Below are 144,179 nucleotides of genomic sequence, written 5' to 3' on the forward strand. Positions count from 1 at the left end.
GGCACCAACAGTGACTCCTGTGTATGAGCATTGGCCCGCTGGAAAGCTGTAGAAACACTTCTCCGTGGATAATGCCTTTGCCGAAACCGATTCGTCAAATTGAGAGCTTCTTGCCGGAAATCTTCATCTGTGGTACAGTTTCTTCTGATTCTCAGGAACTGCCCAATCGGAACCCCATTCCTAGTGTGCGTTGGGTGAAAGCTCCGATAGTCCAGGAGGCTATTAGTTGCAGTTGGCTTCCGAAATAATTTAGTATGGAGGGAACCATCTCTAGCCATAACCTGCAGATCCAAGAAGGTCACTGTCGTAGGAGAGAAAGAATAGGTCAGCACAATATTATGAGCATTCCTGTTTAGAGAGTTGATGAAATGCAGGCACTCGTCAGTACTGCCAGTCCAGATAAAAAATATATCGTCGATATATCGACTCCAGTGGCAGACATGACGCCTAAACTCTTCCAAGGGGTAGACCATGGTGGCCTCCCACCAACCAAGAAATAGATTGGCGACGGCCGGGGCACAACGCGCCCCCATGGCCACCCCTGAGGTCTGAAGATAGTAAGACCTGTCAAACAGGAAAAAATTGTGCTTCATGATAAACTCCAACAAATCAACCACTAGGGAATCGTGCATCCTATCCGAATGCCCTAGTTGGTCAAGGAAGTACAAGGTAGCAGAAATTCCATCATCATGGCTAATGTTCGAATAGAGCGACTCCACGTCACACGTAACCAAAATAAAGTCAGTAGGTAGAGACACCTCCTGACATATACGGATAAAGTGTGATGAGTCTTGGACAAAAGAAGGTAGATTTCTAGTTAGAGGCTGCAGAAAGTGGTCCACATACATGCAGGCTTTCTCACAGAGACTGCCAATGCCGGCCACAATGGGTCGGCCAGGCGGTCTCTGCGAGCACTTATGAATTTTCGGCAGCATGTAGAAAGTTGCTGTAATAGGGACCTCTACCCACATAAAATCAAATTCATGATGACTAATGATTCCAAGATCTCTCGCCTTCTCCAAGAGCTGTCTAAGCTTGCCCGCAAAAACAGCTGTGGGGTCTGACGGAAGTTTCCTGTAAAACTGACAGTTCCCAAGTTGGCGATGTGCTTCCTCTAGGTAAAGCGAGTGTGGCCAAAGGACCACATTGCCCCCTTTATCCGCTTCTTTGATAATGAAGGTGTTGTTAGACCTAAGGTCTCTAAGGGCACGCCTTTCCTCCCTACTAAGATTACCCAGGGTATATGTACCTGGACGTAATGCCACAATATCCCTTTTAGTGAGTTCGAAGAACACCCTAATAACGGGGACTAGAGAGAACGGTGGAGCTACCTTGGACTTATTCCTAAACAGACGAGAGTTCTTACCGTCATCAGGATTATTTTCTTGCAAGAGTTGTAGTAAGTCACGAAAGACTTGCTGGTCAGTATGTTCAAGTCCCTCTGTCATGTATGGTCTATTATGCAGTACCTGTAGTAAGAGACGCCTACAAAATAAGTAAAGGTCCTTAACTACAGTGAACTTGTCTAGTTCATGGACTGGAGAGAAAGTAAGGCCACGCTGCAACACAGAAAGCTCAATAGGCGACAGGACATAGTCCGACAAATTAACAACCTGTAACGTATCAGAGGGTACCTGAACAGGGGTGGAGATATCCGTCAAGGAATCCAAAGCCTTTGACTCACCGTGGTTCACCATTGTCTGGGACATTCTTTGTGCCTATCATCCATTATTATTTTTGTTTGCTTGGCACTGTGTGTGCGTTTTGGCAAACTAATCTTGGCAATGTCTCGCTATATATATTCATATTTGTATTTATATATACATACTTTGTCGCTATACCCCATGAGCCATTGGGTTAATTTTGGGTCACTTTATTACACTGAGCTATGGTCCGTTTTTCCTGAGTGTCTTTGATGGTGCATATATGTTTTTAATTATGTTTTTATTGTTTGTGGTGTGTTTTCTTTTGAACTGTCAATAAAATCAGCTTGTATTTTACGTTTATTGCTGTTTATTATTGTAGGTGTGCGACTTTTTGCAGTAATGCTTTTCTTCTTTGGATTTTCAGTATAGTTTTTATTACTGTTATCGCACCCTCATGAATGTCTATACATTGTATATGGTTGTGCGCTCAAAAATCTAGTTTTGCTATATGTATCTATTCACTCATCGCATGGTGAGTGTTTCTCTTGGGCGGCACGCACTCTATTTTGAAATATATTTACTAAATGGTCGTGCGAGTTTATACTAACTGCACGTGTGTTTTTCTATTATTAATTTTAGTTACTGGTTGTGTTCGGCCAGCACGGTTAGAAATATGGACTGGGATGCCCGTGAAGCTGCATGGCGAGCTCAATCCATGGATGTATTTTCATCAGGAGAGCAGACGGTTCTGGACTCTGATTTTCATAAACTCACCTCGGAGCTGACCGCCGCCCATCGGGCAGGTATTAGACTTTGGTGGAATATTCGTAGCCTTGAGGAGTATATTAAACTTAGTATTGCTCCTCGGGGCCTTAGGGTATCCATATATCCAGCATGGGAGCCCTCTCCTGGATTTCGGGATACATGGGAACAAGGCCTTTTAAAATGTTCCAGCATTATTATGAATATGCTTCTGGAGCATGATCGAGAGCTACTGGCCAAAGTAAAAGGTGACATCAAGGACTTGGAAGCTAAGTTGGTGAACTTTGATGATGCTAAACAGGTGCAGCCCTTTAGGATCAAACTAAAGGAGGGCTTGGACAAATATGACCGTGAAGTAATGTCAAAGAAGAAATCTAAATTTGCTAGGGATCGGAATGACTTTGACTCTAAGAGAGCATTCAAATGGAGGCATCAGGGGAATAGGATACAGGGTTCTCAGCCCCAAAAAGTTGTTGATACTACACGTACTGCTGTGGCAAGGACGGTCGGTACCTCAGAGAGCGATTTTTTATCGTCAGTAGAGAGTGACCCCGACACCGGACACGATGGGGGCGGAGGTGCCGCATCCCTGCCACCACGAACGACGAGATACGGGAGTCGTCAACCGGCGTTTCAGAGGCCTTACAAGGCCCAACGCAAATAATGGCTTTGGATTCCTTGACGGATATCTCCACCCCTGTTCAGGTACCCTCTGATACGTTACAGGTTGTTAATTTGTCGGACTATGTCCTGTCGCCTATTGAGCTTTCTGTGTTGCAGCGTGGCCTTACTTTCTCTCCAGTCCATGAACTAGACAAGTTCACTGTAGTTAAGGACCTTTACTTATTTTGTAGGCGTCTCTTACTACAGGTACTGCATAATAGACCATACATGACAGAGGGACTTGAACATACTGACCAGCAAGTCTTTCGTGACTTACTACAACTCTTGCAAGAAAATAATCCTGATGACGGTAAGAACTCTCGTCTGTTTAGGAATACGTCCAAGGTAGCTCCACCGTTCTCTCTAGTCCCCGTTATTAGGGTGTTCTTCGAACTCACTAAAAGGGATATTGTGGCATTACGTCCAGGTACATCTACCCTGGGTAATCTTAGTAGGGAGGAAAGGCGTGCCCTTAGAGACCTTAGGTCTAACAACACCTTCGTTATCAAAGAAGCGGATAAAGGGGGCAATGTGGTCCTTTGGCCACACTCGCTTTACCTAGAGGAAGCACATCACCAACTTGGGAACTGTCAGTTTTACAGGAAACTTCCGTCAGACCCCACAGCTGTTTTTGCGGGCAAGCTTAGACAGCTCTTGGAGAAGGCGAGAGATCTTGGAATCATTAGTCATCATGAATGTGATTTTATGTGGGTAGAGGTCCCTATTACGGCAACTTTCTACATGCTGCCGAAAATTCATAAGTGCTCGCAGAGACCGCCTGGCCGACCCATTGTGGCCGGCATTGGCAGTCTCTGTGAGAAAGCCTGCATGTATGTGGACCACTTTCTGCAGCCTCTAACTAGAAATCTACCTTCTTTTGTCCAAGACTCATCACACTTTATCCGTATATGTCGGGAGGTGTCTCTACCTACTGACTTTATTTTGGTTACGTGTGACGTGGAGTCGCTCTATTCGAACATTAGCCATGATGATGGAATTTCTGCTACCTTGTACTTCCTTGACCAACTAGGGCATTCGGATAGGATGCACGATTCCCTAGTGGTTGATTTGTTGGAGTTTATCATGAAGCACAATTTTTTCCTGTTTGACAGGTCTTACTATCTTCAGACCTCAGGGGTGGCCATGGGGGCGCGTTGTGCCCCGGCCGTCGCCAATCTATTTCTTGGTTGGTGGGAGGCCACCATGGTCTACCCCTTGGAAGAGTTTAGGCGTCATGTCTGCCACTGGAGTCGATATATCGATGATATATTTTTTATCTGGACTGGCAGTACTGACGAGTGCCTGCATTTCATCAACTCTCTAAACAGGAATGCTCATAATATTGTGCTGACCTATTCTTTCTCTCCTACGACAGTGACCTTCTTGGATCTGCAGGTTATGGCTAGAGATGGTTCCCTCCATACTAAATTATTTCGGAAGCCAACTGCAACTAATAGCCTCCTGGACTATCGGAGCTTTCACCCAACGCACACTAGGAATGGGGTTCCGATTGGGCAGTTCCTGAGAATCAGAAGAAACTGTACCACAGATGAAGATTTCCGGCAAGAAGCTCTCAATTTGACGAATCGGTTTCGGCAAAGGCATTATCCACGGAGAAGTGTTTCTACAGCTTTCCAGCGGGCCAATGCTCATACACAGGAGTCACTGTTGGTGCCTCATAACAAGGTACGTGACCAAAAGCCGAGGTTCATTACTAGTTTTAACAACAACTGGTCACAAATTAGAACTATTCTCCAAAGGCACTGGGGTATTCTAACCACTGACCTTTCTACCTCGAGGATAGTGGGCGACCTACCACAACTTACAGCCAGGAGAGCGCCTAATTTTAGGGATCTTTTGACAAACAGCCACTACAAACGACAGACTATTAGGCTTAATCGGGGCATTGATCTTCATGGGTCTTTTGCCTGCGGTAGTTGTAGTGTCTGTTCATACATGTGTCATACCAGAGACTATTTTGTGAACCCTATCAATCAGAGTAGACATAGGCTGGCTTCATACATTAATTGTAGGTCGACTCTGGTTGTATATGCTCTTATCTGCCCGTGCCAACGTGTTTACGTTGGCCAGACCTCGCAAGAATTACGGCGTAGAATACAAAAGCACCTCTCTACCATTAATTTGGCACATAAGGATCTCTTGAAGGGCAGAATACTCACTCCAGTGGCATCCCACTTTTTAGAACAACATGGGGGTCAGATCTCATGCACTAAGGTCATTGGGCTGGACAGAGTACGGACTTCTAATAGGGGTGGTAATTATAAACAATTGTTGCTGCGTATGGAGGCTAGATGGATCTTTAATCTTGGTTCCATTGCTCCCGCAGGCCTCAATGAAGAATTGTTATTCACCGGATATCTTGGATAATTAACCTTCCCTTTCGTGGCTCACTATGGATCCGCCTTGTGGACATGAGCCTTCTTCATCTCTTGGGTGATCATGAGAACTTGCCATTTTCTGCCCTCCATTTGGAATTGTATATGCATGTCATCGTCCCGCTGCAGTTTCCATGGACTTCATTGATGCTTTGCTTTCAGTATTGGTGGCTGGCTCACTACTTTTAACTGGCGTTGGAACTCTCCGAAATAAGACTTTGTTCATAGTATTCTCTGATTTTGTCTTGGCTCAAGCACAGAGTTATCTTCGTTATTGTCTATTTCCGTATTATTACCGCTACTATCGGTCTGGACAATAGAGAGTGGGGGGATCGTGTAACTTTTTGCTCTATACACATCACATATTGGCTCAAAGGGGTTGTTGCAATTTTACACAAAGAGAGTTTTCTGGCTCATGGGGGGTGCTGTTTTTCAGCATAGCGCATTATTGGCCGTAATGGTCTTTTTTCTTTGTGCTCCCCACCCACTTTGAATTTCCATTTTATTATGGGTCACGTGGCCATTAGTGTGTTTTGACTGGTTTATAACCATATTAAGTATTTATATTATGTCATGTATTTATGATGTTTATATTTCTATCGTCGACTCATGCTTTGGTATGAGAGCTCTTTTTGTGTGTGTATGTTTGTGCCCCAGGGGGATGCTTGGTTTTGAGTGATTGGCTGCATGGGTGTGTTTATCTGTATGGGATCCTTGACCTATACCTTTTTTTTTTTTTTTTAAGGTCGTACAGATACCTGTAGAATGCTTATTAAGCTTTTGTGGGATATAAGTTGTCATCTTGTCCCATGCGGCTATATTATTTATTTTCTACCTTATGTGTTTGCAGTGGAGAGTGTTTTTACTCTTCAGTGCTCATATATATATATATTGTTATATTTTTATTATCACTCCTACCTTGCATTTACTCTTACTATATCTGCGATGTTTATTTTCTTGCAGATCATTTATACCTCGTAGTATTGCCATTTGTTCTCTATGTGATAAGCTGATATGCTTATGTTACGGCTCTTACTCTTGCCGCAATGATCCTCCCTCCTCCTGTCTATGTCTCTGTGTCCGGCTATGTTTTGAGTTCAGCGGCTGGGCTCTTTGACCTGTGCGCAGGCGCCTTTATTCCCTCATTGGGTCCCTGGGGAGCGTGCGCCAGGTATTGCTGCTCTCTGCGCAGGCGTGCGCTATTTGACGTCAACACCCCGGACCGGTTTGTGGTGCACACCTTCTGTTTCCGGCTGGCTGCTGCCTCTTGTGCCCCTGCGATTTCGCCATATCCCTATGGCGCATGTGTGCGCTTTATGGCTGTGACACTTCGCGCATATTAGCTCTGGGCACCTGTCTCTTCCGGATTGGCTGCTGCGCATCTGACTTGTGGGCATGCTCGCATCTCATAGCCGAGGTTTGTGGTAATTATTACTCCCCAGTGCCGGTCAACTGACTGCTCACACCGGTTTCTAATTAGCTATTGGGCTCTTAGTATTTAAGGCTGTATGACAGCTCAATACACACATCATCCCTGACGAAGCCTGGTTCGCCGGGCGATACGCGTGGGGCTTCACTCCACCAGGTTGTATTTGTTTGGGAGGTTTTCTCCCCTGTCTATTTTTTTGTGACCCAGCGATATTATCATGTATAGGTGACCCATTAGCCCTTTTTTTTTTTTTTTTTTTTTTCCTTTGACTCACCGTGGTTCACCATTGTCTGGGACATTCTTTGTGCCTATCATCCATTATTATTATTTTTGTTTGCTTGGCACTGTGTGTGCGTTTTGGCAAACTAATCTTGGCACTGTCCCGCTATTTATATTCATATTTGTATTTATATATACATACTTTGTCGCTATACCCCATGAGCCATTGGGTTAATTTTGGGTCACTTTATTACACTGAGCTATGGTCCGTTTTTCCTGAGTGTCTTTGATGGTGCATATATGTTTTTAATTATGTTTTTATTGTTTGTGGTGTGTTTTCTTTTGAACTGTCAATAAAATCAGCTTGTATTTTACGTTTATTGCTGTTTATTATTGTAGGTGTGCGACTTTTTGCAGTAATGCTTTTCTTCTTTGGATTTTTGGTAAAATTGATAAAGCAGTTTTATTCTTCGGGTCAGTACGATTACAGCGATACCTCATTTATTATTTTATTATGTTTTGGCGCTTTTATACAATAAAAACTATTTTATAGAAAAAATAATTATTTTTGCATCGCTTTATTCTGAGGACTATAACTTTTTTATTTTTTTATTTTTATATCTGTCTTTTTGATCGCTTGTTATTCCACTTTTTGTTCGGCGGTATGATAATAAAGCGATGTTTTTTGCCTCGTTTTTTTTCTTACGTTGTTTACTGAAGGGGTTAACTGGTGGGACAGTTTTATAGGTTGGGTCGTTACATACGCGGCGATACTAAATATGTGTACTTTTATTGTTTGTTTTTTTATTTAGATAAAGAAATGTATTTATGGGAATAATATTTTTTTTTCTCTATTTAGGATTTTTTTTTACATTTTTTTTTACACATGTGGACATTTTTAAAAAAAACTTTTTCACTTTGTCCCAGGGGAGGACATCACAGATCGCTGATCTGACAGTTTGCACAGCACTCTGTCAGATCAGCGATCTGACTTACAGCACTGCAGGCTTACCAAGCGCCTGCTCTGAGCAGGCACTTGGTAAGCCACCTCCCTCCTTGCAGGACCCGGATGCCGCGGCCATCTTGGATCTGGGGCTTGCAGCGAGGAAGGAGGTAAGAGACCCTCGGAACAACGCGATCACATCGCGTTGTTTCGGGGGTCTCAGGGAGCCCGCAGGGAGCCCCCTCCCTGTGCGATGCTTCCCTATACCGCCAGCACAACGCGATCATGTTTGATCGCGGTGTGCCGGGGGTTAATGTGTCGGGGGCAGTCCGTGACCGCTCCTGGCACATAGTGCCGGATGTCAGCTGCGATAGGCAGCTGACACCCAGCCGCGATCGGCCGCGCTCCCCCCGTGAGCGCGGCCGATCGCGCTGGATGTACTATTCCATCCTTGGGAAGTAAGGACCACCCCACATGGACGGAATAGTACGTCCAATGGCTGAAAGGGGTTAAAAAATTTTTTGTTATGCCAAGTTTAATTGGCTACAAAAACCATATGATGGTAATATGATGTTAAACAAAAAAACATTTGACTTTTGCTATAATTAAAATATATAGTAAAAAGCCAATTTAAGTTTGTTGGAACAATCATTATTACATCATACACAATTACTATGTTCTTAACTATCTGTTAATTAAGTCAATTCAACACGCAGAGTTAAGTAAGTAAAGTAATTTTTGTCATTTTAAATTAAAAAATATATATAAAGGAACAAATCACAACATAGAAACAGCATTTTCTTGCCAGAGAGTAGCAGCCTGAGGAGAAACAATATAATTGGTCAAAATATCCCGAACTTTTATTCTAGAAAGGGGGCACTGAGGAAGGCCATGTGGTGTAGGCCTACCCGCATTGGCCAACATGCCTTCACCACCATCAGCTGAGGAGCACTCATGTAGTCGTGTGAAGTTATGTAAAACTACACAAGCTTTAATCACTTCGCTTACATTTGCATCACTCAACTGAATGGCAGACTGGAGGACCCGCCATTTGGCGCACAGAATGCCAAAGGCGCACTCCACCAGTCGCCGAGCCCGTGATAGTCGCAAATAAAACACCCGCCGCCAGTGGTCCAGGTTGCGACGGGGATAAGACCTCATGACATGCCTTGTCAACTGGAAGGCCTCATCTGCCACAAGAACATACGGGACTGCTTCAACATTGGAGCCTGGAAGTTGTTGTGGTGGTGGGAGGTCCAACCGCTCACCCATAATGGACAAATTGAAGACTTTAGAGTCTCCAGTTCGTCCATAGGCCCCAATATCTACAATTATTAACCTGTAGTTACTGTCAACTATAGCTAACAGAACTACAGAGAAAAACTGCTTATAGTTGTAGAATTGGGTGCCTGGGTTCGGCGGCTTACGCACCCTGATATGTTTCCCATCAAGGGCTCCAATACAGTGCGGGAAATAACAATTGTCCTGAAATCCACGTGCTATCTTCACCCAATCCTCCATTTTTGGCTCAGGCATCACCAGTTCATGTAGTCTTGCCCACAGTTCAATACACGTATACACATAGCCCGCACTACGCCGGAAATAGTGGACCTCCCAATTAGAAATTCAAGATGGAGTCCAGCATATGATAATCCAGTTGACAGGAAGCTGAAAGCACAAAACAAAACAATTATTACCAATGTAAGAATGCTTGTGGAAAAGCATAGTAAAGACAACTAATGTGTGGATCTAAAAAGGCAGGATAACAGTGCACCTTCAAAAAAATACACTGGCTACATAAATTTTACATTAACTACATATTTTGTTTTTGATTTTTGTTTAATTTAGCCATATCATTTTAGACAATTTTAATCAGAAAAAAAAAAAAAGGTTCGATTAGATAAACATCATCAACATACGGTATGTGAGGATGGTGAATACATACCGTAAAGTGACGAGAAGACGCTTTTACATTTCCGCATCCTGGTGTCCTGATACATAATGTCTGGTCGTACTGTCTCCAACAAAATGTCAGAGGTGGCTATGGTCATGCGACAGTACTGTAATTTGTCCGGATGTGTCCGCAGAGCTGAATACAGCCTGTGAAAATGGCCTTTAGTGAGGCGTCGCCTCAAAAGTGGATGCACCCACATTCTTCTCCTTCGCGGATCAACTATCACAGGATATGGCTGGCCAAAGCGACGTGACAACACCCAGTTATATAACACCCGCTGAGTTGGGGTGAAATGTAGTAGGTCACACAAGTTGCCAAAGTACCACCAACACACCAACAGAAGCCCAGCAACAAAATGGCCAGATGGGAGGGTGCCACCTGTTGTAGAGGCCTTAAATAGGGTTGATGATGATAATTTAAATTAATTTCAGGCCTGAAAACCGTTAAATGTCCATTTTGGAAGGTTGCGAAAAAAAACGCAGTACGGATGACATACGGAGGATGACTTGCGCAAAATACGCTGCCACACCTTACCTACAGATTACATACGGAACACTGTTTAGGGAACATTTCTGCGTATTACGCCTGTAAAAAACGGACCGTATTTCCCTACGCTAAGTGTGACGCCGGCCTTAAAGTGATGGCTGAAACAGCGCCGGCGTCCGTGCACAGCACAACTGCTGGGGACCAGGCCCTGATGGTGAGTGGGTCACCACTTTGTCCAGGGCCCCGGCGCGCCAGGTGCTGACCCTGGCCTTGACTGCTGATCTGTCAGCCTGTTGTAAGGAGGTGAAGCACAAGAAGAGTCTGGGGGCGGTTACCTTCTCAGCTCCATGCCTGGAACCATTGAGCTGCGCGACAAGCTCCCCAGGGGGCAGACTTAGAGACTGGTATAGGAAGGAAGCCGGGCAGAGAGCGGGAAAGGCACACGCGCAAGGGTCAGAGCAGCGGTCAGATCAGGGCACAGCTGCATTCCGGGAAAGAGAGAGAGCTCCTGGTCAGAGGACAAATACAGGGAGATCGCCCCAAAAGACTGCATCTTGTGAGTACATGAAAACAGACTCTGCTGTGACTGAAGAGGGGCGCCTCGACACCCGTGCAGAGACAGTTAGTTATATTCCACTGCTTCCTCCCTGCGAGGAGAACCTGATTCCTGTTAAACCCCTGAACTGTTGGTCTGTCTGTTCCGTGGTGACATACTCAGTACCTGCATACTATTACACTGTCACTCCACAGCCTATCCCTTGGCTTGTCGCTCCACGGCCCATTTTTCTTCAAGTCCCTCCTTATTGTGCCGACTCACACCCCCGATCGCCCGCCCCGCATTCAACTGTACCGGCGTCTATGACGCTGGTACAGTTGATTGCAATGATGGAGGAGTGTGCGTGCGCTGTCGCTCCCTCTCCCATCATTCCCCGCTCTGCCTGGCGCTGACACTGCGGGTGCACGATGACATCATATCATTGTGCACCTGCTGCGTGGCCGGGCAGACTGCAGCTGCTGAGAGCGGAGCCTGGAGCAGCAAGGGGCACGAGAAGAGGTGAGGAGAGTGTTTTTTTTAATATATCAGTGAGTGATAACTGGATTGTGGGGCAATTGTTGGAGCTGTATTACATTCTATGGGGGCTGTGCTGTATTATATTCTATGGGGGCTGTGCTGTATTACATTCTATGGGGGGGCTTTATTACATTCTATGGGGGCTTGCATCTTTACATTCTATGGGGGATGACTGTATTACATTCTATGGGGGCTGGCTGCATTACATTATATGGGTATATATACAAAAAAGGTTGCACTCTATTGTGCAAAAGCATGTCTAATCTGAAATATATGAAATATGAATAGCAAAATGGCTTTTGAACATTAGGAAAATATTTAAGAGACGCTTTGCACAGAATTTGATATAATCAAATAGTGTGAGCCCATCAACCGTCGTCAAGGTGGTCTCATAAAACTGATGGGTCCCTGACCCCCCTGTCCAAATGTGAACACTTACCGAAGGCCAATGTCTGTATGCCTGGGTGAATGTGGACACCTCTCTCAGCAAAGCCTACATATGAGTTAGCCGGGACCAAGTGTGATGAGATGCAATTAAAAACCACATGGTGATGGGAGGAGTGCGCAGTCAGTCAGCTACCATAGAAATGTAAGTGTTCACATTTGGACAGGGGGGTTAGGGACCCATCAGTTTTATGAGACCACCTTGACGACGGTTGATGGGCTCACACTATTTGATTATATCAAATTCTGTGCAAAGCGTCTCTTAAATATTTTCCTAATGTTCAAAAGCCATTTTGCTATTCATATTTCATATATTTCAGATTAGACATGCTTTTGCACAATAGAGTGCAACCTTTTTTGTATATTTATGTATGGAGGTAGCTGCTCCTCGTATGCACCTATTCACACTAGTTTGGATGTGCGAGTCTTTTTTTTGTCATTACATTCTATGGGGGCTGGCTGCATTACATTCTATAGGGGCTGACTGCATTACATTCTATGGGGGCTGGCTGCATTACATTCTATGGGGCTGTGCTGTATTACATTCTATGGGGGCTGTGCTGCATTACATTCTATAGGGGCTGACTGCATTACATTCTATGGGGGCTGGCTGCATTACATTCTATGGGGGCTGGCTGCATTACATTCTATGGGGGCTGGCTGCATTATATTCTATGGGGGCTGGCTGCATTACATTCTATGGGGCTGGCTGCATTACATTCTATGGGGGCTGGCTGCATTACATTCTATAGGGGCTGGCTGCATTACATTCTATAGGGGCTGGCTGCATTACATTCTATGGGGGCTGGCTGCATTACATTGCTGTATTACATTCTATTGGGGGGGCTTCATTACATTCTATGGGGGCTGGCTGCATTACATTCTATGGGGGCTGGCTGCATTACATTCTATGGGGCTGGCTGTATTACATTCTATGGGGGCTGTGCTGCATTACATTCTATAGGGGCTGACTGCATTACATTCTATGGGGGCTGGCTGCATTACATTCTATGGGGGCTGTGCTGCATTACATTCTATGGGGCTGTGCTGTATTACATTCTATGGGGGCTGTGCTGCATTACATTCTATAGGGGCTGACTGCATTACATTCTATGGGGGCTGGCTGCATTACATTCTATGGGGGCTGGCTGCATTACATTCTATAGGGGCTGGCTGCATTACATTCTATGGGGGCTGGCTGCATTATATTCTATGGGGGCTGGCTGCATTACATTCTATGGGGCTGGCTGCATTACATTCTATGGGGGCTGGCTGCATTACATTCTATAGGGGCTGGCTGCATTACATTCTATAGGGGCTGGCTGCATTACATTCTATGGGGGCTGGCTGCATTACATTGCTGTATTACATTCTATTGGGGGGGCTTCATTACATTCTATGGGGGCTGGCTGCATTACATTCTATGGGGGCTGGCTGCATTACATTCTATGGGGCTGGCTGTATTACATTCTATGGGGACTTTGCTGTATTACATTCTATGGGGGCTGTGCTGCATTACATTCTATGGGGACTGGCTGCATTACATTCTATAGGGGCTGGCTGCATTACATTCTATGGGGGCTGGCTGCATTACATTCTATGGGGGCTGGCTGAATTACATTCTATGGGGCTGGCTGCATTACATTCTATGGGGGCTGGCTGCATTACATTCTATGGGGGCTGGCTGCATTAGATTCTATGGGGGCTGGCTGCATTACATTCTATGGGGGCTGGCTGCATAACATTCTATGGGGCTGGCTGTATTACATTCTATGGGGACTGTGCTGTATTACAGTCTATGGAGGCTGTGCTGCATTACATTCTATAGGGGCTGGCTGCATTAAATTCTATAGGGGCTGGCTGCATTACATTTTATAGGGGCTGTGCTGTATTACATTCTATTGGGGGGTCTTTATTTCATTCTATGGGGACTGGTTGCATTACATTCTATTGGGGGGCTTTATTACATTCTATGGGGGCTGGCTGCATTACATTCTTAGGTGGCTGTGCTGCATTACATTCTATGGGGCTGTGCTGTATTACATTCTATGGGGGCTGTGCTGTATTACATTCTATGGGGGGCTGTATTACATTCTATGGGGGTTGTATTACATTCTACGGGGGCTGCATTATATTCCATGGGGGTTGTATTATATTCTGTGGGGAGGTGGGCTGTATTACATTCTATGGGGTGCTGTATTATATTCTATGGGGGGCTGTATTACATTCTATGGGGGGGAGTGTATTACGTTCTATGGGGGGCTGTATTACATTCTCTGGGGGCTACATTATATTCTATTGGGGGCTGTATTATATTCTATGAGGGGTGATTGTGTCATACTCTATGAGGGGGCTAAATTATTGTCTATGGGGAGCTGCATTATACTATATAAGGAGGGCTACATTGTATTCTATGGAGGGGCTACATTATATTCTATGGGGGACTGCATTATGCTCTGTGAGGGGGCTACCATATATATGCAGGGGCTGCTTTATACTATATGAGGGGGTTGCATTATATTCTCTGGGGGGTTTGTTGTGAATTCTGCTTTTGGGCTCCCTCCGGTGGCTGTAGGTGGTAATGCAGTTGTCCCTGGCCTGCAGTTCTGGACAGGTGTATCTGCTGATTGCAAATCTGACTGGGGTATTTAGGTTTGCAGGACTCATTAGTCCTTGCCAGTTGTCAATGTTTCTTGGGAAGTGTTGGATCACTTTCTGGCTTCTACTGCTTAGCTGCCAATTCAGCAAAGATAAGTGTCTGTTTCTTTTTCCGTGGCACACATGCAGTGTGCTTGTATTCTGTGCTATTCATTTGTTTTTCGCTTGTCCAGCTTAGACTGTGTCAGTGTTTTCTCAGTCTTGTTGGATTCTCTGGAGTTGCAGATATACACTCCACATCTTTAGTTAGATGGTGGAGTTTTTGTATTTTCTGCTGTGGATTTTTTTGGAAGGATTTTTAATACTGACCGCTTAGTATCCTGTCCTATTCTTTCCTATTTAGCTATTGTGGCCTCATTTGCTAAATCCTGTTTCCTGCCTGTGTGTGTCTTTTCCTCTACTACTCACAGTCAATATTTGTGGGGGGCTGCCTATTCTTTGGGGTTCTGCTCTGAGGCAAGATAGTATTCCTATTTCCATCTATAGGGGTATTTAGTCCTCCGGCTGTGTCGAGGTGTCTAGGTTTTGTTAGGCACACCCCACGGCTACTTCTAGTTGCGGTGTTAAGATCAGGGTTTGCGGTCAGTATAGTTACCACCTACTCCAGGGAAAGTTTTTCATGCTGCTCCAAGGTCACCTGATCATAACAGGGGTTACATTATACTCAGGGGGCTACAATATATTCTGTGGGGTGGCTGCATTATACTCTGGAGTGGCATCATTATACTATACAGTATGTGGGCTGCATTATACTGTATCGAGGACTATGGGGAATACATTATACTATATGAAGAACTATGGGGTGCATTATATTATGGGAAGTGAATTGTACTACGTGGATGACAATGGCGGTGCATTATACTATATGGAGCACTATGAGGAGTGTATTATACTAATTGGAGGACTGTGGCAGTACATTATACTATATGGAGGACTGAGGAGTATATTATACTATATGGAGGACTGAGCAGTGTATTTTAATATATGGAGGACTGAGGAGTGTATTATACTATATGGAGGACTGAGGAGTGTATTATACTATATGGAGGACTGAGCAGTGTATTTTAATATATGGAGGACTGAGGAGTGTATTATACTATATGGAGGACTGAGGAGTGTATTATACTATATGGAGGACTGAGGAGTGTATTATACTATATGGAGGACTTAGGAGTGTATTAAACTATATGGAGGACTGAGGAGTGAATAATACTATATGGAAGACTGAGGAGTGTATTATAGTACATGAAGGACTATGAGGAGTGTATTAAACTATATGGAGGACTGAGGAGTGTATTATACTATATGGAGGACTGAGGAGTGTATTATAGTACTTGCTGCCTATTCATCGAGTGATTGGATTGTTTATGTGGGAACAGAAATCATTGTTCTCAGCAGCACATCGCCGGTGTAAACTGTAGTTGTGCTGCTGATAACATGATACTGTATGGGGACAGATTGATCTAATAGTGATTGTTCTGTTCCCTTCATTCTTTCTCAGTTTTTGTAAAGAGGCCGGGAAACAAGCGAACAACTTCACTATTGTCGATCACACTCGTTTAGTGGCCTGAGATCAGCGCATGTAAATACAGCAGAAATGCTTCTCAGGGAGACCGGGCAAGGATGATGACAGTTGTAGTTAGCACCCGGTGCCTGGGAATAGCGCTAACTACTGCTTTTCCCAGGCGCCAAAGCATTTAATTCTGGTATGTGTAATGATTTTTAGGGTTGATGTCAGCTGCTATCAATCCCTGGTGTAAGTAATGGAGAGGTGTCTATCAGACCTCCCCACTACTAACCCAGACCTGGCGAGACCCAGTGACTCTGAAGAGCGGTGACGGTAGTAACAGTACCGCTCTTCACAGTCGCCGAGCTCAGTGCAAGACCCGGAATATCTGAAGAGCGGTGACGTTACTGAGTTACTGTGATGTTACTGATGTCACCACTCTTCAGAGTCACCGGGTCTCGTGCTGTGCAGCGGAACCAAAAGTGGCTGTAGGCAAAGTGTATGGAGCATCAGAATGAGGTTCCACAATCCCTTCATTATCTACGAGATCCAGTTATGTAGGTAAAGTAGTGGCTTTTCTTGGTTCTGCAAGTAAAAGCAATAAATAGGACTGAGCTGTAATGCTGGATACAGCTGTGAATGTATGTTATATAGTGGTGCTACACTCCAGTGTAACAAAGATATTATACAGTCACCATGTGACAAGTGGCCTGTGTGACTTCAAATGCCAGGGCTGAATTTTAGTCCCAGTCCGGCCCTGCTAAAGTCCCAGCATCTAGAACCGGAGGGCAGGAGATTGCAGGTCTCCTGGCCCATCTGACACGTGGAGGCACCACAGCAGGTCAGGAGCCTGGGGCGGCCAGTGAGAAGACAGTGCCCATGAAAGGTTCAAGCTGTCAACTGTACGGGTTTGGAGTAACAGACACAGAGAGGAACTTGTGCAGAGCTTCAGGCAGCGAGGGTCAGATATACAGTGCAGAAGGAAGGCCTCCGAACCCACCAGGCTAGGTGGATCCCAAGTTACTCCCAGGCTGCTCGGACCCCACAAACACCTGTAGCCTGTGCCCCGGACTGCACCTGCAATTCACCAGGAAAAGGTAAAGGAACCTGCAATCCCTGTGTCCTCCAATTATTTCCTGCCCCCTCAGTCCTGCACCCCACCATCTATCATCCCTTTCAACTGCATCGGTAGCCCTGGGGACTAAGCTCCACCTGTGAGGAGCTCTACCAACTTTGCTCCAACACCATCCGCCCCAGTGGTCCCCTTTAACCAGCGACGGCCATCCTGGCCGAGCACCACAGGTGGCGTCACGAACATTTTCTTATAGACATTTCCCACTACACTTCATCCCCTTTAATTGGATGCAAGGGACCATGGACCAGGTCACTGCCTCCGTAACCACCCCTTTAAGTACCACCAGACCTGGCCGAGTACCCCACAGTCCTAGCGGGCGCTCCATAGCCTGCAGTGTCAGGTCGGCGCCGTTATACTGATTACACCGATACCTGGTGATGAAATCCGTCTTGCGGTTGTTTAATCTGCTTTTGCAAAATCCGCAGGTAAACCGCACTGCGTATTTCCTGCGGATTTACCGTAGATTTTGTGCGGATTCCACCTGCGGTTTTATACCTGCGGATTCCTATTATGGAGCAGGTGTAAACTGCTCCGGAATCCGCACAAAGAATTGACATGCTGCGGAATAAACAACACTGCGCTTCCGTGCGTTTTTTCCACAGCATCTGCACTGCGGATTTTGGTTTCCATAGGTTTACATGGTTCTGTAAACTCAGAGAAAACTGCTGCGGATCCGCAACGTGTGCACATGGCCTTACAGTTCTGAGTTAATGATATGCTCGTGCCCCGGGCAGGGATGTGGGCGGGGCTGTGGGCGGGGCTTTATGTGGTCCTCTGATTAGGTATTCATAATACAGACTGCTGACAGGTCACTGCTCCCTCACTGACCCGCCCCCTAGTTTACATAGTGAATATTATATATATATATATATATATATACATATACTAAAATTTAAAAAAAACCTTCCGTAGTCCGGTGCCGGCCGTGGCCCCTGCTATGCTGCATAATCGCATGTGTAATGTGTATACAATTAATACGTTTGAGGTTCTCCTGATATTCCTAAAAAATCTGTTTGAAAATGGCGCCTGCACAGTAGCAGCGATCTGTGTATATATCTGTGTATACAGAGGTGGTCGGAGAGCTGCTTGTTATGAGTGCAATCCAGAGACACAGTGTGCCAGCGATCAGAACACATACAGTGATCCGACAATAACCCAAAAACAATAGTACGAGCTCTGAGACGTGGAATCTCTGTAGACTGCAATCCCTGAACCTATCCTAAACACAACTAAAGGTGGCTGTGGATTGCGCCTGAAGCTACCTAAGCAACTCGGCACAGCCTGAGAAGCTGACTAGCCTGAAGATAGAAAAACAAGCCTGGCTTGCCTCAGAGAAATACCCCAAAGGAAAAGGCAGCCCCCCACATACAATGACTGTGAGTAAGATGAAAAGACAAACGTAGGGATGAAATAGATTCAGCAAAGTGAGGCCCGATATTCTAGATAGAGCGAGGATAGCAAAGAGAACTCTGCAGTCTACAAAAAACCCTAAAGCAAAAAACCACGCAAAGGGGGCAAAAAGACCCACCGTGCCGAACTAACGGCACGGCGGTACACCCTTTGCGTCTCAGAGCTACCAGCAAAACCAATAGACAAGCTGGACAAAAAATATAGCAACAAAAACAAAAGCACTTATCTAAGCAGAGCCGCAGGCCACAGGAAGATCCAGAAGCTCAGATCCAACACTGGAACATTGACCAGGAGCAAGGAAAACAGAATCAGGTGGAGTTAAATAACGAAGCAACTAACGAGCTCACCAGAACACCTGAGGGAGGAAGCTCAGAAGCTGCAGTACCACTTGTGACCACAGGAGTGAATTCAGCCACAGAATTCACAACAGTACCCCCCCCTTGAGGAGGGGTCACCGAACCCTCACCAGAGCCCCCAGGCCGACCAGGATGAGCCGCATGAAAGGCACGAACAAGATCGGGAGCATGAACATCAGAGGCAAAAACCCAGGAATTATCTTCCTGAGCATAACCCTTCCATTTAACCAGATACTGGAGTTTCCGTCTAGAAACACGAGAATCCAAAATCTTCTCCACAATATACTCCAATTCCCCCTCCACCAAAACCGGGGCAGGAGGCTCAACAGAAGGAACCATAGGTGCCACGTATTTCCGCAACAATGACCTATGAAATACATTATGTATAGTAAAGGAGTCTGGGAGGGTCAGACGAAAAGACACAGGATTGAGAACCTCAGAAATCCTATACGGACCAATAAAACGAGGTTTAAATTTAGGAGAGGAAACCTTCATAGGAATATGACGAGAAGATAACCAAACCAGATCCCCAACACGAAGTCGGGGACCCACACGGCGTCTGCGATTAGCGAAAAGTTGAGCCTTCTCCTGGGACAAGGTCAAATTGTCCACTACCTGAGTCCAGATCTGCTGCAACCTGTCCACCACAGAATCCACACCAGGACAGTCCGAAGACTCAACCTGTTCTGAAGAGAAACGAGGATGGAACCCAGAATTGCAAAAAAATGGAGAAACCAAGGTAGCCGAGCTGGCCCGATTATTAAGGGCGAACTCAGCCAACGGCAAAAAGGACACCCAATCATCCTGGTCTGCAGAAACAAAACATCTCAGATATGTTTCCAAGGTCTGATTGGTTCGTTCGGTCTGGCCATTAGTCTGAGGATGGAAAGCCGAGGAAAAGGATAGGTCAATGCCCATCCTACCACAAAAGGCTCGCCAAAACCTTGAAACAAACTGGGAACCTCTGTCAGAAACAATATTCTCAGGAATGCCATGCAAACGAACCACATGCTGGAAGAACAAAGGCACCAAATCAGAGGAGGAAGGCAATTTAGCCAAGGGCACCAGATGGACCATTTTAGAAAAGCGATCACAGACCACCCAAATGACTGACATCTTTTGAGAAACGGGAAGGTCAGAAATGAAATCCATCGAAATATGTGTCCAAGGCCTCTTTGGGACCGGCAAGGGCAAAAGCAACCCACTGGCACGAGAACAGCAGGGCTTAGCCCTAGCACAAATCCCACAGGACTGCACAAAAGTACGTACATCCCGTGACAGAGATGGCCACCAGAAGGATCTAGCCACTAACTCTCTGGTACCAAAGATTCCAGGATGACCAGCCAACACCGAACAATGAAGTTCAGAGATAACTTTATTAGTCCACCTATCAGGGACGAACAGTTTCTCCGCTGGACAACGATCAGGTTTATTCGCCTGAAATTTTTGCAGCACCCGCCGCAAATCAGGGGAGATGGCAGACACAATGACTCCTTCCTTGAGGATACCCGCTGGCTCAGATAAACCCGGGGAGTCGGGCACAAAACTCCTAGACAGAGCATCCGCCTTCACATTTTTAGAGCCCGGAAAGTACGAAATCACAAAGTCGAAGCGGGCAAAAAATAACGACCAACGGGCCTGTCTAGGATTCAAGCGCTTGGCAGACTCGAGATAAGTCAAGTTCTTATGATCAGTCAATACCACCACGCGATGCTTAGCTCCTTCAAGCCAATGACGCCACTCCTCGAATGCCCACTTCATGGCCAGCAACTCTCGGTTGCCCACATCATAATTACGCTCAGCGGGCGAAAACTTCCTGGAAAAGAAAGCACATGGTTTCATCACTGAGCACCCAGAACCTCTCTGTGACAAAACTGCCCCTGCTCCAATCTCAGAAGCATCAACCTCGACCTGGAACGGAAGAGAAACATCTGGCTGACACAACACAGGGGCAGAACAAAAACGACGCTTCAACTCCTGAAAAGCTTCCACAGCAGCAGAAGACCAATTAACCAAATCAGCACCCTTCTTGGTCAAATCGGTCAATGGCTTGGCAATGCTAGAAAAATTACAGATGAAGCGACGATAAAAATTAGCAAAGCCCAGGAACTTCTGCAGACTCTTCAGAGATGTCGGCTGAGTCCAATCATGGATGGCTTGGACCTTAACCGGATCCATCTCGATAGTAGAAGGGGAAAAGATGAACCCCAAAAATGAAACTTTCTGCACACCAAAGAGACACTTTGATCCCTTCACAAACAAAGAATTAGCACGCAGGACCTGAAAAACCATTCTGACCTGCTTCACATGAGACTCCCAATCATCCGAGAAGACCAAAATGTCATCCAAGTAAACAATCAGGAATTTATCCAGGTACTCTCGGAAGATGTCATGCATAAAAGACTGAAACACAGATGGAGCATTGGCAAGTCCGAACGGCATCACTAGATACTCAAAATGACCCTCGGGCGTATTAAATGCAGTTTTCCATTCATCTCCTTGCCTGATTCTCACCAGATTATACGCACCACGAAGATCTATCTTAGTGAACCAACTAGCCCCCTTAATCCGAGCAAACAAGTCAGATAACAATGGCAAGGGATACTGAAATTTAACAGTGATCTTATTAAGAAGGCGGTAATCAATACACGGTCTCAGCGAACCATCCTTCTTGGCTACAAAAAAGAACCCTGCTCCCAGTGGTGATGACGATGGGCGAATATGTCCCTTCTCCAGGGATTCCTTCACATAACTGCGCATAGCGGCGTGTTCAGGCACGGATAGATTAAATAATCGACTTTTAGGGAATTTACTACCAGGAATCAAATTGATAGCACAATCACAATCCCTATGCGGAGGTAGGGCATCGGACTTGGGCTCTTCAAATACATCCTGATAATCAGACAAGAACTCTGGGACCTCAGAAGGAGTGGATGACGAAATTGACAAAAAAGGAATATCACCATGTATCCCCTGACAACCCCAGCTGGATACCGACATAGAGTTCCAATCCAATACTGGATTATGGGTTTGCAGCCATGGTAACCCCAACACGACCACATCATGCAGATTATGTAGCACCAGAAAGCGAATAACTTCCTGATGAGCAGGAGCCATGCACATGGTCAGCTGGGCCCAGTACTGAGGTTTATTCTTGGCCAAAGGTGTAGCATCAATTCCTCTCAACGGAATAGGACACCGCAAAGGCTCCAAGAAAAACCCACAACGTTTAGCATAATCCAAATCCATCAGATTCAGGGCAGCGCCTGAATCCACAAACGCCATGACAGAATATGATGACAAAGAGCAGATCAAAGTAACGGACAGAAGGAATTTGGGCTGTACAGTACCAATGACGGCAGACCTAGCGAACCGCTTAGTGCGCTTAGGACAATCAGAAATAGCATGAGTGGAATCACCACAGTAGAAACACAGCCCATTCAGACGTCTGTGTTCCTGCCGTTCAACTCTGGTCATAGTCCTATCGCACTGCATAGGCTCAGGTTTAATCTCAGGCAATACCGCCAAATGGTGCACAGATTTACGCTCACGCAAGCGTCGACCGATCTGAATGGCCAAAGACATAGACTCATTCAAACCAGCAGGCATAGGAAAACCCACCATGACATCCTTAAGAGCCTCAGAGAGACCCTTTCTGAACAAAGCTGCCAGCGCAGATTCATTCCACTGAGTGAGTACTGACCACTTCATAAATTTCTGACAATATAATTCTATATCATCCTGACCCTGGCACAAAGCCAGCAAATTTTTCTCAGCCTGATCCACTGAATTAGGCTCATCGTACAGCAATCCGAGCGCCAGGAAAAACGCATCGACACTACTCAATGCAGGGTCTCCTGGCGCAAGAGAAAATGCCCAGTCCTGAGGGTCGCCGCGCAAAAAAGAAATAATAATCAAAACCTGTTGAACTGGATTACCAGAAGAATGAGGTTTCAGGGCCAAAAATAGCTTACAATTATTTTTGAAGCTCAGAAACTTAGTTATATCACCAAAAAACAAATCAGGAATAGGAATTCTTGGTTCTAGTATAGATTTCTGATCAATAGTATCTTGAATCTTTTGTACATTTATAACGAGATTATCCATTGAAGAGCACAGACCCTGAATATCCATGTCCAGAGCTGTGTCCTGAAGCATCCAAATGTCTAGGGGAAAAAAAAAATTGAACACAGAGCTGAGAAAAAAAAATGATGTCAGAACTTCTCTTTTCCCTCTATTGAGAATCATTAGTGGGCTCCTGGTACTGTTATGAGTGCAATCCAGAGACACAGTGTGCCAGCGATCAGAACACATACAGTGATCCGACAATAACCCAAAAACAATAGTACGAGCTCTGAGACGTGGAATCTCTGTAGACTGCAATACCTGAACCTATCCTAAACACAACTAAAGGTGGCTGTGGATTGCGCCTGAAGCTACCTATGCAACTCGGCACAGCCTGAGAAGCTGACTAGCCTGAAGATAGAAAAACAAGCCTGGCTTGCCTCAGAGAAATACCCCAAAGGAAAAGGCAGCCCCCCACATATAATGACTGTGAGTAAGATGAAAAGACAAAACGTAGGGATGAAATAGATTCAGCAAAGTGGGGCCCGATATTCTAGATAGAGCGAGGATAGCAAAGAGAACTCTGCAGTCTACAAAAAACCCTAAAGCAAAAAACCACGCAAAGGGGGCAAAAAGACCCACCGTGCCGAACTAACGGCACGGCGGTACACCCTTTGCGTCTCAGAGCTACCAGCAAAACCAATAGACAAGCTGGACAAAAAATATAGCAACAAAAACAAAAGCACTTATCTAAGCAGAGCAGCAGTCCACAGGAAGATCCAGAAGCTCAGATCCAACACTGGAACATTGACAAGGAGCAAGGAACACAGAATCAGGTGGAGTTAAATAACGAAGCAACTAACGAGCTCACCAGAACACCTGAGGGAGGAAGCTCAGAAGCTGCAGTACCACTTGTGACCACAGGAGTGAATTCAGCCACAGAATTCACAACAGCTGCTACTGCGCAGGCGGTGACATCTTGGAGGAGGAAATTCTCTAGCACATGCGATTATGCTGCAGAGCAGGGGCCACGGCCGGCATCTGCAGAACGGGATTTTTTCTTCAATATGTATAATATTCATTATGTAAACTAGGGGGCGGGTCAGTGAGGGATCAGTGACCTATCAGCAGGCTGCATTATGAATAGCTAATCAGAGCACCACATGAAGACCCCCCACAGGCCGCCCCAGAGCTCGAGCATATCATTAACTCAACACTGAAAATAAAGATTAAACAATAACCACAAGACGGATGTCAGACTCCCTCCCCTTGATGTCGGCTTCGGCGCTGAGCGAACATCTTTCTGGCACATGTCAGCCGTTTTGAACAGCTGACATGTGCCTCTAACAGCGGCGAGTGGAACTGCAATCGTCGTTCAAAAGTACAACTCATTCCACAAAAAACAAGCCCTCACATGGCCATATTGACTAAAAAATAAAAAAGTTATAGCGCTGGGAAGGAGGGGAGCGAAAAACGAGAACGCAAAAACGGAAAGACAATATAGAAATCAATGATCAGGAGCTCCCTCTTGTGGTGGATTGTATTAATGTTTTCATAATATAATATTAATAATAATAATAATTTTTATTTATATAGCGCCAACATATTCCGCAGCGCTTTATAGAAATCAATGAGCAGGAGCTCCCTCTTGTGGTGGATTGTATTAATGTTTTCATAATATAATATTAATAATAATAATAATTTTTATTTATATAGCGCCAACATATTCCGCAGCGCTTTATAGAAATCAATGAGCAGGAGCTCCCTCTTGTGGTGGATTGTATTAATGTTTTTCTGATATAGAAATCAAAGAGCAGGAGCTCCCTCTTGTGGTGGATTATATTAATGTTTTCATAATATAGAAATCAATCAGCAGGAGCTCCCTCTTGTGGTGGATTGTATTAATGTTTTTACAATATAGAAATCAATCAGCAGGAGCTCCCTCTTGTGGTGGATTTTAGTAATGTTTTTACAATATAGAAATCAATGAGCAGGAGCTCCCTCTTGTGGTGAATTGTATTAATGTTTTTCTGATATAGAAATCAATGAGCAGGAGCTCCCTCTTGTGGTGGATTGTATTATTGTTTTTATAATATAGAAATCAATGATCAGGAGCTCCCTCTTGTGGTGAATTGTATTAATGTTTTTACAGTATAGAAATCAATGAGCAGGAGCTCCCTCTTGTGGTGGATTATAGTAATGTTTTTACAATGTAGAAATCAATGATCAGGAGCTCCCTCTTGTGGTGGATTATAGTAATGTTTTTACAGTATAGAAATCAATGAGCAGGAGCTCCCTCTTGTGGTGGATTGTATTAATGTTTTTACAGTATAGAAATCAATGATCAGGAGCTCCCTCTTGTGGTGGATTGTATTAATGTTTTTACAGTATAGAAATCAATGAGCAGGAGCTCCCTCTTGTGGTGGATTGTATTAATGTTTTTACAATATAAAAATCAATGATCAGGAGCTCCCTCTTGTGGTGGATTATAGTAATGTTTTTACAATATAGAAATCAATGATCAGGAGCTCCCTCTTGTGGTGAATTGTATTAATGTTTTTATAATATAGAAATCAATGAGCAGGAGCTCCCTCTTGTGGTGGATTATAGTAATGTTTTTACAATATAGAAATCAATGATCAGGAGCTCCCTCTTGTGGTGGATTGTATTAATGTTTTTCTGATATAGAAATCAATGAGCAGGAGCTCCCTCTTGTGGTGGATTATAGTAATGTTTTTACAATATAGAAATCAATGATCAGGAGCTCCCTCTTGTGGTGGATTGTATTAATGTTTTTATAATATAGAAATTAATGATCAGGAGCTCCCTCTTGTGGTGGATTATAGTAATGTTTTTACAATATAGAAATCAATGAGCAGGAGCTCCCTCTTGTGGTGGATTGTATTAATGTTTTTCTGATATAGAAATCAATGAGCAGGAGCTCCCTCTTGTGGTGAATTGTATTAATGTTTTTCTGATATAGAAATTAATGAGCAGGAGCTCCCTCTTGTGGTGAATTGTATTAATGTTTTTACAATTTAGAAATCAATGAGGAGCTCCCTCTTGTGGTGGATTGTATTAATGTTTTTACAATATAGAAATCAATGAGCAGGAGCTCCCTCTTGTGGTGGATTGTATTAATGTTTTTATAATATAGGAATCAATGAGCAGGAGCTCCCTCTTGTGGTGGATTGTATTAATGTTTTTACAATATAGAAATCAATGATCAGGAGCTCCCTCTTGTGGTGGATTATAGTAATGTTTCCTAATATAGAAATCAATGATCAGGAGCTCCCTCTTGTGGTGGATTGTATTAATGTTTTTATAATATAGAAATCAATGATCAGGAGCTCCCTCTTGTGGTGGATTGTATTAATGTTTTTATAATATAGGAATCAATGAGCAGGAGCTCCCTCTTGTGGTGGATTATAGTAATGTTTTTACAATATAGAAATCAATGATCAGGAGCTCCCTCTTGTGGTGGATTGTATTAATGTTTTTATAATATAGAAATCAATGATCAGGAGCTCCCTCTTGTGGTGGATTATAGTAATGTTTTTACAATATAGAAATCAATGATCAGGAGCTCCCTCTTGTGGTTGATTGTATTAATGTTTTTCTGATATAGAAATCAATGATCAGGAGCTCCCTCTTGTGGTGGATTGTATTAATGATTTCCTAATATAACAATTAATGATCAGGATCTCCCTCTTGTGGTGGATTGTACTAATGTTTTTACAGTATAGAAATCAATGAGCAGGAGCTCCCTCTTGTGGTGAATTGTATTAATGTTTTTACAATATAGAAATCAATGATCAGGAGCTCCCTCTTGTGGTGGATTGTATTAATGTTTTTACAGTATAGAAATCAATGAGGAGCGCCCTCTTGTGGTGGATTGTATTATTGTTTTTACAATATAGAAATCAATGAAGAGCTCCCTCTTGTGGTGGATTGTATTAATGTTTTTACAATATAGAAATCAATGATCAGGAGCTCCCTCTTGTGGTGGATTGTATTAATGTTTTTACAATATAGAAATCAATGAGCAGGAGCTCCCTCTTGTGGTGGATTGTATTAATGTTTTTATAATATAGAAATCAATGAGCAGGAGCTCCCTCTTGTGGTGGATTATATTAATGTTTTTACAATATAGAAATTAATGAGCAGGAGCTCCCTCTTGTGGTGGATTGTATTAATGTTTTTACAATATGGAAATCAATGAGCAGGAGCTCCCTCTTGTGGTGAATTGTATTAATGTTTTTACAATATGGAAATCAATGAGCAGGAGCTCCCTCTTGTGGTGGATTATAGTAATGTTTTTACAATATAGAAATCAATGATCAGGAGCTCCCTCTTGTGGTGGATTGTATTAATGTTTTTACAATGTAGAAATCAATGAGCAGGAGCTCCCTCTTGTGGTGGATTGTATTAATGTTTTTACAATATAGAAATCAATGATCAGGAGCTCCCTCTTGTGGTGGATTATAGTAATGTTTTTACAATATAGGAATCAATGAACAGGAGCTCCCTCTTGTGGTGGATTGTATTAATGTTTTTACAATATGGAAATCAATGAGCAGGAGCTCCCTCTTGTGGTGGATTGTATTAATGTTTTTACAATATAGAAATCAATGATCAGGAGCTCCCTCTTGTGGTGGATTGTATTATTGTTTTTACAATATAGAAATCAATGAGCAGGAGCTCCCTCTTGTGGTGGATTGTATTATTGTTTTTACAATATAGAAATCAATGAGCAGGAGCTCCCTCTTGTGGTGGATTGTATTAATGTTTTTATAATATAGAAATCAATGAGCAGGAGCTCCCTCTTGTGGTGGATTATAGTAATGTTTTTACAATATAGAAATCAATGATCAGGAGCTCCCTCTTGTGGTTGATTGTATTAATGTTTTTCTGATATAGAAATCAGTGATCAGGAGCTCCCTCTTGTGGTGAATTGTACTAATGTTTTTACAGTATAGAAATCAATGAGCAGGAGCTCCCTCTTGTGGTGAATTGTATTAATGTTTTTACAATATAGAAATCAATGATCAGGAGCTCCCTCTTGTGGTGGATTGTATTAATGTTTTTACAGTATAGAAATCAATGAGGAGCGCCCTCTTGTGGTGGATTGTATTATTGTTTTTACAATATAGAAATCAATGAGCAGGAGCTCCCTCTTGTGGTGAATTGTATTAATGTTTTTATAATATAGGAATCAATGAGCAGGAGCTCCCTCTTGTGGTGGATTGTATTAATGTTTTTACAATATAGAAATCAATGATCAGGAGCTCCCTCTTGTGGTGGATTATAGTAATGTTTCCTAATATAGAAATCAATGAGCAGGAGCTCCCTCTTGTGGTGGATTGTATTAATGTTTTTCTGATATAGAAATCAATGATCAGGAGCTCCCTCTTGTGGTGGATTGTATTAATGTTTTTACAATATAGAAATCAATGATCAGGAGCTCCCTCTTGTGGTGGATTGTATTAATGTTTTTACAATATAGAAATCAATGAGCAGGAGCTCCCTCTTGTGGTTGATTGTATTAATGTTTTTCTGATATAGAAATCAATGATCAGGAGCTCCCTCTTGTGGTGAATTGTACTAATGTTTTTACAGTATAGAAATCAATGAGCAGGAGCTCCCTCTTGTGGTGGATTGTATTAATGTTTTTACAATATAGAAATCAATGAGCAGGAGCTCCCTCTTGTGGTGGATTGTATTAATGTTTTTACAGTTTAGAAATCAATGATCAGGAGCTCCCTCTTGTGGTGGATTGTATTAATGTTTTTACAATATAGAAATCAATGATCAGGAGCTCCCTCTTGTGGTGGATTGTATTAATGTTTTTACAGTATAGAAATCAATGATCAGGAGCTCCCTCTTGTGGTGGATTGTATTAATGTTTTTATAATATAGAAATCAATGAGCAGGAGCTCCCTCTTGTGGTGGATTGTATTAATGTTTTTACAATATAGAAATCAATGAGCAGGAGCTCCCTCTTGTGGTGGATTATAGTAATGTTTTTACAATATAGAAATCAATGAGCAGGAGCTCCCTCTTGTGGTGGATTTTATTAATGTTTTTACAATATAGAAATCAATGAGCAGGAGCTCCCTCTTGTGGTGGATTGTATTATTGTTTTTACAATATAGAAATCAATGAGCAGGAGCTCCCTCTTGTGGTGGATTGTATTAATGTTTTTCTGATATAGAAATCAATGAGCAGGAGCTCCCTCTTGTGGTGAATTGTATTAATGTTTTTCTGATATAGAAATTAATGAGCAGGAGCTCCCTCTTGTGGTGAATTGTATTAATGTTTTTACAATTTAGAAATCAATGAGGAGCTCCCTCTTGTGGTGGATTGTATTAATGTTTTTACAATATAGAAATCAATGAGCAGGAGCTCCCTCTTGTGGTGGATTGTATTAATGTTTTTACAATATAGAAATCAATGATCAGGAGCTCCCTCTTGTGGTGGATTATAGTAATGTTTCCTAATATAGAAATCAATGATCAGGAGCTCCCTCTTGTGGTGGATTGTATTAATGTTTTTCTGATATAGAAATCAATGATCAGGAGCTCCCTCTTGTGGTGGATTGTATTAATGTTTTTACAATATAGAAATCAATGATCAGGAGCTCCCTCTTGTGGTGGATTGTATTAATGTTTTTATAATATAGGAATCAATGAGCAGGAGCTCCCTCTTGTGGTGAATTGTACTAATGTTTTTATAATATAGGAATCAATGAGCAGGAGCTCCCTCTTGTGGTGGATTATAGTAATGTTTTTACAATATAGAAATCAATGATCAGGAGCTCCCTCTTGTGGTGGATTGTATTAATGTTTTTATAATATAGAAATCAATGAGCAGGAGCTCCCTCTTGTGGTGGATTGTATTAATGTTTTTATAATATAGAAATCAATGATCAGGAGCTCCCTCTTGTGGTGGATTGCATTAATGTTTTTATAATATAGGAATCAATGAGCAGGAGCTCCCTCTTGTGGTGGATTGTATTAATGTTTTTATAATATAGAAATCAATGATCAGGAGCTCCCTCTTGTGGTGGATTATAGTAATGTTTTTACAATATAGAAATCAATGATCAGGAGCTCCCTCTTGTGGTTGATTGTATTAATGTTTTTCTGATATAGAAATCAATGATCAGGAGCTCCCTCTTGTGGTGGATTGTATTAATGATTTCCTAATATAACAATTAATGATCAGGATCTCCCTCTTGTGGTGGATTGTACTAATGTTTTTACAGTATAGAAATCAATGAGCAGGAGCTCCCTCTTGTGGTGAATTGTATTAATGTTTTTACAATATAGAAATCAATGATCAGGAGCTCCCTCTTGTGGTGGATTGTATTAATGTTTTTACAGTATAGAAATCAATGAGGAGCGCCCTCTTGTGGTGGATTGTATTATTGTTTTTACAATATAGAAATCAATGAGGAGCTCCCTCTTGTGGTGGATTGTATTAATGTTTTTACAATATAGAAATCAATGAGCAGGAGCTCCCTCTTGTGGTGGATTGTATTAATGTTTTTATAATATAGGAATCAATGAGCAGGAGCTCCCTCTTGTGGTGGATTGTATTAATGTTTTTACAATATAGAAATCAATGATCAGGAGCTCCCTCTTGTGGTGGATTATAGTAATGTTTCCTAATATAGAAATCAATGATCAGGAGCTCCCTCTTGTGGTGGATTGTATTAATGTTTTTCTGATATAGAAATCAATGATCAGGAGCTCCCTCTTGTGGTGGATTGTATTAATGTTTTTACAATATAGAAATCAATGATCAGGAGCTCCCTCTTGTGGTGGATTGTATTAATGTTTTTACAATATAGAAATCAATGAGCAGGAGCTCCCTCTTGTGGTTGATTGTATTAATGTTTTTCTGATATAGAAATCAATGATCAGGAGCTCCCTCTTGTGGTGAATTGTACTAATGTTTTTACAGTATAGAAATCAATGAGCAGGAGCTCCCTCTTGTGGTGGATTGTATTAATGTTTTTACAATATAGAAATTAATGATCAGGAGCTCCCTCTTGTGGTGGATTGTATTAATGTTTTTACAGTATAGAAATCAATGATCAGGAGCTCCCTCTTGTGGTGGATTGTACTAATGTTTTTACAGTATAGAAATCAATGAGCAGGAGCTCCCTCTTGTGGTGGATTGTATTAATGTTTTTACAATATAGAAATCAATGAGCAGGAGCTCCCTCTTGTGGTGGATTTTATTAATGTTTTTACAATATAGAAATCAATGAGCAGGAGCTCCCTCTTGTGGTGGATTGTATTATTGTTTTTACAATATAGAAATCAATGAGCAGGAGCTCCCTCTTGTGGTGGATTGTATTAATGTTTTTACAATATAGAAATCAATGAGCAGGAGCTCCCTCTTGTGGTGGATTGTATTAATGTTTTTACAATATAGAAATCAATGAGCAGGAGCTCCCTCTTGTGGTGGATTGTATTATTGTTTTTCTGATATAGAAATCAATGATCAGGAGCTCCCTCTTGTGGTGGATTGTATTAATGTTTTTACAATATTGAAATCAATGATCAGGAGCTCCCTATTGTGGTGGATTATAGTAATGTTTCCTAATATAGAAATCAATGATCAGGAGCTCCCTCTTGTGGTGGATTGTATTAATGTTTTTCTGATATAGAAATCAATGATCAGGAGCTCCCTCTTGTGGTGGATTGTATTAATGTTTTTACAATATAGAAATCAATGATCAGGAGCTCCCTCTTGTGGTGGATTGTATTAATGTTTTTACAATATAGAAATCAATGAGCAGGAGCTCCCTCTTGTGGTTGATTGTATTAATGTTTTTCTGATATAGAAATCAATGATCAGGAGCTCCCTCTTGTGGTGAATTGTACTAATGTTTTTACAGTATAGAAATCAATGAGCAGGAGCTCCCTCTTGTGGTGGATTGTATTAATGTTTTTACAATATAGAAATCAATGAGCAGGAGCTCCCTCTTGTGGTGGATTGTATTAATGTTTTTACAGTATAGAAATCAATGATCAGGAGCTCCCTCTTGTGGTGGATTGTATTAATGTTTTTACAATATAGAAATCAATGATCAGGAGCTCCCTCTTGTGGTGGATTGTATTAATGTTTTTACAGTATAGAAATCAATGATCAGGAGCTCCCTCTTGTGGTGGATTGTATTAATGTTTTTATAATATAGAAATCAATGAGCAGGAGCTCCCTCTTGTGGTGGATTGTACTAATGTTTTTACAGTATAGAAATCAATGAGCAGGAGCTCCCTCTTGTGGTGGATTGTATTAATGTTTTTACAATATAGAAATCAATGAGCAGGAGCTCCCTCTTGTGGTGGATTTTATTAATGTTTTTACAATATAGAAATCAATGAGCAGGAGCTCCCTCTTGTGGTGGATTGTATTATTGTTTTTACAATATAGAAATCAATGAGCAGGAGCTCCCTCTTGTGGTGGATTGTATTAATGTTTTTACAATATAGAAATCAATGAGCAGGAGCTCCCTCTTGTGGTGGATTGTATTAATGTTTTTACAATATAGAAATCAATGAGCAGGAGCTCCCTCTTGTGGTGGATTGTATTATTGTTTTTCTGATATAGAAATCAATGATCAGGAGCTCCCTCTTGTGGTGGATTGTATTAATGTTTTTATAATATAGAAATCAATGATCAGGAGCTCCCTCTTGTGGTGGATTATATTAATGTTTTTACAATATAGAAATTAATGAGCAGGAGCTCCCTCTTGTGGTGGATTGTATTAATGTTTTTACAATATGGAAATCAATGAGCAGGAGCTCCCTCTTGTGGTGGATTATAGTAATGTTTTTACAATATAGAAATCAATGATCAGGAGCTCCCTCTTGTGGTGGATTGTATTAATGTTTTTACAATGTAGAAATCAATGAGCAGGAGCTCCCTCTTGTGGTGGATTGTATTATTGTTTTTCTGATATAGAAATCAATGATCAGGAGCTCCCTCTTGTGGTGGATTGTATTAATGTTTTTATAATATAGAAATCAATGATCAGGAGCTCCCTCTTGTGGTGGATTATATTAATGTTTTTACAATATAGAAATTAATGAGCAGGAGCTCCCTCTTGTGGTGGATTGTATTAATGTTTTTACAATATGGAAATCAATGAGCAGGAGCTCCCTCTTGTGGTGGATTATAGTAATGTTTTTACAATATAGAAATCAATGATCAGGAGCTCCCTCTTGTGGTGGATTGTATTAATGTTTTTACAATGTAGAAATCAATGAGCAGGAGCTCCCTCTTGTGGTGGATTGTATTAATGTTTTTACAATATAGAAATCAATGATCAGGAGCTCCCTCTTGTGGTGGATTATAGTAATGTTTTTACAATATAGAAATCAATGAGCAGGAGCTCCCTCTTGTGGTGGATTATAGTAATGTTTTTACAATATAGGAATCAATGAGCAGGAGCTCCCTCTTGTGGTGGATTGTATTAATGTTTTGAGGTTATAACTCTGGATCGCTTCAACGGATCCCGCTGATTCTGAGATTGTTTTTTCGTTACATATTGTACTTCATGTTAGTGGTAACATTTCTTCGATATTACTTGCGATTATTTATGAAAAAAACGGAAATATGGCGAAAATTTTTAAAATTTTGCAATTTTCAAACTTTGTATTTTTATGCCCTTAAATCAGAGAGATATGTCACGAAAAATAGTTAATAAATAACATTTCCCACTTGTCTACTTTACATCAGCACAATTCTGGAAACAAAATTTTTTTTTGTTAGGGAGTTATAAGGGTTAAAAGTTGACCAGCAATTTCTCATTTTTACAACACCATTTTTTTTTAGGGACCACATCACATTTGAAGTCATTTTGAGGGGTCTATATGATAGAAAATAATGAAGTGTGACACCATTCTAAAAACTACACCCCTCAAGGTTCTCAAAACCACATTCAAGAAGTTTATTAACCCTTTACATGCTTCACAGGAACTGAAACAATGTGGAAGGAAAAAATGAACATTTAACTTTTTTTTGCAAACATCTTAATTCAGAACCATTTTTTTTATTTTCACAAGTGTAAAAACAGAAATGTAACCATAAATTTTGTTATGCAATTTGTCCTGAATACGCCAATACCCCATATGTGGGGGTAAACCACTTTTTGGGCGCACCGCAGAACTTAGAAGTGAAGGAGCGCCGTTTGACTTTTTCAATGCAGAATTGGCTGGAATTGAGATTGGACGCCATGTCGCGTTTGGAGAGCCCCTGATGTGCCTAAACAGTGGAAACTCCCCACAAGTGACACCATTTTGGAAACTAGACCCCTTAAGGAACTTATCTAGATGTGTGCTGAGCACTTTGAACCCCCAAGTGCTTCACAGGAGTTTGTAACGTAGAGCCGTGAAAATAAAAAATCGCTTTTGTTTACACAAAAATGATCTTTTTGCCCACAAATTCTTATTTTCACAAGGGTAACAGGAGAAATTAGACCACAAAAGTTGTTGTGCAATTTCTCCTGAGTACGTCGATACCCAATATGTGGGGGTAAACCACTGTTTGGGCGCACCGCAGAGCTTGGAAGAGAAAGAGTGCCGTTTGACTTTTTCAATGTAGAATTGGCTGGAATTGAGATCGGACGCCATGTCGTGTTTGGAGAGCCCCTGATGTGCCTAAACAGTGGAAACCCCCCACAAGTGACCCCATTTTGGAAACTAGACCCCCCATGGAACTTATCTAGATGTGTGGTGAGAACCTTGAATGCCCAATTTATCCCGAGTACGCTGATGCCCCATATGTGGGGGTAACCCACTGTTTGGGCGCACGGCAGAGCTCAGAAGGGAGGGAGCACCATATGACTTTTTGAGCGCAAAATTGGCTGTCGTGTTTGGAGACCCCCTGATGTACCTAAACAGTGGAAACCCCCCAATTCTAGCTCCAACCCTAACCCCAACACACCCCTAACCCTAATCCCAACCTGATCCATAATCCTAATCACTATCCCTAACCATAATCACAACCCTTACCCCAAAACAACCCTAATGTCAACCCTAACCATAACCTAATCAAAACCCTAAATCCAACACACCCCTAATCCTAATCTCAACCCTAACCTCAAACCTAACCCTAATCCCAATACACCCCTAATCACAACCCTAACCTTAACCCTAATCCCAAACCTAACCCTAATCCCAAGCGTAACCCTAATGCCAACCCTAACCCTAATACCAACCCTAATCCAAACCCTAACCCTAATCCCAGCTCTAACCCTAACTTTAGCCCCAACCCTAGCCCTAACTTTAGCCCCAACCCTAACCCTAGCCCTAAGGCTACTTTCACACTTGCGTCGTTTGGCATTCCGTCGCAATCCGTCGTTTTGGACAAGAAACGGATCCAGCAAATGTGCCCGCAGGATGCGTTTTTTGCCCATAGACTTGTATTGCCGACGGATCGTGACGGATGGCCACACGTCGCGTCCGTCGTGCACTGGATCAGTTGTGTTTTGGCGGAGCGTCGGCACAAAAAAACGTTCAATGAAACGTTTTTTTGTACGTCGCATCCGCCATTTCTGACCGCGCATGCGTGGCCGTAACTCCGCCCCCTCCTCCCCAGGACATAGATTGGGCAGCGGATGCGTTGAAAAACTACAGCTGCTGCCCACGTTGTGCACAATTTTCACAACGTGCGTCGGTATGTCGGGTCGACGCATTGCGATGGCCCCGTACCGACGTAAGTGTGAAAGAAGTCTAACCCTAAATTTAGCCCCAACCCTAACCCTAAATTTAGCCCCAACCCTAACCCTAAATTTAGCCCCAACCCTAGCCCTAACCCTACCCCTAACCTAACCCTACCCCTACCCCTAACCTAACCCTACCCCTAACCCTACCCCTAACCTAACCCTAGCCCTAACCCTACCCCTAACCCTACCCCAACCCTAACCCTACCCCTAACCCTACCCCTAACCCTACCCCTAACCCTACCCCTAACCCTAACCCTACCCCTAACCCTAATTTTAGCCCCAACTGCTGTTCTCCTGCCGGCCGGCAGATGGAGACAGATGGCGGGCGCACTAGGCATGCGTCCGCCATGTTCTTCTGCCGGCGGCCAGGAGGAGCAGCAAGAGGATCCAGGGACCTAGGTGAGTATGCTAGGGTCCCTGAATCCCCCTATTTCTCTGTCCTCTGATGTGCGATCACATCAGAGGACAGAGAATTACACTTTACTTTTTTTTTTTGTTTTTTTTTTGCGGTCGCCGGTAAACAGTTAATTACCGGCGATCGCAAAACAGGGGTCGGTAATACCGACCCCGATCATGCTCTTTGGGGTCTCGGCTACCCCCGGCAGCCGAGACCCCAAAGATTCCCTCGGTGCCGGCCGGCGGGCGCACTGCGCATGCGCCCGCCATTTTGAAGATGGCGGCGCCCACCGGGAGACACGAGGAGCATCGGGGGAGCTAGGTGAGTATTGGGGGGCCACCTGGGACCCCTTTTCTCTGTCCTCCGATGTGCGATCACATCGGAGGACAGAGAAATTAAAAAGATCGCTTTTTTTTTTTTATTTTTTTTTTTTTTGCGATCGCCGGTAAACGGTTAATTACCGGCGATCGCAAATGTGGGGTGGGTTAAAAAACCCCCGAATCATGTTCTCTGGGGTCTCGGCTACCCTCGGCAGCCGAGACCCCGGAGAAAATCGGCCTCTGGGGGGCTAATTAACGGCGCTGTGGTTTAAGTACCCTTAGCGGCCGCCGTTAAAAGGCGTATCGGCGGTCGCTAAGGGGTTAAACGGAATGGTAAATGCTTCCTGCAAATCAGCCGGAGCTGAAGATCAGCTCATCCATGTGAAGCGTCTATAGCAAATACTGAGCCGGGGAAACGGCTCCTCCAGTAGCTCCTATAGGAGACAGAGGCCTCAGCAACCACAAGAATAAATACAAAATAATGGACAAATCGCCCGTAATGTCTTCCGTCCATATGGCGCCTTCTTCAGGACAACGTCCCCAGGTGGTTTACAGATCCTGAACGGAAATAACTGAGGAATCGCGGGTGAAAGAGAAGGCGACAGCGTCGTCCATGGACGCTCCGATCTTCTGTTTTCTGCTCCTAGAGATTGAATGATAATAAGAGTTAATTACACCGTTCTCACAGCCGCCCAATAATCGTTTATTACAGAGTCATTATAATCCGGATCCGATAATTACTTACAGTTACGGAGGTTTATAAGTCAGAGGAGACGTCTGAAGCTGCGAGAAAAAGAGAAATGTTTGTCGCGTAAAATAACCCCAGAAAACTGTCAGCGTTCCCCTGATAACTGGACACGGGGTCTCTCACATCATCTCTTAGCTCCGTCTGCAGATACACTGTATACACTCAGTGGGAATATTACATGGATGACGCTGTTATATTCTGAGGATCCAGTTGGAATATGAGGGGTTAATGTCGCACGTGGAGCCAAGCTGGGGTTTTTGGTTTGTGCTTGTTACACACTAAATAAATGAGAAATTTATCTGCAAAATAATATTTTCATTTTAATAACTCAGTTCTGAGAAGATGCCGGGATTAACGAGAGAAGTAATATTTGGACTTCAATCACTTGTTATTGTGTCGTATTCACAGTCAGATCTGACTCCACTGAACACGGTTTATACTATATATGTGTAGGACCAGTAGTGATATTACTACACTATTCCGGTAGTCCGCCATCACAGTGGTGGGGCGTCAGAGGGAAGGACATTGCCAGCGGTGCGGCAGAGGGGAGGACATTGCCGGCGGTGCAGTAGAGGGAAGGACATTGCCGGCGGTGCAGCAGAGGGGAGGACATTGCCGGCGGTGCAGTAGAGGGAAGGACATTGCCGGCGGTGCAGCAGAGGGAAGGACATTGCCGGCGGTGCAGTAGAGGGAAGGACATTGCCGGCGGTGCAGCAGAGGGAAGGACATTGCCGGCGGTGCAGTAGAGGGAAGGACATTGCCGGCGGTGCAGTAGAGGGAAGGACATTGCCGGCGGTGCAGCAGAGGGAAGGACATTGCCGGCGGTGCAGTAGAGGGAAGGACATTGCCGGCGGTGCAGTAGAGGGAAGGACATTGCCGGCGGTGCAGTAGAGGGAAGGACATTGCTGGCAGGGCGACAGAGAGAAGGACTTTGCCGGCGGTGCAGTAGATGGAAGAACATTGCCGGTGGTGCGGCAGATGGAAGAACATTGCCGGTGGTGCGGCAGATGGAAGAACATAGCCGGCGGTGCTGCAGAGGGAAGGACATTGCCAGCGGTGCGGCAGAGGGAAGAACATAGCCGGCGGGGCGGCAGAGAGAAGGACACTGCTGGCGGTGCGGCAGAGGGAAGAACATTGCCGGTGGTGTGGTAGAGGGAAGGACATTGCCGGCGGTGCAGTAGAGCAGGCATGTCAAACATGCGGCCCTTTACAGGCATATCTGCGGCCCGCACAAGAGTCTCAAACTTTGTTTCTAAACTAGTTTAGAGACAAAGTTTGAGACTTGTGCGGGCCGCAGATGCTCAAAACTTCACGATCAGCACTTCTGGCTCTTCATTCATTGGCCGATATCCCTGCATATGACCTGCTGGCGTGATCAGCAGCCGACCAACTAGCTCCGTGTCAATCCATGATGTGTGTACTTTGGTCGGCTGCTGATCACGTAAGCAGGTCATATGCAGGGATATCGGCCAATGAATGACGACCCGGAAGTGCTGATTGTGAGTTTTGTACATCTGCGGCTCGCGTGGCTGCTGATCACCTACGTCAGTTTTGTTGTGAGCGGAGGAAGAGTCGTGGCTGAGAGTGACTGGGACACTGTGACCGTGCTGAGGAAGGAGGGACCCACTGACGCACAGGCAAAGTCCAAGCAAGTGAGTGGCCCTCCTGCATGTAACCATTAAAAACTAAAGAGCGGGGTGAGCACTCAGATTATAAATAATTGTGATGCAAAAAAACAGTGGTGCTGATTGGATGAAAAATGCAATCAAACACAAAGGAGAAACAGCATCCAATATAAAGCACACACAAAATGTCTTTATTAAATAACACAGCAAACAAGGAAAAATTAAAAGCAATTAAAATACATGTGCACCCTTGGAGGCAAATACCAGGGGTGAACACCAAAAAGAACAAATCCTACAGACGCCCATTAAATATAAAGTAAATAAATTTGCCTCGAAGGGTGCACATGTATTTTAATTGCTTTTAATTTTTCCTTGTTTGCTGTGTTCTTTAATAAAGACATTTTGTGTGTGCTTTATATTGGATGCCGTTTCTCCTTTGTGTTCGATGGCCCTCCTGTATGTGTTAGCAGAACAGTTACTGCAAGCTATGAGCTCAGCAAAATGATCGCCGTGAACGGGAAGTCCCATAGTGAAGGGGATTTTATAAAGCAATGCCTTGTAAAAACAGCTGAAATTGTATGTCCAGAGAAAGCACAGTTATTCAAAGACATTTCATTAACACTGTTGCTGAACGGATTGATGACATGTCAGTTGATGTGAAACAACAGTTGAAGGCTGCATCATCAAGATTTGAACATTTTTCTATTGCTATTAATAAGTCCGTTGACGTCAGTGGAATAGCACAACTTGCACTCTTCATCAGGGCCTGTGATAGCGAATTTAAAATTTATGAAGAACTGCTTGAATTGGTACCCATGCATGACACTACGACAAGCGAGAACATTTTTGAGAAAGTCGATCAGGTTCTGTTTGAATATGGCTTTGATTTGTGTAAGCTTGTATGTCTAGCTACTGACGGTGCTGCGAATATGGTTGGCAGACATAACGGTGTTGCTGCCAAGTTACGAAAAAAAATTGAAAACTTATACACATCCATCATTTGTACATTTTCACTGCATAATTCATCAGCAGAATTTGTGTTCAAAAATTTTAAAATTGGATCATGTGCTTAGCTTGGTGACAAAGACGGTAAAGTTTATCAGAGGTCGTGCTCTCAACCACCGTCAGTTCAGTCAGCTGTTGGAAGATACGGCTAATCAGTTCACAGACGTTCCATATCTTGTTTTCATGACTGCTGTTAAAATAAGTGTGTGACATTAGCTGCTGTGTGCGGCCCTCGCAACAACCTCTTGTTACTCATGTGGCCCTCGGGGTACCCCGAGCTTGACATGCCTGCAGTAGAGGGAAGGACATTGCCGGCAGTGCTACAGATGGAAGAACATTGCCGGCGGGGCGACAGAGGGAAGGACATTGCCGGCGGTGCAGTAGATGGAAGAACATTGCCGGTGTTGTGGCAGATGGAAGAACATTGCCGGTGGTGCGGCAGATGGAAGAACATTGCCGGCGGGGCGACAGAGGGAAGGACATTGCCGGTGGTGCGGCAGATGGAAGAACATAGCCGGTGGTGCTGCAGACGGAAGGACATTGCCGGCAGTGCGGCAGAGGGAAGAACATAGCCGGTGGGGCGGCAGAGGGAAGGACACTGCCGGCGGTGTGGCAGAGGAAAGGACACTGCCAGCGGTGCGGCAGAGGGAAGAACATTGCCGGTGGTGTGGCAGAGGGAAGAACATAGCCGGCGGTGTGGTAGAGGGAAGGACATTGCCGGCGGTGTGGTAGAGGGAAGGACATTGCCGGCGGTGTGGTAGAGGGAAGGACATTGCCTGCGGTGTGGTAGAGGGAAGGACATTGCCGGCGGTGTGGTAGAGGGAAGGACATTGCCGGCGGTGCAGCAGAGGGAAGAACATTGCCGGAGGTGCGGCAGAGGGAAGGACATTGCCGGCGGTGTGGTAGAGGGAAGGACATTGCCGGCGGTGTGGTAGAGGGAAGGACATTGCCGGCGGTGCGGCAGAGGGAAGAACATTGCCGGCGGTGCGGCAGAGGGAAGAACATTGCCGGCGGTGCGGAAGAGGGAAGGACATTGCCGGCGGGGCGGCAGAGGGAAGGACATGTGCGGCAGAGGGAAGGACATGTGTTGCAGAGGGAAGGACATTGCCAGCGGTGCGGCAGAGGGAAGGACATTGCCGGCGGTGTGGCAGAGGGAAGGACATTGCCAGCGGTGTAGCAGAGGGAAGGACATTGCCGGCGGTGCGGCAGAGGGAAGGACATGTGCGGCAGAGAGAAGGACATTGCCAGCGATGCAGCAGAGGGAAGGAAATTGCCGGCGGTGCAGCACAGGGAAGGACACTGTCTGCGCTGCGGCAGAGGGAAGGACATTGCCGGCGGTGCAGCACAGGGAAGGACATTGCCAGCGGTGCAGCAGAGGGAAGGACATTGCCGGCGGTGCGGCAGAGGGAAGGACATGTGCAGCACAGGGAAGGACACTGTCTGCGCTGCGGCAGAGGGAAGGACATTGCCGGCGGTGCGGCAGAGAAGGTCTCTAGATATTGTTTCCACTTTCTAACAATCTATGGCAGATCCTTACAACTTCCCACAGTCCTAAAACCTATCCAGCCCCCATCACAACAGTAATAAGTGCTCGGACTAATAAAGTACCGTATATACAGTAACCATCACATACGCTACCGCACTGGATATAAGTATAATAGCGGTCACACTCCTAAGACATACTGAGGGGGGATTTAGATTGTGAGCCCCGATGGGGACAGTGATGACGATGATGTCTGGAATTAATGGCGCTAATAAGTGAGTAAAATAAACAAATCTATGTATATTAGACCCATAATGGCGAATGTCGGGATCAGAGCCCGGAGCAGAATACTCACTGTCAGCTGCCAGGTAATTCTGCTTTCCTGAAATAAGAAGAGGAGATGGGATGAAATACAGAAAGCTGCGGAAAACATGAAAGTTACAAAGATCCTATTTCCTTCTGAATATGAACATGGAGACGTCTTATTTCTCTCATTTCTCATGGACTGATGTGTGATTCTCTCGACTTTCCTCGGCTCGTGGTCGTTGCCTCTGATCAGTGGCTGTAGGTCCCAAGATTGTAGAATAAGTAATGGAGACATAAGTCTGATTCCATCTGCTCTTTCTTCGGCTTCATTCACACATCCTGGTGATGTAAAACCCTGGATGGAATGACGACTCAGTGTCGGCCACATGTGAACACCGCCTTAGTGTACTCTGTAAGACTGCGGTAGTGTGAATGGTCCTTGCTGTGTGTAGAGCGATGGTCTCCTAGTTTGTGGTGGTCCGGATACACTCAGCCCTTTATTTCTGTACTTACTTGTATATAGAATGACTCCAGCAATGACGGGTGTAAGAATAAGAACGATGGAGACCACAGTGATGACCACAGTCAGATGCGAGGCCTGTGGAGGTTCTAAAGGATAAAACAAAGAGAATATGATATAATGATCTGAAATGACCTATGTACACATATTGGCCAATTTCTTGAAAGCTAATGTCGCCTTCCTGACTGAAACTGTGTGTGCACATCGTAAGGAGAGAACCCAGCGAGCAACCGATGTCATTCTGGGGGGTAGGAAGCAGCACTGGTCTCACTTCTCTGTTGTGAATTCTGTGGCTGAATTCACTCCTGTGGTCACAAGTGGTACTGCAGCTTCTGAGTTTCCTCCCTCAGGTGTTCCGGGGAGCTCGTTAGCTGCTTCGTTATTTAACTCCACATGATTCTGTTTTCCTTGCTCCTGATCAATGTTCCAGTTTGGATCTGAGCTTCTGGATCTTTCCTGTGGACTTCTGCTCTGCTGGGATAAGTGCATTTTTGCTTTTTGTTGCTATATTTTCTGTCCACCTTGTCTTTTGGTTTTGCTGGTAGCTCTGAGACGCAAAGGGTGTACCACCGTGCCGTTAGTTCGGCACGGTGAGACTTTTACCCCCTTTGCGTGGTTTTTGCTTTAGGGTTTTTTGTAGACTGCAAAGTTCTCTTTACTATCTTCGCTCTGTCTAGAATATCGGGCCTCACTTTGCTGAATCTATTTCATCCCTACGTTTGTCTTTTCATCTCACTCACAGTCATTACATGTGGGGGGCTGCCTTTTCCTTTGGGGTATTTCTCTGAGGCAAGTCAGGCTGGTTTTTCTATCTTCAGGCTAGTCAGCTCCTTAGGCTGTGCCGAGTTGCATAGGTAGTGTTTGAGGCGCAATCCACAGCCACCTTTAGTTGTGTTAGGATAGGTTCAGGGATTGCAGTCTACAGAGATTCCACGTCTCAGAGCACGTTCTATATTTTTGGGTTACTGTCAGATCACTATATGTGCTCTGATCGCTGGTACACTGTTGGTCCTCTGTGTCACTGGATTGCGATTATAACACTTCTCCCTTTGCGCCAGGTCCTCTCCTTACAGTGCGCTCTCTTACCTGCTTATCACTTCTCATCAGAGCTGGTGAGGAGAGCGCACTGTCACTGCACATTGAAAACAATATTGCACAGTTACAAGATCCTACTGAGTATAAGTCAGAACTACCCTTATAGTATTACGATTGTAAATGTATTAACATTTTTTCCAAGATTATCAAACAATTGAGTGACTTGACTAAAAACGGGGCTGATGCAGTTAACTGGATACTTCGGGCAGTCCAAGCTTGTACTGGCTTAGAGGAACACTTCTTACCTGACCCTGTGTTGGGCTGACAGGACTTAGAGTGCCCTTTGGTAGTGAAGTAAAATCACAATCATCCCGGATCAAAAAAATCTGACCACTGTAGAATCAGCCAAGAGACTAAACTGAAGGGCAACTGTTTGTTCTTTTGTAGATTTGATCTTGACTTTCCCGAAGTTTCTGTGTCTCAGGCGTAGGACTCTGACCAGGCTTCTCTTCTTGAGGCTATACCGTAGTTGTGTTCTCTGTTTCTCTAGTTATCATTGAAGAGATTCATAGATCTCGTAATCTAGTACCAGAAAATACTTGGATCCAAAAATAGTTTGTTCCTCTCAGCTCAATCTGTGAGTCCTAAATAATCCCATGCCTCGGTACTTGCAGGTCTCCCTGGGATTAATGATATTCCTCAGCCTGTAGCCAGATATATTAAGTGGCTGACTATTGAGGTCTGGAGAATATGTGTTTGCATGTGGAATCTGTTCCCTAGCCAAAATGCCCTAAACCCATCCAACCGGACTACTCCAGGCCTTAACTATTCTTAGAAGCTCCTGGATCCATCTCTCAATGGACTTCATTACTGACATTTTTCATGTGGTGAGAGGGTCATTAATGTACCTGGTGTTTTGGAGAGCATATGGTCTAGAGATGAAAGATAATTAGTTTTGTCTAGTAGTAACATCAATACCTAATCAAGAAATGTAATTATCAATTTTTGATAAGCCTGGATCAAATGGTCTGGAGGTCCTTCCTAATAGGGGCTACCTACATGAGCCTGCTGCATCTGTACCTGAACCATATGTCACCCAGGCCGCACTGGTGAGGAAGGAGGCATCATGGCCAATAGTTCCAGGTGCTGCAGACGCTGTCCAGCTAGAGATACTGGAATCGCGGAATCTGTGGCACCACCCAACTATGCAGAAGGCGTGCATGTACGGGAAATAAGCTATTTCTGTAGCCAATGGGGCAGCACCACACCCTACTATATACTGTTGGGTGTTGACATTTATACAAAAATGTGTCCTGACCCTGGTCTCTGTCTCCTGCTTCACCCAGTTATATGACCCAGCTTGTTTGATACCTGTTGCTGACCCTGAACTAACTTAACTTAACTCTCTGACTCTGTTCTCCTTCTTCTGACCTCGGTTATCTCCTGACTTTGTCTCAGTCTCCTCATGCTATCCTGTAACTGGCCTCCCTGCTTTTGACCTGGCTATTCGACTCTTGTCAGCCAGCTCACTCCACCGGCCAGCATCTATTCCATGGACATTAGTTAGATGAGCCTGTTGTAAGTCCAAGAGCCTGCTAAGCAGAATGGTTTGTACAAAGCCTGTGCTTGGAAACCCCATTAAGAGCTGCCAAGTTTCCATGATTAATCCTTACAGCTATTTTATTGTTGACAACTAATATGGCTGCATTTCCATCTGGTCATTTAAAAAAACAAAAAAAAACAAAACGGCTGCTACAACAAAACTAAGACAAATCAAGAAATGCTGCCATCTCAGTAAGTGAATGAAACATTTCTACCACAGGGATGGTCCATGGTTCTATTTGGGTGGAAATCTGTTTTAACAAAGGAGAAGCAGCTATGAAGAGTAAGAGTATTGGCACGGGTTGCAGATCTCACACATGTTTTCATAGGTGTTTACATTCCAAGATAGACTTCACACGTGGGAATTTTTATTTAGAAATTTCTACATGTGAAAATCCGTTCTAATTCTCTGAATGACACTTGCAGAAATCCATTTGTTTTCTGCCTCTAATGATCTAAGTCCCCTTCCCTTTATCCTTATCCCACCCTTCAGTTGATCTTGGTTGACGTCTCTTTTTTCCAATTGTAATAAATATGTAATAATGCCCCCCATTCAGGTGAATGGCACCGATCTTCACTTGCAGAAATTTCCACTCAATATCTGCTATGGGTGAATCCAGATTACAGGGTAAAATGCGCAATAAAAATCCTCTTAAAAATGTGACATGCTGCGAATTTCAGAATCCGCACCACAGGCCGTTTTATCCACACAAAAGAAAATCAGCAATGTATAAATGAGACCTTTAAAGTGTGATCTGCTTAGCCGGGGCCATATTACAGCCCATACGGGTTGGGTGGCTACAAACCCTAAAGAAGCTCTACACCCATGAAGAAAGAGGGTTTCCCAGTTTTCTCTCTGACATACCGGCCGCATAGCTCGCACTCACCCCATTGTACAAGGAGCGGCTCCTCCAGGCTGCTGTGATCCACATAACAGGAGTATCTGTCGCCATCTTTGGGGGTCACTTCCGTGCTGACCCTGATCTGATAGGTGCCGTCAGGATTGGGGAGGACGTGTGTGGTCTCATACGAGTGAACCTCATCCTCCCCGATCATCCACTTCACATCCACAGGTCGGGGATGAAATCCGTACACCTGGCAGTGAAGCTTTGTGACGTCTCCTGATACCCGACCAGTGACCTTCACCCTCGGCCGAACTAAGAAGGAAAATGGAAACCATAAAATCAAATCTATATTGATACTAAAGCCCAACACAACTTACATATGTCATCACATTATCTCAAATGCCTGTAAGACCCCAAATAAAACAACTTTAATTACTATCTATTATTTCTCTACATCATTTTATAACTTAGTGTCATGTTTAGGGGGGCTTCTTATTGAAAAGTCTGCAGTCTAAAATGTCGCGCCTTCCATCCTGAGCTCGGTACTGCGCCCGAACAATCGGTTCCCCCACATACCGGCCGACTGGTGCACTCAGGAGAAATCACGCTCAATCTGTGAGGTTCTTTTCCTCCCGATGTGACGTATAAAAATAAAAAACTTGGGGACTAAAGCAACGTTTTTAGTGGAAAAAGGGACATTTTTCATTTTCACTCCTCATTTCCATCATTCAGCCGACAGCTATCTAAAGTGTATGGGGGGATTAAGGTTTACAAAAAATCCCTCTTTTTGGCCCATTTTATTACATTTGCCCTTATATGTTTGCCAGACCCCAGGGACAGAGACTTTTAACTGATAGACATCAGCAATATGAATAACAGCAAATCAGAGCCAGTAAAATGTTCCTATGACACCGTGGCATACTGCTATATATGGCAGACCATGCGATCGGTATGAGGCCTGTGACTTGAACCTGTGACACTGAGTGGCTTCAATAGGGGCAAAATTCCAAGCTATGTAAGTAAGACATTTGGAACGCGCCAAAAAAGTTAAGACCAAAATGTGTCGGTGCCAAATATTGCAGAGATGCATCAGGGAGAAGTCTTGTGGTGGTCTTGAAGTGATTGCCGGGGGACCACCACGGTGCAGGAAGATTACTGTACACAAGATGAGGTGCAAACAACAAAGGGTAGATTTATTGGAGGGCAAGGAATGAAGGGAATGAGGAAGATGCAAACAGGGGTATACAATGGCAACAGACAATTTACAAGAGTTATGAACTTTAACTTTTCCGTAAAACAGCACGGTGCTACAACTATTGCAGACTCAAAATATGTCTAACAAGCAAATGTAAACAATAAACAAGTGATGATGCTACTGTACGTATAACCTCCCTGGCCTTTACTAAGCAGGCCTCACGGCTCCCGTGTACTGACTATTGAAGCCTACACTAGGCCCTAACAGGTGCACCAAACAGGAACAAACTCACGGTGATGTTGGAGAATCAGGTCCAGTCCCAGGGGGGGCCCCAGCAGTCTAATACGGTGGTGCGCACGGCTTTCTGTCAGCTCTGTGAAACGTGGTCTTCTCCTTGCTTCTGGATCCTAGGGATGCTCCTGGAAACTGTAAATCCCTTTCGCTGTATCTTCGTGGCTCTCTTGCAGCTATATCAGGACACAGTTCTTCTCTCTTTCAGCTATCAGCACAAAAGTCCTCTCTGCAGCAGCCTCAGCTCACACACGCTGCTCCAGCTCCACACCTGCACTCTGCACAGACTAGTTCATTATAACGATTATTGCAGGGGAGAAGCAGAACATTCCATCATGCCAGACAAGGGGGTGCAGTCTCTTAAAGTGACAGTGTGTTCCTTACTGTCCATAACAGTACCACCCTCTTACATGCCTCCCTTCTTAATGATGGTCGTCCTCGGCCATCACAGCATCAGGGTTAAAGTGTAATGGAGGAACGTGCAATGTGGAAACAGCACCTATAGAGGAGGCAACAAAGGTGTAAAAACAGACAGAGCACACTGTTCTACATATCGGACTGGTGGAACCCCTGCATTAGACCTCTGGGATCTCCGAAGCTCTTGGCTGTCAGGCAAGGCTTGACTATCTTACAGAGGAACACTTGTTGCAGGAGACATTGTGAGCTCTTGTCTGGTCTCGTCCTCGCATGGCGGTACTGGTACATCCATGGGATTACCGTCTCTGTGCGGCTGAGGACCCCCTACTGTGTCAGGGACGGTCCACCACTCATAATCGATTTCACCATCAGGCATGACAGATTCAGGAAGTGGAGTAGCGCCTTCAGGCGACAATGGCGTAGAACAGACCTCAGACCGGCAAGGCCGCAGCATATTTCTGTGAAGTACTCTAGGGGCGGATGCCCCAGTCTCAATCTATACCTTGTTGTTATGACCTGGTGGTTAGGACAATAATGGACCTGGTGGTTAAGAGCACACGGAATGACCTGATAGTTACAAATAATACAGGACGAGCTCTGAGACGTGGGAACTCTGCTGACCGCAATCCCTAATCCTAACACACACACTAGAAATAGCCGTGGATTGCTCCTAACGCTCCCTATGCAACTCGACACAGCCTAAGGAACTAGCTAGCCCTGAAGATAGAAAAATAAAGCCTACCTTGCCTCAGAGAAATTCCCCAAAGGAAAAGGCAGCCCCCCACATATAATGACTGTGAGTAAAGATGAAAATACAAACACAGAGATTAAGTAGATTTAGCAAAGTGAGGCCCGACTTACTGAACAGACTGAGGATAGGAAAGGTAACTTTGCGGTCAGCACAAAAAACTACAAAAAGACCACGCAGAGGGCGCAAAAGACCCTCCGCACCGACTCACGGTGCGGAGGCGCTCCCTCTGCATCCCAGAGCTTCCAGCAAGCAAGACAAAAATCAAAATAGCAAGCTGGACAGAAAAATAGCAAACTAAAGAAAAACAAGCAGGAACTTAGCTTCTGCTGGGAAGACAGGTCACAAGAACGATCCAGGAGTGAACTAGACCAATACTGGAACATTGACAGGTGGCATGGAGCAAGATCTAAGTGGAGTTAAATAGAGCAGCCAGCTAACAAATTAACCTCGTCACCTGTGGAAGGAAACTCAGAAGCCGCAGCCCCACTCACAACCAACAGAGGAAGCCCAAGGACAGAACCAGCCGAAGTACCATTCATGACCACAGGAGGGAGCTTGACAACAGAATTCACAACAGTACCCCCCCCCCTTCAGGAGGGGTCACCGAACCCTCACAAGAGCCCCCAGGCCGACCAGGACAAGCCAAATGAAAGGCACAAACCAGATCGGCAGCATGAACATCGGAGGCAAAGACCCAGGAATTATCTTCCTGACCATAACCCTTCCACTTGACCAGGTACTGGAGTTTCCGTCTCGAAATACAAGAATCCAAAATCTTCTCCACCACATACTCCAACTCCCCGTCAACCAATACCGGGGCAGGAGGATCAACGGATGGAACCACAGGCGCCACGTATCTCCGCAACAACGATGTATGGAATACATTATGGATGGCAAAAGAAGCTGGAAGGGTCAAACGAAACGACACAGGATTGAGAACCTCAGAAATCTTATACGGACCAATGAAACGAGGCTTAAACTTAGGAGAGGAAACCTTCATAGGAACATAACGAGACGACAACCAAACCAAATCCCCAACACGAAGTCGAGGACCCACACAGCGCCGGCGGTTAGCGAAACGTTGAGCCTTCTCCTGGGACAATGTTAAATTGTCCACCACATGAGTCCAAATCTGCTGCAACCTATCCACCACAGTATCTACACCAGGACAGTCCGAAGACTCAACCTGCCCTGAAGAGAAACGAGGATGGAAACCAGAATTGCAGAAAAACGGCGAAACCAAAGTAGCCGAGCTGGCCCGATTATTAAGGGCGAACTCAGCCAAAGGCAAAAAGGACACCCAATCATCCTGATCAGCAGAAACAAAGCATCTCAGATATATTTCCAAAGTCTGATCAGTTCGTTCGGTTTGGCCATTTGTCTGAGGATGGAAAGCCGAGGAAAAAGACAAATCAATGCCCATCCTAGCACAAAAGGCTCGCCAAAACCTCGAAACAAACTGGGAACCTCTGTCCGAAACGATGTTCTCCGGAATGCCATGTAAACGAACCACATGCTGGAAAAACAATGGCACCAAATCAGAGGAGGAAGGCAATTTAGACAAGGGTACCAAATGGACCATCTTAGAGAAGCGATCACAAACCACCCAAATGACCGACATCCTTTGAGAGACAGGGAGATCCGAAATAAAATCCATAGAGATATGCGTCCAGGGCCTCTTCGGGACCGGCAAGGGCAAAAGCAACCCACTGGCACGAGAACAGCAGGGCTTAGCCCGAGCACAAGTCCCACAGGACTGCACAAAAGAACGCACATCCCGCGACAAAGACGGCCACCAAAAGGATCTAGCCACCAAATCTCTGGTACCAAAGATTCCAGGATGACCAGCCAACACCGAACAATGAACCTCAGAGATATCTCTACTAGTCCATTTATCAGGGACAAACAGTTTCTCCGCTGGGCAACGGTCAGGTCTATCAGCCTGAAATTTTTGCAGCACCCGCCGCAAATCAGGGGAGATGGCAGACAAAATTACCCCCTCTTTGAGAATACCCACCGGCTCAGGAACACCCGGAGAGTCGGGTACAAAACTCCTTGACAGGGCATCAGCCTTCACATTATTAGAGCCTGGAAGGTACGAAACCACAAAATCAAAGCGGGAGAAAAATAGCGACCAACGAGCCTGTCTAGGATTCAACCGTTTGGCAGACTCGAGATAAGTCAAATTCTTGTGATCCGTCAAGACCACTACGCGATGCTTGGCTCCTTCAAGCCAATGACGCCACTCCTCGAATGCCCACTTCATGGCCAACAACTCTCGATTGCCAACATCATAATTGCGCTCAGCAGGCGAAAACTTTCTAGAAAAGAAGGCACATGGTTTCATCACCGAGCCATCAGAACTTCTTTGCGACAAAACAGCCCCTGCTCCAATCTCAGAAGCATCAACCTCGACCTGAAACGGGAGCGAAACATCTGGCTGGCACAACACAGGGGCAGGAGAAAAACGACGCTTCAACTCCTGTAAAGCTTCCACAGCCGCAGAAGACCAATTGACCACATCAGCACCCTTCTTGGTCAAATCAGTCAACGGTTTAGCAACACTAGAAAAATTACTGATGAAGTGACGATAAAAATTAGCAAAGCCCAGGAACTTTTGCAGACTCTTCACAGATGTCGGCTGAGTCCAATCATAAATGGCCTGGACTTTAACAGGGTCCATCTCGATAGTAGAAGGGGAAAAAATGAAACCCAAAAATGAAACCTTCTGAACTCCAAAGAGACACTTTGACCCCTTCACAAACAAATAATTTGCACGAAGGACCTGGAACACCATTCTGACCTGCTTCACGTGAGACTCCCAATCATCCGAAAAGACCAAAATATCATCCAAATATACAATCAGGAATTTATCCAGGTACTCTCGGAAGATGTCATGCATAAAGGACTGAAATACTGATGGAGCATTGGAAAGCCCGAATGGCATAACCAGGTACTCAAAATGGCCCTCGGGCGTATTAAATGCTGTTTTCCATTCATCGCCCTGTTTAATACGCACAAGATTATATGCACCACGAAGATCTATCTTGGTGAACCAACGAGCCCCCTTAATCCGAGCAAATAAATCAGACAGCAGCGGCAAAGGATACTGAAATTTGACTGTGATCTTATTAAGAAGGCGGTAATCAATACAAGGTCTCAAAGAACCATCCTTCTTGGCCACAAAAAAGAACCCTGCTCCCAATGGTCACGACGACGGGCGAATATGACCCTTCTCCAAGGATTCCTTTACATAACTCCGCATAGCGGCGTGCTCTGGCACAGATAAATTGAACAGTCGGCCCTTAGGAAACTTACTACCAGGAATCAAATTGATAGCACAATTGCAATCCCTATGAGGAGGTAGGGCACTGGATTTGGGCTCATCAAATACATCCCGGTAATCCGACAAAAACTCCGGGACTTCAGAAGGGATGGATGACGAAATAGATAAAAATGGAACATCACCATGAACCCCCTGACAACCCCAGCTGGACACAGACATTGATTTCCAATCCAATACTGGATTATGGACCTGTAGCCATGGCAACCCCAAAACGACCACATCATGCAGATTATGCAACACCAAAAAGCGAATATCCTCCTGATGTGCAGGAGCCATGCACATGGTCAATTGGGTCCAGTACTGAGGCTTATTCTTGGCCAAAGGCGTAGCATCAATTCCTCTCAATGGAATAGGATACTGCAAGGGCTCCAAGAAAAAACCACAGCGCCTAGCATACTCCAAGTCCATCAAATTCAGGGCAGCGCCTGAATCCACAAATGCCATAACAGAATAGGATGACAAAGAGCAAATCAGAGTAATGGACAAAAGAAATTTCGACTGTACCGTACCAATGGTGGCAGACCTAGCGAAACGCTTAGTGCGCTTAGGACAATCGGAGATAGCATGAGTGGAATCACCACAGTAAAAACACAGCCCATTCCGACGTCTGTGTTCTTGCCGTTCAGCTCTGGTCAAAGTCCTATCACATTGCATAGGCTCAGGTCTATGCTCAGATAATACCGCCAAATGGTGCACAGCTTTACGCTCACGCAAGCGTCGATCGATCTGAATGGCCAAAGACATAGACTCATTCAGACCAGCAGGCATGGGAAATCCCACCATGACATCCTTAAGGCTACGTTCACACTAGCGTTGTGCTAGTGTGCGTCGCTGCTGCGTCGGCGACGCAGCAGCGACGCAGCGGCGACGCACGCGTCATGCGCCCCTATGTTTAACATGGGGGACGCATGCGTTTTTGTGTGTTGCGTTTTGCGACACTTGCGTCGTTTTTGCCGCAAGCGTTGGACCAAGAAAACGCAACTGTGTTGCATTTTTCTTGCGTCCGATTTTCGGCAAAAAACGACGCAGCGGCGCGCAACGCTAGTCTGAACGTAGCCTTAGGGCTTCAGTGAGACCCTTTCTGAAAATTGCTGCCAGGGCACATTCATTCCACTGAGTGAGTACAGACCACTTCCTAAACTTCTGACAATATATCTCTACCTCATCCTGACCCTGACACAGAGCCAGCAATATTTTCTCTGCCTGATCCACTGAATTTGGTTCATCATAAAGCAATCCGAGCGCCAGAAAAAATGCATCAACATCACGCAATGTCGGATCTCCTGGCGCAAGGGAAAATGCCCAGTCTTGAGGGTCGCCACGTAACAAAGAAATAATGATTTTCACTTGTTGAACAGGGTCACCTGAGGAGCGAGGTTTCAAAGCAAGAAACAATTTACAATTATTTTTGAAATTCAGAAACTTAGATCTATCTTCAAAAAACAAATCAGGAATAGGAATCCTAGGCTCTAACATCGGATTCTGAACCACAAAATCTTGAATGTTTTGTACCCTTGCAGTGAGATTATTCATACAAGAGGACAGACCTTGAATGTCCATATCTACACCTGTATCCTGAACCACCCAGAGGTAAAGGGGAAAAGAGAGACAAAACACACTGCAAAGAAAAAAAAATGGTCTCAGAACTTCTCTTATCTCTCTATTGAGATGCATTAATACTTTGGGCCACCTGTACTGTTATGACATGGTGGTTAGGACAATAATGGACCTGGTGGTTAAGAGCACACGGAATGACCTGATAGTTACAAATAATACAGGACGAGAAACGATGAAAATACAAACACAGAGATGAAGTAGATTTAGCAAAGTGAGGCCCGACTTACTGAACAGACTGAGGATAGGAAAGGTAACTTTGCGGTCAGCACAAAAAACTACAAAAAGACCACGCAGAGGGCGCAAAAGACCCTCCGCACCGACTCACGGTGCGGAGGCGCTCCCTCTGCGTCCCAGAGCTTCCAGCAAGCAAGACAAAAATCAAAATAGCAAGCTGGACAGAAAAATAGCAAACTAAAGAAAAACAAGCAGGAACTTAGCTTCTGCTGGGAAGACAAGTCACAAGAACGATCCAGGAGTGAACTAGACCAATACTGGGACATTGACAGGTGGCATGGAGCAAGATCTAAGTGGAGTTAAATAGAGCAGCCAGCTAACGAATTAACCTCGTCACCTGTGAAAGGAAACTCAGAAGCCGCAGCCCCACTCACAACCAACAGAGGAAGCCCATGGACAGAACCAGCCGAAGTACCATTCATGACCACAGGAGGGAGCTTGACAACAGAATTCACAACACCTTGTAGACAGGGTCATTAGCATACACTCACTCGATGACTTTGTATGGCTGTACTTCCCATCTCTCACTTAGTTTTCCCTTGGGGCGTTTCTCTCTGACTACTCAGTCTCCAGGTTGGAGCGGTAACTCTTGAGTCGGTTTGCGGCCCATATGTTCTTTTTCTTGCAGCTACTGACCTGCCAACTGCCGTATTGTTTGCAATCGTTGCTCTTTCACCCATGAGGTGACAGTTCGCTCCATCAGCTCCTCTGGCTGTTCCAAATTCAGCTCAATGATCTCTCGTCCAGCTCTTCCAAACAACAGTAGATAGGGGGTATAACCGGTGGTGGAGTGGACCCGATTGTTGTAGGTCCAGACCAATTCTGGCAGATAGTATGGCCAACACTCCTTCTTATCCTCCTCCAACGTTCTCAGCATTTGAAGTAAGGTTCGGTTGAAGCGTTCACAAGCTCCGTTGCCTTGAGGGTGGTAACAGGTGGTCCGGGACTGCTCGATGCTATACATACAATACAATTCTTCACCTTGCCTTGGAAACGTGCGCCTTGGTCGGAGTGGATGCGCTTTGGGCACCCATACACCCGGATGAAGTCTTGACAGATGGCTTGCGCCACCGATTCCACAGTCTGATCTCTAGTCGGAGTGACTACTGCGAACTTAGAAAAATGATCGGTCATCACCAAACAGTATTGCAGCCCCCGGGCCGAGTGTCCCACGAGGAGATAGTCGATCATCAAGACTTCTAGCGGTTCCTTACTTTGTATGGTCTGGATGGGTGCCCTCTGTTCGGTACTCTTAATGAGGTCACATACTCGACATTGCCAGCAAACCTCTTCCACCACAAACTCAAACCGGGGTCAACACACATACCGCTGTAACCATTGGTACTGTAGGTCTTTGTGGGGCCGAAGTGCGCTCCAAATTCGTGGGCTTCTTTAGCTACTTCTTGAGCCATTCTTCCTGGGATGACAACTTGCCAGCTTACTTCCATATCTTTTGGCTGTTGCCTCTTACGATATAGCACTGACTCTCGAACCTCCAGTCTATCCCACTGATGTAACACACTCCTCATTTCAGAGTTCAGATCATCTCTCTCTTGTTTGCCAGGCTTCCGCTTTTGAGTTACCCACCATTTCATCTGTCTCAGCCCTTCGTCTTCATCCTGAACGTGTCCCCATTCCTCATTGGTTCTCCCCAGGGACCGGGGTAATGCGCAGGCCTCCCTTCTTGACTGGGCTGCAACCATTGGGGGCTAAAACTTGCGAAAGTCTGGGGTTTCCTCCTCTCCGAGTTGCTCATCAAGATCCCCCACTGGAGTCTCCACAGTCACTCTTGACAGCCCATCAGCATTTGCGTTTTCGGTAGCAGAGCGATAACGGATGGTAAAGTCGAACTTGGCTAGGCGAGCCACCCACCGTTGTTCTAAGGCCCCCAATTTAGCATTCTCAAGGTGGGCCAGGGGATTATTGTCTGTTCGAACTTGAATCTTGGTCCCTGTCAGGAAGCCTGCAAACTTTTCTGTCATGGCCCACACCAGGCCCAGAAGCTCTAACCGGAAGGAGCTGTAATTGTGAGGGTTTCTTTCGCTGTCTCACAGGGACAGGATGGCATACCCGATGACTCTCTCATGTCCATCCTGTATCTGAGAAAGTACTGCACCGAGTCCATGAAGGCTACCATCTGTGTTCAACAGGAACAGTTGATCGAAGTCTGCGTAGGCCAAAATCGGGATTGAAGTAAAGGCATCCTTTATAGCCTGGAAGGCCTCACCTTGTCCCTGTGCCCAGGGGATGCGCTGGGTCTTCTGCACTCCAGCGGTCCCCCTCAGCAACTCATTGAGAGGACCTGCCACCTTCGCGAAGTCTTTAACAAACCGGCGGTAGTGCCCAGCGAGACCCAGGAAGGACTGGAGTTCTCTCACTGTTCGAGGGACTGGCCACTTCTGGATAGCAGCCACTTTTTCTGGCGAGGGTAGAACTCCATCTTGTGACACTATGTGGCCCAGGTACTCGATCTCTCTCTTAAAGAGGTGGCACTTCTTTGGCTTCACCTTCAGGTTATGAGCCCGCAGTCTTCCGAGTACCTGTCCAAGCCGGGCAAGGTGTTCTTCGAATGAGGCCAAAAACACAATGATGTCATCCAGATAGATCAGGGTAGCCTCAAAATTTAAGTCTCCCAAACACTTTTCCATCAGCCGTTGAAATGTGCCTGGAGCATTGGAGAGCCCGAAGGGCATCCAGTTAAACTCGAACAGCCCCATAGGGAGGATGAAGGCGGTTTTATCTTTGTCTTTCTCTGCCACGGCTACTTGCCAGTATCCGCTTGCTAGGTCCAGGGTGGAGAAGTACTTGGCTTTCCCAAATGCTGTCAAGGATTCCTCGATGCGGGGCAACTGATACGAGTCTCGAACAGTGCAGGCACTGAGTTTCCTGTAATCTACACAGAACCGGATGGTCCCATCCTTTTTCTTGATGAGCACCACCGGGGCTGCCCAAGGGCTCTGACTACTCTGCACCACTCCCGAATCCAGCATCTGCCTCAGTAGTGTTTTCACCTCTTGATACATCTTAGGCGGGATCTGCCGGTATCGTTCTCGAATTGGACGAGCTTCCCCAGTTGGTATCTCATGTGTGATGGCTTCAGTACAGCCGAAATCTTCGGCATGACGGGCAAATGCAGCCTGATTTTCCCACAGCATAGATTCTATTGCTTGCACACGCTCAGGGCCCAGAGCCTTCATATCCACTTCCATTTGATCAAGGATGACCCGTCCACTCCACTCCAGGGATGGCGTCTCTTCGTCCCCTGCAGCAACTGCTAGGGTCCATCCCACGCCTTCTATCGGTGATAAAGACATCTCCTTCTGACTCACCACTTCACCCTTATGTAGGTACACCAGGGCCAGATCTGTTCCTCGTGGCAAGGTGATCTCCCCGGGGCCCACATTCAAAGCTCTTATGGGGACATGTCCTCACTGGACCACAGCTATTGTACGAGCTATCATGACTTCTTGGTCCACTCCTCCGCCTACTACAGGCTGAACAACCACTTTCAACCCATCAAGGTTGCGGTGAGTCCCCACTGGAAGGTATACTATAGTTTCTCGCTCGGGAGGTAGGATTACATGTTCTTTACCAGGAGCCCTGATGAACCCTACCGTCTGATAAGATGGCACGCTCTTCTGCGTCCCACAGACGCAGATCAGTCGTTGAAGGGCTTCTTGAGTAGACTTATGTGTAGTGGCCTTCTTCCAATATCCAGGTCCCCATTTGGTAAACATAATCTGATCGAGTTCACGTAGGATGTTCATTACCAGTACTACAGGCACATCTTCCTTGATAGGCTCAGGGACTAGCAGGATCCCTTTTCTCCCAACTTCTTGCCCACAGATTCGAATATTCATCCACATGACCCCTGTGACTGGGATCGGTTGTTGGTTGGCAGCAAACAACCGGATCAATGTCTCTTTTTATGGCTTGGCCAGGTCCTGGAAATGCTGCTTGAAATACGCTACTGGCATCGTTGTCACTTGTGACCCGGTATCTATCAGGTAATCCACTAGTACTCCTTCGAATTCAGCACGTAGGATGGGGCTCCCAGCAATCAAGTGTTCGTTATGATATAGAGTGGCCTCTCTCCACGCCTCCCCCGCAGAGTGCCGCACTACTACGGGGGTTGGTAGTTTAACGGTGGCTTCCGCTGGTCTTGAGTATAGTTCCGACAGTCTCTGGCAAGGTGCCCCCGTACTCCACATTACCAGCATTGGATGACTCCTCCTCGCCGGGGGATACCTCGAGCATGTCCTTGTGCCTCCGATGCCTGACGGGAGGGGGCTTGCTCCTACTGATCCCTTATTGGTCGGGCTGAAGTATGGTTGCATGAGTACGGTGGGTCAGACTGTTGTAGTTCCCCCACTCTTTGCTCCATCTGGGTCAGTTTCTCTTGCACGTTGACAAGGGACCGCTGCAAGTCTTGCACCACCTGGACCAGCACCTCCTGATGGTTTGGGTCCCCTCTGGTATTGGCGCCCTGCACACGCATCACCCCAGATGCATAGCTCTCTTCTTTACTTCGGGCCACTGTTTCCGCCAGGATTTGACGAAACGTAAGAGCCGGATCTGCCCGGACCCGTTCTGACAGTGCTCGCCTCAAGGATGTGCTGTGCAGTCCCAGAATGAATTGCTCCCGGAGTATCCGGTCTTTAGAGCCCATGCTGCCAAATTTATCCACCTCCTTTCTCGGCACCTCTGCTAACACTTCTTGCAGTGCTGTTGCATACTTAGAAATTCCTTCTTCTTCCCGCTGCAGCCTAGAGAAAAATTTGGCGCGAAGGTGTCCGGCGCTAGCAGTCTCGCCGTAGATCTCTTCCAGGAACTTCACTAGCTCCTTCAGGGTACTGCGGGTGAGTTCTGGTTGTAGGCAGACATTTCTATGGGCTTCTCCCTTTAGGGCAGTCAAAGCAATGTCCACTTCAAGGTCTGGGCTGATGTTAAAAATCTTCAGGGTGCTTTGCAGCCGGGACACCCAGTCGGACAGTGGTATATTCTTGCCGTCAAACTTTGGTAGCACACTAAATATGGTGCCCTTAGGGAGTGTCCTTGCAGGGGTTCCACCAATGCCCACAGCATCTCCCGCCATTGCTGTCTGCTGCCTCCATCTTGGTGACAGTACCCTGCTCGCAGCGCCACTTGAAGCGATGGTCGGGGGACCACCACGGTGCAGGAAGACTACTGTACACAAGATGAGGTGCAAACAACAAAGAGTAGATTTATTGGAGGGCAAGGAATGAAGGGAATGAGGAAGATGCAAACAGGGGTATACAATGGCAACAGACAATTTACAAGAGTTATGAACTTTAACTTTTCCGTAAAACAGCACGGTGCTACAACTATTGCAGACTCAAAATATGTCTAACAAGCAAATGTAAACAATAAACAAGTGATGATGCTTCTCTACGTATAAGCTCCCTGGTCTTTACTAAGCTGGCCTCACGGCTCCCTGACTATTGAAGCCTACACTAGGCCCTAACAGGTGCACCAAACAGGAACAAACTCACGGTGATGTTGGAGAATCAGGTCCAGTCCCAGGGGGGCCCCCAGCAGTCTAATACGGTGGTGTGCACGGCTTTCTGTCAGCTCTGTGAAACGTGGTTTTCTCCTTGCTTCTGGATCCTAGGAATGCTACTGGAAATTGTCAATCCCTTTCTCTTTATCTTCGTGGTTCTCTTGCAGCTATATCAGGACACAGTTCGTCTCTCTTTCAGCTATCAGCACAAAAGTCCTGTCTGCAGCAGCCTCAGCTCACACACGCTGCTCCAGCTCCACACCTGCACTCTGCACAGACTAGTTCATTATAACAATTATTGCAGGGGAGAAGTAGAACATTCCATCATGCCAGACAAGGGGGTCCAGCCTCTTAAAGTGACAGCGTGTTGCTTACTGTCCATAACAGCCAGGGCCGTATTTGCCACTAGGCACTTGAGGGGACGTGCCTAGGGCGGGGACGATGCGGGGGGGCGCACCTGAGCAAGGTTTTTTTTTTTTAAGTCCTGGGTCACCTCCCAAACGACCGCCCCCCGCCCGCCTGCCTGCCTGCCAACCCACCCTCCTTGAAGACTATACTCACCCTGCTCCAGCGATGCCTGGTCTCTGTGTCTGTAGCACGTCCTGAGTGAGCGGTCACGTGGTACCGCTCATTAAGGTCATGAATATGCACATATTCATGACCTTAATGAGCCGTACCACATGACCGCTCACTCAGGGAGAAGGTGCTGCGCCGGGAGTCGGGACAGAGCCAGAGGGATGTCGGCGCGGCCGCGTGGTGTGGGACAGGTGAGTATGAGGGACGGGGGGAAGAAAGAGGACGGGGAACAGAGCCATGGGAGGAGCGGGGGGGGGGGTTGGAAAGATGAGCGAGCCATGCATACAGGGGGATTATGAGCCATACATACAAGTGGTGGGGGGAGATATGAGCCATGCATACAGGAGGGGGGGAATATGAGCCATGCATACAGGGGGGAAATTATGAGCCATGCATACAGGAGGGGGGATATGAGCCATGCATACAGGGGGAATTATGAACCATGCATACAGGAGGGGGGATATGAGCCATGCATACAGGGGGGGAATTATGAGCCATGCATACAGGAGGGGGGATATGAGCCATGCATACAGGATGGGGATATGAGCCATCATACAGGAGGGGGGAATATGAGCCATGCATACAGGAGTGGGGGGAATATGAGCCATGCATACAGGAGGAGGGGGAATATGAGCCATGCATATGGGATGGGAGGGAGATGAGCCACGCATACAAGATGGGAGGGGGGCATTATATAGTATTGAGCATCATGTGGGGTCATTATACAGTATGGAGCATCATGTGGGGTCATTATACAGTATGGAGCATCATGTGGGGCCATTATACAGTATTAAGCATCATGTGTGGCCATTATACAGTATAGAGCATCATGTGTGGCTATTATACAGTATTGAGCATCATGTGTGGCCATTATACAGTATGGAGCATCATGTGTGGCCATTATACAGTATGGAGCATCATGTGTGGCCATTATACAGTATTGAGCATCATGTGTGGCCATTATACAGTATTGAGCATCATGTGGGGCCATTATACAGTATTGAACATCATGTGGGTCATTATACAGTATGGAGCATCATGTGTCGCCAATGGCCATTATACAGTATCATACTGTATAATGGCCATTGGCGACACATGATGCTCCATACTGTATAATGGCCACACATGATGCTCCATACTGTCAGTATGGAGCATCATGTGTGGCCATTATACAGTATGGAGCATCATGTGTGGCCATTATACAGTATAGAGCATCATGTGTGGCTATTATACAGTATAGAGCATCATGTGTGGCTATTATACAGTATTGAGCATCATGTGTGGCCATTATACAGTATGGAGCATCATGTGTGGCCATTATACAGTATTGAGCATCATGTGTGGCCATTATACAGTATTGAGCATCATGTGGGGCCATTATACAGTATTGAGCATCATGTGTGGCCATTATACAGTATAGAGCATCGTGTGTGGCTATTATACAGTATTGAGCATTATGTGTGGCCATTAAACAGTATGGAGCATCATGTGTGGCCATTATACAGTATGGAGCATCATGTGTGGCCATTATACAGTATTGAGCATTATGTGTGGCCATTATACAGTATTGAGCATCATGTGGGGCCATTATACAGTATTGAACATCATGTGGGGTCATTATACAGTATGGAGCTTCATGTGTGGCCATTATACAGTATGGAGCATTATGTGTGGCCAATGGCCATTATATAGTATCATACTGTATAATGGCCATTGGCCACACATGATGCTCCATACTGTATAATGGCCACACATGATGCTCCATACCGTCAGTATGGAGCATCATGTGTGGCCATTATGCAGTATAGAGCATCATGTGTGGCCATTATACAGTATGGAGCATCATGTGTGGCCATTATACAGTATGGAGCACTGTGTGGCCATATTTATTTTTGTTTATAATTATTGTATATGAAACAGTGTTAAATGGGTGTGGTTGGGATGTGGATATGGGTGTGACTAGTTGTGAAATGGGTGTGGTCAGAGGCGTGGCCTAAAATTTGCTGCGGCGCAGTACGTACGCACTTTATACCTCTTTCCCTTCTTCAAAAGTTGGGAGGTATGGTACCGCATTTACCAGATCACAGCAAGTGCCACAAATCCCATGGGGAATGAATGAGGCCAAACACAGTGTTGTGGGGGCGTGGTTTGCCAGGGGAAGGGAGCAGACGTGTCTCGCATCAGCTTCTGCTAATTCCCCTTTATAAGCCTACTTTCAGCGTACAAAAGTGGATTTTTGGACTCCTGTAGCATTTATATCATGCCAGGAGCCAGCCAGACAAAGAAGGGATCTACTCCCAGCAAGACTAGCACAATTTGGAGCCAGAGAGGGGCTGAGAGGGATGGAGATCCGGCTCACAGAAGGACTCAGGCCGGGTATGTAGGGACAAAGAAGTCCCCTCCCCTCATCCAGCGCAAGCTAAAGAATCAGGGCTCACAGACGCACATAAAGCCCCTGAACAGCGGGACACCCACCGCCGACACAGCCCTGCACCAGCCCCGCAGCGCCAGTGAAAGATGCCGACAAGGAACTGAGACTCGGCAGGACGGGAGTGCACAAAAAAGCAAGATGGCGCCCACGCCACTGGCGCCGAAGATCAGCACTCCGGGACCTGGACTGAAGCAACGGCTGGCTGAAGAGCCGCGGCTACAGGCCGCAGCGGCGCAGGAGAAAGTCGCCACACAGCTGCGGAGGTCAGAGCCCGGACCTTCCTGCACCCGGCACATGCCAAGGCGGGAGGATACACAGCAGGACAAAGAACGGGACAAGGTGGCTGCAGGCGGAAGCAAGATGGCGCCCGTTCCGCAGCAGCTGAGGATCAGCGCTCCGGACTTCGTGCCGAGGAGGGGGGTGGCTGCGGGAGCACCGCAGCAGAATACAGCGGCGGGGGAGCAGGACACTAAGGCTACGTTCACATTAGCGTTACGCTAATGTGCGTCGCTGTTGCGTCGGCGACGCAGCGGCGACGCGCCCCTATGTTTAACATAGGGGACGCGTGCGTTTTTTTGGTAGCGTTTTTCGACACGTGCGTCGTTTCCAACGCTAGCGTCGGACGCAAGAAAATGCAACAAGTTGCATTTTTTGTGCGTCCGATTTTCGTCAAAAAACGACGCACGCGTCGCAAAACGCCGCGTTTTTGCGCGCGTTTTCTGTGCGTCGTGCGTTGCGTCGCCGACGCACCGGCGCGCAACGCTAATGTGAACGTAGCCTTAGCCGGCAATGAGAGACCGGCCCAAGGAACGACAGGCAGACAACAAAGCGGGAGCCAGCTGTGGAACAAGTGCGGAGGTAATAGGATGCAGGGGAAGCGGGGAAATGCCGTCGGCTGGCCGGGACATGGAGCAGAGAAATGGGGACATTCCAGCAAGCAGGGGATGGGAGGGGGACAGGTGCAGGGTACTCCCAATAACGAACAGACTGGATTAACCCTATAAACGCTCCCACACCCTTGAGTATTATTGAAACAGGAGACACCAACCAGCCTCAACACTGCGACTGCATACAGCAGCCCCATAAACTTCAAAAGAGGTGTGCCACCCCTAAATCACCTAATAGGAGCCTGAAACCCGCAGGGAACTTACAGGGGGACAAGATTTACAGGGACACACCAGACAAAAGACAATATACAGCAAATTCTGGAGATGACAATTACAACTATAACCATAAAGAAATGCAGCTAATGGCGGATGCAGGGTCTCCTACTGAGCCCTATGTAAAACCTCATACTTACTCTACAACAGGGGAGGACGTCACCCCTTCACCTCCTGACTATTCCCACGGCCCTGAAGAGTTTAATTTTGACGAATGGAAGGCATCATTCTCAAAACTGTATAGGGATATGAAATTGAATTGAGCTCAGGTCTTTGGAGAGGAGTCGGTCCCTACTATGGGAGATGGAAACGATTTGGAGGAACATTTAGAGTTAGTGACTTCATGCCAGGTCTCACACCCTGATCTCGACGTCCTTTCTGACTCTGTGGGGGAGATGGGGAGCATCCACTCGGAGGACTTATCAGATGCGGCAGAGTCCTCTTCTCTGGAGGGTAGCGAGTTTTCGTATTGGGAGGAGTCTTCCTATTCCTCTTCTTTACACTCTGACTCAGAGAGTCCTAATGATCCCCAAAATCCCGACATCCAGGGTACTCTCTCACAACACTCTACTACAGAGAACCCTAATTTGAGGCATACTTTGAAGGAGTTTGAGATAAACTTCCATAATTCACTCATAATGGACAGCATTCCCGCTTCAAAAAATTCTCCATCTGTTGGATTTATGGTTAAAGTGTGTGAGGCCTTTTTATCATCAGTGAATAACACTGGAGGAGACTTCGGCATCAAATACAATTTGACATCTGACCTTGAAGCAACAGCCTCAGAGGCTTTTATCAAAAAAATACTAACAGACACACTGTCAGCCATTGTAAAAGCCCCCAAACCTATTCCTACTAAGGCCCACAATCTTTCTTCATTCACTTCAAAAACAGCAGACAAGATACTCCAAAACGGTAAAACCCCACCTCCAAAGGATACTAATAACTCGTCCCTATATTTAGACTCCCTGGAAAGGATAAAAAACGACATCCTCTCATTTAGGGAAGACCTAATCAAATATGAGGACTTTAAAAGAAAGAACAATTTAAAAATCAGAGGGATCCCTGAGGCGATCCAACCCTTCCAATTAAAAAACTACATCTCCAACATGATATCCAAACTGTTACCCACCCCCAGAGTGACGAATTTGGTTGAGAGGGCATACAGAATCCCAAGGCCACCATCTCTCCCTCCAGACGTTGCAAGAGACGTTATAGTATCCTTTTTGTTATGAACGCAATCCAGTGACACAGAGGACCAACAGTGTACCAGCGATCAGAGCACAAATAGTGATCTGACAGTAACCCAAAAATATTAGAACGAGCTCTGAGACGTGGAATCTCTGTAGACTGCAATCCCTGAACCTATCCTAAACACAACTAAAGGTGGCTGTGGATTGCGCCTCAAACACTACCTATGCAACTCGGCACGGCCTGAGAAACTGACTAGCCTGAAGATAGAAAATCAAGCCTGACTTGCCTCAGAGAAATACCCCAAAGGAAAAGGCAGCCCCCCACATGTAATGACTGTGAGTGAGATGAAAAGACAAACGTAGGGATGAAGTAGATTCAGCAAAGTGAGGCCCGAAGATAGTAAAGAGAACTTTGCAGTCTACAAAAAACCCTAAAGCAAAAACCACGCAAAGGGGGCAAAAGTCTCACCGTGCCGAACTAACGGCACGGTGGTACACCCTTTGCGTCTCAGAGCTACCAGCAAAACCAAAAGACAAGCTGGACAGAAAATATAGCAACAAAAAGCAAAAATGCACTTATCCCAGCAGAGCAGAAGTCCACAGGAAAGATCCAGAAGCTCAGATCCAAACTGGAACATTGATCAGGAGCAAGGAAAACAGAATCATGTGGAGTTAAATAACGAAGCAGCTAACGAGCTCCCCGGAACACCTGAGGGAGGAAGCTCAGAAGCTGCAGTACCACTTGTGACCACAGGAGTGAATTCAGCCACAGAATTCACAACAGTACCCCCCCCTTGAGGAGGGGTCACCGAACCCTCACCAGAGCCCCCAGGCCGACCAGAATGAGCCACATGAAAGGCACGAACAAGATCGGGAGCATGGACATCGGAGGCAAAAACCCAGGAATTATCTTCCTGAGCATAACCCTTCCATTTAACCAGATACTGGAGTTTCCGTCTAGAAACACGAGAATCCAAAATCTTCTCCACAATATACTCCAATTCCCCCTCCACCAAAACCGGGGCAGGAGGCTCAACAGATGGAACCATAGGTGCCACGTATCTCCGCAACAACGACCTATGGAATACATTATGTATAGAAAAGGAGTCTGGGAGGGTCAGACGAAAAGACACAGGATTGAGAACCTCAGAAATCCTATACGGACCAATAAAACGAGGCTTAAACTTAGGAGAGGAAACCTTCATAGGAATATGACGAGAAGATAACCAAACCAGATCCCCAACACGAAGTCGGGGACCCACACGACGTCTGCGATTAGCGAAAAGTTGAGCCTTCTCCTGGGACAAGGTCAAATTGTCCACTACCTGAGTCCAGATCTGCTGTAACCTGTCCACCACAGAATCCACACCAGGACAGTCCGAAGACTCAACCTGTCCTGAAGAGAAACGAGGATGGAACCCAGAATTGCAAAAAAATGGAGAAACCAAGGTAGCCGAGCTGGCCCGATTATTAAGGGCGAACTCAGCCAATGGCAAAAAGGACACCCAATCATCCTGGTCTGCAGAAACAAAACATCTCAGATATGTTTCCAAGGTCTGATTGGTTCGTTCGTTCGTGGCCATTAGTCTGAGGATGGAAAGCCGAGGAAAAAGTTAGGTCAATACCCATCCTACCACAAAAGGCTCGCCAAAACCTCAAAACAAACTGGGAACCTCTGTCAGAAACAATATTCTCAGGAATGCCATGTAAACGAACCACATGCTGGAAGAACAAAGGCACCAAATCAGAGAAGGAAGGCAATTTAACCAAGGGCACCAGATGGACCATTTTAGAAAAGCGATCACAGACCACCCAAATGACTGACATCTTTTGAGAAACGGGAAGGTCAGAAATGAAATCCATCGAAATATGTGTCCAAGGCCTCTTTGGGACCGGCAACGGCAAAAGCAACCCACTGGCACGAGAACAGCAGGGCTTAGCCCTAGCACAAATCCCACAGGACTGCACAAAAGCACGTACATCCCGTGACAGAGATGGCCACCAGAAGGATCTAGCCACTAACTCTCTGGTACCAAAGATTCCAGGATGACCAGCCAACACCGAACAATGAAGTTCAGAGATAACTTTATTAGTCCACCTATCAGGGACGAACAGTTTCTCCGCTGGACAACGATCAGGTTTATTAGCCTGAAACTTCTGCAGCACCCTCCGCAAATCAGGGGAGATAGCAAACACAATTACTCCTTCCTTGAGGATACCTGCCGGCTCAGATAACCCCGGGGAGTCGGGCACAAAACTCCTAGACAGAGCATCCGCCTTCACATTCATAGAGCCCGGAAGGTACGAAATCACAAAGTCGAAGCGGGCAAAAAATAACGACCAACAGGCCTGTCTAGGATTCAAGCGCTTGGCAGACTCGAGATAAGTCAAGTTCTTATGATCAGTCAATACCACCACGCGATGCTTAGCTCCTTCAAGCCAATGACGCCACTCCTCGAATGCCCACTTCATGGCCAGCAACTCTCGGTTGCCCACATCATAATTACGCTCAGCGGGCGAAAATTTCCTGGAAAAGAAAGCACACGGCCTCATCACAGAGCAACCAGCACCTCTCTGTGACAAGACCGCCCCTGCTCCAATCTCAGAAGCATCAACCTCGACCTGGAACGGAAGAGATACATCTGGCTGACACAACACAGGGGCAGAACAAAAACGACGCTTCAACTCCTGAAAAGCTTCCACAGCAGCAGAAGACCAATTAACCAAATCAGCACCCTTCTTGGTCAAATCGGTCAATGGTTTGGCAATGCTAGAAAAATTACCGATGAAGTGACGATAAAAATTAGCAAAGCCCAGGAACTTTTGCAGACTTTTCAGAGATGTCGGCTGAGTCCAATCATGGATGGCTTGGACCTTAACCGGATCCATCTCGATAGTAGAAGGGGAAAAGATGAACCCCAAAAATGAAACTTTCTGCACACCAAAGAGACACTTTGATCCCTTCACAAACAAGGAATTATCACGCAGGACCTGAAAAACTGTTCTGACCTGCTTCACATGAGACTCCCAATCATCCGAGAAGATCAAAATGTCATCCAAGTAAACAATCAGGAATTTATCCAGATACTCACGGAAGATGTCTTGCATAAAAGACTGAAACACAGATGGAGCATTGGCAAGTCCGAACGGCATCACTAGATACTCAAAATGACCCTCGGGCGTATTAAATGCAGTTTTCCATTCATCTCCTTGCCTGATTCTCACCAGATTATACGCACCACGAAGATCTATCTTAGTGAACCAACTAGCCCCCTTAATCCGAGCAAACAAGTCAGATAACAATGGCAAGGGATACTGAAATTTAACAGTGATCTTATTAAGAAGGCGGTAATCAATACACGGTCTCAGCGAACCATCCTTCTTGGCTACAAAGAAGAACCCTGCTCCCATTGGTGATGACGATGGGCGAATATGCCCCTTCTCCAGGGATTCCTTCACATAACTGCGCATAGCGGCGTGTTCAGGCACGGATAAATTAAATAATCGACCTTTAGGGAATTTACTTCCAGGAATCAAATTGATAGCACAATCACAATCCCTATGCGGAGGTAGGGCATCGGACTTGGGCTCTTCAAATACATCCTGATAATCAGACAAGAACTCTGGGACCTCAGAAGGGATGGATGATGAAATTGACACAAATGGAACATCACCATGTACCCCCTGACAACACCAGCTGGATACCGACATGGAATTCCAATCCAATACTGGATTATGGGTTTGCAGCCATGGCAACCCCAACACGACTACATCATGCAGGTTATGTAGCACCAGAAAGCGAATAACCTCCTGATGTGCAGGAGCCATACACATGGTCAGCTGGGCCCAGTACTGAGGTTTATTCTTGGCCAAAGGTGTAGCATCAATTCCTCTCAATGGAATAGGACACCGCAAAGGCTCCAAGAAAAACCCACAACGTTTAGCATAATCCAAATCCATCAGATTCAGGGCAGCGCCTGAATCCACAAATGCCATGACAGAATATGATGACAAAGCGCAAATCAAGGTAACGGACAGAAGGAATTTGGACTGTATAGTACCAATGACGGCAGACCTAGCGAACCGCTTAGTGCGCTTAGGACAATCAGAAATAGTATGAGTGGAATCACCACAGTAGAAACACAGCCCATTCAGACGTCTGTGTTCCTGTCGTTCAACTCTGGTCATAGTCCTATCGCACTGCATAGGCTCAGGTTTAATCTCAGGTCAGGCAATACCGCCAAATGGTGCACAGATTTACGCTCGCGCAAGCGTCGACCGATCTGAATGGCCAAAGACATAGACTCATTCAAACCAGCAGGCATAGGAAAACCCACCATGACATCCTTAAGAGCCTCAGAGAGACCCTTTCTGAACAAAGCTGCCAGCGCAGATTCATTCCACTGAGTGAGTACTGACCACTTCCTAAATTTCTGACAATATAGTTCTATCTCATCCTGACCCTGGCACAAAGCCAGCAAATTTTTCTCAGCCTGATCCACTGAATTAGGCTCATCGTACAGTAATCCGAGCGCCAGAAAAAACGCATCGACGCTACTCAGAGCAGAATCTCCTGGTGCAAGAGAAAATGCCCAGTCCTGCGGGTCGCCGCGCAAAAAAGAAATAATTATCAAAACTTGTTGAACTGGATTACCAGAAGAATGAGGTTTCAAGGCCAGAAATAGCTTACAATTATTTTTGAAGTTCAGAAACTTAGCTCTATCACCAAAAAACAAATCAGGAATCGGAATTCTTGGCTCTAGCATAGATTTCTGATCAATAGTATCTTGAATCTTTTGTACATTTATAACGAGATTATCCATTGAAGAGCACAGACCCTGAATATCCATGTCCACACCTGTGTCCTGAATTACCCAAATGTCTAGGGGAAAAAAAAAAAGACTGAACACAGAGCTGAGAGAAAAAAAAAAAAAAATGATGTCAGAACTTCTTTTTTCCCTCTATTGAGAATCATTAGTGATGGCTCCTGATACTGTTATGAACGCAATCCAGTGACACAGAGGACCAACAGTGTACCAGCGATCAGAGCACAAATAGTGATCTGACAGTAACCCAAAAATATTAGAACGAGCTCTGAGACGTGGAATCTCTGTAGACTGCAATCCCTGAACCTATCCTAAACACAACTAAAGGTGGCTGTGGATTGCGCCTCAAACACTACCTATGCAACTCGGCACGGCCTGAGAAACTGACTAGCCTGAAGATAGAAAATCAAGCCTGACTTGCCTCAGAGAAATACCCCAAAGGAAAAGGCAGCCCCCCACATGTAATGACTGTGAGTGAGATGAAAAGACAAACGTAGGGATGAAGTAGATTCAGCAAAGTGAGGCCCGATATTCTAGACAGAGCGAAGATAGTAAAGAGAACTTTGCAGTCTACAAAAAACCCTAAAGCAAAAACCACGCAAAGGGGGCAAAAGTCTCACCGTGCCGAACTAACGGCACGGTGGTACACCCTTTGCGTCTCAGAGCTACCAGCAAAACCAAAAGACAAGCTGGACAGAAAATATAGCAACAAAAAGCAAAAATGCACTTATCCAAGCAGAGCAGAAGTCCACAGGAAAGATCCAGAAGCTCAGATCCAAACTGGAACATTGATCAGGAGCAAGGAAAACAGAATCATGTGGAGTTAAATAACGAAGCAGCTAACGAGCTCCCCGGAACACCTGAGGGAGGAAGCTCAGAAGCTGCAGTACCACTTGTGACCACAGGAGTGAATTCAGCCACAGAATTCACAACACCTTTTACCCTGGGTGGGTAAGGAATGACCTATTAGACTTGACAAAGAATTCAAAAACCCTCCCAAGCCCATATGACAAAATAACTCTGTTCAAAGACATGTCTAAAGCCACGATCCAAAAAAGGAAATAATTTGACTGCGTTACTAGAGAACTACTACGCACAGGAATTCCCTATTATTGGTCACAGACTTCCACCATACGAGTCAAATATGCATCAAAACTAACTCTCATCGCAACTCCGGAAGAAGGAATCGTCTTTTTGAAAAAAATCGGCATACTTCACTCATCAGGCTCTCACAACCGCTCATTCTCACCCTCAACAGTCTCTTCTTATCCCATGAAATCTCTCTTCTTGGCCTCCAAATAGTCCAGTCAACTAACAGTCCTCATGCTACTTGCTAATTCTCCACTTACTATTCTTACTGATTTGAACCGGACATTGCCCCACCAACGGTCCGAGGGTCATCTGGAGATGACCTCGCGTCGACAGACATTTACATAATATCCATTTTTACTGAGCAGCTTCAGAAGTTGATACATACCATATATTAAGCTATAGTTTATAACAGGCTTTCGTATACTACTACTTACTAGTTAATCATTATGGTAATAGATGCTTACTCAACGATTCTACATAAAACTTTACCTATGTTAGTTTAATAGCTTATTGCGTTATTCCATCCTAAACTACTAAGTTTTAGCGAAACTGCACAAAGTACTTATTATCTTACTATGTTTACCTAGGTCAGTTTAATAACCTATTGCATTATTCCAACCTAAACTACTATGTTTTAGCGAAACTGCACAAAGTACTTGTTATCTTATTATGTTTTTACAATTCTACTGTATGATCGCCTGTCTCCCCTTATTGCTGGGGGGTTTGTTTTTTTTTCCTTACCTCCGTACCCCTCTGTTATGACCTGGTGGTCAGGACAATAATGGACCTGGTGGTTAAGAGCACACGGAATGACCTGATAGTTACTGATAATATAGGACGAGCTCTGGGACGTTGGAACTCTGCTGACCGCAATCCCTAATCCTATCACACACACTAGAAATAGCCGTGGATTGCTCCTAACGCTCCCTATGCAACTCGGCACAGCCTAAGGAACTAGCTAGCCCTGAAGATAGAAAAATAAAGCCTACCTTGCCTCAGAGAAATTCCCCAAAGGAAAAGGCAGCCCCCCACATATAATGACTGTGAGTAAAGATGAAAATACAAACACAGAGATGAAATAGATTTAGCAAAGTGAGGCCCGACTTACTGAACAGACCAAGGATAGGAAAGGTAACTTTGCGGTCAGCACAAAAACCTACAAAAAGACCACGCAGAGGGCGCAAAAAGACCCTCCGCACCGACTCACGGTGCGGAGGCGCTCCCTCTGCGTCCCAGAGTTTCCAGCAAGCAAGACAACAAACAAAATAGCAAGCTGGACAGAAAAATAGCAAACCAGAGAAAAACAAGCAGGCACTTAGCTTCTGCTGGGAAGACAGGTCACAAGAACGATCCAGGAGTGAACAAGACCAATACTGGAACATTGACAGGTGGCATGGAGCAAAGATCTAAGTGGAGTTAAATAGAGCAGCCAGCTAACGAATTAACCTCGTCACCTGTGGAAGAAAACTCAGAAACACCCACAGCCACCAGAGGAATTCCATGGATAGAGCCAGCCGAAGTACCATTCATGACCACAGGAGGGAGCCCGACAACAGAATTCACAACAGTACCCCCCCCCCCTCCCCTGAGGAGGGGTCACCGAACCCTCACCAGAGCCCCCAGGCTGACCAGGATGAGCCAAATGAAAGGCACGAACCAGATCGGCAGCATGAACATCAGAGGCAAAAACCCAGGAATTATCTTCCTGACCATAACCTTCCACTTGACCAGGTACTGGAGTTTCCGTCTCGAAATACGAGAATCCAAAATCTTCTCCACCACATACTCCAACTCCCCCTCAAACAACACCGGAGCAGGAGGATCAACGGATGGAACCACAGGTGCCACGTATCTCCGCAATAACGACCTATGGAACACATTATGGATGGCAAAAGAAGCTGGAAGGGCCAAACGAAATGACACAGGATTGATAACCTCAGAAATCTTATACGGACCAATGAAACGAGGCTTAAACTTAGGAGAGGAAACCTTCATAGGAACATAACGAGACGACAACCAAACCAAATCCCCAACACGAAGTCGGGAACCCACACAGCGCCGGCGGTTAGCGAAACGTTGAGCCTTCTCCTGGGACAATGTCAAATTGTCCACCACATGAGTCCAAATCTGCTGCAACCTATCCACCACAGTATCTACACCAGGACAGTCCGAAGACTCAACCTGCCCTGAAGAGAAACGTGGATGGAAACCAGAATTGCAGAAAAACGGCGAAACCAAAGTAGCCGAGCTGGCCCGATTATTAAGAGCGAACTCAGCCAACGGCAAAAAGGACACCCAATCATCCTGATCAGCAGAAACAAAGCATCTCAGATATGTTTCCAAAGTCTGATCGGTTCGTTCGGTTTGGCCATTTGTCTGAGGATGGAAAGCCGAGGAAAAAGACAAATCAATGCCCATCCTAGCACAAAAAGATCGCCAAAACCTCGAAACAAACTGGGAACCTCTGTCAGAAACGATGTTCTCCGGGATACCATGTAAACGAACCACATGCTGGAAAAATAATGGCACCAAATCAGAGGAGGAAGGCAATTTAGACAAAGGCACCAAATGGACCATCTTAGAAAAGCGATCACAAACCACCCAAATGACCGACATCTTTTGAGAGACGGGGAGATCCGAAATAAAATCCATAGAAATATGCGTCTAGGGCCTCTTCGTGACCGGCAAGGGCAAAAGCAACCCACTGGCACGATGACCAGCCAACACCGAACAATGAACCTCAGAGATATCTCTACTAGTCCATCTATCAGGGACAAACAGTTTCTCCGCTGGGCAATGGTCAGGTCTATCAGCCTGAAATTTTTGCAGCACCCGCCGCAAATCAGGGGAGATGGCAGACAAAATTACCCCCTCTTTGAGAATACCCGCCGACTCAGGAACACCCGGAGAGTGAGGCACAAAACTCCTTGACAGGGCATCAGCCTTCACATTCTTAGAGCCCGGAAGGTACGAAACCACAAAATCAAAACGGGAGAAAAAATAACGACCATCGAGCCTGTCTCAGATTCAACCGTTTGGCAGACTCAAGATAAGTCAAATTCTTGTGATCTGTCAAGACCACCACGCGATGCTTGGCTCCTTCAAGCCAATGACGCAACTCCTCGAATGCCCACTTCATGGCCAACAACTCTCGATTACCAACATCATAATTGCGCTCAGCAGGCGAAAACTTTCTAGAAAAGAAAGCACATGGCTTCATCACCGAGCCATCAGAACTTCTTTGCGACAAAACAGCCCCAGCTCCAATCTCAGAAGCATCAACCTCAACCTGAAACGGGAGCGAAACATGTGGCTGGCACAACACAGGGGCAGAAGAAAAACGACGCTTCAACTCCTGAAAAGCCTCTACAGCTGCAGAAGACCAATTGACCACATCAGCACCCTTCTTGGTCAAATCAGTCAACGGTTTAGCAACACTAGAAAAATTAGCGATGAAGCGCCGATAAAAATTAGCAAAGCCCAGGAACTTTTGCAGGCTCTTCACAGATGTCGGCTGAGTCCAGTCGTAAATGGCCTGGACTTTAACAGGGTCCATCTCGATAGTAGAAGGGGAAAAAATGAACCCCAAAAATGAAACCTTCTGAACTCCAAAGAGACACTTTGACCCCTTCACAAACAAGGAATTCGCACGAAGGACCTGGAACACCATTCTGACCTGCTTCACATGAGACTCCCAATCATCCGAGAAGATCAAAATGTCATCCAGGTACACAATCAGGAATTTATCCAGGTACTCTCGGAAGATGTCATGCATAAAGGACTGAAATACTGATGGAGCATTGGAAAGCCCGAATGGCATAACCAGGTACTCAAAATGGCCCTCGGGCGTATTAAATGCTGTTTTCCATTCATCGCCTTGTTTAATACGCACAAGATTATACGCCCCTCGAAGATCTATCTTGGTGAACCAACTAGCCCCTTTAATATGAGCAAACAAATCAGACAGCAACGGCAAAGGATACTGAAATTTGACTGTAATTTTATTGAGAAGGTGGTAATCAATACAAGGTCTCAAAGAACCATCCTTCTTGGCCACAAAAAAGAATCCTACTCCTAACGGTGATGACGACGGGCGAATATGGCCTTTCTCCAAGGATTCCTTTATATAACTCCGCATAGCGGCGTGTTCTGGCACAGATAAATTGAACAATCGGCCCTTAGGAAACTTACTACCAGGAATCAAATTAATTGCACAATCGCAATCCCTATGAGGAGGTAGGGCACTGGCTTTGGGCTCATCAAATACATCCCGATAATCCGACAAAAACTCTGGAACTTCAGAAGGAGTGGAAGACGAAATAGACAAAAATGGAACATCACCATGTACCCCCTGGCAACCCCAGCTGGACACAGACATATATTTCCAGTCCAATACTGGATTATGGACCTGTAGCCATGGCAACCCCAAAACGACCACATCATGCAGATTATGCAACACCAGAAAGCGGATATCCTCCTGATGTGCAGGAGCCATGCACATGGTCAATTGGTCCAGTACTGAGGCTTATTCTTGGCCAAAGGCGTAGCATCAATTCCTCTCAATGGAATAGGATACTGCAAGGGCTCCAAGAAAAAACCACAGCGCCTAGCAAACTCCAAGTCCATCAAATTCAGGGCAGCGCCTGAATCCACAAATGCCATAACAGAATAGGATGACAAAGAGCAAATCAGAGTAACGGACAATAGAAATTTAGACTGTACCGTACCAATGATGGCAGACCTAGCGAACCGCTTAGTGCGCTTAGGACAATTGGAGATAGCATGAGTGGAATCACCACAGTAAAAACATAGCCCATTCCGACATCTGTGTTCTTGCCGTTCAGCTCTGGTCAAAGTCCTATCACATTGCATAGGCTCAGGCCCATGCTCAGATAGTACCGCCAAATGGTGCACAGCTTTACGCTCACGCAAGCGTCGATCGATCTGAATGGCCAAAGACATAGACTCATTCAGACCAGCAGGCATAGGAAATCCCACCATGACATCCTTAAGGGCTTCAGAGAGACCCTTTCTGAAGATTGCTGCCAGGGCACATTCATTCCACTGAGTGAGCACAGACCACTTTCTAAACTTCTGACAATATATCTCCGCTTCATCCTGACCCTGACACAGAGCCAGCAAGATTTTCTCTGCCTGATCCACTGAATTAGGTTCGTCATAAAGCAATCCAAGCGCAAGGAAAAACGCATCAACATCACGCAATGCCGGATCTCCTGGCGCAAGGGAAAATGCCCAGTCTTGAGGGTCACCACGTAACAAAGAAATAATGATCTTTACTTGTTGAACAGGGTCACCTGAGGAGCGAGGTTTCAGGGCAAGAAACAATTTAAAAGAAGATATGAAAAATCCTTTTTTTTTTTGTCCTCGTGTTTAAAATAAAGATCCCTGTCCCCAACCACCTCCCACCTCCTGTGTGCCCGCCCGCTGTTAATAAAATACTCACCCGGCTCCCTCGCAGTGTCCTGTCCTGGCCGCAGCTTCTCCAGTATGCGGTTACGTGGGGCCTCCCATAGGGGTGGAGTCGCATATTCATTACTGTAATGGGCGGCCCCACGTGACTGCATACAGGAGAAGGTGCGGCGAGGATAGCAGGGCCGGCTCCAGGTTTTTGAGGGCCCCGGGCGAAAGAGTCTCAATGGGCCCCTTAACACATACCACGATTCATGATCGCACAGATACAGCAGCGAAATATAGCTATAGTACAATGCCAGATTTCACTTCTTACACGAGTGATAGCTATTGTAAATTCTACAATACCATACAGCAGAGGGGCTTTATATAAGTCAACCCCTTATATGCCAATTATGCAAGAGCGATGCGCAAGCCTTGCATTGCCTCACCCGAAACGTCCATTTTTCGATGCAGCTGCACACTCCTGTCCAAAGAACGGGCGGCTATGCAGGGTGAAGTGATGTGAGGATCTCGCAAGTATATATACTACTATATATAGTAGTATAATGCACCCCATAGTGTATAATATGCCCCATACTGCGGCTTTAGAAAAAAAATAAAGTTACTCTTTACCTGGCTGAGATCCAACAGTGTCCTCCACTAGATGCATCTGAGGCCCGGACCTTCGTTCCGGTGTATGACAGTGATGTCATATGCCGGCTAAGTGCCCGCTGATGTCAGCTGCCAGCCTGTGATTGGCTGGCGGATGTTAACTGTTGCCGTGGGGTAGCAATCTCCCACACAGCAACAAATTTTAACTGCCTGTGTCTGAGGACACACGATCAGTTGCTGAGCTGGCAGAAGCCTTTAGCTGGGGCACGCTGAGCAGAGGAGTGCGGGCCCCCTCTACTCATCGGTCCCTATCCTGTAAAGGGCAGTAATGCCCTGATGGCGGCCCTGCTTAGGTCAGTGGGTTTGGGAAGAAGGATAATTATAAAGTTTTTGGGAATATTAGGAATAATTAAGATATACAAAAGAATTGTCCAGCTGAAAAAAGTGTAAGACCAGGGTCCCACGAGTAATGATTCTCTCATGTGAGAGAATCGGCTCAATTATGCCACTGACACTCGGCTCAAACTCTCATCTGAGTGTCATCTGATTCTCTTGCATGAGATAATCGGAGCATATTGAGAAGACAAGGACACTTAATTTCTCCATCTTCCCCACTGTCTGAGGCCATGTATGTCGGACTGCACTCAGATGACAGCTGAGTGCAGCCTGAAGTTTCACACACATCCATAGATTTCAATGGGTCCATGTAATCCAAATTCCAGAGCCACTCGCAGCATGCTGCAGATAATTTTTCCACAGATGAATTCGGTCTGTAGAAAAAAATCACAGATCTGCTCTGCCCTATAGTATAACATTATGCCAAGTGTTATCCTATAAACATCACATAGCACTAGGATGGGTTATACATTCGTGTGAGCGAGGACTAAGACCCTTTATTCCCCTGCAGATCTTCTCTCATTAGCCTCTCATGCTAAGTCCGGCCTCAATTACTTTTCTGTAGTACTGTGGAATTTTTGCATACTTTTACCATATACTGTGTTATATATATATATATATATACATATATATATATATATATATACAGTTAGGGCCAGAAATATTTGGACAGTGACACAAGTTTTGTTATTTTAGCTGTTTACAAAAACATGTTCAGAAATACAATTATATATATAATATGGGCTGAAAGTGCACACTCCCAGCTGCAATATGATAGTTTCCACATCCAAATCGGAGAAAGGGTTTAGGAATCATAGCTCTGTAATGCATAGCGTCCTCTTTTTCAAGGGACCAAAAGTAATTGGACAATGGACTCTAAGGGCTGCAATTAACTCTGAAGGCGTCTCCCTCGTTAACCTGTAATCAATGAAGTAGTTAAAAGGTCAGGGGTGGATTCCAGGTGTGTGGTTTTGCATTTGGAAGCTGTTGCTGTGAGCAGACAACATGCGGTCAAAGGAACTCTCAATTGAGGTGAAGCAGAACATCCTGAGGCTGAAAAAAAAGAAAAAATCCATCAGAGAGATAGCAGACATGCTTGGAGTAGCAAAATCAACAGTTGGGTACATTCTGAGAAAAAAGGAATTGACTGGTGAGCTTGGGAACTCAAAAAGGCCTGGGCGTCCACGGATGACAACAGTGGTGGATGATCGCCGCATACTTAATTTGGAGAAGAAGAACCCGTTCACAACATCAACTGAAGTCCAGAACACTCTCAGTGAAGTAGGTGTATCTGTCTCTAAGTCAACAGTAAAGAGAAGACTCCATGACAGTAAATACAAAGGGTTCACATCTAGATGCAAACCATTCATCAATACCAAAAATAGACAGGCCAGAGTTAAATTTGCAGAAAAACACCTCAAGAAGCCAGCTCAGTTCTGGAAAAGTATTCTATGGACAGATGAGACAAAGATCAACCTGTACCAGAATGATGGGAAGAAAAAAGTTTGGAGAAGAAAGGGAACGGCACATGATTCAAGGCACACCACATCCTCTGTAAAACATGGTGGAGGCAACGTGATGGCATGGGCATGCATGGCTTTCAATGGCACTGGGTCACTTGTGTTTATTGATGACATAAGAGCAGACAAGAGTAGCCGGATGAATTCTGAAGTGTACCGGGATATACTTTCAGCCCAGATTCAGCCAAATGCTGCAAAGTTGATTGGACGGCGCTTCATAGTACAGATGGACAATGACCCCAAGCATACAGCCAAAGCTACCCAGGAGTTCATGAGTGCCAAAAAGTGGAACATTCTGCAATGGCCAAGTCAATCTCCAGATCTAAACCCAATTGAGCATGCATTTCACTTGCTCAAATCCAGACTTAAGACGGAAAGACCCACAAACAAGCAAGACCTGAAGGCTGCGGCTGTAAAGGCCTGGCAAAGCATTAAGAAGGAGGAAACCCAGCGTTTGGTGATGTCCATGGGTTCCAGACTTAAGGCAGTGATTGCCTCCAAAGGATTTGCAACAAAATATTGAAAATAAAAATATTTTGTATGGGTTATGTTTATTTGTCCAATTACTTTTGACCTCCTAAAATGTGGAGTGTTTGTAAAGAAATGTGTACAATTCCTACATTTTCTATCACATATTTTTGTTCAACCCTTCAAATTAAACGTTACAATCTGCACTTGAATTCTGTTGTAGAGGTTTCATTTCAAATCCAATGTGGTGGCATGCAGAGCCCAACTCACTGTCCAAATATTTCTGGCCCTAACTGTATGTGTGTGGTCATGTTACATAACATCTCTAGAAGGTGAGCCTGTTCAGCAGCTATAACTCCTGATGAGCCCCCTCCAGAGAACAGAGAAGGATAAGGCTATGTGCACACATAGTCTGGGTCCACTGTGGATTTTTCCGCAGCGGATTCCAGCAGATTTGATTAATCCGCAGTGGTAAACCGCTGCGGATTTACAACTGCGGTTTTCCATAGGGCAGTTGTAAATCCGCTGCGGAAAACGCACAAAAGAAGTGACATGCTGCGCATTGTAAACCGCTGCGTTTCCGCGCAGTTTCTCCGCAGCATGTGCACAGCGGTTTTTTTTTTCCCATACGTTTACATTGAACTGTAAACACAGGGGAAACTGCTGCGGATCCGCAGAAAAATGTGCATCGTGTGCACATAGCCTAAGGCTAGGTTCCCATTGCATTAGGGCAATCCGTCAAGCGCATAGCGCTAGCGGACTGCGCTAACGCAATGTTTATTTTGGGGCCGCGTTCGCCGTCCCCGCTAGCGCAGATCCCTGATCTGCGCTAGCGAGGGACGGACCTCGGACGCGCCTCAGACACTGCAAGCATCGTCCGAGGTCTGTCACAAAAGAACAGCACATCAATAGCGCGTGCCGAAAATGGCACGCGCTAGCGATGCGCCACAGGCAAAAATAACATTGCTGTCAATAGGTGCGCTAACGGACCTGTTGCACGGCGTTAATTGCGACATTTTCGCCGTGCAACGCTGTCCGTTAGCGCTGTCCCATTAACGCAATGGGAACCTAGCCTTAGGCTTCTGTGCCCCATCTGCCCCCTGACAGGACACCACAGCTCCATTCTGAAGACTGAAGTTCTCAGATGTAAATGCAGGGAATCTTGAGAGGGGGTCTGCTGTGTCCTGTCAGGGGGAGAGGTGAAGGGGCACTCAGCTCTGCTATTTTCATGATACAGACGGTCAGCCTCAGGACATAGCAGCTGCTGTGCTGACTGAAGCTGTCAATGAGCACAGTAGACAAACTCAGGGAGGATGTTCGGCTGCAGGGACTGGACTAGAGCCTGTCAGGACACCGTCCATAAACTTAAATCACACAGGCTCAGAGATAACACTCACCGGGGGAAGGAGGCTGCGCTGCTCGGTGACTCACTCCTGAGACTGTACTGTGTGATGGCCAGGAGAATACTGTCTGGAACTGCACTAAGCCCGCGCTCAGCCGGGATTGGATGCTGGAAAGTCCCGCCCTCCTGTTGCTCAGCACTGGCTGCCTCTCCCAGCTGTCTGTCACAATGACTCACTCCTGCTCCCTCCGCACACACAACCTCTGGTTTGTGAAAATTCTCACCGCCCCTTACACCAGTGTGTGCGCTGTATCCCAGACAGCGGGTGGGCCCATCTCGGTGGGCCCCCCCATCTCGCCAGGGCCCCGGCATTTGCCCAGGTGCGCCTGGTGCTGACGCCGACCCTGGAGGATAGGACACTGCGAGGGAGCCGGGTGAGTATTTTAATAACAGCGGGCAGGCGCACAGGGGGTGGGAGGGGGGTGGGGACAGGGATCTTTATTTTAAACACGAGGACAAAAAAAAAAAGGATTTTTCATATCTTCTTTCCAGCAAACGCTGCTTCAGCACCAGATGCAGGGGACAGCGCTTATCTCTAGCGCTGTCTCCTGCACGCTCCGTGTGGTACCCAGTCGGCAAACGGGCGGCACACGTGTGCCGCACGTGTGCCACACTGATGTGCCACATAAACGCACGGGCACACGGACACAGATAATTCCGGTACCGGAATTATCTGGACATGTGGGACTGCCCTTACAGTCTGGGCAGGATTGAGAAGAAAAGTCCCAATTCACTTTGATTCCACTTCTACTTTTGCTTTCATAAACTCCATCAATATGTCACGTGTGAAGCATAATTTTTACCTCTTCGCTCCAGATCTTTTTTTCCGTACTTAATGAATTTCTTCAGGCGATTGATACAGGTATTCTCCAGGAAATTCTTGGCTCTCTCGTTGATTCTTACATCCAGACTGTTCCACCTCTGTGTGGTGATCTCGGCCCCACGCATTGTAGGGATATACGTCTCTGTCTGGGTGTCGAAGAACATGTACTCTCTGCCGTCATATCGGTACTGCTGATGCCCTGAGCCGCCGCCGCCGTCATCTCTCAGCTCACAGCTCATCATCACCTGCACAATGTGTAAACCTGCACAAACGGCAGGAACAATTACATGCGGGATATGGATATCATATTGGCCCTAATTTTAAAAAGTGACATCAAATAATGATAATAATCTTTATTTTTATATAGCACTAACATATTCCGCAGCACTTTACAGGTTGCACACATTATCATCGCTGTCCCCAATGGGGCTCACAATCTATAATTCCTATCAGTATGTCTTTGGAATGTGGGAGGAAGCCCACAATATACTCGGGGTTAAAGTAGCCTAGGCCAGATTATACCCCTCCAAGTCAGAATATACCCCAGCTGCTGTAGATCAGATTTTTCAGGCTTTTGAGAACTATTGAGTGATATACTCAATAACAGGGTCCCAGGCAGTGCACAGGGGGGCAGAGACAGCGCGCAAGGGGGGGAAAAGACAGCGCGTAAAAGGGGGCAGAGACAGCATGCAAGGGGGGCAGAGACAGCGCGCAAGGGGGGGCAGAGACAGCGTGCAAGGGGGGGTAGAGACAGCACGCAAGGGGGGGCAGAGACAGCACGCAAGGGGGGGCAGAGACAGCGCGCAAGGGGGAAGGAGACAGCACGCAAGGGGGGGCAGAGACAGCACGCAAGGGGGGGCAGAGACAGCGCGCAAGGGGGAAGGAGACAGCACGCAAGGGGGGGCAGAGACAGCATGCAAGGGGGAAGAGACAGCGCGCAAGGGGTGGCAGAGACAGTGCGCAAGGGTGGAAGAGACAGCGCGCAAGGGGGGGCAGAGACAGTGCGCAATGGGGGAAGAGACAGCACGCAAGGGGGGAAGAGACAGCACGCAAGGGGGCAGAGACAGAGCGAGAGGGGGGCAGAGACAGCGCGCAAGGGGGGCAGAGACAGCGTGCAGGGCCCCTGTGCACCATGTGTGGCCATTATACAGTATAGAGCATCATGTGTGGCTATTATACAGTACTGAGCATCATGTGTCTCTGCCCCCCTGTGCGCTGTCTGGGACCCCCTGTGCGCTGTCTGGGACCCCCTGTGCACTGTCTGGGACCCCCTGTGCGCTGTCTGGGACCCCCTGTGCACTGTCTGGGACCCCCTGTGCACTGTCTGGGACCCCCTGTGCGCTGTCTGGCGCCCCGTTCTTGAGTATATCACTCAATCCTGTGCCATGTCTGGGGCCCCTGTGCCATGCTTGGGGCCCCCGTGTGCTGCCTGGAGCCCAGTTATTAAGTATATTACTGGATATCAATGGATCTCAAAAGCGTGAAAAATCTGATCTACAGCAGCTGGGATATATTCTGGCTCGGAGGGGTATAATCTAGCCTAGGCCACTTTAACCTAGGGTATATTCTGGGTGGGGGGGGAGGGTTAATCTGGCCTGTTACACTGGACCCCGTCTTGAGCATACTATTCAGGTAAGCAGGATAGTTCTGTAGGAAAGTGCAGAGTGGTCTCCACATCTTCATGCACATTGTGCTGTTCTGCAATTTCTCCAGACGTCTTTTGATGGACTATATAAGCGGTGTCACAGTCAGGGCCATCACCACTTCAAACTCTGCTCTTAAAGGGAATCTGTCACCAGGTTTTTGCCACCTAAATTGAGAGCAGCATAATGTAGGAGCAGAGACCCTGATTCCAGCAATGTGCCACTTACTAGGCTGCTCGCTGCGGCTTTTTCAAAATCACTGTTCTATCAGCAGGACATTATCACTAGAGGACCATTAAACCTGATTGGCAGATCTCTGCCTATTCACAGTATACACAAAAATCTGCTAATCAGTGCTGTGAGCAAGGTTGTATAGAGTTCACTAAAAACAAAAACCACCAAAAGAGGAAAAATCCTCCACTATTGTCACGATATGGTATGAAATATCATAAGTAGTTCTCTTGCTAGCCTGCGTGGGCTAAGCCCCCCTTCTTGGAGTGATACTGCAAATTCCTGGCTTTCCTTCTCAGAGAGTGTGGGGGTTAGGAGAGCCAAAAGTATTTACGACCGGCATTTCCTGTGTAAGCTCTTGTTCAGCTATAAGTGAAGTAGAAACTTCGAGGATCCATGAAAGATTCTTTGTTTAGTTTTTGTTAGATATTAGGCAAACGATTTAAGCTAGACATACGAAAATATATATTCTTATTCTCACTCGGTGTACCTACCCATTCCCCGAAACACGGGCTCCTAACTCCGTCTGGTAAAGAAGTAGGGTTTTCTCTGTAAATATGTATCCCAGATAGGACATATTTGATCTCATTAGAATGCTCACGTTAATCCGAGATGAATGATGGGTTGGTTAGGACTATGAGATGTTTTGTAGCAGAATTATAGAAATTAGATATAGGTTAGGGTAAAATCAGTAAACTGAAGAGGTAGGAGGGACGAGGTGATCCAACCCCTTTCTGGGATGTTACAGGCTTAAGCTATAACTGTCTGCACACATCCCCAGCTTCTTCTTGTCCTATTTTCCTGGAAGAGCTGAGTACATCCCATGAGTTGGGACGTATGGAAAACTGCCCTAGCCTGGTTGCCTGTCATGCTTTGAACATGTGAGTGTTGCTTTTTCTCATTTATTCCCTTTATGTTCTAATTACCCTTGTACATATTTGCAATTGTCTCATTTATAACATCTTTATAAAATATTTTTGATAAAGCACTGCCTAATTTTTTATGGGATATAATATTATATGTTAGTTCATTCTCCATGCTCTAAACGCACCCTGTCTCTGGAAGAGAATTACGCTACTGTGTTGGGTTAGCTTCGGACCCGTTTAATCGAAGCTGGTGGCAGTGATACCGTGCAGACTTTTGGGTTATGCTGAAGCGACTGCGGCGTTGCTAATTATTGTTCCTGCCTGAGTGGGAGTAGTTTATCGAGTCGCTGCAGCGTGCCCAATAGCCAGTACATAGCAGGCAGCCTTTCTGGCGACTAATTACCCTAGGTGCAGTACCTAATCTGACCTGAGAGTAAGGGGGGCGCCAGAGAGCTGCAAGTGTTAAGTGGAACTGTAAGCGGGATATACATAAATCCCTGCAGTTTGTGGTATATTGAAAGCAGTGGGATACCTGTCATGATCCCAATGGCAGGGGACCACAAAAGAACAAGCGCAAGAAACAAAACGAGCTCTAGGGTGATGGAAACTGAGCTGACCACGATCCTGAACCTAAACACACAACTAGCAGTAGCCGGGGAGCGTGCCTACGATGATTCCTAGACGTCTCGCGCCAGCCGAAGGATTAACTTCCCCTATTAGAAGAAACACAGACCTCTCTTGCCTCCAGAGAAACACCCCACAGAAATAGCAGCCCCCCACATGTAATGACGGTGAAATGAGTTGAAAGCACATACGTAGTTATGAAAACAGATTCAGCAAAATGAGGCCCGCTAAAGCTAGATAGCAGAGGATACAAAAGTGAACTGCGCGGTCAGCGAAAAACCCTACAAAAAAACATCCTGAAATTACCTGAACTCATGTGCCAACTCATGGAACATGAGGAGTAATATCAGCCCACTAGAGCAACCAGCAAAAAGGAATCACATATCTGCAAGCTGGACTAAGACTAAAATTAAGCAAAACGTGGAACAGAAAAATCAACACTTAGCTTGTCCTGAAGATAACAGAAGCGGGAAGCAGAGGTAACAAGACACACTGATTACATTGATAGCCGGCGAGGAAATGACAAGAAGGCCAGGTTAAATAGGAAACTCCCATATCCTGATAGAACAGGTGGACACCAGAGACAGCAGAGAACACAAGTCACCCAGTACCATCTGTAACCACCAGAGGGAGCCCAAAAACAGAATCCACAACAGTACCCCCCCCCCCTTGAGGAGGGGTCACCGAACCCTCATGAGAACCACCAGGGCGACCAGGATGAGCCCTATGAAATGCACGGACCAAATCAGCAGCATGAACATCAGAGGCAATCACCCAAGAATTATCCTCCTGACCATAACCCTTCCACTTGACCAAATATTGGAGTTTCCGTCTGGAAACACGAGAATCCAAGATCTTCTCCACAACATACTCCAATTCTCCCTCCACCAGCACCGGAGCAGGAGGCCCAAGCGAAGGAACAACAGGTACCTCATACCTCCGCAACAACGACCGATGGAACACATTATGAATAGCAAACGATGCTGGGAGATCCAAACGAAACGACACAGGGTTAAGAATTTCCAAGATCCTATAGGGACCGATGAACCGAGGCTTGAACTTAGGAGAAGAGACCTTCATAGGAACAAAACGAGAAGACAACCACACCAAGTCCCCAACACGAAGTCGAGGACCCACGCGGCGACGGCGATTAGCAAACTGCTGAGCCCTCTCCTGGGACAACTTCAAATTGTCCACCACATGACTCCAAATCTGATGCAACCTATCCACCACCATGTCCACTCCAGGACAATCAGAAGGCTCCACCTGACCAGAGGAAAAACGAGGATGAAACCCCGAATTACAAAAGAAAGGAGAAACCAAGGTAGCAGAACTAGCCCGCTTATTAAGGGCAAACTCGGCAAGCGGCAAAAAGGTAACCCAGTCATCTTGATCAGCAGAAACAAAACACCTTAAATAAGTTTCTAAGGTCTGATTAGTTCGTTCCGTCTGGCCATTCGTCTGAGGATGGAATGCAGACGAAAAGGACAAATCAATGCCCATCTTAGCACAGAACGTCCGCCAAAATCTAGACACAAACTGGGATCCCCTGTCAGAAACGATGTTCTCCGGAATCCCATGCAAACGAACCACGTTCTCAAAAAACAGAGGGACCAACTCAGAGGAGGAAGGTAACTTAGGCAAGGGTACCAGATGAACCATCTTAGAAAAGCGGTCACACACAACCCAGATGACGGACATCTTTTGAGAGACAGGGAGATCCGAAATAAAGTCCATGGAAATGTGCGTCCAAGGCCTCTTCGGGATAGGCAAAGGTGACAACAATCCACTGGCCCGAGAACAGCAAGGCTTAGCCCGAGCGCAAACTTCACAAGACTGCACAAAAGAACGCACATCACTCGACAAGGAAGGCCACCAAAAAGACCTGGCCACCAAGTCTCTAGTACCAAATATTCCAGGATGACCTGCCAACACAGAAGAATGGACCTCAGAGATGACTCTACTGGTCCAATTATCCGGAACAAACAGTCTTTCAGGCGGACAACGATCAGGTTTATCCACCTGAAACTCCTGCAAAGCACGTCGCAAGTCTGGGGAGACAGCCGACAAAATCACCCCATCCCTAAGGATACCAGTGGGCTCAGAATTTCCAGGGGAGTCAGGCACAAAACTCCTAGAAAGAGCATCCGCCTTCACATTCTTTGAACCTGGCAGGTATGAAACCACAAAATCGAAACGGGAGAAAAACAGTGACCAACGAGCCTGTCTAGGATTCAGACGCTTGGCAGACTCAAGGTAAATCACGTTTTTGTGATCAGTCAAGACCACCACATGATGTCTAGCACCCTCAAGCCAATGACGCCACTCCTCAAATGCCCACTTCATGGCCAAAAGCTCCCGATTACCAACATCATAATTCCGCTCAGTGGGCGAAAACTTTCTAGAAAAGAACGCACATGGCTTCATCACTGAGCCATCGGAGCTTCTCTGTGACAAAACCGCCCCCGCTCCAATCTCGGAAGCATCAACCTCAACCTGAAAAGGAAGCGAAACATCTGGCTGACGCAACACAGGAGCAGAAGAAAACCGGCGCTCAAGTTCCCGAAAGGCCTCCACAGCCGCAGGAGACCAATCAGCAACATCAGCACCCTTCTTAGTCAAATCCGTCAAAGGCTTAACAACACTATAAAAATTAGTCATGAAACGACGATAAAAATTAGCAAAGCCCAAGAACTTCTGTAGACTCTTAAGAGATGTAGGCTGCGTCCAGTCACAAATAGCCTGAACCTTGACGGGATCCATCTCAATAGTAGAAGGGGAAAAAATATACCCCAAAAAAGAAATCTTCTGGACTCCAAAGAGACACTTTGAACCTTTTACAAACAAAGAATTGGCCCGCAGGACCTGAAACACCTTCCTGACCTGCTGAACATGGGACTCCCAGTCATCAGAAAAAAACAAAACATCATCCAAATACACAATCATAAATTTATCCAGATATTTACGGAAAATATCGTGCATAAAGGACTGGAAGACAGAAGGAGCATTAGGAAGTCCAAAAGGCATCACCAAATACTCAAAATGGCCCTCAGGCGTATTAAATGCGGTTTTCCACTCATCACCCTGCTTTATCCGCACAAGATTATACGCACCCCGAAGATCAATCTTAGTGAACCATTTAGCCCCCTTAATGCGAGCGAACAAATCAGTCAACAATGGCAAAGGATACTGATATTTGACTGTAATCTTATTCAAAAGACGGTAATCTATACAAGGCCTCAAGGAACCATCTTTTTTGGCCACAAAAAAAAAACCTGCTCCCAAAGGGGACGAAGATGGACGGATATGTCCCTTTTCCAAGGACTCCTTAACATAATCCCGCATAGCAGTATGCTCTGGCACTGACAGATTGAACAAACGACCTTTAGGAAATTTACTGCCAGGAATCAAATCTATAGCACAATCGCAATCCCTGTGAGGAGGAAGCGAATTGAGCTTAGGCTCCTCAAAAACATCCCGATAATTAGACAAAAATACAGGAACCTCAGAAGGAGTAGATGAAGCGATAGAAATCGGAGGTGCATCATCATGAACCCCCTGACATCCCCAGCTTAACACAGACATCGTTTTCCAGTCCAAGACTGGGTTATGAGTTTGTAACCATGGCAGACCAAGCACTAAGACATCATGTAAATTATACAGTACCAGGAAGCGAATCACCTCCTGATGAACGGGAGTCATACGCATGGTCACTTGTGTCCAGTACTGAGGTTTATTCATAGCCAAAGGTGTAGAGTCAATTCCTTTCAGAGGAATAGGGACTTTCAGAGGCTCAAGACTAAACCCACAGCGGTTGGCAAATGACCAATCCATAAGACTCAGGGCAGCGCCTGAATCCACATAGGCATCGACGGAAATGGCTGATAATGAACAAATCAGAGTCACAGACAGAATGAACTTAGACTGTAAAGTACTAATGGCTACAGACTTATCAACCTTTTCTGTGCGTTTAGAGCATGCTGACATAACATGAGCTGAATCACCACAATAAAAACACAACCCATTTTTCCGCCTATAGTTTTGCCGTTCACTTCTGGACTGAATTCTATCACATTGCATTGTCTCAGGTGCCTGTTCAGAAGACACCGCCAAATGGTGCACAGGTTTGCGCTCCCGTAAACGCCGATCAATCTGAATAGCCATAGTCATAGACTCATTCAGACCTGTAGGCGCAGGGAACCCCACCATAACATCTTTAATGGCCTCAGAAAGGCCATCTCTGAATTTTGCAGCCAGGGCGCACTCATTCCACTGAGTAAGCACCGACCACTTCCGAAATTTCTGACAATATATTTCTGCTTCATCTTGCCCCTGAGAGAGAGCCAATAAAGCTTTTTCAGCCTGAATCTCTAGGTTAGGTTCCTCATAGAGCAAACCCAATGCCAGAAAAAACGCATCCACATTGAGCAACGCAGGATCCCCTGGTGCCAATGCAAATGCCCAATTCTGAGGGTCACCCCGCAGGAAAGATATAACGATCTTGACCTGCTGAGCAGGGTCTCCAGAGGAACGAGATTTCAAAGAAAGAAACAACTTGCAATTGTTCCTAAAATTCAGAAAACTAGATCTATCTCCAGAAAAAAACTCTGAGATAGGAATTCTAGGTTCAGACATAGGAGCATGTACAACAAAATCTTGTATATTTTGAACCTTAGCAGCAAGATTATTCAGGCTGGAAGGCAAACTCTGGACGTCCATGATAAACAGCTGAGGTCAGAGCCATTCAAGGATTAAGAGGAGGTAAGAAGCAGCCAGGCTGAAATTAAGGCTAGGCAGCAAACACTGAGGGAAGAAAAAAAAAAAAAAAAGAAAAAACTTCCTCAGACTACTTTTCCTCCTACTTCAGCCAATACGATTACCACATTTTGGGCCGGCTATACTGTCATGATCCCAATGGCAGGGGACCACAAAAGAACAAGCGCAAGAAACAAAACGAGCTCTAGGGTGATGGAAACTGAGCTGACCGCGATCCTGAACCTAAACACACAACTAGCAGTAGCCGGGGAACGTGCCTACGATGATTTTTAGACGTCTCGCGCCAGCCGAAGAATTAACTTCCCCTATTAGAAGAAACACAGACCTCTCTTGCCTCCAGAGAAACACCCCACAGAAATAGCAGCCCCCCACATGTAATGACGGTGAAATGAGAGGAAAGCACATACGTAGTTATGAAAACAGATTCAGCAAAATGAGGCCCGCTAAAGCTAGATAGCAGAGGATACAAAAGTGAACTGCGCGGTCAGCGAAAAACCCTACAAAAAAACATCCTGAAATTACCTGAACTCATGTGCCAACTCATGGAACATGAGGAGTAATATCAGCCCACTAGAGCAACCAGCAAAAAGGAATCACATATCTGCAAGCTGGACTAAGACTAAAATTAAGCAAAACGTGGAACAGAAAAATCAATACTTAGCTTGTCCTGAAGATAACAGAAGCGGGAAGCAGAGGTAACAAGACACACTGATTACATTGATAGCCGGCGAGGAAATGACAAGAAGGCCAGGTTAAATAGGAAACTCCCATATCCTGATAGAACAGGTGGACACCAGAGACAGCAGAGAACACAAGTCACCCAGTACCATCTGTAACCACCAGAGGGAGCCCAAAAACAGAATCCACAACAGATACCTAAAATAAGCCCCTGCTGTAAACTAAGAGGTCAATAGCCTTGTGTGTGTTTTCTCATCACATCGTGGAGTGGAGGGTGTTGTGAGTTCTGTGGCTGAATTCACTCCTGTGGTCACGAGTGGTACTGCAGCTTCTGAGCTCCCTCCCTCAGGTGTTCCGGGGAGCTCGTTGGCTGCTTCGTTATTTAACTCCACATGATTCTGCTTTCCTTGCTCCTGATCAATGTTCCTGTTTGGATCTGAGCTTCTGGATCTTTCCTGTGGACTGCTGCTCTGCTTGGATAAGTGCATTTTTGCTTTTGTTGCTATATTTTCTGTCCAGCTTGTCTTTTGGTTTTGCTGGTAGCTCTGAGAGGCAAAGGGTGTACCACCGTGCCGTTAGTTCGGCACGGTGTGACTTTTTGCTCCCTTTGCGTGGGTTTTGCTTTAGGGTTTTTTTGTAGACTGCATAGTTCTCTTTACTATCTTCGCTCTGTCTAGAATATCGGGCCTCACTTTGCTGAATCTATTTCATCCCTACGTTTGTCTTTTCATCTCACTCACAGTCATTACATGTGGGGGGCTGCCCTTTCCTTTGGGGTATTTCTCTGAGGCAAGTCAGGCTTGTGTTTCTATCTTCAGGCAAGTCAGTTTCTCAGGCGGTGCCGAGTTGCATAGGTAGTATTTGAGGCGCAATCCACTGCCATCTTTAGTTGTGTGTAGGATAGGTTCAGGGATTGCAGTCTACAGAGATTCCACGTCTCAGAGCTCGTTCTTATATTTTTGGGTTACTGTCAGATCACTATATGTGCTCTGATCGCTGGTACACTGTTGATCCTCAGTGTCACTGGATTGCGTTCATAACAGTATCAGGAGCCAGCTAATGATTCTCAATAGAGGGAAAAAAAAAAGTAGTTCTGACCTTTTTTTTTTTTTTTGTTGTGTCCAGCCTTTTTTTTTTTTTTTTTTTTTTTCTTTCCCCTAGACATTTGGGTAATTCAGGACACTGGTGTGGACATGGATGTTCAGGGTCTGTGCTCTTCGGTGGATAATCTCGTTATAAATGTACAAAAGATTCAAGATACTATTGATCAGAAATCTATGCTAGAGCCAAGAATTCCGATTCCCGATTTGTTTTTTGGTGATAGAGCTAAGTTTCTGAACTTCAAAAATAATTGTAAGCTATTTTTGGCCTTGAAACCTCATTCTTCTGGTAATCCTGTTCAACAAGTTTTGATAATTATTTCTTTTTTGCGCGGCGACCCGCAGGACTGGGCATTCTCTCTTGCACCAGGAGATTCTGCACTGAGTAGCGTCGATGCATTTTTTCTGGCGCTCGGATTGCTGTACGATGAGCCTAATTCAGTGGATCTGGCTGAGAAAAATTTGCTGGCTTTGTGCCAGGGTCAGGATGAGATAGAACTATATTGTCAGAAATTTAGAAAGTGGTCAGTACTCACTCAGTGGAATGAATCTGCGCTGGCAGCTTTGTTCAGAAAGGGTCTCTCTGAGGCTCTTAAGGATGTCATGGTGGGTTTTCCTATGCCTGCTGGTTTGAATGAGTCTATGTCTTTGGCCATTCAGATCGGTCGACGCTTGCGCGAGCGTAAATCTGTGCACCATTTGGCGGTATTGCCTGAGACTAAACCTGAGCCTATGCAGTGCGATAGGACTATGACCAGAGTTGAACGACAGGAACACAGACGTCTGAATAGGCTGTGTTTCTACTGTGGTGATTCCACTCATGTTATTTCTGATTGTCCTAAGCGCACTAAGCGGTTCGCTGGGTCTGCTGTCATTGGTACTATACAGTCCAAATTTCTTCTGTCCGTTACCTTGATTTGCGCTTTGTCATCATATTCGGTCATGGCCTTTGTGGATTCAGGCGCTGCCCTGAATCTGATGGATTTGGATTATGCTAAACGTTGTGGGTTTTTCTTGGAGCCTTTGCGGTGTCCTATTCCATTGAGAGGAATTGATGCTACACCTTTGGCCAAGAATAAACCTCAGTACTGGGCCCAGTTGACCATGTGTATGGCTCCTGCTCATCAGGAGGTTATTCGCTTTCTGGTGCTACATAACCTGCATGATGTGGTCGTGTTGGGGTTGCCATGGCTGCAAACTCATAATCCAGTATTGGATTGGAATTCCATGTCGGTATCCAGCTGGGGTTGTCAGGGGGTACATGGTGATGTTCCATTTGTGTCAATTTCATCATCCATCCCTTCTGAGGTCCCAGAGTTCTTGTCTGATTATCAGGATGTATTTGAAGAGCCCAAGTCCGATGCCCTACCTCCGCATAGGGATTGTGATTGTGCTATCAATTTGATTCCTGGAAGTAAATTCCCTAAAGGTCGATTATTTAATTTATCCGTGCCTGAACACGCTGCTATGCGCAGTTATGTGAAGGAATCCCTGGAGAAGGGGCATATTCGCCCATCGTCATCACCAATGGGAGCAGGGTTCTTCTTTGTAGCCAAGAAGGATGGTTCGCTGAGACCGTGTATTGATTACCGCCTTCTTAATAAGATCACTGTTAAATTTCAGTATCCCTTGCCATTGTTATCTGACTTGTTTGCTCGGATTAAGGGGGCTAGTTGGTTCACTAAGATAGATCTTCGTGGTGCGTATAATCTGGTGAGAATCAGACAAGGAGATGAATGGAAAACTGCATTCAATACGCCCGAGGGTCATTTTGAGTATCTAGTGATGCCATTCGGACTTGCCAATGCTCCATCTGTGTTTCAGTCTTTTATGCATGACATCTTCCGTGAGTATCTGGATAAATTCCTGATTGTTTACTTGGATGACATTTTGATCTTATCGGATAATTGGGAGTCTCATGTAAAGCAGGTCAGAACAGTTTTTCAGGTCCTGCGTGATAATTCCTTGTTTGTGAAGGGATCAAAGTGTCTCTTTGGTGTGCAGAAAGTTTCATTCTTGGGGTTCATCTTTTCCCCTTCTACCATCGAGATGGACCCGGTTAAGGTCCAAGCCATCCATGATTGGACTCAGCCGACATCTCTGAAAAGTCTGCAAAAGTTCCTGGGCTTTGCTAATTTTTATCGTCGCTTCATCGGTAATTTTTCTAGCATTGCCAAACCATTGACCGATTTGACCAAGAAGGGTGCTGATTTGGTTAATTGGTCTTCTGCTGCTGTGGAAGCTTTTCATGAGTTAAAGCATCGTTTTTGTTCTGCCCCTGTGTTGTCTCAGCCAGATGTTTCTCTTCCGTTCCAGGTCGAGGTTGATGCTTCTGAGATCGGAGCAGGGGCGGTCTTGTCACAGAGAGGTACTGGATGCTCTGTGATGAGGCCGTGTGCTTTCTTTTCCAGGAAGTTTTCGCCCGCTGAGCGTAATTATGATGTGGGCAACCGAGAGTTGCTGGCCATGAAGTGGGCATTCGAGGAGTGGCGTCATTGGCTTGAGGGAGCTAAGCATCGCGTGGTGGTATTGACTGATCATAAGAACTTAACTTATCTCGAGTCTGCCAAGCGCTTGAATCCTAGACAGGCCCGTTGGTCGTTATTTTTTGCCCGCTTCGACTTTGTGATTTCGTACCTTCCGGGCTCTAAGAATGTGAAGGCGGATGCTCTGTCTAGGAGTTTTGTGCCCGACTCCCCAGGGTTATCTGAGCCGGCAGGTATCCTCAAGGAAGGAGTAATTGTGTCTGCTATCTCCCCTGATTTGCGGAGGGTACTGCAAAAATTTCAGGCGAATAAACCTGATCGTTGTCCAGCGGAGAAACTGTTCGTCCCTGATAGGTGGACTAATAAGGTTATCTCTGAGCTTCATTGTTCGGTGTTGGCTGGTCATCCTGGAATCTTTGGTACCAGAGAGTTAGTGGCTAGATCCTTCTGGTGGCCATCTCTGTCACGGGATGTACGTACTTTTGTGCAGTCCTGTGGGATTTGTGCTAGGGCTAAGCCCTGCTGTTCTCGTGCCAGTGGGTTGCTTTTGCCCTTGCCGGTCCCAAAGAGGCCTTGGACACATATTTCGATGGATTTCATTTCTGACCTTCCCGTTTCTCAAAAGATGTCAGTCATTTGGGTGGTCTGTGATCGCTTTTCTAAAATGGTCCATCTGGTGCCCTTGGTTAAATTGCCTTCCTCCTCTGATTTGGTGCCTTTGTTCTTCCAGCATGTGGTTCGTTTACATGGCATTCCTGAGAATATTGTTTCGGACAGAGGTTCCCAGTTTGTTTCGAGGTTTTGGCGAGCCTTTTGTGGTAGGATGGGTATTGACCTATCTTTTTCCTCGGCTTTCCATCCTCAGACTAATGGCCAGACCGAACGAACCAATCAGACCTTGGAAACATATCTGAGATGTTTTGTTTCTGCAGACCAGGATGATTGGGTGTCCTTTTTGCCATTGGGTGAGTTCGCCCTTAATAATCGGGCCAGCTCGGCTACCTTGGTTTCTCCATTTTTTTGTAATTCTGGGTTCCATCCTCGTTTCTCGTCAGGACAAGTTGAGTCTTCGGACTGTCCTGGTGTGGATTCTGTGGTGGACAGGTTACAGCAGATCTGGACTCAGGTAGTGGACAATTTGACCTTGTCCCAGGAGAAGGCTCAACTTTTCGCTAATCGCAGACGCCGTGTGGGTCCCCGACTTCGTGTTGGGGATCTGGTTTGGTTATCTTCTCGTCATATTCCTATGAAGGTTTCCTCTCCTAAGTTTAAGCCTCGTTTTATTGGTCCGTATAGGATTTCTGAGGTTCTCAATCCTGTGTCTTTTCGTCTGACCCTCCCAGACTCCTTTACTATACATAATGTATTCCATAGGTCATTGTTGCGGAAATACGTGGCACCTATGGTTCCTTCTGTTGAGCCTCCTGCCCCGGTTTTGGTGGAGGGGGAATTGGAGTATATTGTGGAGAAGATTTTGGATTCTCGTGTTTCTAGACGGAAACTCCAGTATCTGGTTAAATGGAAGGGTTATGCTCAGGAAGATAATTCCTGGGTTTTTGCCTCCGATGTCCATGCTCCCGATCTTGTTCGTGCCTTTCATGTGGCTCATCCTGGTCGGCCTGGGGGTTCTGGTGAGGGTTCGGTGACCCCTCCTCAAGGGGGGGGTACTGTTGTGAGTTCTGTGGCTGAATTCACTCCTGTGGTCACGAGTGGTACTGCAGCTTCTGAGCTCCCTCCCTCAGGTGTTCCGGGGAGCTCGTTGGCTGCTTCGTTATTTAACTCCACATGATTCTGCTTTCCTTGCTCCTGATCAATGTTCCAGTTTGGATCTGAGCTTCTGGATCTTTCCTGTGGACTTCTGCTCTGCTTGGATAAGTGCATTTTTGCTTTTTGTTGCTATATTTTCTGTCCAGCTTGTCTTTTGGTTTTGCTGGTAGCTCTGAGAGGCAAAGGGTGTACCACCGTGCCGTTAGTTCGGCACGGTGTGACTTTTTGCTCCCTTTGCGTGGGTTTTGCTTTAGGGTTTTTTTGTAGACTGCATAGTTCTCTTTACTATCTTCGCTCTGTCTAGAATATCGGGCCTCACTTTGCTGAATCTATTTCATCCCTACGTTTGTCTTTTCATCTCACTCACAGTCATTACATGTGGGGGGCTGCCCTTTCCTTTGGGGTATTTCTCTGAGGCAAGTCAGGCTTGTGTTTCTATCTTCAGGCAAGTCAGTTTCTCAGGCGGTGCCGAGTTGCATAGGTAGTATTTGAGGCGCAATCCACTGCCATCTTTAGTTGTGTGTAGGATAGGTTCAGGGATTGCAGTCTACAGAGATTCCACGTCTCAGAGCTCGTTCTTATATTTTTGGGTTACTGTCAGATCACTATATGTGCTCTGATCGCTGGTACACTGTTGATCCTCAGTGTCACTGGATTGCGTTCATAACAGGAGGGATAACTAAGATAAGCCCCCCTGCACATGTGATAGCCGTCTGTTGGCCTAAAGTCACCTCAATCCGTGACGTAGGGGTGACGGTCACGGTGTGAATCCTGACCCATTGGTGACAGCGGTCAGGGGAATCGTGACAACTATTATAGAAAAAAAAACACCAGAACACAGGAAAAGGTGCTTACCTGTCCAGGCCTCTAAGCAAATGCATTATCAGGGTGCAGCGGACCCAAGTAAAGATGGCAACTAGACAGGTGCAGTAATACCGATGAGGCAGTGTAGGATTTTTCCTCTTTTGGTGTCTTTTGTTGTTAGAGTAGGACTGGCAAGTGTGAGGACCCGTGATGGGGGTTGCCAGCTTACGTATTGTGGCCATAATATCAACTAATACTATACATATATTGCTGTGTTTTTGTGCACTTTATTTTTTTTTCGGGTGCAGCTGATCCCAGATGGATCTGTAAACTGTGACCTCTGTTCACACGGTATGCATTAGTTAACACTGGTCAGCCCGCCATAGGGCCTCATTAATAGGCTGTGAGCCAGGTGCTCTGCATTTTCTGTGTGAACATGGCTGCATACAGATTATTTGTTTGCACTGGTGTGCCAAGCGGCCAATCCCTGAGGGATAGGGTGACTGCCTGGTATTACTACACCTGTGTAGTCGCCATCTTTACTTGGGTCTGCTGCACACTGAGACCTGGACAGGTAAGCACCTTTGCCTGTGTTCTGGTGTTTTTTTATATAGAGTTCAGCATTCAGAGAACTGCAGCAGATACAACTGTATCAAGCAGCCCAGAAAGTAACACATTGCTGGACTCAGGGTCTCTGCCCTACATCATGCTGCTCTTAGATGGGGAAGCAATAATCTGGTGAGATTCCCTTGTCTTTGTGGTAGTTGTGCTATATTCCTGGCAACCTAAAAAAAAGAAAACAGAATGGACTATGAAACAGGCCCGCACAACCATAGAAAGTAGAAAAATAACACAATGTTTATTGAACATCACAGCAAAACATATAAAAACATTTAAAATGTACCAATAGTGTACAAAAACACCGTTATTCAAATGCCTTACAAATAAATATGAAGTCGACATGAAACATAATACTATGGGTCAGCATAATATATGTCACCTTATATAGATGAAATAATACCCCCTAGTTGAAAGGGAAACGCATCCATATATGCTTAGGGCATAAAAGATCATAGGTGCAAAGAACCATAAGCCCCCTATTGGAAAAGCTAGAGCAAAGAAAACCTTGTAAAAAGGATGTCCGTATCAAATCTACTAATTGGTTTGGAAGTAAAGTGCCCAGCAGATAACAAGGAAAAACAGCCTATAGTTACAGAGGGAACTATAGGCTGTTTTTCCTTGTTATCTGCTGAAACATAGTATTATGTTTCATGTCGACTTCATATTTATTTGTAGGGAATTTGAATAGGGGTGTTTTTGTACACTATTGGTACATTTTAAATGTTTTTATACAGTATGTTTTGCTGTGATGTTCAATAAACATTGTGTTATTTTTCTACTTTCTATGGTTGTGCGGGCCTGTTTCATAGTCCATTCTGTTTTCTTTTTTTGGTTATTCATTTAATATTGGACTAGGCACTGCACCCTATAACATTTATTTTGTGTATACAGCTTGAGTGCACCCTTTACAAGTGTTTGTGGTATTCCTGGCAACCTGTGTCAATGACAAATATGAACCTGCAGACAACGTATACTTATCCTTCTCTGTTTTCCTTGGGTTTGTGACCACAATCTCTATTTTATGCTGGTTAACTCCTTCATTGCTTGCAGAAATACTCACCATTGGTGGCTTCTAAGAGAAGTTCAATGGTAGTGATATAATCCAGGCGGTTCACTCATCAGGTGCCAGAGTGTCAGTTCAGTGTCTACCTCCAGCTAGTCATGTCCCTGTTTGATCACCTGTACATGAGATCGCTCTATTCCTATTGTTCAGTCCTGTGGAGTTGTTACCTTTAGTTCTATACCTGGATTCTGACCTTGACTATGACTGACCTCTGTCCTTCTTTACACTTTGAACACCACTAATGGAACTTATAGTTCCACTGTACTGGAACTGAAGCCTAACTACATCTAACGACGCTCCAGTACAGCGAACGGTTGCCATATAGCATCCTCCTGCAACTGGTGGGGTCTTTTGGGACTAGGATCTGGGGAAACAGCAAACTCCACCTCTTTATATAGAGGTTTAAGGGTGAAAGCAAGGGCTTCATGTGATCTCAACTTAGTTACTACAGGGGTCGAAACAAGATGTAATAGTATGGCAGAGGAAGAACCACTCCCCTGAAGATATGATGATTGGAATGTGTAATCTAATAGCGAAAATATAATGATGACTATAATATTGCTGAGGTAGCATGCCCTGAAATTATTTGCACTGGATAGAAAGTAGGGGTTCATATATCATCATAGAGTATGTGGCCTAAGAGAGGGATACAAACGTCAAACCGAAACACACACACACTCAAAGAAACCAGTTTCATTGGTGTGTGATGTTGCAGCGGTATCCTTTGACCTGTGAGATCCTTATAAAGGGACAGGGGATTTATATTTTGTGACACACCTGTCATCAGGCCACAGGCCTCAGAATAACAATACAATGTTTAATGGAACACTCCCTAGCCCCACACATCCTAAGGCACTGCTTACAGTGGAGCTGTCACCAGCATCGGCATGCCAACCTGCCCACATCATGGAATATTGTCTGCAAAGCTAAAACAAAATCTTTTAAATTTAATTTCTTATCTTTGATATCAGCTTGTAAAGTTTAGATGCTAATTTATGGTAAGTTTAGGTGGTTGTTAGCCGGAATTTGTTCTCATAAGCAGGAGGTGTCATGAATGTAAAAATAAACATGTTCTCAGATGGTCAAAAGAATATGCCTTCTGCTGTGAGATATGAAATTACAGACAGACCTGCTCTCAGTCCTGATCTCTGCAGAGCTGAGTGTGATTATAAAGAGCTTCAGCTTTCATCTCATGGCAGTCCAGCCACATTGACTGCTGTGGTATAAAAGCTGAAAGTGTTTTTAATGACAATCTACTCTTATAATTTACACAGAGATCAGGGCTGAGAGCAGGACTGTCTATCACAACATCTCACAGGACCTGACTTTCTGGAGAAGTGTTGTTTTTCCCCCTTCATGACATCTCCTGATTCTGACTGGTCAACATCATACAGGGGAAAAAGTGCATGCACCCTGAGAACAACCTCTTCAACTTTTCCAAAATTATAACCTAATATTTACAAGGCAATAGCTCCACAACATATTGGAAAAAATTTAAAAATTATGGCTTTATTCAGCTTTGAGGCCACTATTCAATGGGGTGGCCAGTTTAACATGCTGAAACAGGTGACAGGTCCTCTTTAACTCCTTCATGCTCAAAACTCCATTGGTCCCATATACCAGAAAATGTTAACTCCATTGTTCTCAGGCTCCATCACTGCAGACATCATCCCCACCTACCCCCAATCTGAAAGACTTCAATGAACATATTTGTTTACTAAAGGAAATGAAAATTATTACGGTACTCATTTTATTCTTTTCATGTTGGAGCCATGGGGCACGTTGAGATATCAGGAGGTGGATTTGTGATCCTCGTGCACCAATCTCATGGCAGAGACAGCTCTTGGTGGCACCGTGCCTCTGATCTAACCATGGTTTCCCGAGAACAAACTGCTAGACAATTGATATGCACTGAATTTCTGGCACTAACAAAGTCACTAAACAAAAGTTGAGGAAAAATTGGTGCTATAAGTGAATAGGGTGTATTACAGTACAATGATTATTTAGGGTATTGGATGTCTCACCTTCAGTGTGGTTGAATCTTTTCATCACTGTCTTCACTTCGTGTCTGAACAACGCCTCGTTTCTTTTACAAACCTGTGTTGTTCTCTCCCAGTACTCTGGATCCTCGCACTCCTTCATCCATGCAGCCACAGGGATAAGTCTCTTAAGATCACTACTGTACATGTCAATCAACTGGTCATCCAGATATCCAATGATGGAGAACTCGGGTATTCCAGGTAAAGGGACTGAGACCCCCGTGTAATAATAGCGCAGAGAGTGACTGTCTGAGAGACATACAGAGTGTTACATATAGCACCGATCAGATCATCTACTAGAGGGTAATACTCGTATATGTGTCTACCGTATGGCTAACAGCTGACTCAACTGGACATTCTCTTCTCAAAGAGACGAGGGTTCGGTAATCAGGTAAAATTACTGGGAAAATCTACCGATCTATGGGACAATCCAGGGGAAGACTGATGTGCGAGGCTCATCGACATGCTTTTTAGGTCATATTGACAGGGATGGTCCAAGTACGACTATTTTTTTAAACTGATTTTTTCATTTAAAACACAAACCATCAAATTGGATATGTGTCTTAGTTATTTCCAAAAGATACATGGTATACAGCATTTTTGGAAAAATACTACGATGGATTTCTGCTGTCTAGTTTTAGTATAATTTACTAGTCATCCTTTGATTAATACTCATACACATTAAGCCACGGTCAATATACATAAACCCAGACTCATATTTAAAGGATAGCAAAGAACTAAAACTTGGCCCCTAAAGAGACAACTCCAACAAGATCATATTTCAAAATGGAGGACAGAAGGAGTATTTAAAAAAGCATGCAGTAGTGCAGCGAAACGCGCGTCGGGGTTGTGCAATTTCAATTCAGTGAACTCCAGTACTGGGTAAGTGGATCCTGATTTACCATCCTTGTGTCTGTTTTTACACAATCAGGTATAATTTGGCATTATTCATACAGGAACCTTGAGGAAATGGTTCAATTTAAAAATTAACCTTAGCCTTGTCTTTGACAATAGCCACAGTAGGTTATAATCATTGTTATTGCGTCATATTACAGGCAACATGGTTTGAAGGTTCGGATCTGTATGATTAAGGGTCGTTCCTCTTTTCCATATTATTTATAAGTGATTACTATGATTGATATGGTACCGAATGCCACCTGGTGGTTTCCTTATTTTGCATTTTATATGTATGTGGTTTTTTAACCTATTTTCTAGTGTGTAATAAAGATTGTATATTCATTTTTAAACACACGTTTTTGAAATATTAAGCCATGGTGCAGGGAGGGATCAATACTATTAATCACTGACACAATCAGTGTAATCGTGATTCCAGGACCCTCAACCAGATAAATATATAGTCAGCATTAATTTAGATGAAACCATTAAAATTCTCCAAATGTATCACAGTGACTATTGCTTTGGTTTGGCTTCTTGTTTACTTTCAATTTTGCTTCTCGCCTTCCAAGAGCTAAAGCATTTTTTTTATTTTTCAGTCAATGAGAGTTGTATCAACACTTGTTATTTTTAGTTTTTATATTGATACCATTTTGGGGGCGATATGATTTTTTAGTCTCTAGTTCTTCCATTTTTTGGAGGAGGTAACAAAACAAACAAAAGCAATTCTGCCATCTTAGTTTGAGGGGGGGTGGAATTGAAACCATGGGATAAATATTATAATGTTTCATTAATTCAAACCAATGTCGGACTGTCCCACACAATATATAGGGAAATGTGGGGCATCATACTGTATATATGGACCTGTGGTGCCATCATACTGTACATAGGGAGCAGTGGGGACATGACACAGTTTATAGGAGGCTGTGGGAACATCGTACTGTATCTAAAGAGCAATGTGGGAATCACTGTGTATGGGGAAATGTGGGGCCATCATATTATTTATAGGAAGCTATAGGAGCATCATACTGTATATAGGGAACATCATACTGTATATAGGGACCTGGGGGGCCATAATACTGTGTATTGGGGGTCTGTGGTGCCATCATACTGTACATAGGGAGCTGTGTGGACATGTGTTATGACCTGGTGGTTAGGAGCACCCGGAAAGACCTGATAGTTAAACCTCATACAGGACGAGCTCTGGGATGTGGGAGCTCTGCTGACCGCAAGCCCTAATCCTATCACAGACACTAGAAATAGCCGTGGAGCGCTCCTGACCAGACCTAGGCGCCTCGTCACAGCCTAAGAGCTATCTAGCCATAGAGATAGAAAATAAAGCCTACCTTGCCTCAGAGAAATTCCCCAAAGGTAAAGGAAGCCCCCCACATATATTGACTGTGAGTAAAGATGAAAGTCACAAACGTAGAAATGAAACAGGTTTCAGCAAAGGGAGACTAGACTAACTAAATAGACAGAGGATAGGAAAGGTAACTTTGCGATCAGCACAAAAACCTACAAAAGACCACACAGAGTGTGCAAAAAAGACCTCCGCACCGACTCACGGTGCGGAGGGGCCACTCTGCATCCCAGAGCTTCCAGCTAGCAAGACAAAATCATGAAAACCAGCCGGACAAGAAAACAGTGAACAAATAATGACTATAAGGAACTTAGCTTCTGCAGGAGAAGGCAGGTCACCAGAGAGATCCAGGAGCGAACTGAACTAATGCAAAAACATTGACAGCTGGCATGGAGTAACGATCTGAGAGGAGTTAAATAGAGCAGCCAACCCAAGGACAAACCACGTCACCTGTGCAAGGAACCTCAGAAGCAGCAGCTTCACTCACAGCCATCAGAGGGAGCCCATAGACAGAACTCGCCGAAGTACCATTCACGACCACAGGAGGGAGTTCGACAACAGAATTCACAACAGACATGATATGGTTTATTATACAAGGCTGTGGGAACATCGTACTGTATCTAAAGAGCAATGTGGGAATCACTGTGTATGGGGAAATGTAAGGCCGGCCATCATACTGTTTAAAGGGAGATGTGGGGCCTTCATATTATTTATAGGAAGCTATTGGGGCATCATACTGTATATAGGGAACATCGTACTTTATATAGGGAGCTGTGGGACCATATACTGTATATAAGAAGCTTTATGGCCAACATTCTGTAAATAGGGGAGCTGTGCAAATATATTAGTTTATGAGTCGCCCGCCTGGGCCGAGGGGTACTCAGTACCGGGTCTGGTACTTAAAGGGGATGCCATGGTGGCTGCGACTCGGTCCGTGGCCCTGGGTGCCCAATTAAAGGGGAAGGTCTTGAAAGGGGTTTTAGGATAGAGTTTATGTTCGCGACGCCACCTGTGGTATTCGGTCAGTAGGGACCGACGCTGCTTAAAGGGGTCCTCTGGGGTGATGGTATGGCAGCTAGATGGTATCATTTCCCACAGGTGAAGTAGGTCCCCAGGGCTACCAGTGTAGAGCACCGATGGTGTGGTGTATTGTATGGCAAAGAACGAGGACACAGGTTTGCAGTCTTTACCTGGTGTACTGATGGTAGCAGTCCTCAGTCCAGGGTACCAAGTGCAAAGATAGCTGTGGTCCGGCCGGCTTGGAGGTAATAGAGGGTCCCTCTCCCAGGTGAGGTCCGTAAGCCTTTCCTAATTGTGCTACACTAGATGGCGAGGTCTCAGCTGCTTGAAGCTTGCTGGCAAAGTCCCCTCTCTCCTGTCCTAAGACAGATGTCTGTACGATAGGCAGTGTGAGCCGTTTTATAGAGTCTCTATCATGACCCGGGCTCTCAGGTTACTGGTTCACCCAGGGCCGCCATCAGGGCATGACAGGCATTACACCTGTATGGGGCCCGGTGATGAGGAGCAAAAAGGGGGGCCCGAGCATGCTGGCAGCCCAGTCCATGATCCGCTCGGGCCCCCCTGACATTTTATTCAGGCTGCGCCGCCGCCGGCGTCACTGTTACCCTGTTTGCAGCAGCGCAGCGCAGCAGCCTAAATGAGCGCCGCAGCTTTAAGACCCGATGCATCATGGGCCAGTGACGTCACACGCTGCCTTGCTCCACTTCCTCTTTCTGGAGCAGAGCAGCATGCGGTGTGCCACATGGGTGGCTGCGGACGGCGGAGGAGCAGACGGCGGAGGACCAAGAGGAGCAGAGGAAGTCGGCAGCGGGGGACCACCGGACGACGAGGGACCGGACGAGGCGATGGGGGACACTGGCAGGACGTGCAGGCTGCTGCAGCAGCTCTGCAGACCGGAGGAGCAGGTGGAGGCGGCGGGCCAGCAGGGTAAGTACCGGTCTGTCCGGATTCAAACAGGGCCCGGGGGTGGGGGGGCTTTGTTTGCTGCCTGCACGGATTCCAACAGGGCCCAGGGATGGGGGGCTTTGTTTGCTGGCTGCACGCACCTGCACGGATTCAAACAGGGCCCGTGGGGGGGGGGGGGGTGTTTGCTGCCTGAACGGATTTCAACAGGGCCCAGGGCTGGGGGGCTTTGTTTGCTGGCTGCACGCACCTGCACAGATTCAAACAGGGCCCGGGGCCCGGTTTGTTTGCTGCCTGCATGGATTTCAACAGGGCCCGGTGGGGGGGTTTGTTTGCTGCCTGCACGGATTTCAACAGGGCCCAATGGTGGGGGGCTTTGTTTGCTGCCTGCACGGATTTCAACAGGGCCCAGGGCTGGGGGGGCTTTGTTTGCTGCCTGCACGGATTTCAACCGGGGCCAGGGCTGGGGGGCTTTTTTTTGCTGGCTGCACGCACCTGCACAGATTGAAACAGGGCCCTGGGCCCGGTGGGGGGGTTTGTTTGCTGCCTGCACGGATTTCAACAGGGCCCAGGGCTGGGGGGCTTTTTTTTTGCTGGCTGCACGCACCTGCACAGATTGAAACAGGGCCCTGGGCCCGGTGGGGGGGCCCGGTGTGGGGGTTTGTTTGCTGCCTGCACGGATTTCAACAGGGCCCGGTGGGGGGGCTTGTTTGCTGCCTGCACGGATTTCAACAGGGCCCAGGGGTGGGGGGGCTTTGTTTGCTGCCTGCACTGATTTCAACAGGGCCCAGGGCTGGGGGGCTTTGTTTTCTGGCTGCACGCACCTGCATGGATTCAAACAGGGCCCGGGGCCCGGTGGGGGGGTTTGTTTGCTGCTTGCACGGATTCAAACAGGGCCCGGGGGGGGGGAGGGGGAAAGGGTTGCTGCCCGACCGGGGGCAGAGATGCTGGACACGCTGGGGCAGAAATGCTGGACACGCTGGGGCAAAAATGCTGGACACCCAGGGGGCAGAGATGCTGTACACCGAGGGGGCAGAGATGCTGGGGACATTGGGGGCAGAAATGGTGGAGACACTGGGGGCAGAACGGAGATACGGGCATGATTGGAGACACGGGGCAGAATGAAACACATGGGGCATGATTGGAAACACTGGGGGCAGGATTGGAGACAGATCATGCAGGATCATGGGGCAGGAAGAATACGATGGAGACAGAAGGGGCAGGATGGGTAGATCATATGGGGTAGAATGGATACTCATGAGGGCAGGATGTGAGAACATATGGCTGGAGCCAGGAATGAGACACACGGGGCCAGGATGGGGGATATTATTACCATAGGGGCTAATTAAGGGATATTATTACTGCAGTGATGTATTTATTTTATTTTTTGAGGACACTGTTTTAAATGGGGGGGAGGTCGCGGTCCTGTTACTGTGTAGAGTGACACTATGTCGCCTTTTTTTCTTCATGTGATGTAATGTAGAAATTGGGAAAAATTAAGTAATGTGTTCTGCAAGCGGAGCTCGAGATAACTGTGTTATTTCCTGCAGAGATGAGTCCTGGCTGGAAGAAATGATGGCGGTCTGTGCTGGATGATAGATGAAGGACTTCACCTAGAGACGTCACTGGTGAGTCAGTGTGTTACCTATACACTGACACTATACACTATATACTATATACAGAGCTGTGTATAATGTCACCAGTGATCACTGTATTACCTGTACGCAGACACTGCATGCTAAGTGCAGATCTCCTGAGTATAATGGCATTTATGGTGATGGTATTGTGTTTTTTTTTATTACTGATCAGTATTGTAGTATTCGGTCACTTTATGGTGGCAATATGTGGTCTGGTCATGGTGCGGTGGTATTTGTCCCTTGTATGTGCTATTTGGTCACTATGTGGTAATAATACGGTGTCTGGTCATGGTGTTGTGGTATTTGTTCCTTGTATGTGATGTTATTCGATCACTGTGGTGGTAATATGTGGTGTTGACATGGTGTAGCGGTATTTGTTCCTTGTATGTGATATTATTGGTCATTTTAAAAATTAAAAAATAAATAAAAATATACCTAAATTGTATTGCATACCGCTGCAGCCAGGGGTAACTCTCTACTCACAAAGGTCCCTGTTATCATCCGGTGACCTTGGAGCAGCATGAAAACTTTCACTGGAGTAAGTGGTAACTATACTGACCGCAAATCCTGATCTTAACACCGCAACTAGAAGTAGCCGTGGGATGTACCTAACAACCTAGACACCTCGTCACAGCCGGAGGACTAAATACCCCTATAGATGGAAATAGGAAGACTATCTTGCCTCAGAGCAGAACCCCAAAGGATAGGCAGCCCCCCACAAATAATGACTGTGAGTAGGAGAGGAAAGACACACACACAGGCAGAAAAACAGGATTTAGCACAAGAGGCCACTCTAGCTAAAATAGGAAAGGATAGGACAGAGTTCTGTGCGGTCAGTGTAAAAACCCTTTCAAAAATATCCACAGCAGATTATACAAAAAATTCCTCCATCTAACTAAAGACATGGAACATATATCTGCAACTCCAGAGACTAATACACTGAGAGCAGGAATACAATCAAAAAACAAGCACACAAGTGTGCCATGGAAAAAGAAACAGACACTTATCTTTGCTGAATTGGCAGCTAAGCAGGAGAAGCCAGAGAGAGATCCAACACTTCCCAAGAAACATTGACAACTGGCAAGGACTAATGAGTCCTGCAAACCTAAATACCCCAGTCAGAACTGCAATCAGCAGATACACCTGTCCAGGACTGCCGCCCAGGGACAACTGCATTACCACTTACAACCACCGGAGGGAGCCCAAAAGCAGAATTCACAACAGGTCCCATAGGCATACACTACGAAAGCAGCAATACTATAAGTAAGTACTGCACAATATCACCAAATGTTGATATTTTAATTTTTAATCTTTAATCTATGATCGTTCTAGCCTCAGTTTAACGCGGTGGTTTCACAATATTATCTATCGGTTAACTCTTTAACAGGGTCCTGCACAGACCCTGCTGTCACCACCTGCGGCTTCTGTGGCCCCCGTCTTATCCTATCAGGTGATTAAGCGCCAGTGTATAACATTTTTTAAATACTCCATTATTTATTAACTATTTTATGGGACAGAACTCTTTGGTTTAAGGGCATAAAAATGAAAAGTTTGAAAATTGCTAAATTTTTGCAAAATTTCGGATACTTTTACAAATCAACACAAGAAATATCATCTTAAATTTACCACTAAGGCCGGGTTCACACATACGTGAGATACGGTCGAGTCTCGCAGGTGAAATCCCTCCTCTGGCGCCGGCACTCCGGAGCGGAGCGTGCAGCCGCACAGCAACACATGGAGCTGCATGCTCCGCTACCAAGTGGCGGCGCCAGAGGAGGGATTTCACCTACGAGACTCGGCCGTATCTCGCATTTGTGTGATCCCGGCCTTACATGAAGTACAATATCTCACGAAAAAACAGTTTCACAATCAGTGGGATCTGTTGAAGAGATCCAAAGTTTTTACCATTTAAAGTGACAGTGGTCAGGAAGGTAAAAACTAGCAAAGGGTGAGGGTTAAAAAGCAGGTATAAATATCCAAAAGAACAGACACAAGGACAAATTGGTGGGTTGGGCTGAACCAGTGAGGGAGCCCCAATAGTAAGAAGGCACTAACTGCTTATATAAGCAAACCCCAGCGGAGTTCCTGAGGAAGTACAGTCGTTGTCACACAGTGTATACAGATGGAGCGGAAAGTGAAATTATTCTCACATGTTGAATCTCAAGAAGTGCAAAGTGCATGCAGTAAACAGAGGCTCACACACCAATCACCGGACGTGCGTTTCACAAATGCTTCATCAGAGGTCGTTGGTGGGACTATGGGACAAGTTTTTAAGGCATCAGCAGGCGCGGATTATCAGAGGGTCAATATGGGCGGTAGCCCAGGGCCCAGTGGTCTGGGGGGGCCCTGGGCTACCGCACAGATTGACCCTCCGCTAATTGTCTGAATGCCCGCCGGCATTTGTGTGCCCCGCCGGACCCGGTGGGCAGAGAGAGGGGGCCCGCATTGGGCCCCTTCTCATCTGCTCACCGGGCCCTTTCCGGCGCTGCGGCGTTTTCCTATTGACGTGCGGGCGCGCGCCCGCACATCAATAGTTAACAACAACAGCCGCCAGCCAATTGGAGGCTGGCAGCTGAAGTCGGCCGCAGCGCACACGTCGCCGGCGTCTGACGTCATTGCCAGTCGCCGGCGAGTGTGCGCTGCTGAAGGGAGCTCACCGCCTGGAGCGCGGACAGGTGAGGAGACTGTTTTTTTTGTTTTTTTTTATCAGTTAACGGTGGACACACTGGGGGGCAATGCTGGAGACACTGGGGCAGATTGTTGGAGACAGTGGGGCAATGCTGGAGACAGTGGGGCAATGCTGGACACAGTGGGGCAATGCTGGAGACAGTGGGGCAGATTGTTGGAGACAGTGGGGCAGATTGCTGGAGACAGTGGGGCAGATTGCTGGAGGACACACTGGGGGTAATGCTGGAGACACTGGGGCAGATTGTTGGAGACAGTGGGGCAATGCTAGAGACAGTGGGGCAATGCTGGAGACAGTGGGGCAGATTGCTGGAGACAGTGGGGCAGATTGCTGGAGGACACACTGGGGACAATGCTGGAGACACTGGGGCAGATTGCTGGAGGACAAACTGGGGGCAATGCTGGAGACACTGGGGCAGATTGCTGGAGGACACACTGGGGGCAATGCTGGAAACAGTGGGGCAATGCTGGAGACAGTGGGGCAGATTGCTGGAGGACACACTGGGGGCAATGCTGGAGACACTGGGGCAGATTACTGGAGACACTGGGGCAGATTGCTGGAGACAGTGGGGCAATGCTGGAGACAGTGGGGCAGATTGCTGGAGACAGTGGGGCAGATTGCTGGAGACAGTGGGGCAGATTGCTGGAGACAGTGGGGCAATGCTGGAGACAGTGGGGCAATGCTGGAGACAGTGGGGCAATGCTGGAGACAGTGGGGCAATGCTGGAGAAAGTGGGGCAGATTGCTGGAGGACACACTGGGGGCAATGCTGGAGACAGTAGGGCAGATTACTGGAGACAGTGGGGCAGATTGCTGGAGACAGTGGGGCAGATTGCTGAAGACAGTGGGGCAGATTGCTGGAGACAGTGGGGCAATGCTGGAGACAGTGGGGCAATGCTGGAGACAGTGGGGCAGATTGCTGGAGACAGTGGGGAGGATTCCTGGAGACAGTGGGGCAATGCTGGAGACAGTGGGGCAGATTGCTGGAGACAGTGGGGCAATGCTGGAGACAGTGGGGCAATGCTGGAGACAGTGGGGCAGATTGCTGGAGGACACACTGGGGGCAATGCTGGAGACACTGGGGCAGATTACTGGAGACACTGGGGCAGATTGCTGGAGACAGTGGGGCAATGCTGGAGACAGTGGGGCAGATTGCTGGAGACAGTGGGGCAGATTGCTGGAGACAGTGGGGCAGATTGCTGGAGACAGTGGGGCAATGCTGGAGACAGTGGGGCAATGCTGGAGAAAGTGGGGCAGATTGCTGGAGGACACACTGGGGGCAATGCTGGAGACAGTAGGGCAGATTACTGGAGACAGTGGGGCAGATTGCTGGAGACAGTGGGGCAATGCTGGAGACAGTGGGGCAATGCTGGAGACAGTGGGGCAGATTGCTGGAGGACACACTGGGGGCAGTGCTGGAGACAGTGGGGCAGATTGCTGGAGACAGTGGGGCAGATTGCTGAAGACAGTGGGGCAATGCTGGAGACAGTGGGGCAATGCTGGAGACAGTGGGGCAGATTGCTGGAGACGGTGGGGCGGATTGCTGGAGACAGTGGGGCAATGCTGGAGACAGTGGGGCAGATTGCTGGAGACAGTGGGGCAATGCTGGAGACAGTGGGGCAGATTGCTGGAGGACACACTGGGGGCAATGCTGGAGACACTGGGGCAGATTAGTGGAGACACTGGGGCAGATTGCTGGACATACTGGGGGCAGGACTGGAGGCATGGGCAGAATGGAGACACGGGGTAGAATGAAAGACATGGGGCAGGATTGGATCATGGGGCAGGATGGATACGATGGAGACAGATGGGGCAGGATGGGGAGATCATATGTGTTTAGAATGGATACTCATGAGGGCAGGATGGGAGAACATATGGCTGGAGCCAGGAATGAGACACACGGGGCCAGGATGGGGAATATTATTACCATAGGGGCTAATTAAGGGATATTATTACTGCAGTGATGTATTTACATTATTTTTTGACTGTTTTAAATGGGGGGGCGGTCCTGTTACTGTGCAGAGTGACACTATATCGCCTTCTTTTCTTCATGTGGTGTAATTTAGAAGTTGTGGAAAATTAAGTAATGTGTTCTGCAAGCGGAGCTCGAGATAACTGTGTTATTTCCTGCAGAAACGAGTCCTGGCTGGAAGAAATGATGGCGGTCTGTGCTGGATGAAAGATGAAGGACTTCACCTAGAGACATCACTGGTGAGTCAGTGTTACTTATACACTGACACTATACACTGTATACTATATACAGAGGTCCTGTGTACAATGTCACCAGTGATCACTGTATTACCTCTACACAGACACTGCATACTAAGTACAGATCTCCTGTGAATACTGGCACTTATGGTGATAGTATTGTGTTTTGGTTTTTTTTATTACTGATCAGTATTGTAGTATTCAGTCACTACCGTATATGGTGGTAATATGTGGTCTGGAAATGGTGTTGTGGTATTTGTCCCTTGTATGTGCTATTTGGTCACCAAGTGGTGGTAATATGTGGTCTTGACACGGTGCGGTGGTATTTGTTCCTTGTATGTGATATTATTCGATCACTGTGGTTGTAATTTGTAGTCTGGTCATGGTGCGGTGGTATTTGTTCCTTGTATGTGATATTATTCGATCACTGTGGTTGTAATTTGTAGTCTGGTCATGGTGCGGTGGTATTTGTTCCTTGTATGTGATATTATTCGATCACTGTGGTTGTAATTTGTAGTCTGGTCATGGTGCGGTGGTATTTGTTCCTTGTATGTGATATTATTGGTCAAGATATACCTAAATTGTATTGCAGATTTTAACAAATATTTAATAGGTTACAGTAGAGTAGGGCCCGGCCCTTTTTCTGGAATAATCTGGTTCGGTTATATCATGACCCCCGTCACATGACCCCCGTCACATGACCCCCGTCACATGACCCCCGTCACATGACCCCCGTCACATGACCGGGGGGGCCCACAGTGTGTGAACAGCCCGGGGCCCTGGCTACCCTTAATCCACCCCTGGGCATCAGTGACCGGTGACTGGCAAAATGGGGCTGGTGGTCAAAGCATTCCCGTCACCGGGAGGCTGCCCAGTGGCCGGAGGAAGTGACCTCACGGGCCGCACCCTGCCCCTATGTTACAAGCAATCTGAGTGATTTATTTCCCTTTAGCACCAAAGCAGAAAAATTGGGTATTACACGGTGCTCATGGTGTCAGGCACAAATGTGTAGGGAAGTTTTTGTTCTTTTGTTCTGTTTGCTTTTTGCAACAATATCAGTTTTGCAATTATTATAAAAATCATGGAAGAAAATACAAATTAGGGATAAGTACGGTAGTTTTTGAGACCGATGTGTAACAGCAGCGTCGTCTACTGACTGCACCTGTTACTAAGAATCAAGGTCACAACTGAGTGTTAGAAAAGTTATCAGCCTTAAAATAATGACCCAGTGGCCATCACCTGATTGCTGGGGTCTGGTTATCGCAGAGGAACCTGCAAGACTTCGCCATGAACACTCACCAGAAAGCACAGCAGGCACAGTCAGGAGGATGACGAGAATAATCTCCATTTTATGGGCGAGAGAAAGTATAAAGAGCTACCAGGAAGAAGCAGAGAAGGAAACAGAAAGTAATAAGATCGTGTGTAAATGCTGGGAGGCGCTGAGGCGGCTGCAGGTGATCAGCTGATGATTGACAAAGTGAGAACAAGGAAGTAAAAATATGAGAAGATTCAGCAAGTTCTGAACAGATTACTGGGTGGCAAAGATCCAGCAAACGTAGGTGCGGGAGCCGCAAGGAAACCAAGACCGCACAGCAGCGACCACAACTCTTCCCCTTCAAATACTTCCCTTCCATTCCAGGTGCCAAACGGCATTGTGATAAACTCCCCGTGGGGTTCAAATGTCCTTATTTTGTCGCTTACTTCAAAGTCACAATTAATTTTGTTTGTTGGTACGAAATAAAGAAACTTGTGTCACCAAAACCAGAGCGTGCGGAGAATCTCTGACACAGGTATAGCACATATCCACAGTCATACACACTGACATACATAGGCACGTCATACAGGCACAAACACAGACAAACACATTTGAAATATTTTTTAATATGGGGAAGCAGGGAGCAAGCCTCGCTCCCCTGTCCCTGACTGTCTCCCGTCCATGTGGCGGTGCAGGGCCGCCGGCGCTGCTTGATCGCTGTCACTTCAACAGACATGGCCGCGCGCAGCTAGAATTGAGGCGGCCGGACCAGCACTGCGCCTTTAATTTAGCTTGTTTGTCGCCCCAGCTGTGTCATTACTAGCAGACACAGCCGCATAGTGCACTGTGCACGGCCATGTCTGTTAGGCCGGGGTCACACCAGAGAGTTTTACGGACGTATGAGAGGCGCAAAAACAACGCATTGCACACGGACCAATGATTCTCTATGGGGCAGCTCCTATCTGCTGTATATTTCGCAGTCGTATTTTACGGGCGTAGAAAATCGCAGCATGCTGTGTTTGTCAGCATATTGCGCAAAAAATCCGTTTATGAGGGCGAGAAAAATGCGGATTACAGACGGACCATGCGTGTGACTTGCGAGAAATGCGCAAAAGTTTTGCAGGTGACAGGAAATGTGCCAAGCCCTCATTCAGGAAGCTTAGACATGCTAATTAGCTGAAAAAGCCAGACAGACATCCCGGAAGTCTGCCGCACGCCTCCACGGAGGCTCAAGCAGCATGGCATCCATAATTAACGTGGATATGCTTCTGATCCTGGTCCAAGAGAGGCCAGAAATCTGGGACCAACGGGATGCCAATTACTCAAACTGGGCCAAAAAAAGAGGCTGCTTGGAGGAGCATCTGTGGGATCCTTTCCCTGATTATGAGCAGCGGCCACAGGCAAATAAGTAAGTACACTTGTGGCGCCCCAGGATCCTGGTCATCACAGTAATGTTGCTTTCCCCACGGGGAGAATGATGTTACGTTTGGAGGCAATGAAGGAGAACTCTTTGTCAGGTAACACAATGCATGCAACATGTTCACACTCCAGACCAGAAGGGGGAGCTCTAAGCCTGTATAAGGTGAACTCCCCTATAAGAACATCCTGATCTGGAGGGAAAGGGTTCAGTTCCTGTAAGGGAGATAGAGGGAAAGGAAGCATAGGAGCCGTGTGGCCTGAAGTGCTACAGCTCCTGGGAAGAGACATTAAACAGCCAAACAGATTGCAGAGAGCGTGCAAGGAAGTCAGAGCAAAGGAGAAGTGTTATAATCGCAATCCAGTGACACAGAGGACCAACAGTGTACCAGCGATCAGAGCACATATAGTGATCTGACAGTAACCCAAAAATATAGAACGAGCTCTGAGACGTGGAATCTCTGTAGACTGCAATCCCTGAACCTATCCTAAACACAACTAAAGGTGGCTGTGGATTGTGCCTCAAACACTACCTATGCAACTCGGCACAGCCTAAGGAGCTGACTAGCCTGAAGATAGAAAAACAAGCCTGACTTGCCTCAGAGAAATACCCCAAAGGAAAAGGCAGCCCCCCACATGTAATGACTGTGAGTGAGATGAAAAGACAAACGTAGGGATGAAATAGATTCAGCAAAGTGAGGCCCGATATTCTAGACAGAGCGAAGATAGTAAAGAGAACTTTGCAGTCTACAAAAAACCCTAAAGCAAAAACCACGCAAAGGGGGCAAAAGTCTCACCGTGCCGAACTAACGGCACGGTGGTACACCCTTTGCGTCTCAGAGCTACCAGCAAAACCAAAAGACAAGCTGGACAGAAAATATAGCAACAAAAAGCAAAAATGCACTTATCCAAGCAGAGCAGAAGTCCACAGGAAAGATCCAGAAGCTCAGATCCAAACTGGAACATTGATCAGGAGCAAGGAAAACAGAATCATGTGGAGTTAAATAACGAAGCAGCTAACGAGCTCCTCGGAACACCTGAGGGAGGGAGCTCAGAAGCTGCAGTACCACTTGTGACCACAGGAGTGAATTCAGCCACAGAATTCACAACAGTACCCCCCCCTTGAGGAGGGGTCACCGAACCCTCACCAGAGCCCCCAGGCCGACCAGGATGAGCCACATGAAAGGCACGAACAAGATCGGGAGCATGGACATCGGAGGCAAAAACCCAGGAATTATCTTCCTGAGCATAACCCTTCCATTTAACCAGATACTGGAGTTTCCGTCTAGAAACACGAGAATCCAAAATCTTCTCCACAATATACTCCAATTCCCCCTCCACCAAAACCGGGGCAGGAGGCTCAACAGATGGAACCATAGGTGCCACGTATCTCCGCAACAACGACCTATGGAATACATTATGTATAGAAAAGGAGTCTGGGAGGGTCAGACGAAAAGACACAGGATTGAGAACCTCAGAAATCCTATACGGACCAATAAAACGAGGCTTAAACTTAGGAGAGGAAACCTTCATAGGAATATGACGAGAAGATAACCAAACCAGATCCCCAACACGAAGTCGGGGACCCACACGGCGTCTGCGATTAGCGAAAAGTTGAGCCTTCTCCTGGGACAATGTCAAATTGTCCACTACCTGAGTCCAGATCTGCTGTAACCTGTCCACCACAGAATCCACACCAGGACAGTCTGAAGACTCAACTTGTCCTGACGAGAAACGAGGATGGAACCCAGAATTGCAAAAAAATGGAGAAACCAAGGTAGCCGAGCTGGCCCGATTATTAAGGGCGAACTCAGCCAACGGCAAAAAGGACACCCAATCATCCTGGTCTGCAGAAACAAAACATCTCAAATATGTTTCCAAGGTCTGATTGGTTCGTTCGGTCTGGCCATTAGTCTGAGGATGGAAAGCCGAGGAAAAAGACAAGTCAATGCCCATCCTACCACAAAAGGCTCGCCAAAACCTCGAAACAAACTGGGAACCTCTGTCAGAAACAATATTCTCAGGAATGCCATGTAAACGAACCACATGCTGGAAGAACAAAGGTACCAAATCAGAGGAGGAAGGCAATTTAACCAAGGGCACCAGATGGACCATTTTAGAAAAGCGATCACAGACCACCCAAATGACTGACATCTTCTGAGAAACGGGAAGGTCAGAAATGAAATCCATCGAAATATGTGTCCAAGGCCTCTTTGGGACCGGCAAGGGCAAAAGCAACCCACTGGCACGAGAACAGCAGGGCTTAGCCCTAGCACAAATCCCACAGGACTGCACAAAAGCACGTACATCCCGTGACAGAGATGGCCACCAGAAGGATCTAGCCACTAACTCTCTGGTACCAAAGATTCCAGGATGACCAGCCAACACCGAACAATGAAGTTCAGAGATAACTTTATTAGTCCACCTATCAGGGACGAACAGTTTCTCCGCTGGACAACGATCAGGTTTATTAGCCTGAAACTTCTGCAGCACCCTCCGCAAATCAGGGGAGATAGCAGACACAATTACTCCTTCCTTGAGGATACCTGCCGGCTCAGATAACCCCGGGGAGTCGGGCACAAAACTCCTAGACAGAGCATCCGCCTTCACATTCTTAGAGCCCGGAAGGTACGAAATCACAAAGTCGAAGCGGGCAAAAAATAACGACCAACGGGCCTGTCTAGGATTCAAGCGCTTGGCAGACTCAAGATAAGTCAAGTTCTTATAATCAGTCAATACCACCACGCGATGCTTAGCTCCTTCAAGCCAATGACGCCACTCCTCGAATGCCCACTTCATGGCCAGCAACTCTCGGTTGCCCACATCATAATTACGCTCAGCGGGCGAAAATTTCCTGGAAAAGAAAGCACACGGCCTCATCACGGAGCAACCAGCACCTCTCTGTGACAAGACCGCCCCTGCTCCAATCTCAGAAGCATCAACCTCGACCTGGAACGGAAGAGAAACATCTGGCTGACACAACACAGGGGCAGAACAAAAACGACGCTTCAACTCCTGAAAAGCTTCCACAGCAGCAGAAGACCAATTAACCAAATCAGCACCCTTCTTGGTCAAATCGGTCAATGGTTTGGCAATGCTAGAAAAATTACCGATGAAGCGACGATAAAAATTAGCAAAGCCCAGGAACTTTTGCAGACTTTTCAGAGATGTCGGCTGAGTCCAATCATGGATGGCTTGGACCTTAACCGGATCCATCTCGATAGTAGAAGGGGAAAAGATGAACCCCAAAAATGAAACTTTCTGCACACCAAAGAGACACTTTGATCCCTTCACAAACAAGGAATTATCACGCAGGACCTGAAAAACTGTTCTGACCTGCTTCACATGAGACTCCCAATCATCCGAGAAGATCAAAATGTCATCCAAGTAAACAATCAGGAATTTATCCAGATACTCACGGAAGATGTCATGCATAAAAGACTGAAACACAGATGGAGCATTGGCAAGTCCGAACGGCATCACTAGATACTCAAAATGACCCTCGGGCGTATTAAATGCAGTTTTCCATTCATCTCCTTGCCTGATTCTCACCAGATTATACGCACCACTAAGATCTATCTTAGTGAACCAACTAGCCCCCTTAATCCGAGCAAACAAGTCAGATAACAATGGCAAGGGATACTGAAATTTAACAGTGATCTTATTAAGAAGGCGGTAATCAATACACGGTCTCAGCGAACCATCCTTCTTGGCTACAAAGAAGAACCCTGCTCCCATTGGTGATGACGATGGGCGAATATGCCCCTTCTCCAGGGATTCCTTCACATAACTGCGCATAGCGGCGTGTTCAGGCACGGATAAATTAAATAATCGACCTTTAGGGAATTTACTTCCAGGAATCAAATTGATAGCACAATCACAATCCCTATGCGGAGGTAGAGCATCGGACTTGGGCTCTTCAAATACATCCTGATAATCAGACAAGAACTCTGGGACCTCAGAAGGGATGGATGATGAAATTGACACAAATGGAACATCACCATGTACCCCCTGACAACCCCAGCTGGATACCGACATGGAATTCCAATCCAATACTGGATTATGGGTTTGCAGCCATGGCAACCCCAACACGACCACATCATGCAGGTTATGTAGCACCAGAAAGCGAATAACCTCCTGATGTGCAGGAGCCATACACATGGTCAGCTGGGCCCAGTACTGAGGTTTATTCTTGGCCAAAGGTGTAGCATCAATTCCTCTCAACGGAATAGGACACCGCAAAGGCTCCAAGAAAAACCCACAACGTTTAGCATAATCCAAATCCATCAGATTAAGAGCAGCGCCTGAATCCACAAAGGCCATGACAGAATATGATGACAAAGCGCAAATCAAGGTAACGGACAGAAGGAATTTGGACTGTATAGTACCAATGACAGCAGACCCAGCGAACCGCTTAGTGCGCTTAGGACAATCAGAAATAGTATGAGTGGAATCACCACAGTAGAAACACAGCCTATTCAGACGTCTGTGTTCCTGTCGTTCAACTCTGGTCATAGTCCTATCGCACTGCATAGGCTCAGGTTTAATCTCAGGCAATACCGCCAAATGGTGCACAGATTTACGCTCGCGCAAGCGTCGACCGATCTGAATGGCCAAAGACATAGACTCATTCAAACCAGCAGGCATAGGAAAACCCACCATGACATCCTTAAGAGCCTCAGAGAGACCCTTTCTGAACAAAGCTGCCAGCGCAGATTCATTCCACTGAGTGAGTACTGACCATTTCCTAAATTTCTGACAATATAGTTCTATCTCATCCTGACCCTGGCACAAAGCCAGCAAATTTTTCCCAGCCTGATCCACTGAATTAGGCTCATCGTACAGAAATCCGAGCGCCAGAAAAAACGCATTAACGCTACTCAGTGCAGAATCTCCTGGTGCAAGAGAAAATGCCCAGTCCTGAGGGTCGCCGCGCAAAAAATAAATAATTATCAAAACTTGTTGAACTGGATTACCAGAAGAATGAGGTTTCAAGGCCAGAAATAGCTTACAATTATTTTTGAAGTTCAGAAACTTAGCTCTATCACCAAAAAACAAATCAGGAATCGGAATTCTTGGCTCTAACATAGATTTCTGATCAATAGTATCTTGAATCTTTTGTACATTTATAACGAGATTATCCATTGAAGAGCACAGACCCTGAATATCCATGTCCACACCTGTGTCCTGAATTACCCAAATGTCTAGGGGAAAAAAAAAAGGAGACTGAACACAGAGCTGAGAGAAAAAAAAAAAAAAAAAATGATGTCAGAACTTCTTTTTTCCCTCTATTGAGAATCATTAGTATTGGCTCCTGATACTGTTATAATCGCAATCCAGTGACACAGAGGACCAACAGTGTACCAGCGATCAGAGCACATATAGTGATCTGACAGTAACCCAAAAATATAGAACGAGCTCTGAGACGTGGAATCTCTGTAGACTGCAATCCCTGAACCTATCCTAAACACAACTAAAGGTGGCTGTGGATTGCGCCTCAAACACTACCTATGCAACTCGGCACAGCCTAAGGAGCTGACTAGCCTGAAGATAGAAAAACAAGCCTGACTTGCCTCAGAGAAATACCCCAAAGGAAAAGGCAGCCCCCCACATGTAATGACTGTGAGTGAGATGAAAAGACAAACGTAGGGATGAAATAGATTCAGCAAAGTGAGGCCCGATATTCTAGACAGAGCGAAGATAGTAAAGAGAACTTTGCAGTCTACAAAAAACCCTAAAGCAAAAACCACGCAAAGGGGGCAAAAGTCTCACCGTGCCGAACTAACGGCACGGTGGTACACCCTTTGCGTCTCAGAGCTACCAGCAAAACCAAAAGACAAGCTGGACAGAAAATATAGCAACAAAAAGCAAAAATGCACTTATCCAAGCAGAGCAGAAGTCCACAGGAAAGATCCAGAAGCTCAGATCCAAACTGGAACATTGATCAGGAGCAAGGAAAACAGAATCATGTGGAGTTAAATAACGAAGCAGCTAACGAGCTCCTCGGAACACCTGAGGGAGGGAGCTCAGAAGCTGCAGTACCACTTGTGACCACAGGAGTGAATTCAGCCACAGAATTCACAACAGAGAAGATACCAGAAGGGGACCAGCCCTGCACAGGCTGCCTCCTTCTGAGGCGCAGAATCCCGGTAGCCAGCACACCGAGGGAGTAAGGACCTTTTTTCTTTACTTCAGAGACCGGCAGGACAGCTAATTGCAAGTTACCTGTCCGCACCTACACACAGGAGGCACAGTGGCACCCCTCAGAGGCCGGGGCGTGCTAGAGTCCCTATAAACAGCCTCAAGTCACCAGTCATACGGGTTTGTCCTATCCTATATGGGGGACAGAGAGAAAGACACTACATCTGTGAGGACCTTATGTGAAGCCATAGGCAGTAAGCAATTACAACACTGCAGCACAAGGGAAGGCTACTGAGTTCCACCTTGACAAGGGGACTCTGGATTTGCCTTCAGACCGGCCGGACTCTGCCTGCCCTGTGATCTGGTGCCCTGGACTGTGGATGCTGAAGCCTTCAGTAAAGGTAAAGAGACTGCAACCTTGTGTCCTCGTTCTTCTCTGCGCCTCTTACCATACCAACATCTACACACTGGGAAGCCCTGGGGATATACTTCACCTGTGGGAAGGTATACCATCTAGCTGCCATAACATCACCCCAGCTGACCCCTTAAAGCAGCGTCGGTCACCCTGACCGAATACCACAGGTGGCGTCACGAACACAAACTTTATCCCTTTAAAGACCTTTCCCTTTTACACGGACGTCCCAGGGCCACGGACCGGGTCAGCCGCCGTGACATCCCCCTGTGAACCGCAGGACCCGGTACCAAGTACTCCGTGGTCCCATGGGGGCGCTCCACACTCATGTTTCTCAATTAATTAATATTGTAAACTGCAGTAATTACAAGATTTTCAGATTATTATTATTTCTATTATTATTATTTATTTATATAGCACCATTACTTCCATAGTGCTGTACATGAAAAAGGGGTTACATACAGAGTTATAGATGTCACTTACAGTAAACTAATTTACCATGACAGACTGGTACAGAGGGGAGAGGACCCTGTCCTTGCGGATTTACATTCTATGGGGTTCCCCTTATATCGTAATGTGCTATTTGTGTTTTTAATTTTATTACTGAAGATGTTTAGTAAGAAATGCAGCTTACTATGACACATTAAAATGTTAAATCACTGACACCTTGTTGTACCACTGTGCACAATGGCCTTATACATTATTTTCTTCTCTGTCATTGCAGTGGAAGATGTTATGAGTAGTGTTGAGCGATACCTTCCGATATCGGAAAGTATCGGTATCGGATTGGATCGGCCGATATTCAAAAAATATCGGATATCGCCGATACCGATACCCGATCCCAATGCAAGTCAATGGGACCAAAATATCGGAATTAAAATAAACCCTTTCTTTCCTTGTAGGTTCATTCTACATGAAGGAAAACAACAAAGAATAATGCAGGATGTATTTGGGGAGGTGGCGGAGACATTAAAGTCATAGAGGTTTAGCGCAATCAAATAGAATAGCCTTTTTTTTTTTTTTTTAAAGACGTTCGTAGTGACAAAGATATTGACAATGTAATTTTTTTTTTATTTTGTCAGATATTGATGTTTCACTATTCCACGCCCTTCCCCCTTTTTTTTTTTTTTACTTTTCCCACACTTTCATCTTCATCATCATCAGCATCTTTGACATCAACTTTCTTCACCTTATTCATCTTCTTCTTCATCTTCTACCTATTTTTTTTATTACATTCTTCATATTCATTTTATTCAACTATTATTATTCTTCCTATTCTACATATTCATTTTCTTCAACTATTATTATTCTTCCTATTCTACTTCTTCATCATATTCTCATTTGTGACAGGCATTCCCGTAGTTGTTATCTATAAAAGTTTGAAGATTACACCTTCCGTTCTGCCAGTCACAAAAGTTACATTTGTCCGCGTTCAGTTTGGCCTGCAGCATCAGGCTTTATCCAGGGGCACCACGAGGAGGAACGGACTCACCCCCATACACTGCTTAGTCTTCTTCTGCATATAATTTAGATAATATCTTTTGCTCTGATATTAAGTGTTATGCTTAATGTTCTTCTGCTCTTTGTTCTGCAGCCTCTTGTTCTTCTGCTTCTCGGTCTTCCATGTCGTCGTCTCCAGGGTCGTCGTCTCCAGGGTCGTCGTCTACGCCGTCGTCGTCTCCGCCGCCGTCGTCTACGCCGTCGTCGTCGTCATCGGGGTGGTCTTCCGGGTCGTCGACTTTAGGGTCTTCAACTTGGAAATGTAGCAGAAGGTACAAGAAGGCTGAGAAAATGCCAAGAACCAGCTGATGGAACTGGAACTCGGATGGCTACCCGAAGGTTCAAGAGCCTACTAAGCAGGAGGTACCCGTGCTAAAAAGCACTACCAAGGACCGCCTGACGTTGGCGGAACTCGGATACCCAGAAGGAGGCACCTAAGCCAAAGGCTCTGCCCGGAACCAGCTGACGTTACTGGAACCAGGATGGGGAGCAGAAGGTACAAGAGCAAAAGACACTGCCGAGAACCAGCTGCCGGTACTGGAACCCGGATGGGTAGCCGAAGGTCCAAGAGCCAATGGAACTACCGAGGACCAGCTGACGTTACTGGAACCCGGTTACTAAGCAGGAGGTACCCGTGCTAAAAAGCACTACCAAGGACCACCTGACGTTGGTGGAACTTGGATACCCAGAAGGAGGCACCTAAGCCAAAGGCTCTGCCCGGAAAAAGCTGACGGTACTGGAACCAGGATGGGGAGCAGAAGGTACAAGAGCAAAAGACACTGCCGAGAACCAGCTGACGGTGCTGGAACCAGGTGGTGGACCCGAAGGTCCACAGGAGAGGAGAGAACAGCTAGGCCGCGAGGCAGCCGCAGTTACCGAACCCCAACAGTCCTACAGGGGGAGCTTGGCCTACTGGCACTACAGAACCAGCCTTGACTACCAATTCATGCAGCCCACATAGGAAGCTCCTAAACTGGAGGCACCCTGGAGTTGGCTAACTCGACCGCAACACGACGGGGCAACATATAGGTGTCTCAGTGAGTTTGACAGTACCCGGAAACAGCTGACGGTGCTGGAACCAGGCTGGGCACGAGGGAGTACCCGTGACAAAAACACTGCCGAGAACCAGCTGGCGGTGCTGGAACCCGGATGCGTTGCCCCAGTGTGCAAGAGCCAATGGCACGACCGAGGACCAGCTGACGGTGCTGGAACCCGGTTACTAAGCTGTAGGTGCCTGCGCTTAAAAGCACTACCAAGGACCGCCTGGCGTTGGCGGAACTCGGATACCCAGGAGGAGGCACCTAAGCCAAAGGCTCGGCCCGGAACCAGCTGATGGTGCTGGAACCAGGTGGTGGACCACAAGGTCCACAGGAGAGGGGAGAACAGCTAGGCCGCGAGGCAGCCGCAGTTACCGAACCCCAACAGTCCTACAGGGGGAGCTTGGCCTACTGGCACTACAGAACCAGCCTTTGACTACCAATTCATGCAGCCCACATAGGAAGCTCCTAAACTGGAGGCACCCTGGAGTTGGCTAACTCGACCGCAACACGACGGGGCAACACATAGGTGTCTCAGTGAGTTTGACAGTACCCGGAAACAGCTGACGGTGCTGGAACCAGGCTGGGAGCGAGGGAGTACCCGTGACAAAAACACTGCCGAGAACCAGCTGGCGGTGCTGGAACCCGGATGCGTCGCCCCAGTGTGCAAGAGCCAATGGCACGACCGAGGACCAGCTGACGGTGCTGGAACCCGGTTACTAAGCTGTAGGTGCCTGCGCTTAAAAGCACTACCAAGGACCGCCTGGCGTTGGCGGAACTCGGATACCCAGGAGGAGGCACCTAAGCCAAAGGCTCGGCCCGGAACCAGCTGACGGTGCTGGAACCAGGTGGTGGACCACAAGGTCCACAGGAGAGGGGAGAACAGCTAGGCCGCGAGGCAGCCGCAGTTACCGAACCCCAACAGTCCTACAGGGGGAGCTTGGCCTACTGGCACTACAGAACCAGCCTTGACTACCAATTCATGCAGCCCACATAGGAAGCTCCTAAACTGGAGGCACCCTGGAGTTGGCTAACTCGACCGCAACACGACGGGGCAACACATAGGTGTCTCAGTGAGTTTGACAGTACCCGGAAACAGCTTACGGTGCTGGAACCAGGCTGGGCACGAGGGAGTACCCGTGACAAAAACACTGCCGAGAACCAGCTGGCGGTGCTGGAACCCGGATGCGTCGCCCCAGTGTGCAAGAGCCAATGGCACGACCGAGGACCAGCTGACGGTGCTGGAACCCGGTTACTAAGCTGTAGGTGCCTGTGCTTAAAAGCACTACCAAGGACCGCCTGGCGTTGGCGGAACTCGGATACCCAGGAGGAGGCACCTAAGCCAAAGGCTCGGCCCGGAACCAGCTGACGGTTCTAGAACCAGGTGGTGGACCACAAGGTCCACAGGAGAGGGGAGAACAGCTAGGCCGCGAGGCAGCCGCAGTTACCGAACCCCAACAGTCCTACAGGGGGAGCTTGGCCTACTGGCACTACAGAACCATCCTTGACTACCAATTCATGCAGCCCACATAGGAAGCTCCTAAACTGGAGGCACCCTGGAGTTGGCTAACTCGACCGCAACACGACGGGCAACACATAGGTGTCTCAGTGAGTTTGACAGTACCCGGAAACAGCTGACGGTGCTGGAACCAGGCTGGGCACGAGGGAGTACCCGTGACAAAAACACTGCCGAGAACCAGCTTGCGGTGCTGGAACCAGGATGCGTCGCCCCATTGTGCAAGAGCCAATGGCACGACCGAGGACCAGCTGACGGTGCTGGAACCCGGTTACTAAGCTGTAGGTGCCTGCGCTTAAAAGCACTACCAAGGACCGCCTGGCGTTGGCGGAACTCGGATACCCAGGAGGAGGCACCTAAGCCAAAGGCTCGGCCCGGAACCAGCTGACGGTGCTGGAACCAGGTGGTGGACCACAAGGTCCACAGGAGAGGGGAGAACAGCTAGGCCGCGAGGCAGCCGCAGTTACCGAACCCCAACAGTCCTACAGGGGGAGCTTGGCCTACTGGCACTACAGAACCAGCCTTGACTACCAATTCATGCAGCCCACATAGGAAGCTCCTAAACTGGAGGCACCCTGGAGTTGGCTAACTCGACCGCAACACAACGGGGCAACACATAGGTGTCTCAGTGAGTTTGACAGTACCCGGAAACAGCTGACGGTGCTGGAACCAGGCTGGGCACGAGGGAGTACCCGTGACAAAAACACTGCCGAGAACCAGCTGGCGGTGCTGGAACCCGGATGCGTCGCCCCAGTGTGCAAGAGCCAATGGCACGACCGAGGACCAGCTGACGGTGCTGGAACCCGGTTACTAAGCTGTAGGTGCCTGCGCTTAAAAGCACTACCAAGGACCGCCTGGCGTTGGCGGAACTCGGTTACCCAGGAGGAGGCACCTAAGCCAAAGGCTCGGCCCGGAACCAGCTGACGGTGCTGGAACCAGGTGATGGACCACAAGGTCCACAGGAGAGGGGAGAACAGCTAGGCCGCGAGGCAGCCGCAGTTACCGAACCCCAACAGTCCTACAGGGGGAGCTTGGCCTACTGGCACTACAGAACCAGCCTTGACTACCAATTCATGCAGCCCACATAGGAAGCTCCTAAACTGGAGGCACCCTGGAGTTAGCTAACTCGACCGCAACACGACGGGGCAACACATAGGTGTCTCAGTGAGTTTGACAGTACCCGGAAACAGCTGACGGTGCTGGAACCAGGCTGGGCACGAGGGAGTACCCGTGACAAAAACACTGCCGAGAACCAGCTGGCGGTGCTGGAACCAGGATGCGTCGCCCCAGTGTGCAAGAGCCAATGGCACGACCGAGGACCAGCTGACGGTGCTGGAACCCGGTTACTAAGCTGTAGGTGCCTGCGCTTAAAAGCACTACCAAGGACCGCCTGGCGTTGGCGGAACTCGGATACCCAGGAGGAGGCACCTAAGCCAAATGCTCGGCCCGGAACCAGCTGACGGTGCTGGAACCAGGTGGTGGACCACAAGGTCCACAGGAGAGGGGAGAACAGCTAGGCCGCGAGGCAGCCGCAGTTACCGAACCCCAACAGTCCTACAGGGGGAGCTTGGCCTACTGGCACTACAGAACCAGCCTTGACTACCAATTCATGCAGCCCACATAGGAAGCTCCTAAACTGGAGGCACCCTGGAGTTGGCTAACCCGACCGCAACACAACGGGGCAACGCATAGGTGTCTCAGTGAGTTTGACAGTACCCGGAAACAGCTGACGGTGCTGGAACCAGGCTGGGCACGAGGGAGTACCCGTGACAAAAACACTGCCGAGAACCAGCTGGCGGTGCTGGAACCCGGTTACTAAGCTGTAGGTGCCCGCGCTTAAAAGCACTACCAAGGACCGCCTGACGTTGGCGGAACTCGGATACCCAGGAGGAGGCACCTAAGCCAGAGGCTCGGTCCGGAACCAGCTGACGGTGCTGGAACCAGGTGGTGGACCACAAGGTCCACAGGAGAGGAGAGAACAGCTAGGCTGCGAGGCAGCCGCAGTTACCGAACACCAACAGTCCTACAGGGGGAGCTTGGCCTACTGGCACTACAGAACCAGCCTTGACTACCAATTCACGCAGCCCACATAGGAAGCTCCTAAACTGGAGGCACCCTGGAGTTGGCTAACCCGACCGCAACACGACGGGGCAACGCATAGGTGTCTCAGTGAGTTTGACAATACCCGGAAACAGCTGACGGTGCTGGAACCAGGCTGGGCACGAGGGAGTACCCGTGACAAAAACACTGCCGAGAACCAGCTGGCGGTGCTGGAACCCGGATGCGTCGCCCCATTGTGCAAGAGCCAATGGCACGACCGAGGACCAGCTGACGGTGCTGGAACCCGGTTACTAAGCTGTAGGTGCCCGCGCCTAAAAGCACTACCAAGGACCGCCTGACGTTGGCGGAACTCGGATACCCAGGAGGAGGCACCTAAGCCAGAGGCTCGGCCCGGAACCAGCTGACGGTGCTGGAACCAGGTGGTGGACCACAAGGTCCACAGGAGAGGAGAGAACAGCTAGGCCGCGAGGCAGCCGCAGTTACCGAACACCAACAGTCCTACAGGGGGAGCTTGGCCTACTGGCACTACAGAACCAGCCTTGACTACCAATTCACGCAGCCCACATAGGAAGCTCCTAAACTGGAGGCACCCTGGAGTTGGCTAACCCGACCGCAACACGACGGGGCAACGCATAGGTGTCTCAGTGAGTTTGACAGTACCCGGAAACAGCTGACGGTGCTGGAACCAGGCTGGGCACGAGGGAGTACCCGTGACAAAAACACTGCCGAGAACCAGCTGGCGGTGCTGGAACCCGGATGCGTTGCCTATTAAAGATTGTCTTCCTAGAGCCCCAACTAGCGGTGTTGGAGCAAAGGGTAAGCAGGGGGTGCATAGTGTAGGCCGAAGCCTGCACTGGAGGCAGCTTTGTGTCTGCGTTGCGCTTGCAGGACACTTTGCCGGCTACACAGTGGGGGAACAGCTGGCGTTGCTGAACCCCACTGACACAATGGCGGGTGTTTTTGTCTGTGCAGCTAGCACTTCCGGGCAAAAACTAGCAGTGTTAGAGCCCAGGGGCAGCACGAGGAGGAGAGGAGCAGAGTGTAGGCCGAAGCCTAGTTGAACCAATTTCAAAGGAAACCTTTAACCCCCCCCTCAGGTGTTACAAAGTACAAGAGACACACCTTCTACAGTATTAATGCTGCACAAGTCAAAGGTTGCTCTATTAATTTGTCTACTTGCACACGCTGAATGAAAGACGTACACAATTTAGCCCATTATACAGTCAAACTGTAGTGGAGGCGTGACTTGTCTTTTTAAGGAGACGCAGCACAGGTGTCTCAAATAACGCCTTGGTGCTTGGCGCAGCTTCCTGAGCGTTGTTATTTGCTGTACAGGAGTCTGCGCTCTTGTGTTATCCCTTGGCAATGCCCTGTTAGCGCTGCCCGTCTTATGACCTCATTTCATGTTGGCCGGTGCGGTTAACGATGGCCATTAATCCCAGACCCACAGTGCCTTTTCATAAAGTCACACTGCGGTGCTGGGATTCGTGGCCTTGAGCAGTAAATATTTTCGCCGCTCACACACGTCCTTACACCTGCTTCAGACTGGGCGGCCTCTGCTGATCCCTTCTCGTATGCCGCGGCCATGAGGCTGCACAGTCTGAAGAAGGCGGAAGGAGATGAGTGACGACAGGCGAACATATGCACTGCTCGTGCCCATAAACCACACCCTCGCTGACAAAATAAATAAGAAACCGAGGGGCGTTGTTTCGAGCAGGGCGGACGCACAGGCACAGGCAGCTAACCAATGATGTCAAAAGATGCGAAGCGCTACCAAAGGGGGGTGCTGCGTATCATTAGAAAGGAAAGTCACACCTCAGGGACAGTGGAATGGTCTCAATGAGACACATTTTGTACGTGTTGAGTTCCACGTTGGCAAGGAGAAAAAGTCAGCCACCTTGTACAAATGCAGCATTACTGCTGTACAAGGTAGCTGTTATACATAGAAACACCTTGGGGTGGGTGGCAGGGTCCCTTTAATTTCAGTTCATGTGCCTGCGTGGCGTTTGCAGGTCACGTTGCCGGCTACACAGCAGGGGAACAGCTGGCGGTGCTGAACCCCACTAACACATTGGCTGGTGTTTTTCTCTGTGCAGCTAGCACTTCCGGGCAAAAACTAGCGGTGTTTGAGCCCAGGGGCAGCAGGAGGAGGAGAGTAGCAGAGTGTAGGCCGAAGCCTGCACTGGTGGCAGCTTTTGTTCTGTTGCGCCAGCGTGGCTTGTGCTGGACACGTTGCCGACTACACAGCAGGGGAACAGCTGGCGGTGCTGAACCCCCCTGACACATCAGCTAGTGATTTTTCTGTGTAGACAACACTTCCAGGTGGCAACTGACAGTGTTGAAACCCAGGGAATCAAAGAGGAGCAGAGTGTAGGCCGAAGCCTGCAGTGGAGCAAGTTGAAAGGGAACCTTTAACCCCCCCCCCAGGCATTTGTTGCTGAAAGAGCCATCTTGTACAGCAGTAATACTGCACATGGAAAATGGTGGCTCCTAAAATTATGCTCCTTGCAAACGCTGAAGTACACACTCATATAATGTGTCCACTTACACCGTCAAACCGTCCCGGAAGTGGGACTTTCCTTTGTAATGTGACACAGCACAGCCGTCATTCCAACCCCCTTGGTGTCGTGCGCCACCTCCTCAACGTTGTTTGGTTCTGTCACGGAGCCTGCGCTGTAATGTTATCCCTTGGCCATGCACAGTTAACGGTGCCCGTCTTCTGACATCATTTAGGTGTCAGGCTGGCAGTGCCTGTGCGTCCAAGCTGCCCGAGATCCAACCTCGCAGTGTCATCTAATGTAATCCCACTGCGGGCCAGGGATCCATGGGCATGCGCAGTGCATATCATCGCCTCTCACTCACCTCCTTCCTGCTTCTTCAGACTGTGCGGCGTCACGGCCGTGGCATGCTATTAGGGATCAGCTGATGCCGCCTAGTCTGAAGAAGCGTGAAGAAGGGGGGTGAGAGGCTAGTATATGCACTGCGCATGGCCATGGATACCAGGCCCACTGTGGGATCACATTAGACGACACTGCGAGGTGGGATTTCGGGCAGCGTGGACGCACAGGCGCAGCCAGGACAACAACAAATGATGTCAGAGGACGGGCAGCGCAAACTGTGCATGGCCAAGGGATAACATAACAGCGCAGGGTCCATGACGGAATCAAACAACGCTAAGGAGGCAGCGCACGGTGCCAAGGGGGTAGCAATGACGGCTGTGCTGCGTCACATTACAAAGGAAAGTCCCACCTCCGGGACGGTTGGACGGTGTGAGGGGACACATTACATGAGTGTGTAGTTCAGCGTTTGCAAGGAGCATAATTTCAAGAGCGACCTTTTCCTTGTGCAGTATTAGTGCTGCACAAGGTGGCTCTTTCAGTAACAAACGCCTAGGGGGGGGGGGGGACAGGTCCCCTTACATTTTAGTTGTGCCAGCGTGGCGGTCGCATGACACGTTGCCGGATACACAGCTGGGGATCAGCTGACGTTACTGAACCCCAATAACAGAGGAGCGACTGTTGACTGTGCAGACAGCACTTCCAGGCACCAACTGGCGGTGTTAGAGCCCAGGGACAGCAGGAGGAGCAGATTGGAGGTATTGCCGCACACACAGCTGGGGATCAGCTGACGTTACTGAACCCCAATAACAGAGGAGCGACTGCTGACTGTGCAGACAGCACTTCCAGGCACCAACTGGTGGTGTTAGAGCCCAGGGACAGCAGGAGGAGCAGATTGGAGGTATTGCCGCACACACAGCTGGGGATCAGCTGACGTTACTGAACCCCAATAACAGAGGAGCGACTGTTGACTCTGCAGACAGCACTTCCAGGCACCAACTGGCGGTGTTAGAGCCCAGGGACAGCAGGAGGAGCAGAGGAACAGAGTGTAGGCCGAAGCCTGATTGGAGCAAGTTGAAAGGGAACCTTTAACCCCCCCCCCCAAGACGTTTGTAGCTGAAAGAGCCATCTTGTGCAGCACTAAGGATGCAAAAGGAAAAGGTTGCTCTTTTAATTATGCTCCTTGCAAACACAGAAGTAAACACTAAAAATGTGTCCCCTTATACCGTAAAACCGTCCCGGAGGTGGGAATTTCCTTCGTAATGGGAAGCAGCACAGCTGTCATTCCTATCCCCTTGGTGCTGTGCGCTGCCTCCTCAGCGTTGTTTTAAGCTGTCACGGAGCCTGCGCTGTTCTGTTATCCCTTGGCCATGCCCAATTAGTGCTGCCTGTCTTCTGACATAATTTGGTGTCAGGCTGTCAGTGCCTGTGCGTCCACGCTGCTCCAGATCTCACCTCGCAGTGTCGTCTATTGTAATCCCACTGCGAGCCTTGGATCCATGGACATGCACAGTGCATATCCTCGACTCTCACTCCCCTCCTTCCCTCTTCTTCAGACTGTGCGGCGTCACGGCCGTGGCATGCTATTAGGGATCAGCTGACGGCGCACAGTCTAAAGAAGGCGGAGGGAGATGGGCGAGAGCCCGAGGTGAAGATATGCACTGCGCATGCCCATGGATCCCAGGCTCGCAGTGTGATTCAATCAGAAGACACTGCGAGGCGGGTTCTCGGGCAGCGCGGGCGCACAGGCGCAGCCATCCTGACACCAAATTATGTCAGAAGATAGGCAGCGCAAACTGGCCATGGCCAAGGGATAACAGAACAGCGCAGGCTCCGTGACAGCTTAAAACAACGCTGAGGAGGCAGCGCATGGCACCAAGGGGGTAGGAATGACGGCTGTGCTGCGTCACATTATGAAGGAAAGTCCCAGCTCCGGGACGGTATAACGGTATCAGTGAACACATTTTATAAGTGTTAAGTTCTGCGTGTGCAAGGAGCTAAAATAAAAGAGCTACCTTTTCCTTGTGCAACATTACTGCTGCACAAGATTGCTCTTTCAGTAACAAACGCCGAGGGGGGGGGGGGCTTACAGGTTCCCTTACATTTAGGTTGTTGTGCCAGCGTGGCGGTCGCAGGACACATTGCCGGCTACACAGCTGCGGCACTAAAGACACGTTCCGATAAGACACTAGCCGCAGGGCAAGCCAGCACCTCCAATGCATACTGGCTTAGCTCTGGCCATGTATCCAGCTTAGAGACCCAAAACTTGAACGGGGAAGAGCCGTCTGGGAGTACACTAAGAGGGCAAGCCATGTAGTCTGTCACCATCTGACGGAACCGTTGCCTCCTGCTGACTGGAGCCGCCGGTGATGGTGTAGACATTTGGGGCGGGCACACAAAAGTTTTCCACAGTTGTGCCATACTTGGCTAGCCTTGGGCAGAGGCACTGCTTCTGCTCCCTCTTTGTGCAGAGCCTCCTCCTCCACTGCCTCGACGCACTGAGCTGCTTTGTAAAGCACTAGCAGCACTCCTCTCAGTTGGACTGGAGAAGACGATGGAATTTACCAGTGTGTCGTGGTACTCCCGCATTTTACGCTCCCGTGTCAACGCCGGGATGAGGTTTTGGACATTGTCACAGTAGCGAGGATCGAGGAGGGCGTACACCCAATAATCAGGCACGTTGAGAATGTGGTCGATGCGGCGGTCGTCTCTCAGGCACTGCAACATGAACTCAACCATGTGCTGCAGACTGCCAACTGGCCCAGAAACGCTGTCCCCCGCTTGAGACATGATCTCTGCCTGCTCTTCATCACCCCACCCTCGCTGTACACACTGACCACTGGACAATGGTGGAACTCCCTCCTCTGGACGTAGCTCTTCCTCGTCCATTGACTCCTCCTCATCCTCCTCACAAAGGGTCCCCTGCCGACCCCTTTGTGAGGAACCACGTGGCGCTGACTGTCCAGAACCTGATGGAAAAGGTGACTCCTCATCCTCCACCTCTTCCACAACATCATCCCTTAACGCTTGCAGTGTTTGTTGAAGCAGGCAGATAAGGGGGACAGTCATGCTGACTAGTGCATCATCTGCACTTGCCATCCGCGTGGAATAATCAAAAGGACGCAAAACCTGGCAGACGTCCTTCATAGTGGCCCACTCTGTGGTTGTGAAGTCTGAGCGGCGCTGACTGCGACTTTTTTGCGCCTGATGCAGCTGGTACTCCATTACTGCTTGCTGCTGCTCACACAACCGCTCCAACATATGTAACGTGGAATTCCACCTGGTAGGTAGGTCACATATGATGCGATGTTCAGGAAGGCGAAACCGACGCTGCAGAGCAGCAATGCGGGATCTTGCCAAGCTGGAACGCCGCAAGTGAGCACACTCTAGGCGGGCCTTGTGCAGAAGTGCATCAAGATCCGGATAGTCCCTCAGAAAACTCTGCACAACCAAATTGAGCACATGTGCCAGACATGGGATGTGAGTGAGGTTGCCAAGGCCTAAAGCTGCCACCAGATTTCGGGCATTGTCACACACTACCATGCCTGGCTGGAGATTCGCTGGCACAAACCACACATCGCTCTCCTGCTTTAGGGCATTCCAGAGCTCCTGCGCTGTGTGGCTTCGATTCCCCAAAGAAACTAATTTCAAGACGGCCTGCTGACGTTTGGCCACGGCTGTGCTCATGTCAGTCGTAACAGGTAAACGTTCACGGGTCCATGTGGAGGTGGACTGTGACGGATCCTGCAGCGAGGAATCTGAGGAACTGGTGTAAGAGGAGGAGTCAATGCGTACAGACTGGATTCCTGCAATCCTTGGAGTGGGCAGGACACGTCCTGCGCCACTCGCACGGTCTGTACCCGGCTCAACAACATTAACCCAATGGGCAGTGACGAAAAGGTATCGCCCCTGTCCATGTTGACTGGTCCACGCATCGGTGGTGAGGTGGACCTTGCTACTGACGGCGTTCAGTAGCACATGTTTTATTTGTCCCTCCACATGCTTGTGCAGGGCAGGGACAGCTTGCCTGCTGAAGTAAAAGCGGCTGGGCACCTGGTACTGTGGGACTGCCAATGCCATCAAGTCACGGAAGCTGTCAGTCTCCACCAGCCTGAATGAGAGCATTTCCAGGGACAGAAGTTTGGCAATGCCTGCATTCAGAGCCTGTGCTCGGGGGTGGTTTGCCGAGAATGCCCGCCTTTTCTCCCATGCCTGTACTACCGATGGCTGTAGACTAGGCTGGGAGTGTGAGGATGACTGGGAACGTGGTGCTGTGGGTGGAATTACACTAGGTCTCTGGACAACAGTGCCAGAGGTTCTTCCATGGCGATCCAAGGAGGAAGCCGAACCAGCTGTGCGTGAGCTGGAGGAAGAAGCAACACGAGCTGAAGAGGTGGTAGCTGCCGCTGTTGGTTGGCCTAGGTCTTCAGTGTGTTTTTGGTACTCCACCGCGTGCCTGGTCCGCACATGTTTCCACATATTTGTGGTATTGAGGTTGCTGACACTTTTATCTCTTTTTACTTTCTGATGACACAGCTTGCATTTGACAAAACAAATGTCATCTGCAACTGTGTCAAAAAAGGACCAGGCACTGCAAGTCTTGGGAGCGCCCTTTTTGGCTTTTGAAAGAGACAGACTCCTAACTGGTGCCAAAGTGGAGGCTACAGGCTCCGCAGTCTTCCCCCACCCTCTCCCTCTTTGGCCCGTTAGGGGAATCTCTTCCTCTGAGCTGCTCCCACCACCTTCCTGTTCCTCACGCCACGATGGGTCAAGGACCTCATCATCTCCACTACCCTCTGCCACCAACTGCTCCTCCTGGGTAGTCTCGGCAGCACAGTACGCACCAGAAAGCGGCACCTGAGTTTCATCATCAGATGCGTACTGCGCTGTGGTCACCACAGGCACTGACCCACCCGCCTCTTCAGAGTCAGAGAGACATAGCTGTTGGGCATCACTGCACACTGCCTCTTCTTCCATTTCTCCAATACTGCTTGGCTGGCCCCCTGTTTCCAAGCCAAGAGATTCAGAGAAAAGAAGTAGAGACTGCTCCTGTCCTGGGCTCTCTGACTGCCTGGCCAATTTGGCAGGTGGTGAAGAGACAGATGGCTGCTCTCCAGTGCTCTGTGCCTGAGAGGATGTGGCACTAATTGAAGTCGATGCGTTAGCTGCCATCCATCCGACAACGGCTTCAATTTGATCTTCACGCAGCAGCGGTGCACGGCGCTCTCCGACAAAGCTGCGCATGAAGGACTGTTCCCTGCTGAAACTGGGTGATGGTGAGTCACCGGTGCCCGCAGCAGGCACAGAATCACCACGTCCTCTCCCTGCTCCTCTCCCTGCTCCACGCCCACGCCCACGACCCTTACTCCCTGCCCTCTTCATCTTGGTTGACAGATAAAGATAAGCAGAAAAGTACTAAGGCCTTAGTGTGCTTATTCCTGAAATGCTCCTCCTAACAGGTGTAAGAAACACTAATGTTGTAAAGTGTGGACTAGACTTTATTATTGATAAAATGTGGCCTACACAACTGTTAAGTGGTGTTTGGTGAACTTTACTTTTTTTTTTTTTGTGCAGATCGGGCTACAGAGCGAGTTTAACTCACACGGAGACCGTGCAGACAGCCGTAAACTGCGCTGCAAGGCCCAAAAACCCTCCTCTAGGTTATCCTATCTAGTGTTTTTCCACTATTTAGCTGGAGACGGGTGGAAAGACACTAATAGGAATTTTTTAAATAATTTTTAAACAGGCTGCACTAGTTGAAAAAAATTAAAAGTTATTGAACAGTATGAGGCAGTGACAAACCCTGAGCTGAATACAACGGGCTGTCGCTGCACACAGACTACAGGGCGAGCTGCGCTCACACGGAGACCGTGCAGACAGCCGTAAACGGCGCTGCAAGGCCCAAAAACCCTCCTCTAGGTTATCCTATCTAGTGTTTTTCCACTATTTTGCTGGAGACGGGTGGAAAGACACTAATAGGAAATTTAAAAAAAAAATTTCAACAGGCTGCACTATTTGAAAAAAGGACAAGTTATTTTACAGTATGAGGCAGTGACAAAACCCTGAGCTGAATACAACCGGCTATGGCTGCACACAGACTACAGGGCGAGCTGCGCTCACACGGAGACCGTGCAGACAGCCGTAAACGGCGCTGCAAGGCCCAAAAACCCCCCTCTAGGTTATCCTATCTAGTGTTTTTCCACTATTTGGCTGGAGACGGGTGGAAAGACACTAATAGGAAATTTTAGAAAAAATGTGCAGCAGGCTGCACTATGAGCAAAAAAGGACAATGGATAGAACTGTGTGAGGCAGTGTGAACCCCCCCCTGAGCTGAATACAACCTGGTATATGGCTGCACACAGACTACAGAGTGAGCTGCACACACACACACACACAGAGACCTTGCAGAACGCTGTTAAAACAGCGCTGCAAGGCAAGAGCAAGGTGAACTGAACAGTGAACACAGCGTTTGCTAAATTAGCCTTGGAAAAGCAAAATAAAGCAATTAGCTATCTCAACTGGCCCTCAGTTAGAACACAGCGTCCTGTCCCTAACTGAAATCACAGCAGAGTGAGCGCAAAATGGCGGCAGCGTTTTTTATAGTGCAGAGTGACATCATTTCAGCAGCCAATCACAGCCTTGCCAGTACTTACATGCCCACCATGCTAAACAGGATGTGCCCACATTTCCATTCATTCCTCATTGGCTGCTGCGTTCAGTTTGAATTCTGGGAACTTCCGATTCCGGTATCCGATACGCGGGAAGTATCGGAATTCGGTATCGGAATTCCGATACCGCAAGTATCGGCCGATACCCGATACTTGCGGTATCGGAATACTCAACACTAGTTATGAGACGATGGCGCAGCATAAGGGACCAATACAGGAGGGAAAGGCAGTAGCGGGCCAGGAGTGGGTCAGCAGCTCCTTCCAAAAAAAGGAAATACGTTTATTATGATCGTCTTTCCTTTTTGGATCCCAGTATGGATCTCAGACCGTAGGTACAAACCTCACAACACATTACACATATGTATTTAATGGTTATATATTACATTTTATTGTAATGTTCTCATACTTTCCTAACAGAACACAGTCCAACCTCACTGAGAGGGAGACCGGCTCAGAGGTTCTCGTTGATCCGGTTGAGGAAGGAGAAGAGGCGGCTGGTCCATCTTCGGATCATTCCAGGTCCATCCCTCCTGGAACATCTGCTGCACCCAGGGCCGGCTCCAGGTTTTTGAGGGCCCCGGGCGAAAGAGTCTCAGTGGGCCCCTTAACACATACCACGATTCATGATCGCACAGATACAGCAGCGAAATATAGCTATAGTACAATGCCAGATTTCACTTCTTACACGAGTGATAGCTATTGTAAATTCTACAATACCATACAGCAGAGGGGCTTTATATAAGTCAACCCCTTATATGCCAATTATGCAAGAGCGATGCGCAAGCCTTGCATTGCCTCACCCGAAACGTCCATTTTTCGATGCAGCTGCACACTCCTGTCCAAAGAACGGGCGGCTATGCAGGGTGAAGTGATGTGAGGATCTCGCAAGTATATATACTACTATATATAGTAGTATAATGCACCCCATAGTGTATAATATGCCCCATACTGCGGCTTTAGAAAAAAAATAAAGTTACTCTTTACCTGGCTGAGATCCAACAGTGTCCTCCACTAGATGCATCTGAGGCCCGGACCTTCGTTCCGGTGTATGACAGTGATGTCATATGCCGGCTAAGTGCCCGCTGATGTCAGCTGCCAGCCTGTGATTGGCTGGCGGATGTTAACTGTTGCCGTGGGGTAGCAATCTCCCACACAGCAACAAATTTTAACTGCCTGTGTCTGAGGACACACGATCAGTTGCTGAGCTGGCAGAAGCCTTTAGCTGGGGCACGCTGAGCAGAGGAGTGCGGGCCCCCTCTACTCATCGGTCCCTATCCTGTAAAGGGCAGTAATGCCCTGATGGCGGCCCTGCTTAGGTCAGTGGGTTTGGGAAGAAGGATAATTATAAAGTTTTTGGGAATATTAGGAATAATTAAGATATACAAAAGAATTGTCCAGCTGAAAAAAGTGTAAGACCAGGGTCCCACGAGTAATGATTCTCTCATGTGAGAGAATCGGCTCAATTATGCCACTGACACTCGGCTCAAACTCTCATCTGAGTGTCATCTGATTCTCTTGCATGAGATAATCGGAGCATATTGAGAAGACAAGGACACTTAATTTCTCCATCTTCCCCACTGTCTGAGGCCATGTATGTCGGACTGCACTCAGATGACAGCTGAGTGCAGCCTGAAGTTTCACACACATCCATAGATTTCAATGGGTCCATGTAATCCAAATTCCAGAGCCACTCGCAGCATGCTGCAGATAATTTTTCCACAGATGAATTCGGTCTGTAGAAAAAAATCACAGATCTGCTATGCCCTATAGTATAACATTATAGGGCAGCACGGTGGCGCAGTGGATAGCACAGCAGCCTTGCAGCGCTGGAGTCCTGGGTTCAAGCCCCACTAAGGACAACATCTGCAAAGAGTTTGTATGTTCTCCCCGTGTTTGCGTGGGTTTCCTCCGGGTACTCCGGTTTCCTCCCACATTCCAAAGACATACTGATAGGGAATTTAGACTGTGAGCCCCAATGGGGACAGCGATGAAAATGTGTGCAAACTGTAAAGCGCTGCGTAATATGTTAGCGCTATATAAAAATAAAGATTATTATTATTATTAACATTATGCCAAGTGTTATCCTATAAACATCACATAGCACTAGGATGGGTTATACATTCGTGTGAGCGAGGACTAAGACCCTTTATTCCCCTGCAGATCTTCTCTCATTAGCCTCTCATGCTAAGTCCGGCCTCAATTACTTTTCTGTAGTACTGTGGAATTTTTGCATACTTTTACCATATACTGTGTTATATATATACATATATATATATATATATACAGTTAGGGCCAGAAATATTTGGACAGTGACACAAGTTTTGTTATTTTAGCTGTTTACAAAAACATGTTCAGAAATACAATTATATATATAATATGGGCTGAAAGTGCACACTCCCAGCTGCAATATGATAGTTTCCACATCCAAATCGGAGAAAGGGTTTAGGAATCATAGCTCTGTAATGCATAGCATCCTCTTTTTCAAGGGACCAAAAGTAATTGGACAATGGACTCTAAGGGCTGCAATTAACTCTGAAGGCGGCTCCCTCGTTAACCTGTAATCAATGAAGTAGTTAAAAGGTCAGGGGTGGATTCCAGGTGTGTGGTTTTGCATTTGGAAGCTGTTGCTGTGAGCAGACAACATGCGGTCAAAGGAACTCTCAATTGAGGTGAAGCAGAACATCCTGAGGCTGAAAAAAAAGAAAAAATCCATCAGAGAGATAGCAGACATGCTTGGAGTAGCAAAATCAACAGTTGGGTACATTCTGAGAAAAAAGGAATTGACTGGTGAGCTTGGGAACTCAAAAAGGCCTGGGCGTCCACGGATGACAACAGTGGTGGATGATCGCCGCATACTTAATTTGGTGAAGAAGAACCCGTTCACAACATCAACTGAAGTCCAGAACACTCTCAGTGAAGTAGGTGTATCTGTCTCTAAGTCAACAGTAAAGAGAAGACTCCATGACAGTAAATACAAAGGGTTCACATCTAGATGCAAACCATTCATCAATACCAAAAATAGACAGGCCAGAGTTAAATTTGCAGAAAAACACCTCAAGAAGCCAGCTCAGTTCTGGAAAAGTATTCTATGGACAGATGAGACAAAGATCAACCTGTACCAGAATGATGGGAAGAAAAAAGTTTGGAGAAGAAAGGGAACGGCACATGATCCAAGGCACACCACATCCTCTGTAAAACATGGTGGAGGCAACGTGATGGCATGGGCATGCATGGCTTTCAATGGCACTGGGTCACTTGTGTTTATTGATGACATAAGAGCAGACAAGAGTAGCCGGATGAATTCTGAAGTGTACCGGGATATACTTTCAGCCCAGATTCAGCCAAATGCTGCAAAGTTGATTGGACGGCGCTTCATAGTACAGATGGACAATGACCCAAAGCATACAGCCAAAGCTACCCAGGAGTTCATGAGTGCCAAAAAGTGGAACATTCTGCAATGGCCAAGTCAATCTCCAGATCTAAACCCAATTGAGCATGCATTTCACTTGCTCAAATCCAGACTTAAGACGGAAAGACCCACAAACAAGCAAGACCTGAAGGCTGCGGCTGTAAAGGCCTGGCAAAGCATTAAGAAGGAGGAAACCCAGCGTTTGGTGATGTCCATGGGTTCCAGACTTAAGGCAGTGATTGCCTCCAAAGGATTTGCGACAAAATATTGAAAATAAAAATATTTTGTTTGGGTTATGTTTATTTGTCCAATTACTTTTGACCTCCTAAAATGTGGAGTGTTTGTAAAGAAATGTGTACAATTCCTACATTTTCTATCAGATATTTTTGTTCAACCCTTCAAATTAAACGTTACAATCTGCACTTGAATTCTGTTGTAGAGGTTTCATTTCAAATCCAATGTGGTGGCATGCAGAGCCCAACTCGCGAAAATTGTGTCACTGTCCAAATATTTCTGGCCCTAACTGTATGTGTGTGGTCATGTTACATAACATCTCTAGAAGGTGAGCCTGTTCAGCAGCTATAACTCCTGATGAGCCCCCTCCAGAGAACAGAGAAGGATAAGGCTATGTGCACACATAGTCTGGGTCCACTGTGGATTTTTCCGCAGCGGATTCCAGCAGATTTGATTAATCCGCAGTGGTAAACCGCTGCGGATTTACAACTGCGGTTTTCCATAGGGCAGTTGTAAATCCGCTGCGGAAAACGCACAAAAGAAGTGACATGCTGCGCATTGTAAACCGCTGCGTTTCCGCGCAGTTTCTCCGCAGCATGTGCACAGCGGTTTTTTTTTCCCATACGTTTACATTGAACTGTAAACACAGGGGAAACTGCTGCGGATCCGCAGAAAAATGTGCATCGTGTGCACATAGCCTAAGGCTAGGTTCCCATTGCATTAGGGCAATCCGTCAAGCGCATAGCGCTAGCGGACTGCGCTAACGCAATGTTTATTTTGGGGCCGCGTTCGCCGTCCCCGCTAGCGCAGATCCCTGATCTGCGCTAGCGAGGGACGGACCTCGGACGCGCCTCAGACACTGCAAGCATCGTCCGAGGTCTGTCACAAAAGAACAGCACATCAATAGCGCGTGCCGAAAATGGCACGCGCTAGCGATGCGCCACAGGCAAAAATAACATTGCTGTCAATAGGTGCGCTAACGGACCTGTTGCACGGCGTTAATTGCGACATTTTCGCCGTGCAACGCTGTCCGTTAGCGCTGTCCCATTAACGCAATGGGAACCTAGCCTTAGGCTTCTGTGCCCCATCTGCCCCCTGACAGGACACCACAGCTCCATTCTGAAGACTGAAGTTCTCAGATGTAAATGCAGGGAATCTTGAGAGGGGGTCTGCTGTGTCCTGTCAGGGGGAGAGGTGAAGGGGCACTCAGCTCTGCTATTTTCATGATACAGACGGTCAGCCTCAGGACATAGCAGCTGCTGTGCTGACTGAAGCTGTCAATGAGCACAGTAGACAAACTCAGGGAGGATGTTCGGCTGCAGGGACTGGACTAGAGCCTGTCAGGACACCGTCCATAAACTTAAATCACACAGGCTCAGAGATAACACTCACCGGGGGAAGGAGGCTGCGCTGCTCGGTGACTCACTCCTGAGACTGTACTGTGTGATGGCCAGGAGAATACTGTCTGGAACTGCACTAAGCCCGCGCTCAGCCGGGATTGGATGCTGGAAAGTCCCGCCCTCCTGTTGCTCAGCACTGGCTGCCTCTCCCAGCTGTCTGTCACAATGACTCACTCCTGCTCCCTCCGCACACACAACCTCTGGTTTGTGAAAATTCTCACCGCCCCTTACACCAGTGTGTGCGCTGTATCCCAGACAGCGGGTGGGCCCATCTCGGTGGGCCCCCCCATCTCGCCAGGGCCCCGGCATTTGCCCAGGTGCGCCTGGTGCTGACGCCGGCCCTGGCTGCACCCCAAGCTCCATCAACAACTGGGCCAGATGCTGCACCACCACACACAGCAGCACCAGTTCCAGTAAGCCAGGATGATCCTGGAAACAGTAGCAGCCCTACTGTTCTACTGGAGACCTCCCCACAGCTTGCTGTGACTTCACGCCGTGGCCGCAGAAGGAGAGAGCTTCAGGAAAGTAGGAGGAATGTGGACACTAGGGTCCTTAATTATCTGGCCAGCGCTGCTCAGGATGAGGGTGAGGAGGCTTATTCGCAGAGCCTGGCCTGGTACCTCCTTCCTCTAGACCGTGAGGTGAGGCTACGTGTGAGAGGGTGTATTCAAATCCTTATTGATGCATGCACCCCCCCAAATGACCCGTATGAGTTGTTTGAATACATTGAGAGTTGGCAGCTGTCACCACGTAACGTCCAACAACTCAACAGGTGCATGCTCAACAGGGATTTGAAGCACCTCCTCCCACCCAAAACACACCAAGGCCTGCACATTACCATATGTCATCCTACCATCAACCTTCCCAATATGGCCACTTATACAGACACAGAGCTGGAGGCTGGTCCCAACCTGGGTTTGGACTACTTGGCCATATTGGGGGAGGTATGTGTCACGGAAATATTTTCATCTTCATGAGGCCCATAGTCAAAACCCTTATGGCCAATCCACAACTGGCCAATATGAGCAAGCCCAGTATTTTGAGCAGGGCCAGAGATCATCCACACAGGGTGAAAGACAATTGGCCCAAGAAAGGCCACCAGACCATGAAACCGAGCTGCCGCCATCACCTCCACCAACTTATAGAAATCTTTAAGAAATTTGTTCTTTTGTTGCAAATTTTGGTTACTAATCAGATATTTGTTAGTCTGCTGTGATAGCACTTTTTTATGTTTAACCCCTTCACCCCCAAGGGTGGTTTGCACGTTAATGACCGGGCCAATTTTTACAATTCTGACCACTGTCCCTTTATGAGGTTACAACTCTGGAACGCTTCAACGGATCCCAGTGTTTCTGACACTGTTTTCCCATGACATATTGTACTTCATAATAGTGGTAAAATTTATTTGATATTACCTGCGTTTATTTGTACAAAAAACAGAAATTGGGCTAAAATTTTGAAAATTTTGCAATTTTCCAACTTTGAATTTTTATGCAATTAAATCACAGATATATGTCACACAAAATACTTAATAAGTAGCATTTTCCACATGTCTACTTTACATCAGCACAATTTTGGAACCAAAATTTTTTTTTGTTAGGGAGTTATAAGGGTTAAAAATTGACCAGCAATTTCTCATTTTTACAACACCATTTTCTTTTAGGGACCACATCTCATTTGGAGTCATTTTGAGGGGTCTATATGATAGAAAATACCCAAGTGTGACACCATTCTAAAAACTGCACCCCTCAAGGTGCTCAAAACCACATTCAAGAAGTTTAGTAACCCTCCAGGTGTTTCACAGGAATTTTTGGAATGTTTAAATAAAAATGAACATTTAACTTTTTTTCACAAAAAATTTACTTAAGCTCCAATTTGTTTTATTTTACCAAGGGTAACAGGAGAAAATGGACCCCAAAAGTTGTTGTACAATTTGTCCTGAGTACACCGATACCCCATATGTGGGGATAAACCACTGTTTGGGTGCATGGGAGAGCTCGGACGGGAAGGAGCGCCGTTTGACTTTTCAATGCAAAATTGACAGGAATTGAGATGGGACGCCATGTTGCGTTTGGAAAGCCACTGATGTGCCTAAACATTGAAACCCCCCACAAGTGACACCATTTTGGAAAGTAGACCCCCTAAAGAACTTATCTAGAGGTGTGGTGAGCACTTTGATCCACCAAGTGCTTCACAGAAGTTTATAATGCAGAACCGTAAAAATAAAAAATCATATTTTTTCACAAAAATTATCTTTTCGCCCCCAATTTTTTATTTTACCAAGGGTAAGAGAAGAAATTCGACCCCAAAAGTTGTTGTACAATTTGTCCTGAGTACACTGATACCCCAAATGTGGGGGTAAACCACTGTTTGGGCGCATGGGAGAGCTCGGAAGGGAAGGAGCGCCGTTTGACTTTTCAATGCAAAATTGACAGGAATTGAGATGGGACGCCATATTGCATTTGGAGAGCCACTGATGTGCCTAAACATTGAAACCCCCCACAAGTGACACCATTTTGGAAAGTAGACCCCCTAAGGAACTTATCTAGATGTGTGGAGAGCACTTTGACCCACCAAGGGCTTCACAGAAGTTTATAATGCAGCGCCGTAAAAAAAAAAAAAAAATTTTCCCACAAAAATTATTTTTTAGCCCCCAGTTTTGTATTTTCCCGAGGGTAACAAGAGAAATTGGACCCCAAAAGTTGTTGTCCAATTTGTTCTGAGTGCGCTGATACCCCATATGTGGGGGAGAACCACCGTTTGGGCGCATGGGAAGGCTCGGAAGGGAAGGAGCGCCATTTGGAATGCAGACTTAGATGGATTGGTCTGCAGGCGTCACATTGCGTTTGCAGAGCCCCTAATGTACCTAAACAGTAGAAACCCCCCACAAGTGACCCCATATTGGAAACTAGACCCCCCAAGGAACTTATCTAGATGTGTTGTGAGAACTTTGAACCCCCAAGTGTTTCACTACAGTTTATAACACAGAGCCATGAAAATAAAAAAAACATTTTCCCCCCAAAATTATTTTTTAGCCCCCAGTTTTGTATTTTCCCGAGGGTAACAGAAGAAATTGGACCCCAAAAGTTGTTGTCCAATTTGTCCTGAGTACGTTGATACCCCATATGTGGGGGGGGAACCACCGTTTGGGCGCATGGGAGGGCTCGGAAGGGAAGGAGCGCCATTTGGAATGCAGACTTAGATGGAATGGTCTGCAGGCGTCACATTGCGTTTGCAGAGCCCCTAATGTACCTAAACAGTCGAAACCCCCCACAAGTGACCCCATATTGGAAACTAGACCCCCCCAAGGAACTTATCTAGATGTGTTGTGAGAACTTTGAGCCTCCAAGTGTTTCACTACAGTTTTATAACAGAGCCGTGAAAATAAAAAATCTTTTTTTTCCCACAAAAATTATTTTTTAGCCCCCAGTTTTGTATTTTCCCAAGGGTAACAGGAGAAATTGGACCCAAAAAGTTGTTGTCCAATTTGTCCTGAGTACGCTGATACCCCATATGTTGGGGTAAACCCCTGTTTGGGCACACGGGAGAGCTCGGAAGGGAAGGAGCACTGTTTTACTTTTTCAACGCAGAATTGGCTCGAATTGAGATCGGACGCCGTGTCGCGTTTGGAGAGCCCCTGATGTGCCTAAACAGTGGAAACCCCCCAATTATAACTGAAACCCTAATCCAAACACACCCCTAACCCTAATCCCAACGGTAACCCTAACCACACCTTTAACCCAGACACACCCTTAACCCTAATCCCAACCCTATTCCCAACTGGAAATGTAATCCAAACCCTAACCCTAACTTTAGCCCCAACCCTAACCCT

At 46.8% G+C, this 144,179-nt stretch overlaps 1 protein-coding gene across 1 annotated transcript; it reads right to left on the reverse strand.

Moving 5' to 3' along the window:
- Positions 1-36,517: 36,517 nt before the first annotated feature.
- LOC138661489 (class I histocompatibility antigen, F10 alpha chain-like) lies at positions 36,518-111,874 on the reverse strand. The gene is made up of 8 exons (XM_069746202.1): positions 111,761-111,874; positions 99,740-100,003; positions 81,037-81,318; positions 45,816-46,085; positions 42,285-42,380; positions 41,821-41,847; positions 37,350-37,387; positions 36,518-37,247 (listed from the first exon to the last, which is right to left on the reverse strand). Exons 1-7 carry the CDS (start codon positions 111,807-111,809, stop codon positions 37,362-37,364), a joined length of 1,014 nt encoding a protein of 337 aa, XP_069602303.1. The 5' UTR covers positions 111,810-111,874; the 3' UTR covers positions 36,518-37,247; positions 37,350-37,361.
- Positions 111,875-144,179: the final 32,305 nt, after the last annotated feature.

This window comes from Ranitomeya imitator, chromosome 2, assembly GCF_032444005.1.
Source record: "Ranitomeya imitator isolate aRanImi1 chromosome 2, aRanImi1.pri, whole genome shotgun sequence".
In the NCBI taxonomy this organism is placed as follows: domain Eukaryota; kingdom Metazoa; phylum Chordata; class Amphibia; order Anura; family Dendrobatidae; genus Ranitomeya; species Ranitomeya imitator.

Excerpts from the sequence above, each read along its gene's own strand:
- LOC138661489 (XM_069746202.1), bottom strand. The coding sequence starts at position 111,809 with ATGGAGATTATTCTCGTCATCCTCCTGACTGTGCCTGCTGTGCTTTCT. Across the intron at positions 42,381-45,815 it reads GCCGCTCCTTGTACAATGGG|AACCTCCACAGGCCTCGCAT; the intron begins GTGAGTGCGAGC and ends TTTATCCTTTAG. Across the intron at positions 37,388-41,820 it reads GAATTACCTGGCAGCTGACA|CTTCAGACGTCTCCTCTGAC; the intron begins GTGAGTATTCTG and ends TTTTTCTCGCAG.